The 125,133-nt window shown below is 35.5% G+C and overlaps 1 protein-coding gene and 2 long non-coding RNA genes across 3 annotated transcripts; all 3 read left to right on the top strand.

Moving 5' to 3' along the window:
- The first annotated feature begins 5,127 nt into the window (after positions 1-5,127).
- Positions 5,128-17,256, top strand: LOC111029316 (centrosomal and chromosomal factor-like). Its single transcript, XM_022308284.1, has 2 exons — positions 5,128-6,367; positions 14,506-17,256. The coding sequence occupies exons 1-2, from the start codon at positions 5,608-5,610 to the stop codon at positions 15,066-15,068; spliced, it is 1,323 nt and encodes a 440-aa protein (XP_022163976.1). The 5' UTR covers positions 5,128-5,607; the 3' UTR covers positions 15,069-17,256.
- A 7,690-nt stretch (positions 17,257-24,946) lies between these two features.
- LOC111029318 lies at positions 24,947-27,334 on the top strand. Its single transcript, XR_002603999.1, has 3 exons — positions 24,947-25,864; positions 26,729-26,946; positions 27,064-27,334. It is a non-coding gene; the product is annotated as an uncharacterized LOC111029318 (long non-coding RNA).
- Positions 27,335-58,569: 31,235 nt separating this feature from the next.
- Positions 58,570-113,797, top strand: LOC111029317. The gene is made up of 4 exons (XR_002603998.1): positions 58,570-58,815; positions 58,887-59,022; positions 109,862-110,020; positions 113,386-113,797. It is a non-coding gene; the product is annotated as an uncharacterized LOC111029317 (long non-coding RNA).
- Positions 113,798-125,133: the final 11,336 nt, after the last annotated feature.

Here is a 125,133-nt window from a genome sequence, read left to right as displayed (position 1 = left end):
AATACAATTCTCTACGATTATTACCCATTTAGAAGTTATATTGTAGTTATAAGAGCATAATATTTAATACATGTGTATTATATATTTTATATTGTATAGGTTTGGAAAATTCAAGTAAAACCTTAGTAAAATAGTCACGTGACGTCTAAGTATTGTTCAGTTTTTGTGCATTATCATCGGTTTGTATTATTATCATAATATATATATAAGTATATAACCATAATATAGATCACGTATACTAGATCTGTAGTGTTATTATCATAATAGATTCTTATTATTGTTCCCGAAAATAAAATAATTGTGCTCCAATTGTGTAGAGTGCGCTTTTGGCGGAGTGCAAGACAAAAGATTACCAAAATTAGGACGTTGTAAAGTAGTCGGGTGGGACCTAATTACGATATTAGTTATCCACGGAAGGATTTTTATTCCTTATGGATAAGATTTCCGTAGCTCCCTCAGCTACTTCCTCTGAGCACTATTGCTAGATGTTCTTATCAATAAGAAGACACGTTTGATCTACAACACTCTAAAATGATTAATATATATTTTAATTCGTAAATTACGATATTACGTATATTGGAAGATGGGCTGTTTACCTGTTTGTCACTTACTGTAATTAAATATTATATACTATAGATTATTCATATAAAATGGTTGTAATATTTAAGTATGACGTTTTGCAACTGGTCCAAATGTGCCTAGTCTTTTCTGAGGTTTAAAATTGATACTCATTAGTCATTAGTCATTACCAGTGATACCCATATAAGGCCATAACAGTGGATACTATAATCATAATATTATAACACAAAGTTAGAACGGAAACGGATATTGGGTTTTTAAATTAATAATATGCGTACATTTTATTATTTACATAAATAAATTACAATACATTATACGTGCATTCATGTCGCGTAATATTTTTATTTTTCGAATCTATTGAAATTATTTAAGGTGGCTGGTGAGTAATGTGTGCCAACCCGTATGATGTTGTATCCTTGTATGACACGATAAATCAATAGTAATTCAATTGGATTTATTTGGATTTTTTTAATTTGAAACTGTCAACCGTTTAATAGATGGATATAAATATACATTTTTCAGAACAATCGCACGAAACGATATATCTAAATATAAATTATTAAAAAAAAACCTTTTATTCGTAAACGAACTGTAATTATAAATTATTAATGACGACTGACGATTGTCGATAAACAATCAACCCTTAAATGACATTTAGAAATGTCCAGTAAAATAGTTATTGTGGTCGACGATCGGCCAGCAGGGTTCTACATATCCCTGCGGATATTTGGGTTTCGGAAAAACACGAATTTTTTATTATTATGCTTTTTATTTCATATTTGATACTGACGTAGGGCGAAAATAGTAACTGATTTGATTTACGTTGAAAATTCGATTCTTGGAAACTATAATTTGTTATCGTATGTCAAGTCTATTCTTGACGTATAGGTTTAAAGAAATCAATACTGAACCTCAACCAAATAATAGTAAGTATAAAAATACAATAATGTATAACTATAAATAACTATAATAAAAACAAAAAGTATATACATTTAACATTTTTATTTTTCAACAATATTATTATTTTATTGTTTGAAACTAGTAAAACAAAGTAAGTGCCTCTGTTAGATTTAATTTTGAATTATTCACATTCCAATATTAAATTTAATCGCAGCGTTTTGAATACACCGGTCGAATAATTATTATAAATTAAACCACCAGCATAATTTGTTTGATGATTGCATATCATTTTTTTAATGCTGGTAACGATAGTTAAAAGGATTTGTGATTTTTTTGACCGTGGTATACGGTCATACAGAATGGAATAATTTATGTAGTATAATGTTATGTGTATTATGTATATACGAGTAATGTGTGTATTATATGTGACTGTAGTCTGTAGTACATTGCATTAATTAAGAAACAATTAATTCATAAATTACAGTGTGATGTCCCTAGTCAAAATCAGTTTAAAGTATTACAAATAATTTGAATTTTAAATTTTTAAATTTATACATTTGTTTGTACATAATATGAGTAGTTTCACAAAATGGCCAGTGCCAAAAACTTCATTTTATTGTCGTATTTTATCAAACGGTTAAATATAATATAATACTATATGACAATTAATTATATTTATTTAAATAGTCTATACCAGATTTTTAAACGTTTGAATCGTTTGATGATTACATAATAATATGTAAATTAATCAGGTGCATTAAAATAAAAATTATTTTCAAATTTTCCAATAAAAATTCTCTCTGATAAGTACATACAATAAATTTAAATTAAATATCCTATAGTCAATTTATTAGGTCATGGGTTTATATTATATAATTTTTGTAAATAAAAAAAAAATGTTTAAAATCACACAATTAAAAACTTTTTGTAAATATTACATAATAGGTATATGGTATATTCATATAAATATTCGTTTTTAATTATTAACTGGGTACCAAAAAATCAGACATTAAATGAATATAAAACGTTTGATAGATAAATAGTTTATATTGTTATAATCCATTTTTATCCTCAAGCCGTAGATAAATAATGGTCTCTTGTAGTAATGTCGTATTTATTGTGATTAATTTTCATATAAAATATTCGCGCTCGGTGGATGGCGCCATAAAAAACTAATTTTTTAATTGAAATATAGGACACGTTCTCATGATAGTCAATTTCAAACGTAATAATATGTTAATAAAAATAAATACACGTCATAATAGGTGTACTATTTCGAGCATCTGCTGTAAGTCACGTTTCGAGACTATAAAAAAAGGCATCTAAGTGGGCATTATTACGTTTCAGACCAAAATCTTGTTGCTGGAGGACAAATAATATTACCTTCGTGTAGGAAAACTGCACGTACGACTTATTTCGATACCTTCATACGATTATGATGGTCATTTCGAAAAACGACGTCGTCCTACGCATCCAAATATCATATTTGCAAAAATCGCCGGAGTTATCAAAATATGCAGTCAATTGTACAGCTTACAATATAATATAGGACTCGAACCTATAGGTATTATAATTGGCATATACAGTCGTATTATACAGAAATCACGTATGTAGAGCCATACATATATGCATAAAGGGATTACGCGCGGCGGGAGTGTCATACTGTCAAATATATTATAATTTATAATTATACGAAGGCGGTTTATCAAATGCAATGATATTATAATATACACAATTATTATTAAACCATGAACGTTCGCGTTAATATTATAATATTATTGTACGGCTTTGGATGCGTGTAAAATAATAATATGATATCTACGCATTAAAACGGCCAACAACCGTCGCCCTTATAATACATAATATACATAATAAGTAATAACTAATAAACTAGTAAATTATGTAGGTACCCGTGTACTGTGTTATTTAGAACTGCGAATCCAATAATATTTTTATAATATTATTATACTGATAAATGATAATGCTACGAGTTCAGTGTCGTACAAAGATAATCCAAAAACTATCTAGGATATAGGTAATTGACTTTAAGATTACCGAGTTTATAAAGATAATAAAAAGATAAATTAAAACTTGCACTTGTAAGACAGCATTTTTGGTATAAATTATATTAATATATTGTATCACACGAGTTTAAATATGCTTACACTCGTAAATACGTGTGATTTAATTAAGATACCGTGATCGGTGATGTTTACCAGAGAATATAAGAAATAAACTACAAAATAACTTCAGTAAAACACACGTAATAAAAAATAAAATATGTACATTGAAAACGAAATATAAATAAAATAACGTATACTATCAACTGTATCCCATGAAAAATAAAATATTTATCTAAAAATAAAACTGAAAAATATCTTGTAACGAAAAATTATCCAGATAATTTAGCTCAGATAACCACCGCTTTATTTAAATAGACAGATAAAAAGACACTGTAAATTATTTTTATCTAGATAATGCACGACACACGGGGCCGACGAGTACCTATTTATAATATTATACTGTGATGTATTACAATAATGGTTGCGGATATTCATATTATCGTTCGTCAGCGTTAAATTTACAAACGAACAATGGCCGCGTCGTCTATTCGCTAGCTCCGCTCATGCAGCAGTATAATATGGGAACTCCGCTACGGCTATATTATATTATATTGTATGTTATAAATAAACTAAAATATTTTATTGTTTATTATAATGGCACATGATACTGGGTCACGCGAATTGGCGAAATAAAAAAAAAATATGAAAAAAACTCGGAGAGGAACCGTCGGCGGCGGCTAGAAAGTCGTAAAACAATGCGTTTGCGTAATAATCGATCGGCGTGAAAAAAAAAAAACGTAACGCTTATAATATTGGAAACAATTAAAATAACGACGGTCGGAGATTATAATAAAAATAATAATAATATTGTGGTATTATTACAATAGTTGGCCCACGTTTAAAACGCGCCAAATAAAGCGACGTCCGGGAAAACCGATTTCTTCGGGTTGCAGTCGATGTCATTGTGTGCGACGAGTTGTTTTTCACAGACAGCAGTGACGTTTCATTGGTCGCGCAGGTCAGAAGACAGGAGAGAAACATAAGATACCCAAAACCGAGTTTACCGAATATCAAAATATAATAATAATAATAATGTATAGCAACGGCGGCGGCGGAGAGATGAAATGGTGATATGGGAAACAAGACGAAAAGGGGAACGGCACCGTCGTCACCGTCGGCGCCGCGCCGTGTCATCGCCAAGTCGGCGGCGCATTCGACTCGTCTCGGGCGGGCGAATTCTCGGCCGGAAGATCGGCGAAAAAATTATAAAATAATATTTTATTCGCTTTACCTAACGATAACTGTCTTGGATAAAATTTGTCGTGAGGGTTTTTTAACGACGTCCCCGCCACCACTCCTCTTTCGATAGTCGCCGACAGGGACAATAACGATGATGATAACACAACGAAAACAACAACAACAATAACAACAATAACAATAAGGAGAATAGTAAAGGAGGAAATCACTGTTATTATTCCGCCGAAAAAATGTTCACGCGCGGACGTCTGACGGGGAAAACGCCACAAGGCCGCGCCACCGTCGGTCGCCCGGCCAGTCGCGCGCGCCCGAGCAGCCGATGTACCGCCGCACACGTCTGAACGGAGCGCGCCAGTCACCAGTCAGTCCGGTGTCCGTTGTCAAACTGTTCAGTAAGCGCACCGCCGCACGACAGTGTTCACTCGTGTTGTGTGTAGTCGTCGCTCGTACGTGTTTTGTTTGTTTTTATTTTTGTCGTAGAACGAGTCTTAACACCTGCGCCGTTTGTTTCAATTATTATTTTTTTTTGATTTATTGAATTTTGATTTTTTTTTTTGGTGATCTAATTTAAAAAAAAAAATTGTTAATTATTTAAAAAAAATAAATAAAATCTGGTTATTACGAAATTATTTAAGTATTTAGTATTATTATAATTAAATCGAGTTTCGTGCGCCAGATGCTTGCAGTGACCGTCGCCAGTGATTTTCGACGTCGGTGTCTCCAGGAGGAATATCGGTGTTAACCGCGCGCGCGTGTGTTCGACGCCGCCGCGGGATCTCGTCGCGCGAAACCGTCGCCGTACCAACCGATGGCTTTGAACGCCACTACGTGTTACAACAAGGCGGTGATCGCGGGCTACGGGTCGTCGTACCCCAGCCCGCTGGCCGCTTCCGCCGGCGTTCCGTCCTCCCTGATGGTGGCCGCGGCCGCCGGATCCGCGGGCGGTTCGCCGTCGTCCCGATCCGGGTCGTCCGGGTCCGGTAGCGGGCTGTCCGGGTACCGCGTCAAGGACTTCAACGTGCCCTTACACGTCGATTGTAGCGTCGAATACGAAATGCCCAGCTCGGCCAAACCGCCGGTGGGTGGCAAGGTCGAGCCGCTGCTCATGATCCACCCGTCGTATTACCGGAAGGCCGAGAGCCGGACCCGCAGCCTGTTCGTCAACAACATGCCCGCCGCCGCGTCCGCATCGTCAGGACGGAGCAGACCCTCGGCAGCCGCAGCCGCCGCGGCCGCGGTCGGCAACGTCTGCGGCAGGTCGGGCGTATCTGCCGCCATCGCGAACGCCGCCGACGGACCGCCACCCGCGAAAAAACCGTACGCGGGACCGGCGCCCGGAGTGACCGCGTCCACCGCGGCCGGTGTTTACGGTATGGTCACTGGTGCCGTGGCCGCCGCCGCCGGCGCGTCCCAATGGCCGCCGTTGGGCTCCAGCGCCGAGCACCAACACCACGACGGCAAACGCACTCTGGACATGGTCCAGCGGCAGTACCAACAGCACCTGCAGGCCAGTCTACCCCCGCCGATGATGACTGCCGCCTTGCCTACCGACAAAACCCACATGACAGGTTAGTTGACGAATTCTTAGATGATTTTCTATAGCTGTTGTATTTTATCGTTACTATAATAATATGTAGTAAAGTTGAAAATGATTGCTGTCGTGCCAACGGTTCTGATCCGTTTGTGGGATGGGAGGGTTTTGATATTTAAAATGTGTAAAAAATGAGATTTTCGTGACCGTCCAACGTATAATTCGAGTCGAATATGCTTCGACTACTGCACAATTTGCCTGTGAACACTTTTCTCGCATATTAAGCAGTAATATGGGCTTCGGAACGTGTCCAACGCAGATCAACGATAGTGTAATTTTTTTCACAAACTCGATCGTCGCCACCTCTCGGTTATCGTATTGTTTCAAAATTAATCTTTTTCGTTTTGTTTGTTATTCTGTCTATCACTGTTGGCGAATAAAAAACTCGAAAGACAACGTTTTAATCTTGTTTTTCGGTCCGCATTTCCACGTCGTCGTGGTCGTACGTGTTAGTCCACCCGCATTTTTGTCATATCGCTGCTCCAAATTTCTCGAAAAACAAAAAATAATAAGTAGGCAGGTCTAAAAAAATGTATTTATTTTCGTATCGCTATCCGATGGGCGACGCCTGTTTTCGTTCGTCTTATCGTCCGAGGTGGAAAATAATTGGTCCGGTAAACGATTGCGATCGAAAGTATATATTATGTATATTGTATGGTGTATATATAGCTACCTACTAGTTTTCTTTTTTCTATATAGATATTCACCGAGAAAAGCGCTTGTACAACAAAAACCAATTATGCCGTCCCGTTTCGTTTTTGGCTCGTTCTCATAATATACCTTTAATTTTTTTTCTTGCAAGAGAGCATTCCATTTCGTTTTGCATTTTTACAGTTTGACGGCGGAACGTGCGAAGGTTGCGACGACGGAGGGTCGTGTCGCCTGTACATTTTAATGCTTAAAAAGTTTATCAAAAAAAACTACCAATTTTTTAGCGTATTGTCGGTGAACAAAAAATTAGTATTCCTCCGGTGCGAGGGGGCACATCGTTCTCACAAAGAACGCTAGTCTCGTACACGGAAAGGGGAGGAAAAGAGCCGGTTTTTTTTTATTTTTTATCACATTCACGTCCGTAATTAACGTTGATTTATTGGTCCGAAAAAGAAAAGAGAAAAAAAAAATTAGGTAAGGGGTATAAAGAAGAAACCTTTGTTAATTACACACTGCGCGAGTTTAAAAAAAAAAAAACGTATACCCTTTGAAACCGGGCTGTATATAAAATAATATTATTATTTTTATATTTTTTCTTTTCGGATAATTTCGTTTCGGAAATCGAGAGAATTCCGCCGTTGAAAGTTCTCTGGAAATAACACCCCTCGTCAAAGAGTTGGGCGCGCCAGGGCGGCGCGTTAAATCACAGCAGTGCCGACTTCACTTAACTCTGTATACACTAATTACGTGCGCTTTATTATTATTTATTTTTTTTTCGGGCGCAGTTCGCGTATTTCATTTAATTCTGTTTTGTTTTCACCCGTGGTTACGTGGTGGGGCCTTGTCCCTCGGGGGGCCTCGCTAATAAATTACAATAATAACGCCGCCGCCTCTGCCGTCACCGTCACCGATAAATTATTATGGCCTAGGGTTTATAAACCTCCCAAATTACAAGTCATGCAAACGTTTTCGATTTTTTACATTATTCGTTTTTTTCCCCCATAATCGAAACAGCATTTTAAGAGTACCGCCCTCCCCCCTTACTTACATACACACTGTGGACGAACTTTCTTGCTCAACAATATATGTAGATTTGTTGCGGCGTATCAACTTTCAAACGACCTTGTGTCTGAAATTTGTTCTTAATTATTACACACGAATGTTGTATCCGTATACGCGCGCATAGAAAAATAAACACGCCGAGGCAATATTATAATACATTTTTTTCGGCTAATTGAACAGCCGCAAATCTCTGGTCGTCGTCGGCCGCAAGAGTGCGATTATTTAAATACTAATTAATATTTAGCGTACGTAGTAAAATATATTATGTATATAGGCATGTAGTATAGGTAGTAGGTACCCACTCGATGGTTATAACAGGTGTGTAGTAGTTGTCCCGACAGAGATATTTCGCCCGTCGGCTGCGTTGACGATGATAATAATACTAATGATAAAAAAAAAAAAATGGAACAACAGTACTTAAAATATAATGCAGGACGCCCAACATTCCCAACCACAAGGTATACAACGCTGAGCTTTCGGTTATCGGCTTGGTATATGCCCTGTGGTCGCCTATGCGTGGACACCGGAACAGCTGTTGCAGTACTAACTTTTGTGTCTTAACGACGATAATAATCGCTTTTTTTTTCATCGTAATTATCATCATCAACGCGTCATCGTCGTTATAATAATAATAATAATAATAATAATAATACAATATTATATATTATTCCAACACGTCTGCCGGAGAAAAATAATGATTATGATAATAATAGTAACAGTATGTGTGTTTTGTGTACTATAGTACCTATAGTAGTGTGTGTCTATTGAAATTTTGCTCATGACTCATGCATAACGCGCGAGCCGCCGCCGATATACGCGCACAATGGTGTCAGACGTCTGAAACGGATACGGTGTATACGCTCATTGTATTCAGATATTACGGCACACACACACACACACACACACACACCCATTTGGTCATCCTTTTCAAACACACCCGCGAGTGTGTGTGTGTGTCACTTGTTGTTGTTAATGGCTTCGTCGCATACGTTCGCGTCCCGCGTGCGATGACAATGCGCGAGGAGAGCTCGTGTGTGTGTGTACAAATGGGGGGAGGGGGAGTCGTGTCGAAATTTATCGTCTTCGAAAAAGGCGACGGTTGAAACGATAAGATAAACGATAATATTATAAAATCGTATGGAGAAAAAAAAATTGTTGGAGTGTGTCGTGTGCGGCGTGCTTGTGTCGTTGCGACGAGGGAGCGCGTGACGGGAGGAACGAAATTTTTTCTGCGTACACTTTCCGCCCATTGTACCCCCGCACCACGTCCTACGGCTGTTCGTATTGCGTTACCAGGTACGCTGCACGGCGTACTAGACAAAGTACTCATTTTTTTTTGCTCGTTTTATGTTCACCGGCCGAGGATAGACGAGAGAGAACCGATTTTGACCGGTGACCGTTTTTTAAAAACATTATTTTTTATTTTGTTTTTATTTTTTTATAGTGCTATAAAATGATCGTATATGCTCTCGCAGTCGGTAGAATTATATTTTCTTATATTCTCGGAAACTCCGTCGTGGCCGTTTTTATCGCCGGGTAGAAGTGGTAAAGTTTTTTGTTTACATTGTTTACAACGAAATATCTACTGCAGGAGTAACCGATTTTCCGGTATTATAATATTATATTTATATATAGAACAGTGTAAAGGCGAGCCGTATAATTTGCAAACTGTTTTTCCCCCTATCCCGCGAACTGTCCGTTCCTCTGTCTCCGTGGGGTATAATAATAATATAACTCGTATGTTCGACAACTCGTATACCATAAATAATGCACACACACGCACACACGCATGTTATATGGGCCACCGAAGCGAGAGACTTTATTTTCGTTACGTAATAGTACGTATAAGAGTGTAAAAATAATATAACAACATAATACGGCCGCGTTGCCGAAAATAAAATCGAAACGCGTCGGGAATGGTGTCGCGGGATTCGGTTCCCAGACGACGACCATATTGAAATATATTGAATATTCGGTGCACATAATATTCGCTTTTTATCGGAACACTCGTGAGTGTGTACACAATATGGTGTACGACGGTGCCGAGAATTACAGTCGTGGAGTTTATTGTTTTACTTTTTTTCAATCTCACTGCCGCCGCCGCCGCCGCCGCCACCACGCGCGAAGCGTATTTTATTTTTTTCAACATAAATCCCGCGTACGATGACGTACATCATTTGTCCACAAAAAAATATCACATTCCCGCACTCGTCTTTCAGCGAAAGGAATAATGAAAAAAAAACACACTCCGTCCGTCTGTATATATATATATATATGTAGCGTCCTCCTCGACACTGTATAATATAAATACACATATAATAAATAGCATTTGACCCTAATTTTTGTCGCACGCTCTCGATTTGCTTCAATCCCCCCCTCCCGCCCGCCACCGCCGCCGCCTCAACCCTACAGCCGTCCTGGTCGTTTATTAGTTTTCCGTCTGCGTTCGGTCCGCCGTCGTCAATTGGGTCTCATTAAAATCGATATCGTCTCCCGCTCGCGCGCATGCAATTTATTATAAAATATCGCTCGAGTGTTGATCAAAAAACGGCCTATTATATATTTTATCGTATGCTCGTATTCTCGCGTTCGTCCGACGTAGGACAGAGAGAGAGAGAGAAACGCGCTATGGGGTGTATGCAAGTATTATACTCGTAATATTACAATATCGTATCAGCAAACGCTCGCATATCATTATAAACAGTCGGTCGACCGGCGATGGCCGTCTTTGGAGTTCCTGTTCGTACATGACATCGACGACGACGGGAAACCTGACACGCAGCCTGTACGTCTATCGCATAATATATAAGGACGTGCGACCACATTACTGTGTGCGCTCGTGACTCGACGACCCCCCTCGGAATGGTTTCACAGAATTTTCGATTCGTTTATTTTTTTCGTCGATGTCACACAACGTTTTTTTTTTAAATTATTTAACTCTCGTGGGGAACCACCGCTCGAGGGAAGACTGAAAGACGGAGGAAAAAAAGCTTTTAATTGTTCTCCGATGGTATCTGCAGCTATACCGACATCGTACAACGATTTCACTACACGTTTGTATTATATATACGTGGGTAATAATAAGCGAATTATTCGTCGGTTAGATTACGACTGCCGGTAACCTACTCCCGCAATCCGCCGACCCGCTCGACCGGCGATTATCGATACGACCGATCTAAATTGCTTTTACATTATTATTATTATTATGCGATTATGTTGTTTTTCAAAGAACGTGGGGTGCGGTACCCACCGATTATTATTTTTAACGTCTATTCGCGATCAATTTTTTCACCAATTAAACGCGTTTGTGTATTTTTATTTTCATTTCGCTCGCCTGCAGGTTTTCTCCTCGGGAGCTCGTCGAACGTATGCACTGTGCAGCGTATAATGAAATACGAGATTTATCGTCCTCGGATGGCGTATTTACGCGTTCATAATAATAAATAATAATGGCACGACGATGATACACACTAAGGCCGCGTCTTTACAATTTTCAAAGGTTTATTTTCTTTTTCGTTTTGCGCCAATCCCCCGGTGGGTCCCCCGAAACCCGAACGAGCACATCACTTGCACCTCATACCGAGAACACGACCCCGTGCTAAAAGGATGAAAGGGCGCTTCGACAAAGAGGCGTACGATTATCATATGGGCCCTTTATCGAAAATTTTGATCAATTTTTTTCCCCCCATTCACGTGTTCCTTAGTCACGGAATCCGTGTACCTCCCCCATCGGTTGATGGTTGTGCGTCGTTTCTTTTTATAAAATATTGTATTATTCTTCGCGGGTCCAGTTTACGCCGCCCCGACGACGACAATCGGCCCGGCGATTTATTGCAATAATTTACAATCGTTACACATTTATAATACTCTTACGCTGCAGGCACACACACACACGATATATGTACATTTGAATCATACAATGCGCTCAAATACACTTATTATAATATTGTATTTATTATTTTACCGGTGGAAAGGAAAGAGAGAGAGAGAGAGAGAGAGAGGTTATTCCTTTATTCGCGCGGACGGCAATGTTATTTATGTGGTCCACGGAATGTGACTGTGTCTGTGTGTGTCATTCGTATATAATATTTTTGTTATTATATAAATGGCGATAAACCGTCGGACCGGAAAAATGATAATTTTAAAACGGGCGACCGACGTTTCAATGTTCACGTTTAGATATGTGTGTATTGTGTGCGTATGTTATACACTTATACAGGGTTGTGCTCTCGCGCTTACGTATATTATATAAATTATAAAGTATAAACTGCAACCGCCAACAAGCTCTATAAAGTGCGTATATTTACAGGCCATTACGGGTGAAAAGCAGTTTTTTCATCAGAAAAACTCACAACCCGTATTAAAAATACACACACGATAAAACATCATATTATTATATAGGTACAATTGTACACGTCGTATTTCACTGTACACCGGTTGTTGTTAAGTTATTTACGGCCGTCTGGAGAAACGAATAGTGTTTGATTAATTTAAACCACTGGAACGTAGTTGTACGGAATTCAAATATAATATTGTTGTCAAAATTTGATTCACACGTAAAGTAGCGAACAAAAAAACATTCATCACACACACACACACACACGCACACTATCAATTACGAATGTAAAACCAACGGAAATAGGTCAATCGCGGCTGTCGTCCGCTATACAAATATGGTACTATGTTAGCCAATAAAACGTCTATGAAATCGTATACGACCCGAGCATCTGCAGCACACCGTTGACGTTGTTTTCTTAGAGACGTGCCATGTCGGGTTATTGTATTGTTGCGAGTTACGCCCGAGGAAAAATTTACATTTACATTGTTTTTCTTCTATCGTGCTTTTTTCCCCCCTTTGGCCGTATACAATCTTGGTTTTCCTATTCTTCCGTCTCGTATAGATAAATATCAGTTGATATGTATGTACATATATGTATATTCGGTGGAGCCACTGAGTTTTTATGCATTAAAATATCAAATTGGCTTATTTTAAAATGTTTAGTTTCCGTTTATAATATAATAATATAATACATGATATTACGCGTCCTTCTCTCCGGAGGCTTCCTCTTCCTCGTCGGCAGCACCAACGAGAGAGAATAGACTGTTTGCACCACACGCTTTTAGTCTACAAAGGAGTATAATTTTAGCGGTTCTCTGAATAATAAGATTCTCAAAGCACACATTTTATGAGCATAGGTGCAGTATTAGCACTATACGTTACATTTTATAATATGTACAGTAAAACGATATAGTATATATATATATATGGTGAACTATTTTTTACCGGTGCTATAAGTTTATTATAATTGATAATGTTATATTTAAATATTTGATTTAAAAGGGCGTATGAATAATTCAGTAAGTAAGCTCGTTTAATGTATACCTATTTATATATAATATTATGATTCAATTTAATCGCGAAAAAAGTTTTTAAACAATGATTTCGAGATGACTGTATTTTTTCTGTTTTATGGCTGAACGTTGAAATATTATTAAGGACACAAAATTTAAGATCTCGTATATAGTCTTGAGAAAATATTTTCTTTCTAGTTGGTTGGGTAAAAAAAATGTTAAAAAACTTTTTCCATTCAAATTAAAATACACAATGTTTTCGTAAATTTTAATGGAGGTATAGGTAATACACTAGGTATTAATAATTCTAAAATTAATTTTTCGCGTCCTGAATGGAGAATTTTGTTTTTAATTAGTGCGTTTTCAAAGTATCTTCGAGTAAAATCACAAATTGTAAGTCGTTTCTTTTAGACATATAATACCGATAAACATTTTTTGAGGGTCGTACTACACACGACTCGATAATCACATTCTATCATAAAATTATATTTATTGAGTTACAGGTATTTTTGATATTATTGTACAGAATTATGCACGCTGAACACTGTTTAAAATCTAAACTGGTCGAGCTGACGTCATATAGAAAAAATTATATATCTGAGAAACCGTCTTTTGATTTAAGTACCTACTCACGTTTTGTTCACGAATAGAAAAACTATACCTTACTTCAGTTCCTTCGTAATTTTGTTGTCTATACAATATTTTTTCTTCTCTTTTATCTCGTGACAAGAAAGAAAACTTTTTCACTGCTGAATCGTCTACAGGTATAAAAGAAGTTTTCTGACGACGAAAAACTTACCTTCCTATCCTTTTTCGTCGATTGCAATGTATGATATTATATATATATTTAGCATTTATAAATTTAATAAAGGGTCTTATTTTTATTAATTCGTCGGGGACTCGGGGTTTCTTCGAGCTCGAATAATAATTAAAAGAAAAGGGGAACTAAAAAAAGGACAAAATAGTTTTAATTAAAAGAAAGAACGATGCAAAAAAATGTAAAAAAAAAACGTGTTCTGATGGCGTTTTTTATTTTTTGTCCCTGTTTAGTGCCGAAAGGGTGTTCTTGCTGCCAGGCGAAATTATTAAAGCGCAAAGCCCAACAACCGTCGTCGGTGCCACAACAACAACAACAACAACAACCTCTACAACAACCACAGCAACACCATATCCACCATCACCAACAACAACAACAACTACAACAACAGCACCTGCCGCAACCACCTCATTTACAACAACAACAACACCTCCATCACCACCAGCAACAGCAGCAGCAGCAGCAGCAACACCACCATCAACATATCCATCATCAGCAGCAGCAGCAACAGCAGCAACACCATCACCATCAACAGCAGCAGCAGCAGCAGCAGCAACAGCAACAGCAGCAGCAGCAGCAACAACAACACATCCATCAACATCATCATCATCAGCAACAGCAACACCAAGAGTACCACAAGTCGAGGCAAAACGAACAGCCGACTCCGCAACTGTGGGGTTTTAACGGTACCATTGCTGCGGTGTTGCGCAACGAGTACGGTGGCAAACCGACAAAAACGTTGGGACGCATCACCGACCCGATCAACAACATCCTGACGCCCACATACATGTTCTGAGCGTCCAAGTTGTGATGATATTTTTATTGTATTTTGTGATAGTTAGACTGTTAAAACATTTTTTTTTCTTTAAAAAAACGCGTTCGGATCGAACAGATCGACGAGAAGAATATAATATAATGATTAGGTATTGGACTTGTACGGTGAAAATAATAATAATGTATACACCTATATAATATGTTATCATTATTGTACCTAATTATAATAATATGTCATGTACGCGTGCGTTTAGCGTGTCGTGTACAAAAAATAATATTATACATAGTTGTAGACCGCAACGGAAATATATAATATAATATAACGACGATAATAATAATAACAATATCATTAACCAAAAAACAAAAAAACAAAAAAATATATAATAATATTTGTATTAGCCGTTCAAGTTTTCACGTGTTTGCGCGCCGCGTAATACAATGTAATGTGTTGTTGTGATCATATTATTACTATTATTACTATTGTCATTACATCGTCCATGTTCGTTCATGACAATAATAATAATTATGATAAATAAACAAACTCGCAAACATTTATATATTATATTATAATATGAATATTATGTACGCGCGAGCAGTGAAAACGGCGTCCGGCCCACCACCTTGGTGTGGGGGCGGGGGTGTTGTGTGTCCGCCGCGTATATATAGTTGTCAAACGTGAGATTTTGTTTTGTTTTTAGCGGACACCCCCTCCCCACAACCACCGGACGTCCGGAACGTAGGTACACGTTTAATATATTATTGTGTATGTTTATTTTTTTATTTATACTTATTTTTTTCGAAATACGACGCACGGACCTGGCGGCTGAAACGTGCGTCGTCGTCGTGTACATATATTATATTATATTACATTATATTATACTATGATGATTCCAATTTTTTTTCTTCTTCTATATAGTTCGTGCGTGTCGCTTTTTGTTGTGTTGGCTGTGAAATATTGTGATAATAAAAATTTAAAAAAATAAATAAAAAGAAGAAAACGCACGAAAAATTAACTACTCACCGTTTTTCGACAAATCGAGAAAAATACCAACCACCGTTTTCTCCAAGGGTATATTTAATAATATATTGTATTATAATAAATTTCTTGCGTAAAGACTGAACGAATATAATATCTTCAAAAAAAATTATATGAATAAAAGACTGTAGCCCTTTTACAGTATATATAATACAATAATAATAATAATATATAACAAAACAGTCAGGGGGTATGAAAATACTGTATAAGTTCCTTATATGTATAAAAATGAAAATTATACCTACCCTTTTTTGTTTTCATTGGAATCAATTTCAAACTGTAAACGTGTTATGACCGACAATTATTTTCGTCTGATACCAAACGTAGACGTTATTGTTAAAAAGAAAATAGCGAAACAAAAACGACAAAAAAATAAATTATTTACATTTTCTCTCGATTCATCGTCGTCATCTTCATCATTATCGTCATAAATCATAATAATATGGTATATATACATAAAAGTGTACATTCCTATATAATTTTATCATTATACATATTTACGACTTATTAGGTGTGCCTGTTTAATTTGTGTAATTTTTATCTAGTCTGGTTGGATAATGGGCCAAAGAGCTAAACATACATATTATATAAATAATAATATATTATATTTTTTTTCTTACGATAGCGCAAAATATCTACAGCGGGTTCACGGGGAGGGGGGAGGGCTTCGTTCGGAATAATCACTCACAGGCCTAATAATGATGAGAATAGGTCTATATATTATACGATAGGACTCGATAGCGTTCGGGGAAAAAAACGAAAATAAATAAATACACACTCGAGTACACATTAGATAATAAATTGTATTTTCTTTACAAACAATAAAAAAAAATTGGTCGGCCTGTGATACACCTTAAATTTCTCTGACATATTTTTCCATTTTTTCGTTATCGTTAACTTTTTTTTTGTTTTGAATAACATTTTAAAACGAATGAAATATATAACTATATTGTATTTGTAATATTTATTTTTAGATACCACACTTAATGTTAGCATTCTATTTGTAAATTAGACGTTAGACATATATATATATATATTATTATTTTTTTTTAGCCTGTACAAATGTTTTTTTTTGTAATTATCCTAATTTCAGGACGTGGTTTATTTGTTAAAAGAAAAATACCTAACATGAGAAAAAACAATTTAATAAATACACGAGATTATATAAAGGAAACTCTATTTGGTTCATTTTTTATTCTTCATACGTAACCTATACCTATACTAGAATGAATGATACTCCAGGGTCTAAAATTGTGTGCAATAAGTTCACAATATTTTATATAACATCTATAGATGTTACTCACGAGTACGGAGTTCAACGACTGCACTGATAAATGCTACTTTATATTATTTTAAATAATCAATGATTGATTATATACATTATAGACGCAATATAGATGCGTTCTATGTAAAACTTAATGTACAAATAAATACAATTTATGCAGATTTCATCGGAATTTTCTTTTAAGAAGAAAAACCGAAAGACTCCGCATCCTTCCCCGTGTGCGAATAATAAGATTTTGTACACTTAAAGGTCACCGCTGAAACGTCTCCAGAGGAGGAGTGCGTGTGACATTTGTATAAATTTACTCAAAGGTCTTATGGGAAAGGAAACATCGCGGAAATGTCAAAATGAGCAAGCATTAAAAAAAAAATTAACAGATTTTGTCGTGGTGGTTCGACTATGGTTTGGACGCGGAACAGGTGATATAATATTATACCTACTATTTAATATCAAATGGCGGCAAATTGGAAGAAGCGACGACCGGCAGTTTCCAATAAAACTGCACTCGGGTGGTGTGCGGAATGTTGTTGTTCACCTTAAATACATAGTTTTTATTGTTTTCGATTTGCGATGCACGTTCATATAATTATGAACATTTTTAATTATAACACATAGTTATTTCTGCAGCAGTCGTACACTTGGAATCCGACTTGCCACGATGAATTGAATATAAACAAAATATAAAATATTATATGTATTGGTGGTGGCTGATGGGACTCGATTTACCGATTTCAAAATCTAGAAAATCGCTGTACCCACAGAATACCGTGGTGTGATATGGTCGTACGGTAATGCATTAAAAAAAAAAAAAAATTTAGGCAGTTAACGTAGGTACATTAAATTGATGGATGGCGGCGTCATATATACGTTTCGATTATCCTATTATATATTATTATGATGTGGGCAGAACTCATCACGTCGGTAGTTCTCAGCAAAAATATGACGTCGTCCTTCAGATTTGATTTTATAGGAAAAGACGATGTGCCGTGTTCATGATCGCTCTCGTTTTTATAATAACGCGGTCGTCTGTGAGGAAATTTCAGTGGTACCTATATTTATTGGAATAATAATTATGACGGATATGAGCTAAGTATAATTATGTTGTAGGATTTAAACATCATCGAATTGCCGCGGGATGATACGGTAAGTAGAACAGTCTAATGGCACCACACGTGTAGAGCAGATTAGACTGACAGTAAAAAAAAATCATTTAACTAGTCACTTTTTTTTCTAGAATTCACAAGGAAGAAAAAAATTGATTTTTCATCTATCTGATTTCATTTAGGTAATATATACGGACGTTATTTATTATTTGGCTTTTTGGGCACAGCAACTTTTTATTTAACCATTGTTGATATTACTTAATAGTTAGTAATTTGCAAGACATCCAAAGTTTAAAAATATTTTTTTTTTGTTAGTATATATCTATCACCTACTCATGTTATGTTGATTTTGTGTCTTTTAATAATTTAAAAAACAACCTAAGTTAACCCAACCGCGACATATTATATAATACATGTACTTAATTATGTTATACTTATAGGCATCTGCTCGTTTTCAGCTTCTGGCAATGCGAAATAATTTATATTTGTACACGCACATGAACGAAAAATAAACGTTAAATGTTTCAAACTCCCAAAGAGAAGATGTGAAATGGTTTCGCTGTATAGTATGTATATTGCATTATATATCGGTAAAGTAAATTATTCACGTAGGTACACCATTTTCGGAAGGACACGACGACAAAAAAAAAAAAAAAAACCTTTCGGAATATGACTAGGCAGGTATAATATTATGTGATCATAAATAACTATACAAGTATTATACATTACATAATAATGTAAATTTAGTACGTAAAATGTGTCGTTCTAGTTATTCGTAACTATAACATTATAATATATCTATCCGTAACACGCATAATGTAAACTTTCAGGGTGTTCAATTTTTTATCGATCGATCTTTGTGGTTTTGAAAAAAGTTTTTTTATGACCATAAATTCCAAATAAACTATAAGTATGGGTACTCATACAAATCAAATGGTTTTTTCCAGAGAATCAAACGAAAACGACATGTTGTACTGGTCTACAATTAATTGTTTTTTAAATACTCACTAAGATAAAAAAAATTCATTTTTCGAGAGTGTGTCGTGATAGTGATAATAACGTATACCTGTGTTTTAGACACCTATACTTCAAAATGTTTTATTCCCAATCACAAGAATCGACCGAGTAAAATGTGATAGTTTAGCTGCACGTGTAATTATATATTGGGTCAATGAAACTAAAAAGACAATCGTATAAGTTTATATATAGGTATAACATTTAAACCGCCGCTGTGGTTAAAAACAACAATGCCGTTTTTGTGTCTGTATTCGAGCGGTATTATGTAATAGATTTTTTTTTATTTTAAATATTAACGTGGTTGCCTTCGTGATAATAACGTCGGATGACATACACAAAATATATTACCGGTCACGTGGTACGACGACAAAGAACGCCATTTCGAATAAGAAACATAATAATAATGTGCTTTGTTTTTAATAGACTATTTCTTTTTTTTTTTTAGTAATACAGATAATAAAATGTGTAATGCGAACGTTTTAAGTTTCTAAATTGCCAAACCAATTTGTAGTTTAATAGTCTCGTACGTGTACAAATGTGTATGCGGAAAAAAATTTTAAACGATCGACCTTAATGTCTGTTTATTGTAAATTTTATGATCCGGCGGTTTTTTTTTGTTGAGTATATTTTGTTATTTCACCGAAATTATATTCAATATATTATGTATCATTCGAAACCGTATCGTTTTTATGCACGTGTGTTATAATATGAGTTTTTGTATTCTTCCCATTAATCAAGAAAGTTTCTCTGGTTTTTTTCTCTACATTTTGGTGCTATTATAAAACACCAAATATACAATACACACCTAAACAAGTATCAACTATTAAAAAGTTTCTAAAAAAAAAAAAATCACTGTATCATTAAAAAATTATGCACAGTTATTATTATCCCATGTATAGTATATTTAAATAGTGTGCCTGCGTTGACCAGAGGCATAATATTTTAATATAATATATGTTATAAATTTAAAATACTGCGATTGATAAATCAATTGCGGATCGTTTATATGTATATAGAAGAAAACGCTATTGTCTTCGATGCACACATTTTTGTCCAATGCCAGCGAATAGGAAATTCGAAAATCTCGAGGCAAGATGTTTGCTGCCATGGTCTAATTATATAGGTATTCAACATTTCAATGTATTGAAAAACGGGGAACGATATGAACGCTACCTACCTTGTTCTATATATGCATTTATACGTTGAAATGTCGACGTCCGAAAACTTGCGCGTTGGACAACTGTCGGTGGCCAACCTATATATAAAGGTAACCTATATATATCGATCAGGTAGTGAGTTACACATTGAACATAGTATAATATTATCACGATGTGTATAAATAATGTATGTAAATAACAATAACTATATGTATATCGACAACGTGCCCATCGCTGCGACGAGCCAGCTGGTCGTAAGTCAAGAAGACAAACGGTGTTCGCCTGTCGTCGGTGCGTGGGATACACTTTATAAATATAATTATTTACGTTATTATCAACGATATTGCGTTAAACAGATTTAGTCGCCGACTGTGTTATTCGGAATGCGTAGTGCGAGAGACAGCGGGAGGGGGGAGGGGGGAATCAGAGAGTGTACTGAAAATAACAATCACTCTGTAATAGGGTAGTGTATGAAATTCGCCTTTTTTGGATTTGTATCAAAAATGAAACGGGGCAAGGCAGCACAAGCAGCAACAGCAGGAATGCTTGAGTCTCTATATTGGCATTCCGGTCAACGCTGTACATAGGTATTATAAGGTATATGAAATAGATAGGTATACATGATCGCGCTGTTATTGGTTTGGAATAAATTTAATTTGTTTTTATACATTATCCAGACGTAAACAGAATGAGCCGCCGCCACCGCCGCCGCATTCATGTGTGTAATAGTAATATAATAATAATCACAATATCATATTATACTATGTTATACTACACATTAGCAATACTATACAACACGGATGGGATATGCTTTCTGTGTTGTTGCTATATAGTGTCACATACAGCGATATAACAGAATACGCCATCAATGCGCGATTAAACATGTGATATAATTAATATAATTAATATAATATTCTGTGTCTATATAGAAATCGCGGTATTTAGAAGAAGACAAACAAACGGAGAGTAGTGATGACGCTGACCGATCGAAATTACATAATATACTTTACGTCGCCTACGTAATCGCTACATCGCCTTTAAGATATACATAGAGATTACTTATACATATACTTGCTATGACCTACATTTTTATAAACAATTTTTTAATGATAATCGTCTCGTGTAATCCATTTTATTTTATAGGTGCCTATTGTTGAATTGCTCACAGTCCGCAGTTTGTTCAGTTCAAAACTTACCGAATATTGTGATACCTCTCGAAAGCGTTAATTTAGTGCCGTGGGGTGGCCACAGCTCGAACAATTTTTTTCCCATGGTGGACTACACGCCAGAGTCGAGTAGGTAATTTTACGCGCAAAACTGCACAGTATCTTGTCGGTTGTGTCACGGACGAAAATGATTCAATCTGGGAAAATTAATTGTGTCGTTTATAGTGAAAATTGTACTCGTCGACCTGCAAATAAACAAAACGGATAGAAAATTATAATATCGAGAAGAGGTAATGATTGTGGTCGAATCCGACCGTTTCGCAAAAAAAAATAATAGTAAGGATAAAAATAACAATAATAATAATAATATACGATGTCTTTTTTTTAACAACCTTATATAAACCATTACTTTGGCATCATTTATTTATTTGTTGTTTTTTTTGCCGAAGTTGCGTACGCAGAAAAACGTTTTCGGTCCAAACAAGCATAATATAATACAAACACACTCACACACACATACACACAAAGATAATACGAAGAATCGTTTCCAGTTTCCAACGCGTGAAATGCCAACGAGGTAGGATAATACGAAACGCGTTTTCAAGTGGCAATTTAATTTTAATGATAATAATCGCACACAGCCGTGTCCGCTATAAATCAATATTTGCAGTGTAAACGCGAATTCCAATAGTATTATCTTGACACCGACGATTTCGATTTCGGCGCCGAAAGAAAAACGTCGTCTCGCAGCCCCGAGTGCGTCCGGCCGGACCCGTCTCGCAGCGATGATCTGTTCTACAACACCGCCCTGGCGTCTGCTGCTAATTTTAATGGCTCAGGTATAATACACGACGTTATGTGCGTGTTTATTATTTTAAAATTATCATGCGATGTTTATTTTATTATAATTGCCATGTTTTTCGAGATAGCGAGAGTTGGTTGATTTCCGGCGAATAAACTCTATAACTACGAGATATTGTTGTTATATTATACGATATATGCTGAGGCTACCGAGTGATTATTTTTTTATGTAACGTTTGCATCATCTAAAAACGTAAATACCGTCTACGTTTTTAAAATGTGTATTTTCACATCATATTTTGAAGTTTTTTGTTACAATTTCGAAGCAGATAGTTTTCCGAGAATTATGATGCGAAAAAAATTGATTCTCGGAGAGTTTTAGTAAATGTTGTTTTAACTACTAACCAAGAAAATGTCCGTGCATTATACCCCACAAAACGTTAATTACTAGGTATTGTTTATAAGTTTATATAACTAATTAAATATTCTATAGAATATCTATTGTATGTATTAAAGTTTTCAGAAATATTCTATTGTTCTATTTTAGAACCTTAAATTCAGAATAGTAAAAAACATTAAGAGCGATGAAGAAATAAAAATACATTTTTTTTTCAGAAATAATCAGTTTAGTACATTTTAATTATGGCTTTCAATTATCTAAAACAAAATATTTTCAACACGTTCATGCTTTTCATAAAAAAGAATCACCCTGTACATAATATATCATACCTACAGAAACAACAGCGTCGCGTTTTATTTTAATTGGTTATATCTCGTATAATATATCATAACATGTGTATAATTTATAGAATCATATAACCTACATAATATTGTTTTGTTTTTTTTAACGTCTGTGTAAAAAATATATATATTTATAAATGTATTTATTTATTATTATTATTTTGTTTATGGTCTGCAGTTGTGGAATGTGTCTTTACTTTTTATTTATGTAAAATATGATAATGATATGTATTTTAGAATAGTATATCATAATAATTAATCGTGAATCGTATACCTTACACGCGTTTAATACCAATAATATGTCTGTAATAATAATCCGTTTATTTTAACAACTTATTTGTTCCAAGTGTACGAGTGAACAGACATTTGGCGATTATAATATGATATAGTATGATAATATTTTATCGATTAATACCAATCCTGTGAATAATTATAACTTTGAAATCTATCTATATAGGCTATAAATGTTATAACTTTTATAATATATTATTATGTTTTCGTTTTGCGATTGGCGTTTCGATTTTAGGTTTGGCGCCGCTCGGTGTCTGCAGAGAATTAGAAGAGGTTCGTGAGAATTCAGTATAATAATATTATTATAATCGTCGCAATTCTGCGATTTTCCTACAACGCAAAAACAAAGAACGTATCGTTTTGCCGGCTACTGTGCAGTGTACATTACATATTATTATTATTATTATTATAGTATGCTGCACAGAAGTAGAATGTCGATTATTATTATTACCGTTTTTAAATGTTCTTTCACTTGACGAAAATAGCAATTATTACGACATTTTCCTATCATATACGCCTACTACAAACGAGTCATAAAATAAATATGGCATGCGTATTTTTATTTTTAATGAACTTAACTCTTATTTAAGTCACGAACGCGCTCGTAATGCAACACTCATTACGTGTACTTAATTTTTTTTCTCGATGATTAATCGATTACGTTTAAAAGAACACAAATTGTGAGGAAACTTATTGTTCGGTAGGAAATAACAATTTCATCGTCAAAGAAACCGACCGGCATAATGTTGGCGCACGTCACGTCACAATGATTATAATATGTCGTCTCTGCATCGTACACACGAGTAGGTTCGTAATTTGGGTAAATACTAAATACATCCGCCACGACCACCATTGCCGCAAGTGGCTAATCACAACAGGACTTTGCAGGTCTCGAGTTATTCGAAATCATTTCAATTACATATATTAATATTTATGAATCATCAAGGCACGCGAAGAAATTCGGTGCATAATAATATACTATACTACGTACATTATTATAATTTATATTACGTATCACTGTAATGTTATAATATTTTTACTCTCGTATATTAGTAATGTTATAAATAATATCAGTGTTTGGAAAGAACGTCATTTAGCTAGTGACAGATAGTCGCTTTTTTCAAATAGAACTTGAACGTGAACCCCATTAATATTTTTATTGAATCCAAACGATTTTTAAGACATTAACATTTATTTACAATTTAATAAAATATATAATATGTTTAAATATTGAGTAATAACGTTCTATAATATAATAAAATATTCTATTGTACATTTTAAAATATTCCTGTTGTATTTATTTGATTACGAAACAGACAAATAAAATGAAACAATTTTAATAAAGGACCGAATTATCTCAAAGAACGTGAACGAATTCGGTTTTTTTAGACAACGTATTCCAAACACTGTTATAATATAATCGGCCACGATAAGGTTTTCAGAGCGATAAAATATTTGGGTGTGGAAGTTACACAATATTATGCCGTCTGCCTGCGTGCGGCTGCTGCTATCGATTGATATTTTGCGAATCCGTCGAAAGTCAAACATCGTTTTCTTTCGGCCAGAAGAGATACAATATAATTTATAGTCACTTTATAGTCTGTTACTGTACGTATATAACAATAGATGCAGCAGCACTACACGTCTTTATATCGTGTCCGGTTATTATTGTATGTGTATAGTCTTCGAAGCCTCTGGCTGACACATAATTATTATTATTTAACCCGAAATATCTCGGGGGGCGTACACCAACTACATGTATATATATATGCTGTATTATATGTTTTATAACATGTGTACCGCTGTAACAATAGTAATAATAATGTCGCACGGAATACGGGACGTTTGTTTGTATTGTTATTAATAATTTTTTTTTATTTTTTCACACTTTTTTTTAACGTTTCGGTATACTCGCGGCCTGCTTCTTCCCGGTGAAACGCGTGATTGGCAGAGGAGAACATCATAATATCATGGTTATGGTTATACCGGCGACGGAGGTGACGGCGGTTACTGGTTGATACCGGTTAATGGTTACATACTTACATTGTATATATTATATATATGTATATATTATTTCGTGTTTATACAGTTTAGTTGTTGCTGCTGTAGACATGATAATGCCGATTGCAGCTAATCGATCGACCAAAACGCGGTTAAACGGTTTAACTTTCTCGGAGAGCAGTCGAAAACATCAGTGACGGCGGTGTACACAGATCGACGGGTATATACATATATCCATATATACAAGAGTATATCCATATATATATATATATATATATGTATCGTAAAGTGTAACACTTTTATATTTATATTAATTATAATAATAATATCGGCGGCGTTATTAATTATAATAATAATATCGGCGGCGTTGCAGACGGACGGATATAAGACAAATTAAAAAAACAAATTTTACGCTCGCGATTTCGTAATAATGTATTATATTTTGTTGTCAGCATACTTAATACGTGATTATCTCGTCTATACATGTATATATATGCTGAACAATATAATTGCAAACACCTAGCTATAGGTATTTCTTCGAATTTGAAACTATACGTGACCCGAAATCGGGAGAACGCTGTGCGGTTCTTCAGTATAATCAGTATAATTATAATAATCATAATATGCATGTACGTTTCGTATCTATATATAATATAATCTACCTAGTATGTTATGTAAATGTAAAAGCGATTATTTTCCTAATTATTTTTTAGTAATCAATATAATACATTATATTATGGTAATCACTTCGTTTTCGGTCGTCGATACACATAATAATATTATTATATTAATATAATGTGTTTGGGTATAATATTGGGGCGGCGCGATAAATCCGAAAATTGAGTTTGCATAATAATATAATAATGTCTTATTATAATAGGTGCACGAGTGTTTTTCTCAGGACATTAGCATTCCATGTCGCACAGACACAATATACGCTTCGTCTTATCCTTCTGCGTGCCTAATATAGTATTTTACCTGTATATATATAAGATATATATAGTTATGTGTCTATACATGTTATATGTATACATTTTTTTTCCACAGAGAAACTTTCTATATTGTAATGTCCTTTTTGTTTTAGCCGATTTCCCGCGCGTCACCATCCGAATGCAAATCCGAATTGGATCTAAAACAAATTTACTCTAATGCCAAAACTTTTCGGCATTATATTATAGACCTGAAACCGTCGAATGTTTTACACACCACTCACGTGTGTTTCTTCTATGGCTATGCGAACCGGTTGTGCGTGTACAGAAATGAAAAACATTTTATGAAATACTACTGCACGGTGTTTATAATGTATATATATACGTATTAGAAAACATTTTTTTATTATTATGTCTATATGGGCATAGTATATACGCGCAGTTTATTTTAATTTAATTTAATTTTTTTTTTGTTTCTAATGCGGTGAAGGTTACCGATTCGCAATTTGAATGCTAATTGACAATGGTATTGGGAAAAGAAAAAAATCAATAACAAACGCCGCACGTGAAAATCGTCGATATAGAAATAATTCTAGGTGGTTCCAAGTCCGACGATAATAATGTAATTCACACTTATATTATACTGTTGTATACCAGTAAAATGCGTGTACAGTTTTTTCCTTTGTTTAAATAGTTTTCGTGAGAACTCGTGTGTAAATATATACGTATATAATGAATAATATAATATACCTGTACGCGTGTATTATGTATGTGCCATTGGAAACGACGTGTGTTTGGCAAATCGCTTTTTTGGCAACGTTTCTCGGTAACAATCACGTATTCATTATTTTTGATCGATTACAATAATACTATGCGTGCACGAGGGAAATTTCAGGGTAGGTACGTGCAATTTATTTATTTTTATCTACCGCTTAAAGTGTTTACCCACTTTATATAGTTGTATATATGCTGGTGTATATCGTATACACATATAGCCGTAGAATTCTATGCATTGAATATAATTTGGTCACGTACATGGAAAACATAATTGTATAACGGCGTGGTGTTGTTTAACGCGAATTCGTTAAGAATATTAGGAATGGCGCGTTTTACTGTAACGACTATGGAACGAAAAAAAAACAAAATGAAAAGTGTCAGGTAAACGAATTATTGTTTTCGACATATTAATTTTGAATCGCGTACCGTGTTCATTATTCAAACTACATATTTTACTCATTTTAATTTATTTTATATTATAATCGCAGCATTAACTGTTTATTTTTTATCATTTAAAATATTTAGTGTGTACCATAATAATGTAATTTAATTTAAAAGCTATTACTAAAACAACTCCAGGATGTTTAAATCGTGGGAAATCAATTGTTAACAATACCTTCTCAATTGTCTCCGAACGTGGCTCATTGTGACAGCTCTGCAGACGTTCGTAAAAAAGTACCAACTGTTCCAAGTATAAGAAGTCTGTTATAGGCAAAAAAATATCATTAAAAACATATTTTATATTGTATTTGATCGTTCAATCCATGTTAATTAGGCATGTGTGAAGAAACACGTGTTAGATTAATGAGTTATTCTAAAGTAATTAATTAATGAAAAATGATAGAATTTGTTTTTTCTCATATCATTAGGAGCTACTAAGTAGAACATTATAAACACATCAAAATCATTTAATGCTAATCAACTTTTTTTTTTAAACTATTATTGCAACAGCATGCTTAACAGTCAGTATCATTATAGGCGTGAGTATATATTATATTAGATTTATAGATTTTAATACATTGTTAATCGAAATAATATGAGTAATCGCACCACCATGTAGGTATAATATGCTTATGAGTTATGGTATTATTATAATTTATAATAATATATAAGTGTATAACCGGCAATAACGATGCGCACGAACAACCGTGACCTTTTATCAAAAAATAAAATACTATCATTGAAACACAATTCGAGATAATTTCTGCATGTACATTCGTTTTCGAATTTTGAAACATTGAATAACCACCGCATCGTCGTGCATATATAGTCACGCATAAATAATATTAAACGACTAATTATACTTAATATTGTTGTGAGTGTGTGTTATTAAAGGGACCTCGTGCAAGTATGCAACTCTTCGAAATAGGCGCTATTGAATATGTCTTGTAATTATATAAGTGTCGTTTCTATCGACACAGACTGCAGTGGGCGGTGGGCCTATGATGGGGTTGCAACATGGTGGGTATTATATAGTATATGTATGCAGGGAAGGTAATAATAGTACTGATGACGGCAAATAGTGATTACTGATTGTTAGTATTGTGAAGTCCGTCTCGTTTAATAATAATAGGTACACGGCAGTTCACAACAGACACCGATCAGTGAGAGGCTATATTCGATAAGCGTCCTATTTTATGAGTATACTTATGCAAATATCTATTTAAGTATCTAACAATATGTTTTAGACTAGGTATGGATGATGAATTAATGACAATAATTGAAGTTTCTTATTTAAAGATCCTTTTATTCCGTCTGACCCCGTCGTTAAAGTAAGGCGATACATGGTGTGGGGTGGGATGGGTCAAATAAACATATATGCTTGAAAAAAAACTATTCCTATTTATACAGAGTCCAACAACTCTTCCCCGAGATATCAGGTTGTATAAGGTACTAATGTACTAGGTCGCCCGCTGACCACGTGCAGAGTTATATTACTATGAGGTATCTGGATTGTTGTCTCACTGTATGTGAGGTGGGATGCAGAGCGATCTCAACGCTTCAGAAAAATTTTAAAGAAAAACCAGGTGCGTTGTGCCAAAGATTAGCATCAATCACCTAGGTACCTTCCTGTATATATTCCATATTATAATACCTGGTATACAAAAGTATATGTAATTACCATGATTTGTTTATTAGGAAAAAAACAAGTTAGTCGTGGTTGATACATTATTTAAAAAAATATATTTTACATTATTATCTGCTGGCATACCGCTTCGTCTGAAAGTAATTTGAAAGTATGTTCAATGTGACAGTCACGAGAAGTCCTAAACAATATATTACTATGCGTCTATGCCCGCTATAGTCAAACACGTTCCACGTTATTGATTGTATAGCTGCTGTTATTCTCATTATCAGTTGCTCAACGTATGTTAGAAATGTGTCGGAAACCAAGACATTTTCCCTTCCAATGATATTGATAAAGTGGCATCCCTCGTTTTTCCGTTTCCAATGCGTTTCATATTCGGTGGATTCTTTTATGTTCAACCTGCGTATAACATTAATAGGTATTATATATATATGTATATTATGTATTATGCACACAAATATATAAATATCGCCGTCAGCGGGGTATGTTGGTTTAGTTTTATCATCGGTTGGATTAGGGTTCGTAGGAGATATTTATATCTATGTGTGTATATACCTTGGTTAGCTGGTTAGCGGGGGGGGGGGGGAAATGACGGAAAACGTTATGAAATATGTAGGTATGTAAAAAATAAAACCACTGAAAATACGCCCACTATCCTGGAAAAAGAGATACGTGCAAATACAGACGCGTCGTGTGCATTGTGCATAATATACACGGTAATTCACCAAGTAGGCTATAGTGGTTATAGTCCCCATTTTTTCTTCAACTGTAAATCTATTCGAATTCTGATTTTTGGAATTTTTAAGTGTATTCAAAGACTGTATTTTCAGATAATTAGGCTTTTTCTGAAACAATCGGAGTGTCCTCTGGCGATACTAAGAATGGAATCGAGCATACGAAATTCGCTCTATATATCCATGTAAACTGTTAAGTTTGAGACAGTTGATTTAGAAGATTGGTTACGATGATCTGAAGATTATAGTAATTAATATTTATCTATCATTATTTTATCATTTGTTAAGATTTGTCCGAGTATAATAAATACTAGATATATCACATCTATTTTTGATTTTAGATTCAGAGCGTCAACTATGAAATAGTTGGTACTTTTGAGAGGCCAAAATTGAAAATTATCAGCACTTTTTAAAATAATTGTTTGGTAACCTACCAAGAAGTTAGACTTTCTTCTCTCTTCGCTCACAGCTATATTTCATCGAATACAATATGGCTGAATTCATTTTTAACTCATCCGCATTGCAGATTACAGTGCTTACTCAATGACGAAGTACACTATTATTGTACAGCAGAGCGGTTATACATACTTATACTATCCCTCTTTTTATGAAACGAAATTATTTGCTTAATCTTTTTTACCGTAAAAAAGAATGGTTTGCATTTGAAAGAAAAGGAGTTTATTCGTCGCCAATGGACATTTTCTCATACTGCTGCAGAGTGCAGATGATATAAAATACCTATCTAAATAATTAAAAATATGGTTCTTGGATATTATACCGTGCTTAAAATCTCCAGATATCACAATATTTGAATAAATTCATAATTGAAGGGTAAAATGTGGAGTCGAGCATTATCGGTAAATCGCCTTGTATAGGTATAATTATTAATATTTACATTGCAATAATAATAATTATAATAATATGTGTGTCGTTATTATATACATGCGAGATATTTATCCGGAAATGTATGACTCATAGGCGCTGGCCGAGATTTATGTCGAACGATTAATCGTGTAAATACTCTGTGCATCGGTGGCTGCAGCTGTGGCAGCGTGTGCGGAAAATTCCGCTGCAGTGATTTATCGACGAAGTCGTCCGATTCTTAGTCGCGGAAAAACCAAAACTCGCTCGTACAGTCGTACCTATCTATATGTTTATTATTATTTATAACATAATATAACGTGTGACATTACGAATATTATGTTATTATCATTGTTATTATGACGTACCTACCTATGTATACACACGACGACGTCCGCGAACTCAAAATCATCGTCCGCCTTTTTATCATTATCATCATCATCATCATCATCATTATCATTATTACTATTATTATTACTATTACTATCATGATATATTATACGCTATACGTCGGAGCGCGTACAATGTATAACGATAATACACACACACACACACACACACTAAAAGTTCGTTTCGGATGGCCGCGATAATACACATACACTCACACCGCACACGCATACACCCAGATAAGGATCCCGTAATTAATGTACGCATTAGCCTCGGTATATGTTGAATCATTATATATATATATACACATATGAGTGTGCCCGTGGTGTGTGTGTGTGGCTGTGGAGGCCCATTATTTCCGTGCAACCGGCCGTTGTGCAGGCGATGGGCTGCGCTGCTGTTGCGGCGAGAAATGCATTTCGAATTAGATACGCACACCGCGTCGCGTATACGTACATAATATATCATATTGTGTATATAAATCATGTATATACATTATATACATAAGTATATTATTACATACACAATATGTATATACTTAATGTTGTGGACGGTAGAGCTACGCGGCGACTGTGCATAATATACATGTACATATCATGGTATGTACCTATATATTATTAATATGCACGCATATACGTGCGTGTGTGTGGTGTAATATTGTATGGCTATCCCGCGAGTGTACGATAATATTATAGTATATATATATATGTATAATATCGGAAACACGAAACGGCGACTGTCGAAGGCGGGTGTGATGAGATCGCCGGGTAATGCGAAAAAAATTTAGATGGATTTTACCCTGTTTTCTGTCGTATATTATTAAACATGTATCAATATAATATATTAATCGCGCAAATACATCAGCACCGGCCGTGTAGGTATACCTATATATTTTAGGTATACATGAGCGTATTTCGCGTATAGTCGTGTCGCAAAACTCGTAACGACTTTACAATGTTTCGTGTTTTTTTTCCCCCCCGTTTTGCTGCTTTGCGCATCTGACCCCCGCCGCCGCCGGCCGTTCGTCTCTTGTAACTTTTTTTCACATATTTTAGAATTTGATACGCGTCACGAAATTCGATTAAACCTGATACTGCAACGGATGCGTATGTACGTATACGATCGACTTACTTATATGTGCTCACGCTGTATATATATATATATTTAATTGCGACGGACGTGACTTTTATAACTCGCGTATATAATACTGCATGTATACCGAGTGTGTTTATGGCTTATGATAATAATTATTCGAAAGCGCTTTGTATACGGCTCTTTAAATCAATTCTATGGTCTCACGGTGTTTTTTTTAACACCTTTTTGAAATTGGCATATATTATGTTTTCGAGTGTTGTACTTTATACATATATATATGCACGAAACAGCGTCGTTCGTCGCCTTATACGTATATTACCGACCTCGTTTTACGATCGTCCGATCGACGGCGCACATTTTTATTCGAACGTCGTGCGGTAATCGCACGTTTGTAACAAAAAAAAAAAAAAATGTATAAAATGTTTGAATCGATTCAAACCGCATCGCGATAACACGTCATGCAAAAAGTGCATGACAAAAAGTTTCCTGTGCAGTCCTGCGGTCGAATGTGCAGCGTCGGTGACTGCATTTGTCTCCTCCGTCGTCCTCGCCATATACCCCTCGCCCTTGAGTTCCGGTAATTGTAGCAGTCGCGCTGAAGTGTTATCGAGACGTACGTGAAGTTGACTACCACACATTGTGCAATTTTTTCCAAACAAATCGTAAACAATTGTAAATTTATTGTACACATGATTGTAAATTCAATCCCCGAATACGTATAAGCTCATCGATAGTCATATTATAGGCACTCCGTATACACTGCGGCCACAATCATGTAATAGCCTATGGCGCTCAGTAATGGGCGAATGACGACGACTGAACGACGCATGTGGTAATGATAATAGTATGTGTACATGGTACAGCTGACGCTCTCGAGTTCTCCTGCAGGACACCGTCGTTGGAGGTTTTACGGAGGAGACCCGATTTTGACGCTCGTTGGGGGGGGGGGGGGTGCCCGGTTGTCTTCGAACGCACGATTTCTGTACGGGAAACACCCGTGCCAAAGACCTAATCCTTTGTGCCGGCCGACACGCATCACGACCCAACGCGCATATTATACCTACCCATATAATATATTATGTGCGCGTGAATATGACGTTTGTTCGGTGTTTACAATGTGTGCCGATCGGACCCTATAGACCGCCGCTGCCGCCGCCGCCGCCGCCGCTGCACAGTCGTCGTTAAATGCGTGTGTGTGTGTGTGTGTTTGTCACACACGCGTCGAGACGGAACGTTTAAAAACGTACCTCTGTATAAATAATGATGTACGCATAGTGGAAAATCTATATTATACTCTTTCGACAATAACGACGTTTCGTGTACGTCGTAGTATACGGTGTATTCATTGCGCGTATTACATATATCCAGGTATTTTTCTGTTTTTATATCAAAATGATATATAGGTATACATATCATTTTAAACAGTGTATACCTAGGTCGGACGCCGGTAAGAATTTAAACACGACCACCGTTTTCGCTCTAATCTTCACCTCGCGAGTAACGGGAAACGTTCGTTCATAATGGAGACGGTACGTTCGCCTGCTGCAAACGAACGATGCGTCGTGTTAACGATTAAAATAAGAAAAAAAACCTTTTCTCCAAACGAGATGGAAAATTCGAAAAATAGAAAAAATTCACTTATATCTCGATGTTCCCAGCATATGTTATGGGGAAGATCGAAAATACATGGTTTCAAAATATAAATTGTCGAACGCCCATCGTACAGCTGAAAATAAATATAATTAAAAATATACGAACCTTTAATACGTTTATATTTTTATAAGAATAATTTATCTACGCGTCAAACGGCTTTATTTTTATAATTAAAATAATAATGATGAATAAGTACAAAAAGGGTTATTACCCGATCGTTATATTATTATATAGGATGTACTCCTGCAGAATATTCGTTAATTAAAAATGTGTTGGAATTTTAAAAGTATATTGGTATATAATATTATGGCATACTTGTTTTTCATGAAACGTAAACGATTTTCACTATATTTTATAATTATCTCGGTACTTCAGATGAATTCAATTTTTCATTTCGGTGAATCACGTCGTCGGTTTACAGGTTCACGCACGCTACAGCTGGAAACGTGATTCCGCTAACTTCGATACTTAATTCCAACTTTTCTTGGTATACCCATGTATTGTGTAAAAATATGCGTTCTCACATCTTCTGAGTAACACGGAACGACGAAATAAGTTTGACGTTATTAGGTTCGCTACATCAGCCATAATGTAATGTAATTATTGACTATATATTTTCTAAACATTTTCTGGTCCTAAAATAAACATATTTTATGTGTTTAGTGTAGCACATTATTGTTACTGTAATATGTGTTCGCCGAACAACAAGCGCGTCGTGAGCACATTATTACCATTATTACATATTATTATTATTATAATATGTTTGTATACAAATAACGCAGACGCGTCGACGGACAATGTCCTAAAAATTCTCGTTCCGGAAATCGGTCGTAAACTCGTAAACTAATTAAACTTTACTTGTTCCGAGCGTCTATATTCACGTCGTGGTTAAATAAATATTATCGTACATAGCCGAGTGACTTCGTGCGGCCGGCAGAGGTATTGTAATTTACAATCGTCGTCCTTTTAATGGGTTATATTATGTTATTTGTGAAATCGTTTGATGGAAATGTAAACATTTGTCTTCAGAATTTCCGTGACACTCGATAATGTAGACGAATGTGAAGTTTGTTTTTCCAGCTCCGACCGAATATTTATATATAGGTAGGTACTAGGTACACTAATAAAAGACCGGATAAACCTATCTAAACGAAAATCGTGAAAGCTACTGCGTGGTTAAAATTTAAATAATCTGAGAACCTTTTATTTTTCTGGCGACGACGACAGTGTTTCTTGAGATGGATATGAATGATGTATACATACAATAACTATACTACACCACCGATTGGTGTAAAATGGGTAAAATCACTAAAATCGCATATCACATAACGAGACGAGGATATTTTGGAGCACGTATACGTTGATTTGATATGCACACGATAATAATAATAATAAAGGTTCTAGACATTGTATAATAATTATTATTACACCGAGGTTATTCCTTCCTTCCTTCCTTCCTCTTCATGTTGTCGTGTACAAACCCATATGCCCGTAATCCTCGGTAGACGACGGACGGGACACATAATATGATATATTATCATATTATTATCCGCTTTTTAGAATTCCGTTCGAGTAATCAAGGGAATCACGCGTGTGTGTGTGTGTGTATACGCACATACGGTTTTTTTATACTCTTTTTATGGGTGTGCTCGCGTGCGTGTGTTGCGGGAGCTCGAGGCGCGTGTGTAGGAAAAAAAGCACCGGAGGAGAACAAATAAAACGTAATCCGACCGTGTGCGAGGTGGTGACCCTTTTTCAGTTTTTTTTTTTTTTGATTTGGTCGACGGCATGCTGGCGGACGCAGGTACCGGCATTATTGTCGTCTGGAATAAATAATCGTACATAATATACATTTACACAATCAGAAACGTATTGTGTGTGTGTGTATGTGTGTGTGAGAGAGTGTGTGAGTGTGTACAATGTATATAAATGCGGGTCGGCGCGCCGTCAACAAAAAAAGCAAAAAAACGGAAACATCAAAATTTTTTATACTTTTTTCTATTTTTTTTTCGCCATACCCATCGACAAAGTAATAATTTGAAGACAAAAAAAATCGACCATTATATTGTATGACACGTTGCCGACCGTCGCCACGGGTAATTCGATAATATGCCTACCTATACGCGTGCGTACACACAACGTATATATATAATTATAATGTGTAGAAGAACGTACATAACGCGTTTTATCCAATGAATTCGTTTTTTTTTCCGTTCTCGACTACCGGTGTTCACCTAAAGCAAAACCGGTATTCACGCCGATCGACTGCACCAGACTCTACGGAGACGTCGTGGTTTATAAAAAGTATATATATATACATAACGCGCGTGCGTGATGTGGAAAGCACTTCCGAACAGCGGAGGAATACTGGGAGGTAAATTAAAATTTTTTTGTTAATCGACGGTACATTGATGGAATAATGTCCCGAGGTGATTGGTAACGCGGAAAGCGGTCGTTCCGGGCAAAAAACAAATTAATTATTAGGTTAAAAATTGGAACGCACGACGCCTCGCGGAGTAATAAAATATAATAGTAATAATCGAAAAAACAAAAAACTCAAGTCTACTTTATTATCTTTGTTGTGTGCGTGTGCAAAACGTGCTGAAACTCGCTTTTTCCGATTTATGCGTGGGGTGACACACTGACACGACCTTTCGAAACTGCAGAAATCCATCACGTCTACAGTGGATGTGAAAAACAACGAACAGACACACGCACACTCGCGCTGCCGAGTCCACAATAATGTAAATTTTGTTTACGTTGTTGCACGGTCGATTTGTCAGATTCACAGGATGTGCCGTGATATAATGTGTATAATAATAATTACAGACGCATAATAATAAGCGGTGAATATTGAAAGCGCGGGTAACGATTTACCATATTTCACAGACACGATTTTTTTTTTTTCGCGCCGTGTAAACTGCTAACGAACGTAATTATTGAACATCGACGTCGGTCGCAGCGAGGAGGAAACGCGCACACGCGCCGTTCGAACGATTCGTAATATTATTATAGAAAATAATATTACATTACACAATAACAATAATAATAATAATAATAATAATAATAATAATATCACAATAAACACGACGACGATCGTCGGTCGTGAGCGCCGCCGCCGTCGCTGTCATGATGATGATGATGATGATGTGCGAGCAGGACGGTTAAAGCTTAATCGGCCCGCGTATTATGGTAGTGCCATAATATATTATTATTTTAATAACGATACACGCCAATCGTCGTCGGCGGTTCCCCCGGGCCGCACACACACACACACACACACACGGCCGTGCCATATTATTTCCGACCGTTTGGATCGAACTCTGCAGCAGTGCGCACCGTGCTCGGATATAATATTATATCATAAACATAAAAGTGCCTTTGTACGTGTCATTATCGTGCAGTAAAACTTTGGCGCGAAACGACCTTAAATATAATAACATACAACTGCCGTACCTATATATATGTTTTTCGGGTAGATATATTATATATATATATAATTTGTAACGCGTAATTCCACTCGTGTTCCGCAGTCGTACATATATATATATATATGTAGGTATACGCCTCTGTAAGTACGTGGGAAATTCCTCTGCGCCGGGGGTAATGGGCAATTAGAGGGAGGAAACGAGGGTCGATTAAAATGACGTCGGCACACGACCCGCGCTCACCCCTTCGCCGGGACATGCTCGGCGCTCGTATATATATATATGCCGCATCGCGATATTCGCCCTCTTTTTATTTTTCGCTTTTTTTTTTCTCCCCGTTTTCCCTGTCGCAGTGTTCTGGAATTCGCACTCGTCCACCCCGCGGCCTCCGCGAAGGGGATCGAACGGTTTTTCCTTACCGAAACGCATTCCTCTCGCTGGCACACTCGGCTTATACATTGTCCGCACACACACACACACACGCACACACACACCGTCCAACGCGAAATGTCTTTACGACATGACGTATAGACCCCAATATTTCCTAGAGTTTTTTCCGCACCCCGCACCACCCTCTTCGTCCGACCGCGACCAACCCAGACGGATACTAATCATTCTACCTATCGCGGGATTACGTGTGTGCGTTATAACTTATTATGTCGTCGCGAAGTCGCAACGCTCTTTTCGTTTTTATTTTAGGATTTCGAATGACCTTCTTTTTTTTTTTTTGCATTACACATTCTCGTCCTTTACCGTTGATCATAATTCATAGTAATATGTATACACAATTTATTGCCTCGTACGCGCCGCCGTGACGCCGTTACATTGTTGTGCGCTCTACATGCGATAATATGCACATATATATATATACCCATTGTACCACCTATGTATACACAATACAATGTGGGTATACGTATATATACGGACGCACGCGTATACATAATACATAGTATATATGTATATATATATGTATAGGTGCATTAATAACCGTGCATATATTCCAAAGGGGATGGGTCGACTTTGAACGGGCGGCTCGCGATACGTGCTTAATGTGTGTGGATCGTCATCATCACGAATGCGCTCTACGAATTTAATTAAATTCATTGTCGGCCGTACTACACAACGTACGGTCCGCGCGCACATAGAATTTACATTTTATTTTCTCCTTGTTGCGCGATCACGCTGCGTTTCGTGAGCGATGATGTTACCTCGAACAAAAAAAAAAACGGCTTGTGATGTATTCAAAAGATACTATTCTCGTATTATAATATATTATACTACATAATGTGTAAAATGTGCCCATAGCCCGTGTACGGTACACCGGCTATTAGGGTCGTCGCCGTTATTATCTACCGAGTCCGTGTGTCGCGGCGAGGGGGTGCAGTACTTTGGGGTCTGCAGTTTTTCTATGGATTATTATAAATAATCATAGTTCGTATCATTGCCTCCGCCGTGGAGATCTGGAGATACGGTCCGGGTAAAAATCGTCAGTGTACTATCGATTTATTATAATATTATGTTAGGTATGTCCACGTATACGTTTACGTTATATTCACATCGCGCGATATTCATCTGCATGACCAAAGAAAAATTAATGTCAGCTTATGACAAATGATGGTTTACAAATTCCGATTTACCGGCCGATAGTGCAATCATTTTCGAGTGCTTACGATATGTCCATCACAAAATTGCCGTGTGGGAAAAATTGGCCTGCTTGGGTCCAACGTTCGCACCCCTCGTTGAAAACCCGAAACAGCGCCCCTGCGGCGCGAGCACTTTACTCGCATATATTAATGTATAGTTGTTTTAATCACCGTCAACCATAAAAAATCGATTACTTTTTCCTTTCTCTTTTTTTTCGCAAGAAGTCTGTTGTACTCCCGTGTAGTTCGCCGCGCCTACTATTACGACCAGAAAAATACTTGTTTTAGGACGACTGTCGTCACGGCCGAGGTTATAACTGCGATTCGGACTCCGCAGTCCTCATACAAATACGATATGTGTATTCAATATTATGTATACACCTATACCGCGTTTCCGTGTCAATTATTTGTACAGTAAACGATGTAGATTATTTTAACACGGGCCATTATCGTTTACGTTTATTTAGTTTATCGAAAGCAACGAGAATAATTAGGTGCATACGATAATAATAATGTAAAAAAAAAATAATTACACTTATAAAAGCGGACAGCAGTTGTTGTGGGTACCTATACTATCACAAACGTATAATCTGCACAATTATAACATCACAAAACAACACACGAAGCGGTATATTCGTTCACGTGAACCTTCGTGTAGATTACGTTTTGATTGTCGTTATCATTGTGTTATTACCATTAATGTTTCTTTATGTTTTATAATAATAATAATAATAATAATAATAACGATCGTTGTTATTAACGATTGTTTATTAGCATTGATAATAATTGTATCAGCTGTTACGTCACGGAGTAATGTATTTATGCAAACTACGTTACAATTTTAAATAATCCCCTTTATATATAGAGATAAAACGAGTTTCAAAGTTTTTACTGCCGTGCGCCAGGAGCGTCGGTCGTTCGGAAGTAAATCTGCGTACGGCTTAAAGCCCGCGCCGCCGGCTCTCCGCCCCGCCGCCATCCATCCTCTCCGCCATTACCGCTGAAGCGCTCGTCCCTTAACGTTTTAGACTTATTTGCATTTAAGTGTGTATATATGCACAGCGGAGCGAGACCGAGGTTAAACCGTTCGTTTCGTAGGGGATGTTGCCGGGTAGGGGATTTTCGCATGCAAAACGAGCCGGGGTCAGTTTTGGGTTCCCGTGAGCTCAGAATTCGAGAGATGTTTTAAACAAACCTAAATATTGTTGTTGTTGTTGCTGTTATTCTTTATTTTACTTTTGCTCGTTTCAAAATACCGGAAACAGGAAATAAAATAACATTGACGTTGCGTTTTTGTTTTGTTTTTTTTTTCTGTGGCACGACGGTCATACCGTACGACCCTCTTCTGTCTCACTCTCATCCTCGCCGCCACTCGCAATCCCAATCTTTTATTCAAATGCCGAATGCCTTTGAAACGTCCATAACGATTTCCGCGAACGCTATGCATATCAATTTCTTCTTCGTCGTAAACGGGAGTGGTCGTTTTAGATATCAAATCTCGAAGAAAGATATTCTACTTAGAAACTTGTCAGAACTGTTTTCTGCTTATTTCAACGGAATGATGATAACTGATAAGTACCTACGTATCACGATAATTCAAACTTAATATGTTTCCAAAAACTATTCGGCAGATAATGATTTTGACGGTGACTTGGAAAAAAAATAATACAAATTATCTTTATCGCGCTATTCTTGAAAGTTCGTTATGTGAATAATTAATATGATTCGCTTTGGTTCCCGGTATTTTGTTTGTAGTATTGTGCGTGAAAAATATTATATTATTATTTGTTTTTCATTCGTTTAAAATGTTTTCACCCTTGAGGATGTCCACTGACCGTGATGAATACACATTTTACGGGTTATCAATAATAATAAATAATAGTTTTAATAAAAATATATAATGTGTACCTCGTATTCGTTTGAAATTCGATAAAAGACGCGTTTTTCCGGTTCCATTAAACGCTTAAATTGTGTATGAAGGACCTACATGTCCTTCGTGCAATAGATTATAATTTAAAAAACATTCATCAACCAAATTTTCGATGCATAGATAAATAATCATGTAGTTATAAATAAAGGTGATTACACCAGCCGACCCGATGACGGTGATGGGCATTCATTAACCTCGGAAAATTAAATTCTGAACGTGTTATCAATAGTTATATTTTGATGTTGTTACCTATCACGTGACTGGGCTGCACACCAATTATTATGTAAGGTCCCGTTCGTGAGAACTGGTTTTTAAATTTTTTTTCTCTGTGGGGCGAACGAGGCAAACCACGATTCGGGCAACATACGCCGTAGTAATAATAAAAAAGGTGTTGTCGAAATAATTCGGTTGATAATAATAATACGGCAAATCCGCCGTCACGTCAATTCCGTCCGACGGTTGGTTATAATTGTATACAAGTCGTATTATACGCATCAGACGACCAAACAGCTATTATTTAAATTAGGTACAAGGGATGAAGAAGTGGACGATCGTGTTGTTTATTATCCTAAAGCGCGATTGGAAAAGTGTATAATAAAATATATTGTCTTATTTGTTAGAGGCTGTATTTTAGTTGGCCCGTTTCTCTTACAAATCACTATACATATTATATTCTAATATATTAGATGTGTTTCATGTATATAAGTATTTTACATTTTAAACGTATCGAATGTGTACACACATAAATCGTTATATGCATATAAGTTTATAACACCATCACTATGTATACATAATATATTATAGTTTTGTGCGCAGTGGAGGCTCGTGGGGTTCACATTATGCGTGGCACTGATATTTTACCCCCTTCCTCGATAATTCCTAATGATTTAAAAATTATCATTATACTATATTTCATTTACTGACGATAATATATATTTTATTATAAGAAAAATGTGGAATTTAGTATGCTTAATAATAATTAAGTATTAATAAACAGTATAAATAAAAATAATAGTCTTCGAATAGTACCTATTTTATATGTCAATAATGTGGTTATTGTTTTCGTATTCAAACAAAATACGGGGAAAAATAATTACTAATAAAACAGAAGACGACGGCCGAAGAGACCGAAGACGGCCCATGATATTCCCAAATAAAAATAGAACTCGGGCACAGTGATTCGTGCCGACAAGTTTAAACCTGCGGACGATTTATAATACGTACACGTCATGCCCGTTCACGAGTCGCCACTGTTTTTGCGTCTGACCTGAGTCGCATGAATTTCCGACACAGATATTTACCAAATGGTATTATAAATAATAAATAGCAAAAAGATTTGAATTTCGAAATTAAACTATCCATACAATAATAACGATTATATTATGTGCGTGCCACAATTTTCGTTGATATTCCGCTCCGAGTGAACCGTATATTATTATTATTTTTTTTATTGTTATTGCTATCATACTTTTCAGACATGAAAGGCATTTTCTATGCATCTCCGAATGGCACACCCGTATTTTATTTTCAATAATTGCCGTGTATATCTTGTAATTACCTCTAGGTCTGTGATGGAGAACATTATTGTGCGCCCAGCAGTTTACTGTCAATTCAAGTGCTTAATATTATACGCATCTACGCGGTTAAGTAATGTTGTTGTTGTCTACGCCTTGTGTTACCGAAGTAAAAGCTATAATGAATAGTACAGAAATAGTCTGTTACAGTGATATTTTGTTTCGATTTGTCTGTAATCGACGTCGATGTATCATTTATACGAAGACAAATCATCATTTATAAGAAAAAAAATCGATTAGGTGCTTTGCCGGATTTTATAGACGATTCTATAAAGTATAAACTGCCGATTATTGTGTACACTCGCTTACGAACAATGATTAAAAAAAAACAAAGGGAGAAAGTTTAGATTTCGCCAATCTTGTGTACGAAAATGAGTAGCAGTAATTGTTTTTTTTTTATATACATTGGCGGCGGATCACTAGTTTCTGTCTTTGGGCTATGGTTTTCAATTGTGTAACCCATTATTCGATTTTTAATGGATGTTTTCTATTATTTATTTTTTAGGTCTTACAAAGAAATTACTTTGGTTCCGACCAATCAATCTATACTCATCTTTTATGTCGGAAGATATTTTTCCGTTATTATATACATTGTTTTCCAATTATTGAAATATTTTTTTTGTTAATTAAAATACCATATATTATATAGGTACGTCATGTCCATAGGTAATAAAAATGATTTGATTAGGTAGTAATTATTCATAAAATAAATTATCATCGTTCGTTATCTAAAAGTTTTATTGATAAATGTATTTACATCATAATATACATGTGTGATTAATTATGAATGATGATAAATTTTTTGTACTATTTGAATTTGTAACCATTAAGTCCATAAGTACGTTCACAGTGAACAAATAATAAATTGTAATAGTTTAAACTCGCAAGAAAGTAACGAGAGCTTATTGCAAAACGTTGATAATTAATGAATACACGTCAATCAACATAACATTACCATGATACGATTATAATCTTTTGCTTAAAATTAATGTTTGAGAAAATGATCGTTTAAAAAATTAAGATTTAAAAAAATTAAATTGTTCAAGATAATTGAATTACTGGTCCGCGCATAGGAATATTTTGTTTCGAATAAAACGATGAATTTTAAATTGTCTCAGCCATTATACACACATAATAATAATAATAATAATAATAATAATAACAATAATAATGTGATAGAATAGAATTAAATTCCAAACTTATTGCCGGCGTAATTAAAACAGAATATCATTAAATCGAATGCGCACAGTGCGCACTCGTAACACGGGACTTATCGAGGCCAAATAAAATAGTTTGTGAGTATGATTAGTAATTGAACAGCCTAGAGCTGCAACAATGAGTCGTGTACACACAAATACACGTGTATGCGTGTGTGTGTAATTTCATGTCGCCCCGTCCCGCAGGAACATAGAGAGATTATGGTATTAAAAATTTTGTTTTTTTCGATTGCACTTCTTTGAATAATTATAATAACGACACATGCACAAGACTCGACCGCCCGTTGCCTCTAGGCCGGATAATAACACAGTGCGTTGCACACGTATAATATATTGTATAATATTATTGTATATAATTATTATTTTGCTCAACGAGACTTGTCATATTATGTATGTGCCTATTACAATACACGATAATATTAAACATAATATTATATGGTGTTATATGTAGGTACATGGTACGATTGGTGGTTGGCGTGCGTATACTTGTAAGTTGTAACATACCACACGACGGTTATCTGTGCGAAACGTATTTATTTTCGAGTGCACGGAGCATCCGTACACCTATATACCTATACCCTATACTCTGTAAGTCGCACGCAATAGATCAATTATTATTGTTTATTATTATTATCATCATCATTATTATCGTCGTGTGGCGGTCGGTATAATTTCCGAACCGAAAACGGTTACGTGCGTGAAATCGACAGTGTATATTGTATACTGTATAGTTTTTATTCCGGATATGAATGTTATATACCCATAGTATAATATATACGTATATATGTACGTATATATTTATACATGTTTACCGACCTATACCGCGGTATACATGGACGGACGCTTACTTCAATACAAAATCGACGAAACCCAATATTACTTGCGCGCACGATGCGTCCTCGACGAGTGTATATTTTATATTGTATAAGTATACTATGAAAAACGTATAATCCCACATTATAATGATATTGCGCGTCGTGTATTGTTATTACCGGCGGGGGATAAAGATAATATGAAAAAAAAAATCAAAGATAGTATAATTACCAACCAACCGGGCCGGCGGCGGTGGCAGCGGAAGTGCGTATATATATACACACCAAACACACCCCCCGACAGCTTAAGTATAATATTTAATACGATGTGTATATATAGACGACACTGTACGATATATATATATATATATAAATCCATAGGTACCTTACTACCCTTATCGGGGCTGTTTTATGCCCCTCGTCGCCTTTTGCTCGAAAGGGTTTGTATAGCGCCGCGGAAGTTTCGGGCGCTGCAATTATTTTCACCGTACGCGTGCGATATAGAATATTATAATATTAATCATCGCAGTTTCGTACGGTATACTATAGAATTTTTATTTTTATTTTAATTTTTTTTTGTTCTCGTTTTGTTTTCTCACCCTCAACAACAACGCACGGGGCAAGTCACTCGCAGCGCCGCGTCGGGGCTCGCGGGCCGACGCGATTCCCCCGCCGCGCCGAAATTCCGAAAGCGAGTACCAAAGTTTTCGGGACGTTTCGGGGCCGCGTGGTTCGGGGTGAGGGGGGGGGTTCAGCATCGCCATCAGCAGCAGCAGCAGACCTCAATACAGCCCGCAAACGATGCGGCCGCACACAGAAAGTCGGCGGAAGAGGGTGTATAATAATATATATACGCACAATGCGCTGCGGTCTCTCGTGTACACTGCAAGGCACGCATATTGTGTACACTATATGCGTGCAGTATAATGTGTATATATGTAGGACGAGGACGGGACTTCTATAGAAGAATAGAAACGATTTCCGACTGCTTCTCGCCCTATTCAAAAGCGGAGGCGGCGGCTCTCATTATCTAATAATATGTACGGCAGACATATATAAAACATTAAGCGCGCCATAAAACGACGGCGACGAATCCCAAATGGAAAAACCCCGACCTTGGCACCGTGGTGTGTGTGTGTGTGTGTGTGTGTGTGTGTGTGTGTCTTTTTTCTTCTCCCATCATTCATTTCACGTAGGTATATAATACAACATAATGCATGCCTAGTACACGCGTACGATATAATATATTTTATATATATATATATATAGAAACATATATACTACAACAATGCGTGATTTTTCCCGAACAAAAGGCCTATGGGACTCGGCGACTGTACATAATATATTATCATTATTATTATTATTATTATTATTCTTATATACGACTCTAGAACGCGATGACGACGACGACGACAACTGTAATATGACGACGATCATGACGTTTAAGTTTATAACGCGACGTGCACAAGGAGTCCAGCGTATATAATATACACCACGGTCGTTAAAATATTTTTTTTGTTCGACCACTCGCTCGCACACATACTCACGAAACGTTGTGGTTTCGAGAAAAGAAAAAAAAACGATTGCCCGTCGTAAATTTGGTGGTTTTTTCCTCGGTTTTACAAAACACCGAACAAAGATGTGAACGGGAACATGTACGCACACACACAGTCTCCGCACACAATGGCAGAGACGATGTGTTTTAAAATGAAAACGCCGTGGCCGGAAAATTTTGCGTGTCCGACGGCTGCGATGTGTGTATTATAATATATTATACATGTACATGTGACTGTATAGCTAGAAGATATATTATCTAGGCAGGTACCTACATCCGCCCGGCTTACCGCAGACGGACGAGTATAATAATTAAAAGTCCTTTTGAAACTGGAAACGGGGGAAAAAAACGGCCAACTCCACTCTTCCGGACGCTGTTCTCGTTCTCGAAAATTGATTGAATAAAACGACACGAATCGCTCGCCACACACGAGCGGCACCATATTATTTAAAAGATTGCTTTAATATTATTATTATTATTTATAAATTAAGTAGGTTTATATGATAAGGACATACGAAACAACGAACGCGAGTATCTGAATATTTTTTATGTCCCCTCCTCCCTACATCTCGCTGTATATTATAAATATAATATTATCATAAGGAGGTATACCTAACAACGTCAGAAATGCAACTCATCGTATTATTTTAAATGTTTACGTTTTATATATTTATACACCTGTGGTTGAATAATAACTGACCAATCTACTATAATACCGTAGTGTTGTTTTATGCAGCGCTCGCATTCGCCCATCGTGACGTATATAACAAAAAATAATTAGTATTACTATTTACTACTTTAAAGTTATATATAATTGAGACCACCGTATAAATCATAATTCATAATATTATATTATTATGTTGAGGCCACGCGACGTATACGAAGAATGTTGTTTGCAAAGGACACAATATAATAATAATATTGTGCAGTATAATATTATTATGTCTTTTCGAATATATTATTACTATGCGTTTTGTTTGTATACTCGGTTGTGTGTGCTCGGGCAGGACAAGGAAAACGTTATGCTGCCGACGGTAAACAATAATAATAATATGTGTTTGTATGTATGTGTGTGTGTGTGTGTGTGTGTGTGTGTGTGTGTGTGCGTGTGTGTGTGTGTGTGTGTGTGTGTGTGTGTGTGTGCTTATAAGAAAACAAAAACTTTTGTGATGTGCCTAACGCAATATTTTCACAGAAAAAAGACTCAAGCGTGTTATGGAAAAACACAATAACGCTCGATGATTATAATGCGCGTTTCGTAAACCGACGAAAAATGTTTGTACATACGAAAAGCCACGACGAAACTCTATATAAAGTACAATAATAGTTGGAATAATAACAATAACAATAATAATAATAATAATAATAACAATAATATAATAATACAATATAGCAGCGGTTATACTGTGCACGTTTTTCAAGGCAGTTATTTGAATTTTTCGATTTGGTTCGATTATTAATTAACATTATTATTATCGTATACTGTTATTGACGAATTCTCGGAGGATATAATATAATATTTTTATGATAATACCGTCCATTGTTTGTTTTAGATTCCAAGCGGAGCGTATATTATAGCCAACGCCGTATGTCGAGTTCACAATATTATAATGACGTGTGTGGTTTTATTCACTTATTTTTCGAAAACCACTGGATCATTTTACATTATTGTATCAAAATAAATATAAAGGACCGATTGGAAACTGAACTCAGAATACCAATACCGTATTACGGTATTATTATAATATTATAATATTATATTGTACTTTTCACGGGTCGTGTTTTGGATTTCTCTGTTTCCGAGAACTGCACGAAAAGCGGCAAAATGGCAATCTACAATCGGCGCACTCACCCGTTTCTAACAAAATTTCGATCACTGCTGCATAGTTACGATTACTGCAGAATCTCGTTTTGCCGCCTCAAAAATACTGTTACAACCACGCCAGCTTTTGATAATACCTATAACATGTTACCGGATTATATAGAGCAACGCTCGAGTACGTAAACCGTGGTTAGGTCAGGTTAGTTTAGATTAGTGCGATCGCCGTTATCGGAAAAATCTGCGAAAAATATTGCCAAGGTATTTCATATACCCAGACTATCCCAGTGGTCTACTGTCCTTGAGGACCGTTCAGAGCCGCTGCTATTGGCTGGGTTTTGGGTCGGTGCCTTGTAAGTGGTACCCGTACGATTTATCGTATAGGTACATAAATGTAAAATCCCAATTAGAATATGCATCCTTTATTTGGTCTTCAAATAACATAGGGGCAACTCATTATCTTGGAGCTCGTTATTTAGCTTTAAAATCGACAAAAAGTCGAACGTCCATGACATTCAGATTATAATGGAGTATTATCTTATTTCAATAAACAATCGTTCGTTACAAGAAGAAGTAACATTCATAATTCATTTTTATTAGAACTATTAAATAATTGTATAGATTGCCCTTATTACCGGAACGATCAAATTTTCGAATTAATACCAAATCCACCAGAAATTAATAAAGTTTTTTAATTAATAGTGTTTATTAAACATACCGAAAATCATTACCTATGAATATACTGATGACTGATGACTGATGAGCGATGACCATAGGAAACACTATGGATATTAATTTTAATTATTAATAAATTACGGCTGTACATTTTATACCACATGTACTTTGATATATTAATTGAATGTGAATTTTATTTTATTGGATCTGTGTCACTACAAAATTGTATATATTTATTATTTTGTAAAGGTAGTTTTTCCGCCAATAAAGATACTAATAAGTAATATGGTGATGCGACATAATAGGATCATAATATGACCTTCACAGAGGCGTCGCTTGGAGTAAAGTCATGGGGTAGCTTCAGCAAGTATTTTGAATAATATTTTTAATTCATTTGCGGTCTTAAACTATAGTTGAGTGTCTCATAGTTTGTGCTGTGCCCGCGCGTTGTCCGTTAACGGAGTGTGTAGCTGCGTTAAATTGGCCCCACTACTTCATATGTTGATTAATGACTACGTATCTTGACGACGAGCTCTCATCCGATATTATGTTATAATTATTTATAGTGCGATACTAGTTACTGGGTTTTACTATAGAATTCGTATTTCATCACAACAACAAAAAAAAATGTTATTTTCGTAATATTATAAATTTATAAATATTATATTATTTTTATACCGAGCATTACTGACATACTGTGTTTATACTTTATAGCGTACCGTCGCCGGATGTGCGTCGACGATAAACCATCAACCATTATTAAATTATGAAAATAAAATATAATAATGTTTGAAAATCAATAACAAAGTGTATAGTTGTAACTTGTAATATTATTGGTGCCGTCGTCGTCAACAATAAATAGTTTCCTGGGAAAAATATACACAATATAGTTTCGCTAAAAAAAGATTAATTTTGAGTTATTATACGTTCATATCTGACACGATAATCCTACGGTATCACAGTATCAGGCATCAGCACAATTATAAAAAACTTTATTTAATTACTAATTTTTACTTGACAATACCATAAAGAACTACTTAAATGACACAAAGTACAATGTTGTAACCAACTAGTGAATATAAAACAAAAATGCTAATGTTTCCATAACGAATTCATGACTTTCGGTCCCTCTTTTAAAATTTGTCATTTTATTTATTGAGGAGTAAAAAACAATATTCTGCAGGCTAAGCTCGCTCGAGCCCATAACTAATTGCTCCTATGGCCAGAGTAGAGTCCTACCCAGTCCGGCTCTGTGTACGTATAATATACCATTATATCGGTCACGGAACGACACGCGTTTTGACGTCGTCGGATTAAAACCGTTTTTTTAATTTCCAACTATTCGTTCATCGGGGCGTATAGGTACGTGTTTTGGCCAAGGTTCAACAACGCCTGCCATGTACCTACCTATATGTCGTAGATCGATTTATCGCAGACTATACAGTACGCATACTATACAGCTATATACGTACTACATTTTAAACAGACAATATCGACAGAAGTCGTCTCTATTATGTGTATAATATAAGAAACGCTCGCGATCTGCGGTGGCATTTTTCTCCGTCTATTTCTCATCTGCAATTTCCGAACGCGGCTTTTTCGATCGAACCGGTATCTGTGTTGTGCGCACGTGTGATTTTTTGCCCAGCGGCCAGCAGCATTCGTCGGACGACGATTCGAAAATACGAACCGTCCGAACTGATATTCTCGGTCGGCCTTATACGCATCCGTCGTCCGTGCACTTAGTATACATATATATATATATATATAAATAAATATATATTTGTTTCCATTGGTTTTAATTAAAATGCCGTAGCCGCGGTGAAACACGAACTCGGCGCTGAGAGGCGGGCATGCAGCGAGTACAAGAAATTATAGTTGAGGAGTTGTGTGGGGGGAGAGGACACGCCGTCGTCGCGTCCCTCCGAGCCGCAGGGGAGGGCATGAATAATAATAATAATAATAGTAAAAAAAAATTACCAGTTCGGACGCGAGCGCGGCAGAAACGCGATACGTCCAATAAAAATTAATTTAGTGCCGCCATGTGCACGAACCAGTATTATATTTTATACGTCTGTAATTCTGTATATAGACGCACTCGGTCTCGGTGTGTTTAAACACCGCGGCACTACGAATATTATTATTATATATAAATATAAACAATATATTGTGTTTACTGCAAACATGTACATTGTATATTATACACAGTACCTACGTGAAACATGAACTGCAAATGCTCCACGCAGACACGCCGACCCAACATAGAACTATAGTGTGACAGCGAGGTCCTTTTCTTCAACGGCTCATCTCCATAGTCCTTCTTCTTATTCTCCTTATTATTATTATTATTATTATTATTATTATTATTATTATTGTTATCTTTTAACTATTGCTCGACCTAATCTTCGTCGGACTGACAGTCTGTCTGTCTTGCTCATCTCTCTCTCTCTCTCTTTGGGTATGTCTCTCTTTCTCTCCACTTTCGCGTGATCACATATTATATTGTTAGATTATTGTGTGCAACGCTCGTCCAGGATTATAATAATACTTGTTATTATTGTAAGCACCAGCCCTATGTCATCCGGTTTTACGTTCTCGAAAAGACCGCTTGCGCACACAAAGGTGGTACGGACAAGGAGTGGGTATATCTGAAATGCCGTCATTTACACCGTGTAGAGTATAGATATCTCTAAACCTATAAAATATTATATGGTTATCGTGGAGAGTGGTGTTTGCGAAAAACCTTAATCGTTAATCCTGCCGACAAAGCTCGTTTTTCTTCTTGCTTTATGCCCGTAGAGGTATATCATTTGATATTATCATAAATTTATAAGGTACCGTACAAACTCGAAAACTGACAACTACAACTAGGTATAAAATATTGTATTAATTCAAAACGTCAAGACCGCCACAAGTCACAACTGCAGTAGGTATAAATATGAATTGATATGTTTATGATTATATATGCGAGTTCAAAAGAGGTTTGGAAAATGTCGTATGGCTTTGACTTTCGACTGCAGTAAGTGGTAAGGGGCACGAACTGCTTTTACATATTTTATGTATCACAAAAAATGTTTCTATATAGTCTTCATTAGTCGACATGTAAATGAAAACATTTCTACCATAATAATTGCTATATATGGTCGTGTTTGTGTTATATACGAATGGATACATAGGATTTTGTCGACGTAGTGCTCTAAACAGTCTCGACAGCGCCGTCAATGCCGCAAAAAAATAGAAAAGAAGATACATTAGATTTATCACAAAATGTGATACCTAAAAATATTTTATACGTGCATAATAATACCATACATATAAATATTTTGATGAACTTAATTGTGAATGCATACAAATTAAATAATTATATCCATAGAGAAAGTTTACATTTTCGTAAGACCGTATCGTGTTTCAATAAAACCGTTTTGTTAAAAAATGTCGAGAAAAGTAGTTTAATCTTTTGTCATTATATACCTCAAAGCTCCGACACATTTGCGCCGTTAAAATTCGCTGTTTATATCTCGTCCCATATAAGGGGAAAATGGTGGTATAAAAATGTATAATGGCGTTTTTATGTGGAGTTTGAAAAAAGGTCAGGATAGTTACTTATATTTATGTACCTATGTATGCGTAGGTTATATAGCCATAATATATATTATATAGGTAATAAATTCTGGCTGTGAAGTTACGTTCAATATGTTCGTCAAACGTTTCCGGCGGAGTCTGACGCCTGTGTAATTCCGTACATATAGAGATCATAATCATCTAATAAGTAAAAAAAAAAATAGATCAAACATATTTCGTAGGAAATTGGGTTTGGGACCGAGCATAGAATGAAAGGGACGCGCATGAAAGGTATGAAAGCAATTTTAGATCCAAACGATTTCATTGTGTAGTATAGACAGTATAGTTTCTTTTGTATCCTTTACACGTCGGAGTATCCACATTGTAAATTATAAAATATAGCAACCCCATAAAATGATAATAGTCATTAAATGTAAAATGCTGATGCACATTCCACGCAGTATACAGTAGTGGGTAGAACCGGTAGAAACTGAAGACACTGCAGGGGTATCTATTCCTTGTATACAGGTATATTATACTAACCTGGGAATGAATTAACATGGTGTCATGGTACGGTGTTTCAAGTGCCTATATGTACGGCGTGATTCCCAATTAGGCGGAATTAAATAAAAGCGTTGTATTGTAATATAATGGGTATATGCGTTGGCCATTATAATTTGATATACGTAGGTAGGTAAAAAAGGCGTTTACGGTTTTACTTTTCCCCGAATGTTTTATTTCGTCTGAGCAATCATGTCTTCGATGCTCCTTGTTCGGATCACGGGGAGGAGTCTGATGAATAAATCATCGGTGTACAAGTAGCACTCCGTATATGTATGTATATATACGAATACGATATGCCTGTCTTTACGTTTGGTGAACGCTGAAAGTATTATTGCTGGAAATTGAAAAGAAAAGTCTTCTTCTAAGACGCATTTTCAGATTTATGTGCATTTCCCTACACACATATACACACTCGGAATGAAAAGTAATCTCTTGGGATTTATTTGAATAATATAGTTTGCCCGGGATATATGGATTTTATACCGGTATATTGTGTTATCGCCGTGAGGGAAATTATACTGGGAGAAGGAATATTCGCATGGAAACATAATACAACATGTCCGACAGGACTTAATGACGGACGTCGATCGTCATATTAAAATAATTTATTATTGTGATTTAAAAAATACATGAGCAGAGACACACACACACTGCATGAGTTGGAAAATAATAGGGCGCGCGTGTACGATAAGAAACTTGAATTGGAATATCATCGAAAAAAATACAAACACGAACGAAATAAAATAATGGAGCCGTGTATCAAATCGGTTAATGGCATAAAACCCTTTAAACCGAGTGGAACAATTAGATAGTTTTATATAGGTTTATATTTTTGTTTAAAATTAATAGCGTCATTAGAGGTGAAACGGTCTTACGGTTAGGTGATTACAGGACCCAATGTATATACGTATATAATAATATACGAACTACGGGCGAGAAACGATATTTTGGATTGAAACGGTTATCCGTGGCGGAGGGGGGAGGGGGAAGTCGGCCGTACGCTATAAAATAGTTCGATTTGGCAACCCCGCGCGTTTCGTATACGGTCTCGTACGAACAGAGAAAAAAATTGTAATTGCCGGTCCCTGCGGGGGTAATTTATCGTTATTGGCACGGACGTTTTAACGACTGACATTTTTAGAAACGAGAAAAAAGAAAAAAAAAGATAATCGCCGTAATCGACGCTTTTGTTCTCGGCCGTTTTCTTTGCCTCGGCCTGCAACCATAGAGCCCACTCTCGCAGGGAAACTCACACACACACACACACACTCTCTCTCTCTCTCTCTGTATATAAATACATATAATATATATATATGTATATATCTACCTACATATATTATGTTCGTGGTGTGCGTGTGCATAATACTTTTCACGTGCGGATAATACATATTTTTTTTTTCGATATTCTTTTCGGCTCTCTCCGCTGTCGTCTCCCTCACTTGTGCTCTTTATGAGCGCGTTCGAGTGGTCGTTGCACACAAAACACTACGAGTGCCTGCACAAGGTCTTTTGAGCATTATTTCCGAGCGCATAATGCGCTCTGTGGACCGTGGGGATATATTATAGCCGTGACGAGGGAAACGGGTGCGGGAGGGGCCTTTGCCGGTCGCGCGGAGAACATGATGTATATACGCGTCGCGCCAGGTAATTTAAAAAAAAAAAATTATTTATCGGTTCGGAAAATGCATTTGGGGTGCGTGCGATACTACCCGGGCACACGATGACGTTATATTATTATTATTATTAATATGCGTGTGTGCGGGTCATACGCGCTCACCATTATATCGGGCTTGTGTATCTCAGACGCGTTTTCGTTATTATTATATATTATATTATATTATCGCCGAACAATCTATAATAAAAATAATAATAATACAACGTCGGTGTACATCCTACAACATGATATGCACACGAGGTGTGTACGCGTACAGGTATTATAATAGTATTGAATACCGAACACGACATGGGAGCCAGCGTGTGTGTGATGCGCACTGAACAGCACATTATTCGAAACAGTAATAATAAGTAATAATAAGCAATAACCCTAAGAAATTATTATTCCGAGATATCCGAGGAAAACGTAATAATATAACCGGTTGACCGTTTTCTAATCTCAACACATAAATCTAACGCCGCGGAGCGTGTAATTTATTTCGGTATATTGTATACGTAAAATCTGTGCTCAACCTATACATGATAATATTATTATTTATGTAGCCGCGTAGTGTACCAGAGCTGCAACCGTTGCATTTTTTATGTTCTTTGTGCGAGTTTTTATTTACAGCCGGTATACATTATAATAATAATATTGTTATGCGCGCAGGGACAGCGAGAGGAGGCACAAGTCCGCTCAAGTACTACTACTCGCCGTAATAATTTACGTTGCGGCACGTGTACAAGCAATAATAATATTATTATTATTATTATTGGCATGTTCCGTATATTAGGAAAACCTTATTGGCTTTTCGTTTCCGTTCGCGACGAGTATGGCAGAGTTAAGCTGCACTGCCTACTTTCGTGATGCCTGCTTGAGGCGGATTGTTCGGGGTTACACGACTCGTAAGCCTGACTTCGACGACGATGACGTTGCTAACCAAGAAAAATAATAGATATTTTATATATTTTTTACTTTTTCAGTACGATTTTCCCTCAGCGAATACATAATAAAACATGGGCGTATAATTTTCCCGCAGAGTATGTATATATAACATGTAAAATAATATATAGTGCGATACGTGCAGCATTGAATACCTATACAGAAGTTTTGAAAATTTTGTGACCAAGTCACCGCGTGGTTTAGACGCCGATAACCATAAACTACTACCGTTGACTCGGTAATTGTTATATATATGCAGACGAGACCGCCACCGAGAAAGCGGTGGGAGTTTCAGAGCGGAAAACGGCCGGCAGCCAAAGATATAAAGCTCGTTTTTATGACTATATATAAATAAGACATATTATATTATAATAATGACTCGGCGGGAGCCGTTATATTCTTTTATAAATAATAATAATAGTAGCCAGGCGGAATGGCAGTTCTGAAGATTGTCGTCCTATACAAATAATTATTATAATATTAATAATAACATCATAATGTGTGTGCTACTATAATCGTTACGAATTACGATTTATAATATTGTATTATTTAAATCACAATACTCTTGCGATGAACTACTAAAGTCTTTACTAATGTATAGATACGATTTTAACAATAAATTCCATAATATGTACCTATGTATACAGATACGCAAGGTGTTATAGAAGTGATATGATCTCTATAAAATTGACGGAGAGTCAGTAGGTTGAATATTTAAGTATGACAAGTTGTTTTGTACTAAATGAAAAACAAATTCACCGTATATGCGTCTATGTACAATAATTATAGTGAATATTATCAAGCTCTATGATGGACGTATAAAATATGGAACATACTATTGTCAAATTTATTATTGTTTTGCTTATCATAATATTTTATACTGCAGTCCGTGTCACAATGTTCTACGATTATTCAGTTGTTTGTTGGACGTGGCCGGCTCGCAGAAATACTATTATTTAATTTCGTATAATTCGTTTTCGATTCAGAAATATTTGAAATTGAAGTAATCAAAATAATTGAAGGACCGAATTGAGGTTACGTAGCTGGCAGTAGAAATTACATTAATATGATCGTTCGAGCAATAAAATAAATATAATTTAATGCTCCATTACCTACGGTTTATACAATCGCATTGGTTTCCGAAAAACAGACCGAAACGACTTGGGTACACACATCGTTGTAAAATTATGCGAAAATATAATAATACATAGGTAGGTAAGTATTATATTCTTCGGCGAAGTGAACACCGCATACGTTTCCGCGTACCTATCGCAATAACCCAATAACCGTGTGAATATTACACGGCGATGGATACTTGAGTATGGCGTGTTGTTACATCACCATTGCATATTTTATTAAATTATTTTAAATTATATATCCGCGGTGCTTTGGGCCTGCAGATTTACGATTTTTGGGACCAGGCGTAGTTGTATAATATATAATCAAAGAGGTACCCTATCTGGAATAAAATATGAAAGCAACACACCGAAAAATGATAAATACCTAGCTCGATCCTAGATAATATGACACCATATTCGACCTCAACATGCGTGATCTCTCGTAAATTATTTTTCGGTACGAAAAACGACCCCGAAGGTCGACGTCAGAAAGACGGTTGTGCTTATTCTCGGTATATTTTATATTTATAGAAAGGGTTTTTCAGCATTTGTGCAGCACGAATATTTCTCGAACACCGAGCCGTTGGTATAGAACAGAACCGCGATTCATTCCTCAGAAGTAAATAGTAATAGAAGTGCAAGCGAAAATATCTACAGTCCTGGGTCCTAAATTCATACGTCATGGTTCAAGACGTTCAAGTGGTCCGCGGAGCGCGTGAGTGTCGTTTCACGCATCGATTGGACGCAACTACATTTAAAAACCGACGCAGTAAAAAGTTTCGAAAAATTAGACGGTTGTAAGCTTTACAACTTTACAAGTAATACTGGAAGAGTATATGTATGTTTATACATTTTTCCGTCGCAGACCTTGTTAGGAGCGTATACATGTATGTTCATTTTGTCGCACTATATATAGCTACGTTTTTATTAGGCTTTCCCCGCGTCCCAGCATACACCATGTTTACGCGGCTATACATGTATATGCAAACATAAAAGAAAAAAATTGTATTAAAGCGTTTTATCGGTGTACCGCTCCTCTCGCCCTCACGCATGGCACATCCCCACGCCCTCATTTATAAACGTACGAAAACGCTTTATGACGGGAATAAATAAGAAAATAGAAAACGCGCGCAACAAAATAAAATAAAAATAAAAACATGGAAAAACCTAAACCGGGGGTGGTGGTTCTCCGAAACAGTTTTATTATCGTTCCCAGCAAGCACATTATGTCGTTATTATTATTATTATTATTATTGTATAACTTTTGCGCTGCACAGAAATCTGACGAATATAATATTATTATTAATGTTATCATCACTGCTCGACGCCGCCGACATCCGACCGTCGGCCGTCCTCGGTATTACGCGCTCGAATGTGCGTGTGTTGAATACAGCAGCTTTGTCCCTCACACACGGTGCGGCGGCCTATAAATTCCGAAGCATCATCTCGTCCCGCACTATTGTTGTATTATGTGCGTACTAATATAAACCGCCCGCCGGCTTGGCAACCATGGTATTATTATACTACCGCGGTAGTGGTATATACATATATACAACGGCTGTATAACCATGGCCGTGGCGGGGGTGGGGGCCGTGCACAATAATACGCGTCGTCGATTATACTGCAGCAATAATTATAATTTATATTATTTATATTGCATAATATACATTATACATAATAATATTAAAGTCTGTTGTCAAACACTTTATTATAATTTAGGTAGTATAATGAAAATGTATGTATTATGCATACGTACGTATAATTGAATTGTCGGCACGAAAGTTTGTGTTGGGTTTGGAAATACGAATTTTACCTATAACGCACACATAATAATCGTCTGACTTATAAATGCAAAAAAAAAACAATTTTTTGTACCTATTCACGCATTGCTTTTTACTACATTTTTTTTTTTAGTATTGCATTTTGTCTGGACCCAGTGCAGCTGCGGCTATGTACAATACGTCATACACGAATAAGTTGATCGTGAGATACATCGAATGGTGTTCTGAAAGAGAATCGAGTACTGGAACGAGATGAGATAATAATAATAATAATATAGTTACGAATGACAACAATAATTGTTGGGGAGGGAGTGGCGGCCATAGTGACCTCCACACAGTCCACACTTCAACACCGCTGCAGCATATGACATAGGTACTATTATTCTTCGAGTAACACGTTGAATAATATACACAATACACATAATATTATATTATTATACATAGGTATATCGGAAATGGATAATCGAGGAAGAAAAGATGATGCCTGACTCCGATGTGGTAAACGTGTCGGCACGCGTTAATACGTTTCCGAATCCCTGACGATGACGGCGATGAAAAGCCATCATGTACCGCCCGTCAGGTATACGTTCCGAGGTATAGGTTATACTGGTTATAGGTATATACAACACTCATATACGTGCTCCAGGGTATGTACCTATCGGTCTTCTTTCGGTGTTCGTTATTATTATTTGCATCATCATCATCATTGGAGTATTGGACACTTGGATGTCTATACGACGCAGCGATGTAATATTTTGGTGTGTAATGGCTCGAAGGATTTCTCTCTCTCTCTCTCTCTCTCTGGGCCTTTCTGCTTTTTGTCCGCTTCACGTATGTTTTTGTTTACGAACGATAACCAACCGAAACGCGCACGGGCTCGGGCACGTCTTAGATACAATAATAATAATAACATTGTATCATTATAATATAATATGTTTTGATGGGCCGCTGTGGCTAGAGAGTTTAAAATCGTTTTTCGATAGTCGCGCGTTGCGCGTTTTTCCTCGCGCCACAGAATCGTTCGTAATCGCAGTCATCCCGAGCTTACCACTGCACTACTCCAGTCTTGAACGTGCCCCGTAGGGGGGGGGGGGGGTACAATACTCGGTGGCAAATACAGTGCAACACGTAATCACACTGCGATAGTAGAGAATAGTTTAAGTCACCGAATTCACACCTATAACCAGCACAGTGACACGGCGGTGATATATTTCCGCTTCGAGTCCACTGTGCTTTTTTACACTATTATACTGTATGTACCTACCCACCTGTTTGTGCTCCCGATAAGGCATTATTTACGAGCGTGAGAAAATCGCTTACGAATCCTACACGCCCTTCGGTTCCGCGAAAATCGTCGAATCGGAAACGTGTCCGGGGCCGCATAATAATATATATACGCTCGTCTATTATCAATATCGTATCGTACAATATATTTTATTTTGTTATTCGATCTGTTTTTTTCTCCAAGCATTACTCTATACGGCGGCTATTATCCGACGATCTTTGAACATGCTCGATTCTTTTCCCCGTTTTTATATCGGACACAGACCTAATGATATGTGACGACGGTCTGCGACAACGAACACCAACCACTATACCTATGCGCTATATATGTGTTATATACCATGTGGTGCAGCATGTGGACAAGTCGTCGTCGGTGTGTTCGTTTTACCGAATTTTTCTTTCGGTTTTATCGTATTTGTGGAATCTTAACGTCCGCCGCCGCCGGTCAGCGACCGCCCTGTAGCAACCTATATCGTCGTTATACGTTTTTATCTTATTTGTATACAGTTTACACACACGCACACACACGGTGCGCAATAATAGTATTGTTCTATATTATAACGATGGTTTGAAATATGTTTTTGTGATTTTTTTTTTTTCATTTTTTTTCCTCCGGTCCGTCCGTCTGCAGTATATATACGAGACGAAAACCTCGACCGGAATACTAATACATTGCGTGCGATTTAATATCCCAGCATTTTTCATCATTACATTGTACATAATATGGCATATATATATATATATGTTGGACAGTATTATATGTTATATTGTTCTCGTTCGAACCTTAGCCATTACACGATAATAATAATAACATAATAAAGAAACTTATATGTATAGGTATATATACAATATAAATAACTACCCCACGGCGCGCGGTCATCACAGTCTCCGACCTCGTCTGCTGAAGACTAAAGTACACGCATTATGCGATGTGTGTGTGTGTGTGTCCGTTGTATACATATGTTTGAGTGAATATCACGTAATATGTTATGCGCGCGTTCGGAGAGGCGGTCAGGTTAAGTTATGTACGATGGGTACCACACATATTATACCACACGGTGCTCGGGCCTCGGCGTGGCCTTAAATGAGGTCCGTCCGTGGACATTTGTAAAACGGAACCTTTCCGGGATGTTTTATTGTGCGTGCACGTAAGTCGCTGAGATTTATTATAGCGTACGGCCAGGGCAACTGGTTAAAAAAAAAAATACATAACGATAATAAATAAAATAAAAACCTTTTAACCCTCTCTCGCCCTGCACACGTCGTCCCACGCCTGCACCTCCGCCGCCACCGCCGCCACTGCTGCTGCTGCTGCTCTAACAGTCTAACCCCTTCGCCGCACACTTATTTTCAGTTCGCAGCCTCCTATCACCCCTCCCACCCTCGGGGGCCGACTGCAAAGACCATTCCGGTCCATTTTACACGCACGTCCATTTGTCTACGCCTTTCGTTTCCACACATACTCACACCGCGCACCGTTACACCCCGATAAATCGATTAAATTTCCTTTCTCTCCGCGGCCGCACACACTATAGCTCGTACCTATATATATATATAAACACGAACGCTCCTCGAGTACACATATATCACGCATTACATACACATGCACACACACACACACACACACATATAACATAAGTGTATGTGTATACTTTTTCTTCTTCTTCTCGCCGACGGTATAAATTATATAATGCTGCGTACGGCGTGTATAGCTACTGCTGCTGCTGCTGCTGCTGCTGCTGCTGCAAAGGGCGGAAATGCATTAATATAAAACGTTGGTATGGCGAAAAACTCTCCATCAATCTAAATACACACACACACACACACACGCGCGCGCGCGAGTGTGCAGCGAGTGTTTAGGGGAGCCGACTTAAATTACACGTCCGTTTCGGCATCATCAACACAGCTGGTTTACATATACACATATAAGTATATATATGTAAGACGTATATATATATATATACTAGTGGAGAGGCGGCAGGTTAACATATATATAACTACTGTATATTGTATACAGTTTTGTATTATAAACACGTTTATTTTTTTTGCCCGTCGTGTCTGTCTATATCTCCGCTGCGGTGTTATAGCCGTCTTTCTCCGAAATTATACACTCGCCGAGCCCGAAAACGACATCGAAAAGCCGTTCAAATGCCATATACATATTACATATACATACACGCATATACATGCAAGCACACGACGAGCGGATTCAGACGACGGCGGCATGACAATCGTTTTTACACAGCCACCGCGTCGTTATGGCGGTCGGTCGGACAGTGCTTACGGCCATCTGTTGTCGCCACACGCGTATAATATTTCTTCTACTTCGCTTCGGCTTTTAAGTTTACCTCTCCGCCGCCGCCGCCGCCGCCGCCGCCGCACTCGATTTCGTGCCGCTCACTCCGCGTCATCATAAATACGCGCTCGCACGATCAAATTATAACGATTCACGTACGACTGCGCACGCATATAATAATAATAATAATAATAATATATTACTCGTGATAATATGCGATATTACACGATGAATTACGACGATATCGTCGCGTGCACGAAACGCGTCAAAGAGATGTATAATATCATTATTTCGTATTTTTTATGTGTACACATCAGACCGTTGTCGTCTCCAAAGTCGATGGATTCTCTCCTATCGCGGGGAGGCAGAGGGTGTATGTGAAGAAATTATGATTATTATTTTTTCCGGTCGACGGGAGAATTGGCAAACCACGCCGCCGCGCGTATACGTCCTGCAATAACGGGGCTCGCGACAAAAGGTTCAGTCGCGGCGAATCGGCGCGATATAATATCCTTACGAAATAATGTATAATATAATAATATATAATGTGTATGAATGCGCATGAATGCTAACGACTTGAACACTGCACATATAAGATTTTTGTGTAAATCATAATACACTCGTATAGTCGGTCCTAAAAACTCGGCAACAGATACAATATAATAATTATTATATTATATTAGGTAGGTATATACTATACATAATAACTTCGTCACGTGTTTGAGAATTATAAATTTATAACTTCATAATAACGTTATAATGTTAGTGCTCGTAAAGTTTATTTTTGTAACGTTTTCAACGATAATAATTCGCATTTCACACCTGCATATTGCATATGTATAATATACATTATTCATGTGTGTGTGTGTGTGTGTGTGTGTGTGTGTGATTTATCACAATGCACGCGATTTATTGCGATTAACTTATATACAGTCGTCGCCGACGAAAAATAAAAACGAATTTCAAAACTCGTCGGTCTCGGTGTCCCGCGCGCGCGTTCGTTCGATTCATTATATTATTTTATTGCTTACGGCGGCGTATACCTAAATAGTAAATACACATTATTGGTCGTATTATGTACTTTGTTATTTATTGTACACGCATGCGCGTTATTTATACGGCTTTATAATATTATAACATTATAAGATAGATTTTTTTTTTGAATTAAACATACATACATGCATACATACTAGGTATACGCACCTCATTCCCCGTTCCAGCGGATTTATAGTTGTTTTTAATTAAAAATCCGAAGTCGCTTATCATTTAATCTCTATTATTTCGTTCCATTAGGAATTCTAAAACTGATAGGTACCTACCCATACAATATAACGTACATATATACGTCCCTGTCTAATATATTATTATTCGTGGACGTTGATAAAAACTGCTGTATATTATTATACTATAAACCCATAATATATGATGGTAAAGCGTGTTGGACACCGGACCGGGTGAATGTCCTATTATTATACATTTAAAATGTCAAAAGCACTATTGTTGTATGCACTTACAGTCTTATAATGTACATTCAGGGCATACAATTCCGAGGTTCATATATCAATCAGTGTTTATTGTCGGGGCGTCTGTGCTTGATGTGAAAAAAAAAATTTAACCCAATATGTGTCGATCATTTCACGGAGCGATAGAGAGCACATGTTGTTTATGTACAGTTTTTCGGGTCCGAGCAGACCCTAAAACGCTTTTGAACACACTGACACAAAACATTTCCTTTTTTTGTTGTTGTTATACTTTTCTTTCCCTTTGATTATCCCATTACCTTTGTGCGGTATTTTTTTGTGTGCTTTTCCGTTCTATTTTTTTTTTGTAGCTGTCTCTTTGCGCGCAGACAATACAAATCATAAAGTAAAAATGTATAACCGATAGAATGCAGGAATAAAGAAAAAGGGTGAACACAAAACGACAACAAGAAAAAAACCCGTTGTATGTATATGTGCACGAAAAACTTTCTTCTTACCTAGCGATTTAACATACATTTGACGTCTATTGTATGATCGCGCACTTATTTTGTTACTTTTATGCTATTCTCTATCGATCGGGTAAACACTTTTTTATTATTAAATTTTAAGATTCGCTATAAATATTTGCACACCACGGGCTGTGTTTTTCATTTTACAAATATTAATTGTACTCGTAAAGTAATAAACGCAAAATATGTCAGTTCCCATGCCATGCATATTATATTAGATTATGTACATTAAATATTTTATCGATTAAAAAAAAAACATGTTTGTGATAATTAACTAATTAGAGTTTAATATATTTTTCTATGTACCATTAGACATCAATTTAGATATTGTAGTAAAAAGTAGTGTTTCAACTCGGTAAACCTGTTTGTAAAAAAACAACAAATTTATGGTCATCTATAGTCACTGTTTAATGCTCATATATATATATTATGTATATACGATTTATTTTGATGTGGTTCTGCGTTCGTTTTATTTATAGTCTTTTCCTCAAAAATTGTAATAAAAAAATGTTAGAAATTTAATCTTTTCACGCGTTTATATAAATAATATTTACTATAAAAACGACTAATAAAAATAAAAATTACAGTAATGGGCATGAGGGGTTTTTTTTTTTAAGTTATATAAATCTGTTTTTGCCTGGATACTTTCGGTAGTTGTTATTTTCGAAGATTTTTTTCTTCTCATTTTAATTTGATGCAATATTTCAACAGTTGTTCATGTTAATTCGAAAGTGGCACTGCAACACACGTCGTACATCTGGTGATGATGTCATAATACGTTTTTCAGACCCGAGTTCACATTAATATAATATTTTAATAAATCATAAGCGTCATCCGGATAATAATACATAGAGGCATGTTCCTATCTATTATCGAATTTTAATTACTGTCCTACCGCATCATCCGTATTACTCGCCCGTGATATTTATTATGCAACGTTTCGCAATCATTTCTATATAATATATTATATATACGTATGATAATAGTAATATTAATTATGCAAAATCAATATTAGCGCGTGAGTGTGTGTATACAGCAATACGTACGAACTCGCCATGCGTATAAAGTCATTTCGTTAATTGTATACCTATTTATTATGTTAATAACATTTCGTCGTATATAATAACACTATAATATACCAGGTAGGTTTTTAACGAAAAAATACTGCTCAAGTCGTTAGACTAGTTTTGAATGAATTATTATTTTAACGTTCGCTGCGGGATTTAAGACAATTTGCCGTTCAATTAAAACGGCCCGAGTGTAAAATGTGCGGCGGCGACGGAAATTTCACACGCGAACTTTTCCGCAACTGCAGTTGGTAAACATAATAATATATCATAATAATATAGGTATATAAGCGTTATTTTTTCTCACGTTGGAGCGCACTCGCAGGACTCCTCGAGTCATATTCGAGAGCACATTTTTGTAGGACTTATAAGCAAAAAAATCGCCACAGACCGTATGCCGCAAGACTAAAACGCGGGCGGCGTCAATAATAAAAATAAAAATAATAATAATAGTAGTAATCGTTCCTGTGCACATAATGTATTTCCATCTCTACACTGTATAATATATACTCCCTCGAAAATAATAATATATATTATGTACTGTCGTCGAGTGCGTTTGTTTATCAGGATGTATTATATTATACATAGATGGATGTGTACCTACAATCTACATAGTATATGTATATAGTAAAACTATACTATATACTATTGTAATATGTATAGTGCTATAGTAGTGCGCAGTGTACGAGTGAAAAATACAGTACAATAGAAACGGGAAAAACGGCACGAAGAAAAAAGGGCTCGAAAATCGACCCGTAATAGTGTATTATATACATATATGTGTGTATAAATACGAGTAGGTACGTAGGTATTATTATTATTATTATTATTATTGTGTTGTATATTATCCACGAGTGTTTCAAACATGGCCGACAGAGGCGGCGGCGGCGCCACGTCGACGTCCGTTTATCCATCAATATAATGTATTATTGTATTATGTATATATATATGAACCCTTGTATATAATATAAGACTGCGGTGGCGGTTGTGTGGTTATAAGCCTTTAAAAACGTCTCATATAATATATATTTTATATATAGGTACGTTAGTGCATAGGCATATATATATGAGTATATATATATAAGTACCAAAGTACCTGAGCCGCGAACAACAATCATTTTCGATTTCATACGCTTCGAAACCCAAGAGTCCGAATAGTATTTTATCCATAAGTGTACAGCCGTGCCACACACACACACACACACACACACACACACACACACACACACACACACACACACACACACACACAATAACCACCCCTCGCCCAGTCGCCGGACTCGCGCGGTGCAACTACCTTTAAATTACCGTGCGCTCGCGTTTGTGCAGTACATCATATTATATGCTTGTGCCCGTGTGAGTGAGCGTATGTGTATTATTAGCCCATACCTGCGGGAAGAATCCATTAAGAAAATGGCTGTCAGGTTTTGTGTGTGGGTCAGAGAAAAGCGACTATATATAGGTATCTGCGAGTGTGTGCGAGCTTATATATGATGTGTGCGTATATACGACCGTGTCAAAGAGGTAATCCGTCATGGTCTACACAAAGATATGTACAAGTGTGTGTGTGTGTGTGTGTGTGTGTATCTTTTGAACACAGATAAATCATCCCTGCCCCTCCGCATGTCCAACCCTCCTATCGTTATTACAACTGCTACCGCCCCTCGTCACGTATTGCGGCACTATTGCACCGTTTTAGTTTGCCCCCCCCCCTTATCTGAAAAAAACGTGCTACCGAGTAAAAATTTTTCTTCCCCCCGTCGCCCCCATTCGGAAATCGATTTTTCATGAACACCATCACGACAAACCAAATCCAATCCATCATATTATCCGAACCACTGCCGTAACTATATACGAACACGTATACATAAGGTCCCCGTCCGTACTCGTTCTCGTATCGTGTTTTTTAACAGTTTTGCATGATATATAAGTAATATTTGTTTATGGACAATATACATATTGCCGTATTGGTATATAATATATATATATTGTGAATACCCATCGTACGATCCGTAGTCCACCTCAACGGCGTATATATTATATGAGGTTGCAGCGTGGTGCAATCCTCGGGCCAATTATTACGATATATGTGTGTTGGTATATATAGCGCAGCTCGTTTTAATTTTGTTTTTGGAGCACAGGTGAAAATCCCGAAATCTCGGCGGCAATCGCTGCACAATAACATGATACGCGTACCTTTATACCCATTATGTTATGTGCAGTTTGCGGCACTGCAAACGATATACGAAACAATAATGAGTTACCCCCGCGGCGGCCTCCCGGCGGGGGCTTATTTATATTTATCGTCATTATTATTGTTATTACTTTTTTTTTCAAAAACTTTTTTTTGACCAAAAGTATAAATCATAGCACAATAGTCGGGTGGGGGGGGGGAGGGAAGAAGTGGGGAACAAAACGTCTGGGCGCACACGCGGTGTATATTATGTGCGAACACGCGCGTTTTACACTCGCCCGTCTGAATGTATATTATAATGATGGCGTCTATAGTCTATACATGTATTTAGTACATAATATTATAATATATTTTATTATGTACACTGCAAACGTACATTACATAACATGTCACACGTACATTACTGCACTACTTATAATAATCGTCATATGCTTGAATGACGTGTGACGTAGACGATAGTCGTCGTCGTTATACCGAATACGATCGTGAAAAAAGCTCGACGGCTGCAGTAGTTTTCCACATATTATTTTATTATTATATGCGAGTAGCTTGCGGAAAAACGTTTTTACATATTGTACTTCATTGCATTGTTGTTATTTTATTATCGTCGTCAAAGTGCACACCGAGAAATTACGTTCGTGTTCACGTCTCGTGCACTGTCACGTACGACTTTGCTGCACGGTGTGTAATAAAATAATATATACATTTTCCTCGAGTATAAGCACATCATGCACATCAAGGGTGAGTACTGCAACCGTATGGAATAATTCACCTCTCCTTGGAAAAAAATAGCAGCCCAACAATCAATCAAAATCACAATAAATATTTGTTCTCTTCTGTAAATACCTCTATCTACCTATGTATGGTATATTTACCTCCCGCCTTCAGTTTACATCAGATACAAAAGTTAAAATTTGTAGAATATAGGTTAGGTATAGTCGTATAGATGCCGTCGGATCGCATATGCTGTCACGAGTTACAAAATTTATGTCTGAAATTTATAAAACTGCATCTCCAAATATTAAATCCTTTGTGGCCGTATATCCGCCCATTATTGGTACTCATAATATGTGTATGTGTTTATTTACCTATTGTGTGTGAGCCGTGAGGCCCAAACCGGTTTGTTCGAACTTCAAAGCTTCTACGAGTAAAGGTACGTCGTCGCACGGAATAAGGATAGATATAATGCTCACAATGATATAAATAAGTTGTAAAAAAAATAGCTACGCACGCGTCAAGAGTCTCTCAAAACTGCAGGGGTAAGTATGGAAATCAAAATGGTGGTGGAACTGCAGAGAAAACGTCTCGGTGAGTCAAAATTAAATTCCAATAGATGTTTTCGCAACAAAAAAAATGGCATTTTGGTAATCAGCTGCAGGGCCGTTATCGAAAATAACGTCATAAATTCGTGTGAGTGAATAATTTTTAAAATTTGTCTGATCTGGGCACTTATCGCTTGTATTTATTGAGTGTGATTGGATGGGTGGAGAGGACCAATATTATATGACATAAAAATGTGTCAGTCTACTATAAATAGCTTAGTCCGAACTCGCGCTTCTTGCGTAGACCAATTTATTATACATATTATGCATTTATGCCAGTAGTTGCACCTGCTTCGAACGTAGTGCTCCGGGAGGCTCACACGCATCAACGTTGACGGTTATCATTACGATTAAAATCGTATTAAAACGACGACGTAACAGTCGAAGATATTTTACATTAATTGATTGTAAAATTATGGACAAGCGCGTACCTACATATAATAATATAATATATTATACACGAGGTGATTAACGAGCGGTAGGTAGATATAATATTATTATGGTCTTGCGGCAGATGCTGCTGGGAGAGGGGGGGGGCGCCTTGTACGATTTCAAGTCGTTTATATTTTAGAAAGCCGGCATGAGTTTATTTATATATTATTTGAATAATTATTATGTATGGAAAAAAGTTCAGAAATCAATTGCTATCGCTAATATTATTATAATGATATTAATGTTTTAAATTATATGTGTGTGTATTTTTCAAATGAGCGTTTCGAATGCAACAGAGCTCATTTAATATACATGTATTATGTATATTATAATAATATATTGTTGTTGTTGTTGTTGTTATTATTTTTGTTATTATCTTAGATATTAAACATTATAGGTGTGTGTGTGTGTGTGTTGTAGGTAGTGCATAGGTTAGGCACTACTTATTTGATAAATATCTGAAACCGTGTTATTTATTTATTAATCATGCAAATCCAAATTACGAAATCCCATAGGATGTAATATTATTATAATATCATTATTTCGTATATTATTATACACCACCTACACGATAATAAGGCCTAAACTCTGACAAACATGTTTTTCCTCGTTATTTTGTTTACACTCGTGGATACACGAATGTTGCGATACAAATATTATACGAGTATATAAATACACGTGCTGTATCACTGAAATTGTATAATAGGTATAACATACGCGTACATACCTACATCGTAAAAAATAAAATTATTATTATTATTATGTTTACACCAAATTAAAGTTTTTTCATACGAACCCGCGTTGAAATGGATAGGACCTACGTATAATATAGACAATTATTCGTATAATTGCTTTTCGTGTACAATATTACAGTATTGACACGTAACTCAAAACATTACCCAAACAGATAGTTCGGAGCTCTCTCATTTTCCGACTGTTATTTGTGTACGAATTTTCGTTTTCTTTATCACTTGCATTCTATGTGACGATAACAATAACAATAAGCTGTATACCTATTCGCAATATTTGCTTTTATTAACAGACCGTCGTTCGTCGTCAGCAGTTGCTTAATAATATTATAATAGTTACTCAAAAATCGTGAACGGCCGCGTAGAAAGCCGTGTGACGATCACAATAAAAATAAAACATAGCAGTAATATTTAAAACGTCGCGTTTTACCGTGTCTATTATGTATTTACACATAAACCCGTGTTTATAAGACTTATAGAGACCGTGTAGAGAGAAACCGTGGGTCAGATAAAGTGCAAAGCGGCGTGTTGGAACGACTGCGGAGACACGTCACGCGAACTGAGTAAATTTTTGATGCCGGAACCGCGATTTCGCAATGTACGTATAATTTTTCACACTTTGATGGTATTCTATGTTTTCATCATTCTGCAGGTGACAATATACGTGAGTTAAATGCGTAGGATCACCACGGTAAACCATAATGGTTGCTATTGATATGTCATACTATACTCATACTATCAGAAAGTCGGTCTACAAAAGTCATATACAGTGCATTACATGATGACCTTACACAAGTTTATGCTACTAGACGAGGAAATAAAATCCTTACCATTTATTACGTAAATATCATATATTATTAATAGGGCTCAGATTTATATGCATTTGCATGTTTTTTCTAAATGGTCCAAAAAATAGCTAGGTAAGCTACAAGTTTTAATTAATAGTCAATAGATCCAAAATATAAAGTTTTATTTTGCATATTTTTGCATATTTTATAATTTCTTGACATGTACTGCATATTTCTGTATTTTACGATTTTTTTATTACATATATACTGTTTTTAAATGCATAGTATGTAATATTTTGCCTATTTTAATTAAAACAACGTATTTATAGTTATATTTATAGCCCATGTAATTTGACGAAGTCGTTTTTTATCTTATCTGGTACCTACCGGGACAAGTAGTAATCTGTTATTGAGTGGGTTTTCGTGAATCATACATTAGTCGTGTTTGTGTCTTCGGTGTTTGTCGTGATCCTGGTGTGCTTTTGCGTAATTTTCATTCAATTTAATTTATTTATATTTAAATATTAATTTTTAAGATTGAAATGTATTGCTATATGTGGAAATAACTACAAAAAATGAATCGTATTAGTATAAAATAAATTGTGTAAACATATAAAAAATAGTGAAAATAAGACTTTTTTAACAGATTTTTTTGCATATTTTTTATTTTATAGGGTATATTCCTACAAAATAAGAGCATAAATGCATATTTCTGAGGTTTTTTAGAGCATATAAATCCGGGCACTAATTATTACATTCTACGACGAGAGTGCTCGGCTCTGCGGCGGTGTACACTGCGTGTTGATGTAGCTGACATCAAATTATATTATGTACGTACGAGTGTACGACGAGTAATAATCCGCAGAGATGAATGTGAAGACCCACGGGAGAAACACAATGTTCGTGTATCGTCGGCTGTAAATCTATATATTGTAGTACAACATGACCGTTTCGGCGGATGTTTATATGTACAGTTATTGTATATTATGTAGTGATAACGCGTGTACGATATATTAACGCGTGTGCGTATAGAAGGAGTGGGGTGGGGAAGAAATGCGTTCGGCGACGAAAGAATTCGAACAAAAGCGGCAAAGGGGGTGCAGTTGTATTGATAAAGTTTAGCGAGAACGTCGCGAAAAAGCACCGCCTAACACACACGCACCCGTACATTTATATACAATAAAAAGTAGGTACATATGCGTATCATTATAAAATATAAATGTTATACCGACTATATATTATTCTGTATTGTGTATTATTGCAGGGTGGTTGGGTGGTATATAGGTGTGTATAATTTTTGGCGTATACACTCACTAAATGTATTCACGAGGATACGCGGGTATTAGCATTTTCAGTGACGCAGAATATTCTATAATTATTTGCAATCATTTTCCCTTCTTATTATAGAGTGTATTGTGTATGGATATCAGGTGATTGTCTATATCCGACATTTTTTGTATATAAGTATTTTTAATTCGTTATATTATATTCTTGTTACATGTAAATAATATTTTATACATGAGTGTGGGTGTGAGTATATATATAATATTATGCAAATACTCTTACGAATAATAATGTGTGGAAATTTTACTTTTTTAGCATCATTTATTTCAGCTTGGTTTTGTATAAGTCGTGTGTAACGTACCTATACGATTTCCATAATTTTTTCGGGGAAAAATACCACGAGAAAATAAGTATCCAAAATCGACCTTCCTAAAGTATAAACTGCTTACTTATAATTTGCATAATAAGTGCCTACGTAAAATAGGCGTATACAGTATACTCTTGCATTTTTTTTTAACAATACATCACTGCTCATTGTATATATTATTATTCGTGTATAGTCGTATAGATATTCACATCGTGTAGTCTTATGAGGATCGAGGACGTTATAGGTACCCGCAAGCCTCGTTTTCGTCGAATATAATTTGGTTCAAAATTGAAACATAAAAAAAATCCACGCGGGGTCCTGAATAATACCCTTATTTATTAATTTTATCTAATGTTAAAAACGACTGAGTAAAATGGATTATTCTTAACTTAAAGTTGTATAAGACGGTAACAGCACATAAATCATAAAGTTAAAATGTTCTCTTATCGCGTGTGGGTGTCTAGCCGGGCTACAGTATTGTTATAAACGACATAATAATATACGAACACATCGTAATATTGTGTGTATTCTATCGCGTATACATAATATATATATATATATAGAGTTGGCAAATCGTCGTCATCGTCTGCAAAGGTCGGACTTGAAAATTCGTTTGCACACCAAATTTTTTTTATACTCAAAAGGTACCCCCCACATAAAGTTAGTTGGGAGGATCCCTTTTTTTCATTTTCACGCCGCCGATCTTTCGATGTGTCACATCATGTGCTATATATAGGTAGATACATCGACTTTGACACCACGGTTTGCAATCGGAAATCCGACTTTCACTCTATTCCAGTGGCGTGAACACCTACGTATACACATTACAACACGCACACACACACACACACACGGTCGCGCGCGTACTATGTCCGGCGGCTAGTATTAATTGAAATACGCGCGACTGCCGTAAATTATCGCACCTCGTAATATAATAATAATAATAATAAAAATAATAATAATATATCGTGCTCGTTGGTAACAACAAAACCGACTCAGCCTGCATCTAACGCACCGGTCACGTATATTAAAACTCACACACTTATATATATATATATATATATAGGTGAACGGTGAACGCAGTGTATATATATATTTATGTACTATTTAGGTGCGTCCATATGTATACATAATATTATAATGACGCGCTCCGGGAGTAAGTAGTAGTCGGTATGTACTTATATATCTATACAACACTCGTTATTATTATTTTGGCTTCATTCCCGTCGCCGTAATGGGTTTGCGGTTAAAAGCAGAAAAATTGCGTATATATATATATAATATATACTTACGCCTCGTCTCATTTCGTCGCGTTCGTGATGTCTCTCCGCATTTTGATCCCTCGGTGGTGGCTGTGAAACAAATCTCGTTTAGAGTTTGCGACTATTTTAAGCCGCTCCTAGCTCGTGTTCGCGGGGTATAGGCATTAGGCAGGTACAGGTCAGATATTATATACGTATATTTTTATTTCGTTCGGAGCGTGTCTTCCATTATTAATGATCTACCGGGCAGCAAGACTTACCTGTTTCGTCTAGTAAGAAGTTAAAAATAATTTCGGTTTTAACGGTTTAACGACTACTTACGGTGTTTTATATTTTCAGAGCGATTCGAAAAGTTTTTCAAAAATGCAAGCCTTTATTACTATTATTTTACACTTTATAATAGTTGTTTATCTCATCATCTGTCACGTACTGGTTTTCGAATTTTGTATTTACCGATTTTCATACAAAAAGCTGCATATATCTTAACAAATGAATTAAATTACGAATGGGCCTTGAAAACATTTTGTTTTCCGTCAGTTACGAAAGTATAATACACATATATATATATAATATAAATTAATAATACGTATTTTTTTATTTATTTTTTATTTATGTATTAATCGTCAAACTGCAAAATCACTAAAATGTATTTTCATTTTTTTTTTCTGAACGTTTGTTGCAGTATACAACACTTTACCTATAACAGCGGATATAATATAAATCCACTGAGCGAACGTTTATGCTGGTTTACAAAATAATTATAAGTGCGTAAGTATTCATTATTATCAAATTAAATAATCGCCAATAGTCGTTATATTGTAGGTATACGAATTTTAAGTCTAATGCGAGTATAATATTATTTTGACCGAATCGGCTATAGTATTATTTATATTAGTTTTCTCGTTTTCACATATTACATAACCACGACGACAACCATGAAATACAGGACCTTTTGTACCCCGTTTTACCTTTGTATACTATATACACCCGTAGAATGCGATTAATACGAAAAGCTATTATGGTGCGAAGTCGTATTACGTTCGCAGAGTTCCTAATAAATAACTACCTATACTCTTTATAAATACAATATATGCTCACCACTTCTTGTACATTATAAATTATAATAATATACAATTATAGTTGTCGAACGAATGTGCAGCGGTCGTATCGCGGTTGTGTTGAAATTCTAGTAAAAATCAACTCTGGGGGGTCTATACATACTATACATAAGACCCAGGCTCTCTCTCCGTCTTTCTCGCCCGAGTGCAGATTTTTATTTCTACGGTGCCACCACTCGTCGTCGCCGCCGCCGCCGACGGCGCAGAGGGTTATTTCGAGTCGTTTGGCGGTGAACCGTCAGCCAAACGTCGGTCGCAATAATATAATATAATTCATCTATATATATATATATATATATGTATAAGAAGTTCGCACCGTGTCGCATAAATTAAAAAAAAAAAAACGCTTTGATACGCTCTCTTAATGCATTCTCATTGTAAATGGGCCGTGAAAACGGGGAGCGAACGAAACGTCGTCGTCGTATATATAAGGAGGCACAAATTACCATATTTAATTTCGCCAGAACACATTTTTGAATTGTGAATTCGAACGGTACAAACACACAATATATTATAATATATATGTGTGTATTGTGTATATATGTATAGTGGTTCCTGTTTTTTTTCGTCGTCCTCTCGCGCCCCGGTGGATTTCTCGACGGCATTGTGCACGCACGAATATTATGCATTCGCCTGCAGATCGCAGCCGGCCTTCAGGGGGAGGGGTTGCGTTCGAAATCCCTCCGGTAAGGTATATATATTGTTATGTCATGTAATGGGTACACGCGTGTGCATATAGAGATACGCGTATTATTATATATTGTTTCGAGCGACAAGTGCGTGCGTGTGTGAGTGTGTGTGCGATTTTTTTGGCTATTGTCCAGGGCCACAACAATAATATAATAATATAACGCGACGCAGGGGATACTCCAAAAAAAAAAAAAATAATAATTATAATTATGGTAATATCCCCGCCGCCGCCGCGTTCTACCAGTTTTCTATACACATGTGTATAGTCGTAAATACCTTATAAGTTATAGGTATGCATAATAATATGTGATATCGTAAAACATTGTACGACGATGACGACGGCGATATGTAGTAATAATATCGTATTGTGCGATGATATCAATCAATTTCTATTACACGAATAACCTATCAAAAAAAAAAAAAACAAAAAAAAACGCGACCACGAATAATAATATATCATTTGGAGCAATTTTGTTGTTGTTTTTTTATAGCTTTTGAAAATCGGCGTATGCGGGTAGAGGTAGGTATAATATCGTTATAATTTCATGTGCACCTATACATCGAATCGTATAACTCACGGCCTTATGATTTATTATTTCTCTCTCGCGAAGGGTTCTTGTTCCGCGCTTATCCAGCAGCAAAATGTTTCGGTGGGCAGGATTTGTTTTGATTTTAAACCGGGCTCGGCTGATTTACCATACGCACCTAACGTATTATCCTGTTTAAAGTGAAACTTCCATATTAATACGGAGTCCCATGGGAAACGAAATATATTTGTATCGTATAGAGAATTGAATAGAATTAATAAATAAATTTGGTTCTTGAAAGTATTTTGTTAAAGCCTTTGCAAACCCTATCAGTTTTTAAACAAAACGACCCAAGAGATTTTTGTTTTATTTAAACTTAATTTTTAACGAAATGGGGTATTTTAACGTTAAGTGATTGAGCGATATCAGAAGCGGAAGTAATACCTAACGCATCTTTAGCAGGAATTCGGATTATTGAATGTGGCGCAGTATTCGTTGAGAAAAGGGGATGTTGACATCAGAAATAATATATATGATAGTTGTAACTAGTAGTGATGCTAGACACATAGACACTATGCGCCGTGGAAGTAATGCACAAGCGGTTCCCTCGGCGTCGTCGATTTAAAAACTGAAAAAAAAAAGACACATAGTAGGTCCACAGTCACCCACTCCACCCCACCAACGGAGCCCCAATAAATGTAACTTAAAACCGAATGAATTTCAACCACGAATGTCATTGGTTACTTTGTTGAAATGTTAATATCTATAAATTAAGGAAATGTTCGACCCCCCCCCCACATATATCGCAGTTCCACTGATCCAAAAATCGAACGATTAAACTATGCGCGCACGCAATAATTGTTGTATGATGTTTATGATGTAGTTGTATCTATTTTATACTATTAGAATATTATCTGTTTGTGTATGTTGGTTTTTACGATAGTCGAAGTTTGTTAGTGGGTTGTAAGAATTTTTAATTTACGCTATATTATATACTCAAAACTTGCTAAGAATCATAATAAGGTTCATAATTGGTCGATTCACTCTAATTTCTACACTAACAAAGCTAAACGTGATCTGCTGAGCGTAAATTTGGTACGTTACGCACTTGTTAGACGGAGACAACAAATGTGCCAGTGTCATGTCCTCTTAATTATCGGAATTATCGAGTTATCAATATGCCTATTAATAATTTACCAACGTAAATGATATTTGTACCGCATTTAGATAATTAAATGAAATTACTCAAACGCTCGTATATACAATGTATTATTATGTGTGGGTATATCCGGTATAGGTACTTACATCTGTATCAGAAAGTCCATAATAATGTTATGTGCAATTAATTTTGTTAAAATCGTGTAAACAGATTATATAATAATTTATAGCGTTATATTATGTATGTGTAATATAATACGCTAATGAATAATGATTTTCGAAGTGCCTACCTATACCAATATCGTATACGGTTTAATATAGTTTTAATCTTTAAATAAATAAATGTACACATTATATATTACTATTATTGAAAATGAATAATTGCACGTGATTTCAATGAATAATTACGGTTGATCGTGTACAACAATAATTATAATTGAACCGAAAAGGTGATTTGAATGTCATAATAGAGAAACTAAAATCGATATCGGGTTTTTGTTCTCGTTTACCATTGTCGTCGCGGTGCCGCGCGATAATACAATGCATTGCCGCCCCGCTGTATAGTAACGATGGGTAATCCCTTTTACGGGAAAGCAGCCAGCCCGCAGCGGTTGCACCGACGTGAATTCGATCAGGTCGAACGGAATGATAATCGTGTATTTATGTAGGTATATGTATATAATATATATATATATATTATAAAATGTGCGCCCACTATTATATTATTATTATTATTATGTTATATACCTATAAATTACAGGGAATAAGCTATAAAATCGCGTTTCAGCGCGATGTGTTCTGTGCAGCGGGAAACACAATAAACTTGAATAATTAGCTCATTACCGTCGTTCACTATTGTGTTCGTAATCATATTTTATGCGTTTTTGTTTAAATATACATCCGTGCCCCATTGTATTACAATATATTTTACAGTTTTTAATTTTGATACACATTATAATACATCGTATTTGATTATATTTAAACCTCGCGTCTACCACAACTTTGTAGAAGTGTTACGTACACATATACGTGGTGTACTGTTTTGTTATAGTAATATTATGCTGCGATTGCATATAAACACATATATATATAGCAAAATTGAAAGTAGTTCATATTGTTATTTACTCGCGCGATGTCACTTTGGACTTGTACCGCATTTATTTACTCGACTCGACCAGTTTACTGCACACACCTAATTCCTACGAACAGGTGTGAATAAAAAAATTATCGAGTTAATATTTTTCCCCAAATGTCCGGGCTAGTTTATAAATCGTAACTTTTAATAATTTATGCGTATAGGTAGGTACATTCATAGGTAGTCGACGCCCCTGACAAATAATCTATCGTCACCCCGGGGGTCCAGCAGTCCGAGATGACGGACCTTTCGATTCTTGCACCTGTAATCACGACGGTATTATAATTCCGCGCCGCCAGTCGTAAAACGCCATCCTAGATGGTTATAAATGGCTATTTATACGTCATAATATACCTATGAGTATTTTACCCGATCCGAGAATGCGAAAAAAACCGATGATTTTTAACTTTTTTTTTCCTGCTTATATACATTCTAAATAATTACCTTCGGGCTTATCACGCGTATTACGTGCACACGATGTGATGCTTTATAATAATATATCATAAAAATATTATGTAGTAGGTAGGTAGGTTCCTACATACACCCATATAATAATACGTACATTCCCGCGAGTAAATTTTGGACATTCGATAATAATAAAAAAATTGCTTTCGACACTGTGTTTTCTTCGTCGACGCGAAGGTCGAACGCGATAATTGTGCACCTACCACCAGTTCAAAAAATAAAACGTATAATCGTGTGTACATTATATATTATATTCTATAGTTTCGCATCGGTTTATTCGTATTGTTTGAAGTGATTAGGGGACCGGCAGCGATTGTTCTGCAGTGCGTATATGTATATATAATATTAGCCATCGCGTGGAATGCCCGTGGGATGTTGGTGGACTATAAAAAAAAATTTGAAATTGGACTCCACGTCCGTCTTCGTGGTGTGTGTGTGTGTGTATGTGTGTGTACATAATATAAATACAATAGTGGTCCGGCGCCAGCGTCGGGAGTTGACGTACATATATATATATATATACGACTGCACACAAGTGCGTATAGTTGTAGTTTATTATACCGACACAGGATGGAGATAAAAAAATATACATTTAATACCTAACCATCAAATTACTCTGATGACAATTATTTTTCAACGTTGATATAATAAAACAATACATAATACTAATAATATGTACTCACTTCAATTCACTATATACATTACTATATACATATTAGGTATATGGAGTGTTTACCCGTAAGCATGCTCGATTTATCATATTTTTTTGAATTTATAAGTATAGATAAAGACTGCATATTTTTAAGTATTTGAATTTGTTGTTGGTCAAAATTACCTTAGACACTCTTAATTGGTATTTAAGCATATTATCATTATACCATATAACATGGCCCTTAAGTATACTTAAAAATTCCAAAAATCATAATTTTAGTACATTTATTATTAAAGGTGAAAATCGAGATGGCGAACATGTACAGTGGTGTACATAATATATTATGTCTCCTTAAATTATCATGTGAAGATATCATGGGCGGACAACTATAAAACTATAAAATGCCAGATAAATACTCGCACTCGTTCGGATTATGCGATACGCGTACCCTAAAACCCGGAGCCGTAGTAAGGCGCACGTTCCACTCAATACTCCACGAGGGGTTCAAAATATATTTTATTATTACTGTTTGCAATCCACTCGAATAAGGATCGTCGTCGTTATATATAGGTACGAGGACCATAAGCGGATATTTGGTCACATCCGTGGGGGGCTTAACATTTTTGTCTTATTCATTCGTATTTAAACAGCCATTGTTAGACACTTCAACCTATTAACTAGTGGCTACTTCTACTTTATTCTAGCTGAGGTACCAAGTGTATATATAGGTAATAGGAACATGAAAAAATGAAATATTGAATACTTATTTTTTGTATTTTAATTATACAAACCTATTCCTTTGTATGAAAATATTAATAATCATATCGGTATCAATATTTAGTAAAAATATTTTGATAATTATTTTTCAATATACAAAGTTGAGGTGTTGTTGAACCTCTCCCGCGACGTAGAAGTTCGAAGCCAAGTTTTTATTCGGTGCATGGCTGAAAAACTAGGTATTGTTAAAGCCACTTGAAATAATTTTTTAAAATTATTTAAAATCTTTTTCACATAATTAAAAATTATATACTTTTCATCAGTAGACTGCAATATACAATTCTTTGCCACTTCTATTTTTTACTTCAATACCTCTTTAGGTACATTCATTAAATCCTGAAAAAATACACAACATATGGCCATATGGGTTACTTTTAATAAAACAAGAAAACTTCAGAGTAAGTTAAAATTAATTTTCAGAAACCGATACGATACTTATTCTATACTGATTTAGTGATTTACAAAGGAAAGACTTTCCTCAAAGTTTATTTGAAAAAATGATCGACACCTGAAAATGGGGCTTTTAGTAGAAAACATTTTTTCCTGATTTATCAAGGTAGCATCAAATACAGGAAAATAAAGCATTTTTCTAAAATAATCTTCAATGGTTTCGTTGATGTCATTAATATTTTGTTCAGCACTTGTGGTTACAGTATAATATCAAAAAGTTTAGAATTTTGTGGCTCTTGTCTTTTTTTTACAACCTAGTTTAGTAAATATATGTACTTAAAATTTAGAATTATTATAAATAAATATAATATGTTTAATTAAGCCTCGCCTTCAGATGGCGCTTGTATTGATATTTCATCGTCTTTAGCAAAAGTTTCTATTTCACTATAGTGTTTATACTATATAATATAATATAATATACAAATACATATCTTATTTTGACGACGAAGGAACGTCTGTCCGCATTTACCCTCTCTCCTGCAGCACGCCATCGCCGTCAACCCCGTAAGGTTGCGGCGTCGTTTCCTCATATATAATGTAACCACCCATATACCTATAGGCGTACAACTTCCCGTCGACGATACTGTATCTGTATATACGTACGCGGATCTATGTATAAAATATTAGTACATGGCCGATAACCGCGGCATGTTCGTTCGCTGCGTGTTAGTGGCGGTACATTCGCACCAAACTTTGAAAACCTCCCCTCGCCACCTGCACCCGCACTCGCACACTTCCGAGCCCCCTCCTTATCCTATTTCCGTTTGCTGCAGTGCTGTTTCGTATTTATCGTCGGACGCTAATATATACTTATATACATTTAGGTACTATATACTATTATACTATATATATATGTATATATGGGATAGGCGTGATTCAGTCGAGAGTACATAGGTACCGCAGTTGGCGCTATATGCATATTGTATAATATATAATATATGTATATATATATATATAGTATATTTACTTATAAATACGTACATCCTTTCGCGACAGGGTATAATCGCGCGTTCAAATGTTTTTCGTCCGCGGGTTATTATATTGGAATTACGCACACATTTGACTGTTTAATTTATGTTAAAATATTTAAATTCCTGTTAAAACCACGAGCAGCGTGCGCCGTTTCGAAATGTGAAACGCTATGCAGCGTATTCAGATTTAAAAAAAAAATTGCCCGGTCACGTTTGCGTTTCGCTGCACTTTTGATATATAATATAATATATATATAAACGAGAACAAAAGCGTATTACACATAACATAACATATAATTATTCCGTTTTGGTATTCAAACGAAATCTATATATATGTACACACGTGCATATCATTGTGCAGTGTTTTCTGATTCCGTCGTACTGAAAGCCTAATACCTATATTAATGTTGTACATTTATAACTAATTATAATTTATAAAATGTAAATATATAGAATATATTATATACTCGATTGTGATAACGCCAACGATGATACTACAGTGGATACATACCTAACCTTTATATATACTTTTTATGTACACGAATTAATAATTAAGCAGTCGAAACGTATATACTATACATAGGTAGGTAGTATATATATATATATTAGACGCTTATTTAAATAATTTTATCATCTTCGTACTATCATTATAATATTATGCTATATTATAAGTTACCAATAATTAATATCCGGTGTTTCCGTAATGACTTTAGTCTCTATAGGTATAGATGAACACTTTTTAAACATTGATCATAAATAATAATGTATATGCTTAGAAATTTATATCGTTTGTTTGTTTGTTTGTTAGTTTTTTTTTGATAGTTCAATAAATATATACCAGTGTCAAATAAAAATCCAATTTGGGATAAAACGAATCTAAATCCAAAATTGTATTTTATACATTTTTTTATGTTGTTGATTGTTTATATTATTTGCGTGCATTATCTAGATTCGTAGTGTTTTTTCTTAAACTATTCTGCAAAACAAAAATTCATAAAATGTTATCTGAATATAAAAATATATTATATTACTTGCAACATTGTGTGCTTTATTCAAATGCGATAACCATGCCCACTGCACACGTCTCGTCTTTGATGATAAACTATATTTTTAATTATAATATATATGTATTGACTTTTGGTTTTTTTTCATCAAAATATCAGATGACATTGTTATGGAAGCGGTGTAATTATACAAAAAAGGGAAAATTAAAAATACTGATAAATATTACATCAACATACTTTGAAATTTCAATGGTTTTGCAATCAACTATATTTTGTGTTCTAGACCGTATTTTGATCGTTCTTCGGCGCAGCATAATATATATTATATAATGATTGCATACATATTTATGTTTTAATATACCTAGCTATAAGTACACACCTAAGCCTAAATTTAGTATACAATATAGCGGTGGATCACTCTAAAAACATACAATTTATGATGATGTGTACATCGCGGTCCACTTAATATATATAATATAATATATATATGTGTATACAGTATATTAAAGGCATGGATGCGTTAAGCAGTTAATGGTCAGACGAAAACGAACACTATTGTGTCCACAGGGGAACAAACGAAAACAAAAATAAAAAGTACCCAGTCGAGTCTATTATAAATAAAATACGAACCGTGACTCGGCTGCAATGCACGCGTGTGGTCTGCAGGCCGAGGGAAGAGATGCTGCGACCACGTGTCTGCATTATATATATTATATATTATAGACCTCCACTCGATTTTTGGCGGTTGATGCAATTAGGGCATTGTTTATAATATGGTATATCTAAGGGATGATGGGGTGACAGGGAGTTGATAAAATGTGACGTCAATAATTGCGTCATAATATAGAAAATAACGAACAAATTTTTTCTCTAGGTGTATACAATTCAATGTTTATTGTACTTGATCAGTGCACACGTTTTATATATCGAAACATGTGTTTAGAACAACTTATATCTGCGTTGCGTCTTTCCGTTAGTTTACCAGTATACCTACACATAGTTATATGATGATTGTTGATGTATATTGTTGATTTTTATTTATTCATTGTCCGAAGTTATACTGCGTACATACATTGTGTATATGGAATTGTAAATATGTATTATGTTGTATTAAAATGCGTTTGGAAACCGGGAATTTAGCATGCTCACAGAGTGAGCTTTCCTAACTTGTTTATTATTACCTATAGGCTATACGAATATAATATATTGTATATTTGTATGTAGAGTACGACCGGTAAAGCACGATTGAGCATATACCTTTTTAGGAACACGATTGAACATAGAATATTTTATGCGATGTTGCCACATTCAAGTTGCCAAAATTTTGTAGTTTATTATTTTCACGTAATATTACATACTATGTACATATAGTACAGTCTATAACATACCACTATTGAGACTTTTATATTGACTTATAATGTGACTATATAATTGACTATGAAATCATTTTTTTAAGTTTATAGTTATATTTTGAATTAATATAATTATTAAAATAAATATTTTTGTACATTACAGTTAAAAATTTTAAATGTCAACGTTGCAGAGTTTTTTATGCTCAATCATGTAGGTTTTCTTTGGTAATTAGATTTTCTTTGATACTCCGACAATTTTGATCAATTGTGTCGCTAAAAAGGTGTTTTATGCTCAATCGTGTATCAGCCAGTACGACACGTCATATTATGCTGAAAATGTTTGATTTTTTAAAAAAATTTCGTCTCCGTTCGCTTCAAATTAAAGTCGTTATACGTCAATTGCCTAATGCAGTCAATATAAATTGCGAATGAGCAATCGAAATAGTAGATTGAGATAAGAAAAGTGTGTTAAATATAACGGCAACGAACAATATTATTATTGTATACGAATACGGAGGGCGTTAATGACTTTATATTGCTGCAGCAGCGGCAAGTACCATAGTTGATGATTTATATAATATTATGTACTTAGGGAACGAGGTAAATACATAACGATAACATTTACAGGCATGTCATTTTAGTACACGTAATACAATTTTTTTTATGTTAATGATAATTTATTGGCTGCTTTTCAAGTCTCGGGTGGCTCTGAATATAGTATCTATGATAAAATAATGGTTTTCCGATTTACTATACATCATAATACTATACAACGCGTAACTGTACTACAGAAAGTGATTATTTTATAAGTAAATTCGATAAATTATGATTTTACTATTTTTATCACTATCATTTTTAAGTTTTTTTGTCTTTTTTTATGACAGCATACCTACATTTTTAGTTCTACATTCCAAAGTGGAATATTTTTCTGAGAATTTGTGTTAATAAAAATCAAAATTCAAACGAGACGTTATCATTATAGACTTTTTCAGAAAAAGAACCGCCCTGGAATACGAATGCCCTCTGTCATATAAAAAAGTAAAAACATTAAAATTGATAACGATGAAATAGTAAAGATCAAATTTAATTTTAAAAATACCGCTCTGACTTCGTATTATAACTTATACGATAAAAAATAGTACAGAATTATATCATATAAAAAATAGTAGACATTAATATACCGGAATAAAATATAATATTTCGACGTTATTGTAATAGTCATGGCTACACCGGTCGCCGCTGGTTGATCATCGAGCTTACATCATCGCTCAATAGACCGGCAATTACTCATCGCATATTATAATATGCATAATATTATATTTCTTGCAGTGAAAAAAACCCGCGATTCTCGGATTTTGAGTCTGTAAAAAAATAAATTCGTAATAGTCGTATTATTAATAGGTAACTAGTCTCGCTCATATCCTATAATACCAGCGGTACCCCACACACCGACTGAATCGTGTGATTATTATTTATTGCAAAATACTATTCGCCGAACGAGTGGGATAATCTATGATGACGATGATGATATTATTATTATTATATTAAGCGCGTAGATCTCGTCGGACCGCTCGGACGTGCGAGTAAAAGCGATTTCTCGGAAACCACATTTTATGTCATAACAAGTCATAACGCATGCGAAACCTCGCAATGATGATATACGCGCGTATTACTTATTTTTTAGAGTAGGTATATATCGTCGACGATGTTGTGGGAAAAAGTTTATCGAGGTTTTTTCTCTTGTTCTTCAATGTACGATTTTTCGTCGACGAGTAGAATAAAATGAAATACCTACCTGCAGCCTGCATCTCAATGTACGGCGGATAAAAAAAACCCTCGTCTACACGATATATGTATAATAATAATAATAAAATAGTCCGTATGGAATTATTATTATCGTTTCGCCGAAGTCCTCGTTTCCACCACCCTACCCCCCGGGCGACACTCCGCTTCGGCCCTCGCGCCGCCGCCGCGGGTACAGGAGGAATTCGCAAGCGTGGAAAAATGTCGTTTTCCTCCCTTGCAGTGTGCGCGAGCGATGTGAATCTGCATTTTCGTAAGGACTCTAAACTTGCACATAATTAGATATATGGGTAGGTACACCGAGTCGGCTACAAACGCAGTGTTCGCCGCATACTGGTATATTATATTGTACCTATATAGAGATCGCGTTGCGGCGTTAATATTAAATTCTCCAATATAATATAAGTACAACAGGTTTCGACACGACCGCGAGATATTTTCAAGGTATATATGTATACGATTGCAGCGGCGGTATACTTCCAGGCAAGTTACTATAATATATTTTTATTATTATTATTATTATTATATGAAACTATATTAAAGTCGTTAGGGCACGTACCCACTTGTCGTAAAATACATTTTGTACTGTTTATAATAAAAAATAAATATTAAAATATTGTACATATATAATATTGCATACCTACCTACTTGTCGAATACCGTTGCGGACTTTCCATTTGTCAAAATATGTTGTCATAATATATGCGAGCGGGCACACGCTCGAGAGAGCTTTAAATATAATTACGGATCTGTGTAATAGATAATAACACATATATAATGCGTTATAATATATTATAATAGTTTCTCGAATATTGCGTGTGCACATAATATTTTAATTTGGAATCTCGCCTCGAATGGCTCGCGTATTTTACAAGAGTGATGTTGATTATAATATATTACTGCGCAAACCGGAATGCCAAACGTATTACACGTAGGTAGAGGCATACGTATAGACAAGCGACTTGATAATAGTACACGCGACTTTATCTATGAAACACATAATAAGATGTATAGTATAATAATGATATGCTTGTTTTTAAACATATAAGATGTTGCAAGTATATATATGTATGTAAATAACATTCAATATAAGTGATTTTAGAAATCTCGCATACACAAAATATGTATTGGTATGTGTGTGGCGTTGTAATTTATTATATTATAATCGGTCGCAAATTTCATGTTTTATAGGTATAATATTTTTTCGGCAGTTAATCAAACTTAGGAAGCCATAACATTAAGTCGACTGTATAATTATACATTGCAGGTCTGTCAGTTTTCGCCTCAAAGTAAAATTTACTGAAAAATAAATCGTCCTGGATTGACCTGGATAGGATAATAATGGAGGGAGGAAGTCACGATACCATTCTAAATGATATTAATACGAGTGGCGACCCTCTGAAAAACGATATTTCGGTTGAGCTCAACGACAAAAAATGTTTGTTTTATTGTTTTAATGACAATAAATAGTAAATAGTAGAGCACATAATCCTTTTTTGATTATTATTTGTTGGCGTTATTTTATTTTATTATGTTTTTTTTTTGTAACTTCCAACAGTCACGTGAATTACAGTTATAGTTAATTATCGTGATAAAAAAAAATTACACGCATAACACATAAAAATTAATATGGGAATATTTATCGTTGGCATAATATAATTAAACTTATTATTATGCAATCGTTGTGTGGGCATATGTATGCGATTTTAATATTTCCTCGTTTCCTGCTACAGTAATACACTGCAAGCGAACATTCTGCGAGTGTTATATATTATCGTATACAACTGTATATTATATATTATAACTATATAAGTGACAAGTATATACAACACTTTTTTTCTTAGTGTAAGGCTTCAACATCATGGGTTATTAGCCTACATTTGTTACACAGAAATAAAAGCAGGTTAAGAGCTTTAGTATTATTTTATGTACCTACTTTATATTATTTTCGAGTTGAAACAAATCTGCACGTAATGTACTGCGGTGTTCGTGTTAGTTATATATTCAACGATTACAAACGGTCGTCATGATATCTGTGTACGGACGGATTTGCGTAGGTACTAGGTACATGACATAATAATAATCATAATAATAATAATAATATAATAAGTAATAACACATATTATATAGATGTGTCAAAAGAAACTTGCACAACATGAACATTTTTGATTTGTCTAATTCATGCTGATTCGTCAGCTAAACTACAACCAGGATGTCATTTTAATATTGATGTTTATGGGAGGAGAGAGAGGGTTAAAAGGACAACATTTTGAGATTTGAAAAAAATTACTATTATTAACTTAATATTATATAGATACGACGTAAATCTACAGGTAAGCTGAATATATATTTATATATTTATTGTATAACATTATCGCTGTTATACAATATATTAGACGGAGCATACTAATTTAATTCCACACTTGAACGAGAAATAATATGTAATATACTAATCGAGTCCTGGCAGTATAAACGAAAAAAATATTATGTAAAATATAAATATAGACCAGTTAAGACAACTGAATTATACATAATATATTACACACATAAATAAAAATTTTCCAAATAAACAAAAAAAAAAACATTTTTAAATATCATTTTTTTATTTATTCTTGAATAGAATCTTAATTTTAATATAGACATGTTTTGGGATGGTTACAACTTTTTTTCCAACTGATTTTTGTGACTGTTTATTTATTGTCGTAGAATCACGAATCAACAATAAAAACAAAAAACATTTTTGTATTAAATTCCTAACGAAATGTGGCAACACTACTGCCTACTATGGATATTTTTTCACTACTTTATACATATACCCAAAAACATATCTATGGCTTCTCAATTTCCCTTTTAGATGAAAATATCTAAAAGCATGTTCACTTAATACTTATAATTTTTGTTACATACAGTCTCAAGTCAGGGACTTAATCATCAACAAAACGCGGACTCGGTTATAGTAATATATTTTAAATTTCATATAGTGTCCATAATATGTGTCTATAAAACAATGAGGGATGCGTTTCGTTCTAAAATAGGTTTTATCGGGACACAATTATTCGTACCTGTGCAGTCATATTAGAGTGCGTTGTTTGCTTATTCGATTACATCGATTGATATGTGAATTTTTTATCATCGAGTGCATACACGGTCGCCTTTTTAATAATATTTTATAATTTGACTCGTTTATGTTAATCGTCAGAACACAAACAACAACTTTAAACTGCGTCATAAAAAATTCTACACCCGCGATGTAAAGTGAGTGGCGATGAAACATTATAATCGTTTGTTATAAATAGTGTACTTATGCAATGTATACCGTTTCCATCGTAAAAAAATATATTTTGTTCTTATAAAATAGATACGACGAATAGATATCGTTTATTAATTTTATTCGGTTACTTTATATCGTGTTGCCCCTCGTGCTGCATTTCAATTTATAAACCGTGGCTATAGGTAGGTACATGGACGAACGACCGCCGCATTTCAAATAATATAATATAATACACGACGAATTTAGAGTAGTAGGTAACTATGCGGTTAATATGGTATTATATTATATTTATATACCTATAACATGCCTCGGCGGCGGCGTGCATCTTACGATGAAAAAAAACCTCTAAAGGTTTAGGAGAGCGGAAAAAAATGTCCGAAAATTCTTTCGTGAAACGCGACACACGCGTTGCAGTTTTTTGTTATGCGTGGCAGTAATAATATGTATAATAATAACAACGCACTCGGATACTGATATTTTCGGTGGGGTTTTAAGGACTTGTCGCATGTACACTCACGTAGGTCGTTTTATATATATTATGGCGACTATGTGGAACGTTGTTATACGACAAAAACCGGTAAACAAAAAAATAAAAATAAACGTTTGTCGGCAAATGGGTTTGGGCGTAACAGCAATATTATTATTAGACTAGTATGCCTAAAGTATGCCTATATTATAATATATACAGCTCGCGCTGTGCATCAACTCGAATCAGATTACCTACAGTTTATAATATCATAGTTTTTTTCATAAAAAATAATAAATAGTTTATATTACACATTAGCCGTTCGGCGAGCTTATGAGTCTTATAGAATATAATATTATTATCGTAGTTGCAGTCACACAGCGCACATGGTATCATATGAGTCACGTATCCGGTAAAAATATGACCCATACAATTACATTATCCGGCTGTAAATGTTATGATTTTAGTGTTGCACATGGCATATCATCTTCATTGTCGTTTGGTCTTACTAAAAATTCAATCGGACGACGGTCGAGGTGTTGTGTGGACGTTTGGTATAAGTATAGTACCGGCTCCAGTTTTCAAATCCCATGGATTTGAACTCAAAACTTTGACCATAGATAAGATCACCAAATATCTGTGCTCATAAGCATTGACAGTTCGCGTAGATTCCAATGTAATTGTCATATTTTTCGACATTAATAAGTAATAACATAGTCCAGTTTTTTAATCATCACCTTCGTAATGCGTCGTTTACGATATTTTATATACAGTATGATAATAATAAAGAATAATATTTATTGCAGCAATATAATAATCATTATACATTTTACAATTAAAAATGGTTTACAATATTGCAGCAACCCTTAGATCTCTAAGATCGTGTGGGGGAGCAGTTCTTATCAGCTAACTATTTCATATAACTTATACGTATAACTGTATAAGTATGTACATACTTATACGAAAGAAAGCAATATTTGTTTCAAGTTAAATGTAGGTAACTGTATTCAGAAAAAGTAATTACCTACCCACATTTATAATAGCAATAGAATACATATTAATGTAAAGGAACTAAAATTTGAATAATAGAAACATCTATAATAGGTGTTTAACATACTTTTCAGACAATTTAAAACTTTTAAAATTATATTTATAATGATATTTAATATGTGTGACATAAATTATTAAACACTTTTTTGACCAAATATTACTTTTTAATAAAATGTTGATTATGTCTGGTGTTGTGCCTTGTGCTTATATCCTAATAGTGGAATTAAATGTTAAACAACTCAACTAAAACGGACACATTATGAATAAACTTTAAGTTCGTCATATTGGATTCTTTGTAAATCAAAGCGGTGTCAATTTGCATTGGTAAATTAAATAAATATTTTATAATACAGCTTATTGTAGGACAGCAGCTGGCATTATTATTAGACTATAGACAAAATATGATCATTAAAAGTTCTTATTCAAGTAGGTGTACGATTTATTATGGTTTTGACAAATTATGTAGTATTCACTATATCATAATAATATAATCGCTCTCGGCGGATCGTCATCAAATCGTCCCCCGGAGTGCCGGACTAGATGCTACATAGTATTGTACCGCACCGGATATACACCTCGCTGCAGATTTCTCAAGCGCTGATACCGGAATATTACTATTCGTATTTTACAACTCGACGCAAAAGTGTCATCAAATTTGATAAAATACTGTACGATATAATATTATATCATAGCAATCGAGAAACCGCAACCACGGTCGCGTCGTACACGATATCGTAATATAATAATAATAATAATATATATAATATAGCCCTCGGTCGCGGGTTTAGCGGAATTACGCATCGTGTACACGAAACACGTCATTCGTTTGTTTCCGGACGGATCGTTAAAGGATTTGCAGCGCACGACGTGTATATACGTATACTTATGTGTACAGCATTGTGTGTGCTGTAGGGGGGCTTTACGCGCCATTATATTTTAGAGGAAAAGTGGACGTCAGGCACGTACGTTTTACGACACTTTAGCCGCGCCGCGTGTACCAGTGCTCGGTATGATATTTTATTATAAAACTCTGGGCCGGTCGGCGGGGCCAATTCGAAAAGTAAATCCCGTACGAGCGCCCTAAAATAAGAGCGACGGTGTGCGCGTCTCGATGTTATGATTTAATGTGATATTAAAAGTTGTACATCGTGTTGTATGAGCGAGGATAAAAAGCGGAGATTCGCTGTTTGAATAATGCGGAAAAAAGGAGTTTTTATCCTCGCCGTCCGTCCGTCCCCTGCTACATCGCCTGCTGGGCACATTCGAATAGCATATACACGTTGCACGAAGCGTAACGACGACGAGGACCACATATTATACTGGCTGTGTGTACCCGACCCGACCCGACCAGGACTTTTCCGGTGCGCCGGAAAACGATAACGGCCCGAGTATTTTGCACACACACACACACACACACACACACACACATGTATTATACACGAGCGACGACCGAGACGCGTTTAATTGCCGTTAGGAAAACTCTTCCGACCCACAACTCTCCTCCTCGTCGTGTACAGCATATATATATATATATATATATATATATGTGTGTGTGACTCGAGCACGTCCAATATATAATGCAACCCCTCTCCTCGCCCGACCGCGGCGGAAGTTAAACCTCTGCGGCTCTGGAGACCGGATCGAGTTCGCGTTCGTGCAGCTTACATATATATATAGGTAAGTATCTGTGGCGCGTAATCGTATTTAGGAATCGTCGTCGCACACGATGCATATATATATATATGTATTATAATAATGACTTTGTCGGAGAGTCTACGGCACCCCGCGCGGCGGGTACGCGGGACGGACGAGCTCCGCGGAGAGTGTAATCTCTCGGCCGCAGCCCGATACGCGGTGAGGGGTGGATGGCGGTCGTGGAGGGGTGGACGAGAGAGACCTCCATAGCGTTTTCCAGACTGCGTATCCGAAGAGAGATAAACACGACGGCGGTTAACAGATGTTCGTAATGCGTCCGGCGTGGACTGCACACACATGTACGCGGGGGCACAGTGCAATAATAATAAAAAAATATATATTAATATTCTTCGTCTAAACGCGTATAACGTCATATTATAACGTTGCATTCTATATTTTCTTCACATTATATATGAATATGTATGTGTAATACCTATATTCTTCGTAGGTTCGATTTTTTTTTTTTTACTTTTCCCACCGCCCCTTACGTCATAATATTAGAATCAAGCACGATGTATGTCGTATATTAAATACGAGTGGAGATACTATCATCACGTTGATATTTTTTTATATCGTTTTTTAATTGCGTCACATTCATAATGTACACACGAAGATGCGCATACTCCCGTGCGCATATATTTACTCGTAATGCATGTAGTAAAGGCTGCGCGTCGAACACACACTCGCTTCCGGGTCGCAGGTTTTTGTTATTCGACAATTTTTCGTTTTAAATTTTCTTTTATGCACTGTCTGCACCGCCCATCGTCGTATTATTAATGCGACGTATCGAAGATTGTGCCATCACGATAATGTGATATTATACACTCTCTCGCCAGTCCGACAAATAAAATATAAATATAACATCGACAGACGATAACGCTCGCGGGTGTGCTGCACTCGGCTGGTGCAGTGAGGAAGTGACGTCTGCTGGTCTGCAGCACACGATATTATACTTACAGCATGCAACGCATTTGCCCACTAATGTCGAGTAAAACACGTGTATCTATATGGGGTAAAAAACGCATTTCCAATAATCATTGCGCTACTATTAGACTCCCGACAAGCTTTATGCAGTGGCCGTTTCGCGTGCTTCCCGACTAGCAGATTTTTAATTTTTTTTCCGATCCCTCGAGAATTTTTCTGAATGATACGTGGATGACGAAGATGTACAACGACTGAACGACCTCTGATATTATGATATTAAGAGGACACTACACGTCGAGAGCCGTGGAAGTCTGCTTCCCTGGAACAGACACTATATTCAGTATACATATACACGACGTTAACAGAATTTTCAAATTTTGTAGTTCATGGATGAGATTTTTCTGTATGTAGAGTTTCTATTTTTTCAATATAGTGTAATTACATATATTTTAAAAATATTATTGATACATTTCACGGTTTCAAAGTTTTTTTTATTCTACTGTACACAATATTATATAGAATTTGAGCTATTGGAAAAATTAGAGATTTTTGGAAACAATGATCGCAATAAAATCGCATAACAATATGAAATAAAATATAATAACAATATAATAAAATCGTAAAATACAATAATAATATCAATAATATCACGATATAGGTAAGTACATGTTTCCGGTTTCAAAGTCCACTGCACGAGCGGAGGCGACGTACCTATATGCTGTAGGTACGATAATATAAAAAATAACAAACACTTGAATAATTCACTATTCTTCTCGCACACGGCACACCTATATTACATTATGTGTCATATTAAAGTTATTTTCGAACGATTATTGCAGCTGTTAGCTTACAGGTTATTTTATATACTTTTATGTGTCCACGCTCGTAATTTGTATGGCAATGCTAGATCCAAATAATGTGGCGTATATAATATATTTTTTAATACATCGCATCGTCTTGTACGAACGAAGCACGATTACAGACTCGGTACCCGAAAGAAACATCGAATAAAATATTGTAATAAACTACGTCTATGGGCTATATGATATATAATATTATGTAGCACGTATGCATGATGTATAGGTAGGTTACGTGCTCTACCACATTCAAGTGTAACCAGTGAGCTTTTCGTTCACTGCGGAGCTTCTTCAATTTGCGTATTTTAATTACATTTTAAACAGGTTCTGAAGTGCATAATTTGTGGGGCAGCGAGTTGTGCAGGATGTGCCAGTAATAATTTGAAATGGCCGATGTGTGTTTTAAATCTGATATTGAGTATTATTTTTGTTTTTGTAAGGTACTTTTCAAATAAATGTTCGATACAGTCTTGTAAGGCAGCGTTGGCCAACTATATCAATAGAAAGTTGTTAATATAGTTTTAGTAATAAACTGTATATTTTAAAAAAAACAAAATGCCACAACAAATAGATAATTGTTTTGTATACATAATAATATGGAACAATTGTGCGTTCTGCAGCCGTTGGTACGAATTAGCAATTATACAACTCCAGTTTGTTATGCAATTGGATTTGTCTCGTTAAATCCAACCATCAAACGGAATAATATATATAAATAAAACACAGATACACGCTGATGTATACAGTATAGGCACCTACCTGTATAATATTATTGTCGACTGTTGTGGGTAATAATTTTTGTAAAACGGACTGCAAAATGTACTTTGGCACGAACGATCGAAATGACTGAAATGACTTCACGTCTGATTTCAAAATCTAATGCAACACCAACCCAGTGTAATATTAATACTTTCGGTGCTCGATTTAATGCCGCAAATCGTTTAAATTCAGTAATTGTACTCGAAAACTCTGCTGCGGCATAGCACCCGCCGCATGCACGGAACCGCTATATAATATCGTTAACTTTGCGTTATTAATTATTTATTCGTAATTACATCGCTGTTCTGTGCAGTTCTCGGGTTTCAAAGTTATTCTGTTGAGGTTTAAAATGTCAAGAGTTTAAATATGTGTACTCGAAAGTTTTTTCACTTTATAATGACGCTTTTACTGTTGTGGGTAACGGCGGCGGTGGCGACGGCGTTTGAAATGAATAACCATAGAAAATGATTACGTCGTTGTACGCGCGCCTTGTAATATACATAAAAGGTGCATTGTGAATTGTGATTACGATTATTTATGTCCTTTTTTTTTTCCAATGTTTCCGAGTATGAAATTGTTTCATTTCGCTAGTCCAGCGTTTGATGTATACATGTATATTACAACTCGAGTAATTCAAGCATCTGTGTATAATAATAATATGTACGTATATAGTGTACGTTTCATTTATAACGTTTAAAGTTAACTTTGATCGAATGCTGCTGCTGTTGCTGCTGCTGCTGCTGCTGTTATTAATTCGTTATTATTGTTTCTTTTTTATCCGTTCCTTTATGTTTGTATATTATATTATGGATATTTTTATAATATTTCCATCGGACGAGCAATTTAATAACAATGTTTTTTTTACTATAAGTGTGTTCGGATTTACAATTTTATATATATATATAATTGTTACTTATATTATCGCAGAGAGGTACATAATGTATAATATTATGTATATGAAACGATAAAATTTCAATTATTCCGTTGTTGTTATATACGTGATTAAATCCAATTAATTTTATACATTTTTTTATTCTTTAGTTTTAATATTATATAACGACCCTTTGTTGTTTGTTATTGATTATCTCGTAATAATAACTATACTATGCTGAATGCTATTATAATTACTCAAACCTACGAATTTTAAAAATGTATTTTACGAGTATTTGTTGTTTTGTTGCGTTCGGATTTTATCTAATGTACCTCCAGGGGCTGTAATTAAACTAATTTAGAAAATTCTTTTCATTTCCCAGAATGCCCGGAATGTCGAATGTTTATATTTTACTCGTAACTTTTTTTTTTAATTCCAACGAAAATTTAATTTGAAAAACTATTCAAAGAATAGTCCATGGATGATATATAATGAGATGCGGAGGTCTCGTCGAATAACTTTGAAACACCGATACGTATAAAACTAAAATATTTTCAAACTATTTTTTTTAATTTTCAACTTTCAACGCATTCGAAACTTTTTGATTAAATAAATATAAACACTACGTACACACACGCATAATATATCTATCATAATTTCGATGTACAAGAATTCTACTTTTCAAAAGGATTTTAATGATTATACTACGTTTGACCGAGCGTCGTTGACGATGATTTATCTTTTCTTTACGACACTTGCTGGGTATACCAACTTTAGACCTAATATTGGGTTTGAACCTTAAAACTATAGACGCATTGCCATAATGATTTGATATTAAACGAGACGCAGTTACACGGTATTGATTGAAATGTTGTATCGATAGTTTTGGTAAACCGTCGTATATCGCATTTAGTACAATAAAAAATAAACTTTGTACATTCTAAAACGCCCAATGGTACCTATCATGTATAAAAAAAGAACAAACTATACGAAAAGTTCGATACCTGCATAAGTAGCGAATATAAGTGAATTAACGAATTCGTGTCGACGCTGTTGTGCAGTTACCTTACGTATACCTAAATCGACCATTTGCTTTGTATTGCACATATGATGATATTGTATTATGTTCTATAGGACCATATTTATTACCCTACATTACCGTGGTTAATGTCATGTTCGACGACGATGTCTCGGGTGAACTGCACGTCTCGCCGTAATAGGTTCTTTACATATGCGCACCTATATACATCAAATAGGTAGCCGAGGTATATACCTATGACCTACCTATATATCGTAGCGCGGTTTCATTAAAACGCGGTTACGCAATCCTCCGCCGATGACAATGGCGATAACGCCGCCGCCGCCGCTGCACAGTTATCGGAGAACGAGAAAACCGCAATCCACGTGATATATATACCCATATAATATTATATTATAATGTTTTAAACACGACTCTGCGTTACATTAATAATAATATGATATGTTGCGTGTCAGACCTCAGTTTACCATATAGTCGGTATAAGGTATACCGACTGCTGCAGTAGGCCGCAGAGACGCGTTCATATTATATTATATTATACTAGCTCTCATATTTAATGCAGGTTTTCAGACAAAAATCGATCACATAAACATGATATTATAGCCGGGCCGGTCGTACGCGATATTGAAATAGGTATGTTATTAAATATAATATACCGACGATGTTATGATATTGGCGAAAAGCTCGCTTAGCGCATATAATGATATAGCACACTGTGGTGTTTATTTTCATTCGGACGCGCCCGCCGTATACATTTAATTAATATTATGCCAACTGTTTTCACCCAATAATCCACTACTGTAGTTCCCGAAATAAATTCTGGTCGATGTACAGGGCGCGTAACGGACGAATAGAATTGTTAAATAAAAAATAAAAATCGATAGTTAAACGTGTGAAAACATTATGACAGTTATATAATATTATGAATATGGGTAATAATTAATAGTTTAAGATTTACTTTTATGTCTACAAATTCCCGATGAGAATTAAGTTTTGAATAAGGTTCTTACGCGTATCGGATTACATAATTTGATCCAAACAATTATTGATGTTTTAAAAAATTGTAAAAAATAAGCTACTTGACTTAAATAAAATTGTTTAACATCAAAATATTTTTTCTGAAAATTTTATTTTCAAATTATTGGCTGTTTTGAAAAAAAAAAATTCAATCAATAATAAAAATAAGAAATGGTGTCAGTCGCAAGAACATTTTCTGTGGATCTGCGCTTTGCACAAGCATCTATAATTAGTTCTGTACAAAAAATATTGTATATATGCACTGATTAAAAGTTAAAACAAAAGGTATTTCATCTGTCAGGTCATTATGTCACACCTTGTATACTCGCTAAACTAAATATTACTCATACATACAGGCATACATACAGGTATACACAAACTTAACAACCGCATCCCCACGAGGCATTCCGCAAAGTCGACTGTGTGCAGCAGCTGTGTAACACACACAAAATGATATATGGCGATATTTACTTCGATTTTCGCTGGCCGTTGATATTATATTATATTATTATATTATCGAAGAATGAATTTCCCCGACGACCAAAGACCCAATAATTACAAGTCGAAGACTTCGGGTCCCGCCAACGACTCTACTATAGACCTTTATATATATAATTCTACAGTACGTGTGTATGTCACTAAACTCCTCTCCTAAACGGCTGGACCGATTTGAATGAATTTTTTTTATTTAACCCTTAAGAGCACCAATTAGGCGCAATTTACTACCAGACACCTCGCAATCAAAGTTGACCATCAGAACATTATTTCTACTAGAAAAACTGTCTATTCAGAAATATTAAGTCTTATGTCTTTCGTATATACATACAATGAGTACCTTTTATGCTGTACTTACTTACTAGATAATTTTCCTCTATCAGGAAAATTTAGAGGAATCAAAGATATGTTTTTTGGTATACGTAATGGAGTTTAAAATAAATATCCATAGTAGCATGCTACATTTTGTTGGAAATTTAATTACAGCTTTTTTTGTTTTGATTGTCGATAGACTAAAAAAAATCGGTTAAAAGAGAAAAAAGTTGTAGCCAGTCAAAAAACAAATATGTGTTAAAAAGTACATAATATTATTATACATACTATTATTTTGTTGAGATTGTATTATTATTAATAAAATAATTATTTGATAACTTTGGCGACCAAAAAGTAAGACAGTTTACGATCAGAACCGTTTTCCATCGTGCACTGCATTTATTATTGAATTCAAACTTGACACATTCATTATAGTGTCTATAGTACCTTGACTATATGGCAATGTACACACACAGTACAACTGAGTGGTTACTCTATACTTGATTTTTAAAATTATTTTACCACAAAAAGTCAATGTGAATCATTTTATCGAAAACAATTGGAAACGTCTCGTTTGAGAATAAATGATCGTGCTCGTGTATTTTTTTTTTATTCCAGGCCCAACAACAATGCACTTGTTAATGTGATTAGTGATTACCATTCAGTGCAATAGGCTATATTATACCTTTACTCTATTCACCCGAACGAGGATATTATACAATATTTAAACGGATTTCGGCCGGGCATCTCGACTCTCGCGAGAGCGTGCGATATCGCGACTGTTCGGATTGCCAAGTGTTGTTATTATTACGGCTTATATTATTCGTACGGCCTCCCCCCGAGTCATCGGGGACCATGCATACAATAACATTTTGAAAAACTAAACGTACACGCTCTTATAATTTATACCTATCTGTACGTATAAAGATACCTTTTCGTATTATTATACGCATTTCGAATTCCGCTAGCGTCTTGTGATTTCCATTATATATGTGCGCAGTATGAGTGCCACCATCGATTTCGAACCGTAAAATCGTGAGCCAGTAATTTATGCGCGCTGTGTGTAGTCAGTCACCATATATTTAGTTCAATGCTTCACGGCAAGCCCGTCTATTCGTCTATCGTAGAAATAATATGATAATGTTATAGAGGTATGACAACAACACACATATTATATACATGTACGAACCCGAAGAATGTACACTTAAATGTTATTGCCCGCCGCCCGGTATTATTACCAAACGAATCGCGAAAAAAACAGTCCCAGTTTTTAAGGTCTCAGAAAAAAAATCTTGGTAAAAAAAAGTCCCGACGAAAAATTAAAAAAAAAGTCTAAAATAGTAAATACAAGTGTCTACCTATATAATTATTATAATAATGCAATTCAAAATATGATATTTTAATTACAACTGTTTCTTATGTTATGACTTACAGCTAAACTTAATTTTTTGATTTTTATCGCAAAAATAAGATTTCCATTCCCTTGATGCACGTGATCATTATGCACAGAAACGGACAGAAATAAAAGTTGGGTGAGTTATATCTAAATCAGTTTTTAAAAATGGACACCTCATAGAACTGTTTTTTGATCACCTCCAGAGCATTCTTCTTGGAAATGGAACAAAAATCCTACATACGCATCCTGAGGATATTTTTTGTTAGGATTAATTAATATTTTTAAATGCTAACTTGCTTTTGAACTGCGAAAAAATATACAATTTGAAAACAAACACGCACTCGTACGATTTAATTCTACAGACTATCTAGAGTCTAGACTATACAATTTTCTAGTTCACCAAATATAGGATCGATAGATATAAGTTATGATCTTATATTGTACACAACAAATATTTATGTATAAGCATTTTATACATTACACACTAAAATACAAAGTACAACTGTATAGAACTGTTCAAGAAAAAATATTTCGGTACATTTTTCACTAAACTTTTTTTCTGACCTACCAAATGGACACGTCTATTACGACATGAGGTATGAAGTATGAGCCCGAACGTGATCGCCGAGATTTCATGTGTTTTTAAACGTCCAATTTATATTACATTTTACGCCATAATGCGTGTTTATATACTAGGCACCACGATCTGAGCTTATAATATATGGTATCGAGTTTAGACTCTGTGAAGTATAGACTGATCCACACTATATGTAAACTCTATATACTGTTGGGTCCAGTGGGGTGCACAGCTTTTTTGAAAAGTATGACATCCTCATCCCTATCTGCAGGTTGGGCCCTCACATAGTTCGTTTTTTCATGTTATTGTATTCGTAAATCTTGCGTAATTGTATATTTATTTTTTTAGTCTGTCTAAGGACTAACACATATAATACAAAAGGACAAAACAAAATTATGGCATTTAACTACAGTCGTAAATCGTGATTTCACCAGTGTTCTGAACACAAGGGGTGGGCTAAATTGAGTATGAAGCGATGGTGATTGAGTCCACTCCCCTTAATTGGCACCACTTCAAAAGTAACCTTTCTTCGTTTATAATATTATACAGAGCTGTGTTATACTTGAGTCCCGAACAATATAAACCTACAACTGCAGCTTATAATATATTTATGGTTTATCGCACTATTACAGAATGAAATGCTTGCATGGCGGACGTTGATCGTCAACTGTATTCTTATTATGTCAAAAATATAATGTACACAAAACCATTTTGGTTTTTGTAACAATATAATAATTGGTAAGAGGAAACTGGTACAATCGGGTTACTATTATTTGTTGTATCCGGTACATTATGTTTTAATGACGACCTACCGACGACCCGTATGAGTACTTGTATATAATATATTATTATTAATATATGAGCATGTTATTATAATACATATTATATCAACGAACCGTCTATAGAAAACGTCTCTGTGCTGATGTTGCGAACGATTGTCGACGGTAATAATAATGCTCACTTTGATATTGTGATGTCTATTACCATGACATATCATGTCGTCTAAACTAGAGGAAATTATTGTTGGGTCTAGGATTTATTGGGGCTTTACAGTCCCCAAAATACAATTGACACTACCAAATCTCACATAGTACAATGTCGATGTATTCATATATTTTTATTTTTACATTAATTGGTTATTTATTTTGAAATGGAAATTATCTCACCAATAATGAACTAAAAAAAGAAAAGTTTGGTTTTTACGCATGTATTAGTCAATGGACAATGTCGATGATCGTATTGGATTACTAAAAGTATAAAACAATAATTTATTTTCCGTTGCTAATAGGAAAAAAAATAGAAACTATCCATGAGATCGACGAGTTCGACAAAAATGCAATTAAGAGGACAGCATTCGGGGTTTTTGGTTCGAAAAAAAATTCAACATTTGATACAATTTGTCACGTAGAAATACCACTGAAGCGCTGTCGTTTAATTCACCAGGGGCCACGACCTACAGGACCACCTCTATATAAGTACCTTATATTTGCTTTTACATAAACACATTTTGGGTTTTAGTAATATTATGTGAAACGTAGCTTTAACAATGCCATTATTGAAAGGGACGATATTATTATATGGCGTAGAAACTACCTGTAGACAATAATGAATAATATCGACGTGAACATCGTCTAAATGTATTATATATAAACGAGACATGGACATGGACTGCTATGGAGGTACTGGAGAATTTGCTCTAAAGGATTTTCAAACCATTCCAGTTAATCACAGCGCCCGTAAAGGCAAACACGTGATTGTTGTCCTCTTCGAAAATGAAGACGGTTTCGTGCACGGTGGTCCTTTAGGTTTTAAATTGAAGACAAAAACACAAAAGATTATCATGGTAAAATGAACGGTGACGTATTAAAAATACCAAATACGTATCCAAGTGAGTGGATGGTAAGTGTTTTGTCACGTATATAAAAGACAATGTTATGGACATTGCTCCTTACCATTCAGTACACCTACACAAAGCTCTGGCAACAAGAAAGGTGGCTGCTTTCACCACCTTAACATTCCTTTTGAATGTTATCAAGTGGCTCCTGGACAAAGGGGAAGTTTTTGACAAGGCAATGGTCAACACTCAACATATGGCGATAGTTCCCAGAATTAAACCATTGTATGCCAAATAATAAGTTGTAGATGAATTGACCAAACAACATAACGAGGACGTTCTACGTCTACCTCCTTATTGGCTGTGAACTTGACCCCGTCAAAATGGTTTGGTCAATTGTGAAAACCCACTTCAAAATGCACAACACCACTTACAAGCTGTCGATTGCCGGAGGAAAGTGATGAGAAGTGGTAACATTTTTCATGATGTAAATTATATAATATACCCCTAATTAAGGGTTAACATTGAAACATGCCACCCCTACATAAACGTCTGCGAGTGCCTATGCGAGGTGATATACTATATAAACAAAACATTGCTATTGTCATAATCTGAAATAGCGCACTCAGCATTATCTTTCAGTGAGGGTTGTGCTGATCATAAGTTTCTCCAAATTGCATACCCACTGGCTGGTATGCTGTATCTAGAGGAGAGGGAAATGTTGTAGAAATATACATTGGTGTATAAAAATACATTTCCATGGAAGTTAGGAGTCATAACCTCCCTGCGTGCGCCAATGGTTACGCAACTGTGCGAGTGCGTAAGTTCGAAAAAATAATTATCGTCTTCGTAATTTATTAAATAAATATTAAAACTTTGTATGGTAAACAATCCCACAATATACTATACTCGTTACACTATATTATTGTACTATAGGTAGGGATACGTAATACGTGCGGCGGTTTAAACTTTTACGGGCGTAATACTATACTCGGAGTAAGGATAATATAATATAATATTTTATTTTTATGCCCATAGTGTCATTATCCGTGTATTATTATAATACTTATTCCGAGTGCTGACTTATATTCGCACTTATTATTATTATATTATAATATAACCTATCCGGTTGCGCAATCGGATATTGCAGTGTCGCTCGCGGCGAACGATAACGCACCGGGGCTGTATACACACGTCACGTGGGCATAGAGATATAAAATATGATAAAAAAACTACGAGGCCAAAAAATGCATTTTTATTACCCGACAATAAATCATAACCACGTGGCGTGATAACGCGATTTTAACTGTATATACGCGCGCCGTGCCCAGGATTAGAGCTCGATTACGCGCGTGCATACTTATACCCCCCTTACTGCTGCTATGATATTTTATGATAATATATTGTCTTCCGCAGGTGGGTGGGTGTACCTACCTGTTAGAGTTGTGCATTTTCCGTACACCATACTATATTATAATATGTCATGACGTCAAGATGCGCGAACTGCGACTGAAGCAGGAATTCCAAAATATAATATTATATATAGGTCTAAACTTTTGTCGCTTGCCATTGCGTCGGTTGGACTGCGCACCGGAAACGGTTTTTTGACCATGATGTCTCCTATTGTTTCTACAGATATTTCGGGCAGTCCTAAGCCTGCAGTTAAAATGGTAATGAAAACATGTGTGCTCGACTACATAATCATATCATAATATATGCGGGAAACAACTAGACCAGTTGCGGGTGCATTTCAAATTTACACACAGTAAACAAAATATTCATAGCTCGCGTTTTGAAAAATATCCGATTCCAAACGGGAACCGATTCAGTAACTCCCCCCCCCCGGAAGTCGTGATATAATATTATACACCTGCAGTCGATACACAAGCATATTATGTACAATGATAATAACGCCTATACAACATAAAAGATATCTGATTCCACGGCTATATAATGGATTTGGTCAGGTATTGGCGCGATTATATTATCGATCGTTTATGTGCGATGAGAAAACGCAACGATCTGAATGAAAGCGATCCGAGTACATAATATTATGGTTTTTATATTAGAAGACTAATGCTCATATCCTACCAGCTCAGTACATATAATATTGACATATTGTACAGAACCAGAAGCTAAAATTGAATATAATTACTTACCTATAATTATGTAATTATTAATTATTATTTCATAATAATATCCTGAATATAATAATTAATTATACAGTCGTAGCTATAATAGTTTTGTAGGCGGAAACCTATGTAATATATATACAATATATTTATAATAATATTTGTTTATAATTTTTTTTATAAAACTGAAGGAAAATATGTAGAATAGGATACACAAAAAAATTGTTCTTTGTTACCTACGAAAAAAAGTTTCATTTTGCATTTTGCAAATTTTTTTGTACCAATTTTGGTTTTATTCTTGATATATTGGCATTTTGTACTTTTTTTATGTATTATACACTTACGGTTTTTTTTATGTATACAATAATGTTGTTTTTCTGTTATGTAATAATTTTGTTTTCCTATATTCATCACTGAATCAGTGAATCACTCGCATTCATCGAGTCATTCATGAATTTTTAATTTTTTTTTAACATGCCTGAAATATCGCATTATAGTGTTTTTCAGTCCACTTCTTATCTATTATGTTACAACAAAATTTTTTTTGTATTCATCACCGCTTATCTTGACGAATATTTTTACTAAGCTTTACCAACAAAAATATCCATTGTTTTGTTAAAGTTCAAAAACACTTATCATTTCGTCGATTTTTGTTATTAATTTTTATTGCTTGTCACAAGTAGATATTAATGTATAATAATTTATTGCACCTATTATTATTGTATTATATGATTGTTTCAAAAGCAATACCACTTTCAGATAAAATAAAAAAAAATCACAAGTATGTTGTCCTCCTTTCAATAATCAATGTACTTGTGTATTTTGTCCGCACATATCTCAATATACAGTAATAATACTTAATTATGATAACATTGTTTCCTCGACGCGGGTTGTTGGAAACAAAACACGTTTTGTTTTAATTGACTCGTCTGCGGCACGTCATCGCGGCTGATAAACGTTATTATTCCGAGGAATATTTGTGTAATAGGCACACTCTTGTAATCGTTTTGATCTCAAAACCAATCGGATGTTTTCAACGGAATCGTGAAAAATGGGACTGTTAGAAAGAAAAGTAAAAACTTTAATACGGGCCGCCGTTTGTTGTAAAGCTGCCGCGCGCGTAGAGGATCTTCACGGACGGACGAAGATGATGGAATTCAATTATCTTAAAAATACGTTTTTTTTTTTTTTATTAAACCCTTATTAGTTCCATTCGTTTTGTTCGTTTAAACTCTGATCGTATTATACATTTTTGTGTTCCCGCACCGACGCAATAAATCGCAATGCATATTAAAGCTGTACAAAAAAGAAAAAACACGAGAAAAGCGCGACGGAAAATAATTGAAAATGCGTTTTATTTTTTTATTATCATTTTACCTACCTACTACTCACACGAATTGAAACTTCAATACGCTTTTTCGACCAAGGTTTTTCAAGAATTCAGCAAACCGTTAAAACAATTTTTCGGGATCCGGCGTATACTGTTGTACATGTACTATTTATAGGTAATATAGGTATATAATGCCTAAAGGTGTATAGTGTAGTAAAATATATATTTTATCATCATACTTTATTATATTTTTAAGTTATTTATTTTGGAAAGTCAATGGTTTTTATGACTTTTTGACATGATAAAAAAAATAATTGATCGTCGCTGCAAAACTACATGCAGTTCATTCGCAGACTAATCATTTATTACCGTAGGTCTTCGTCGTGCCGCACCGAAACTTATGATTTGTATGATTGTTTATAAACAATTGCTGTCTTTAACTATTGCTATCGGTCCGTTTCTTTTGAAGTACGAATGCATTGTTATATTATATTTGTAACCTTACCTATGATAATATCCCTATGTCGCCGCGTTTGCGATGGATATATTATGTTCTGTATTTATTTTAATATTATTTTCCACCCCCCCCCCTGCATCCCATTATATTGCTGCGGAGTGTATGACACCCTAGTTAGCGGACGGAACGGAATAATTTTCGGCTCATCGTCGAGTAGTCGTGCGCCTATCGACGATGCGTTGGATTCCTTTGTCTCTGCATCTTCCTTTTGATTATTATATATCGTCTTCACCACCCTCCGACTACGGTCGGCGACGACGCTGACTGATGCAGTATAATGTCGTATAATATATATATATATATATACTGCAGCAGTCACCCCCTCTGAGGCGCTGCAGCAACGACGACACGATATTATTCGTGTATATAGGGTCGCGGAGACTCGCGGGGACGAACGCATTCGGTACGCGACACGTAAATAATTAATAACCGATTTCTCTTTTCGGGGAGCTTTTAACGGCGCTCCTCCCCCGCCCTGCTGCAGCAGCAGCCCTTCGACTTCGACGACGACGACACCCGCACACCTCTGCTGCTGCACCCGTCACCCCATTTCCACGGCGGGTCGTCTCTCTCGCGTCTTCCGTTTTGTGCGTACACACCGTGCAGAGTGCAGACACATATTATTATACAATATATTATAGTATAATATATAGCCTATATATACCAGCTGATGTACCATGGTCATGTGCTCGTTTTATGATATTATATATTTATATTATCGTTGGGGGTATAGGTGCCAACTATATTGTGTTGTGTTCTGTTCCATTGTGGTGCGCGCCGGGCCGACACAAGACACGAAATATGTATACGCAGCGAAGAATCGCAATCCGATGATGGCGTGCGAACTATATAGCTGAGCTGTACGCATTTATCCTCCGCGCACAACACATCTTTTTATGAAATTATAAATATAAGCGCGTTCAATATAATATAATATTATTGTTCACACTCTGCACGAGCCGCACACACGCGTGAATAGTATAATATAATATTATTATTATTTATGTTTTGTGCCGAAGTCGCGTTACGATACCGACGTTTCGTCGTCGCTGAAATTTTTCCGTATACATATCTAAAAGCAAGCATATTACAATAATATAATATACATAAGTACACGTGCCCGCCGCCGCCGCCGCCGGCACGGACAATTTAGCAAATGCGTCTGTACTAAACGGTCACGATCGGCAAAAATTTGTTTTTTTTTTTAAATAATAATATATTATAATGTGTAAAATAACGTCAGACATTAATGAGTAAAATTATAATAAATCGTCGGTTTTCGCTGCGGCGGCGTCCGTGTATATAAACACGTCGTATTTTTTACAATAATATATACATGTATTGTATTTATATAGACGCGTATTAATACGAAAAATGCACTTTGCGCCATTAACATACACACGCCCGATATCCGGTGGTGTGCTGACAATAAAAACAACTCCAATTGCGTATAGTGGTTTCGGTCGAGTCGTAAAAACGTATTTCGTGTATACACTTTTGAGACGTCTGCTGTGAAGTCGTCCGCATTACACACGATATAATATAAATATATATTATCCCGGACAGTTTGAATCTATATTATATTATATAACATATTTTATCGCTTTAGCAGAAGTACATCCTGCAGCCATCGATCCACCAATATTTATCGACACTTCTGCAATATTCATGAGACCAGGCGAGGACCCAATATCTCGCGAGACGCATTCGATTATTTTAATTGAAATCGACGTCTGCATAATATGTACTATACATTTTAACAATCGTATAGTTCCACGTACTCCATAAGTGAATCTGGTATGATTTGAAAAATTTAAAACCGTCGAGCTGCGAACGAACGGTATACTTAAAACTACAAACGATTGATATAGGTATCAACAAGAAATTTAAGGTGGGGGTGCTGGGGAAATGGACCACAGTTTTTTAACGATGGCATTGTAATATTATTATCTCAAGGTGTTTAATACACATGATACATATTAGGAACGTTTATCGTCCATACTCATTACAACAGTAAAAACTGTAGTAATGACACACAGTATATGATGTTTTTTTCAAAAAAGGCATTTTCAAAAATATTGATTTCATGAAAAAATGTACTCGTGTAGTATGCTACCCACCGTAAAACACTATACTTTCCAAATTATTACGGGTGTTCATCGCATTTAACCCATACCTGGTTATTGATAAATAACAATTTATTAAACTGGAATTTACTTAATGTATCATTGTTAACGATCATCAAGTATTTTAATATGTTATAAATTGTTATGTTGTTTTTGCGTCATCTCAGAAAACTATTCAAATTAATTGTCGTGTTGCGTTGTGATGAACCGCCACCATTCCTATTTTAGTTGACAATCTAATAAATCTTTTTGCTCAACCTACCGAGGTTGTAGGACATATCATAGACCAAAATAGTATAAATATCTAATAGTAAGTTATCACGATGCTATTTAGCTATTATATAGGATATATTTATAAGTATCACCGTTATAATATGTTGTTCATTACTAAAGTAACTCAAGTCACAGCACTTTTCCTTAAAAAAATGAATCAAAAAAATAAAACATCTATAAGAATTAGTAAATGACAGGTGGTATGTCATATTTTCCGGTATAGGTAGCCATACCTACTACATGCGTATAGTTTTTTGCTTGGTATTGCATACTACACGAGTACCGAAAAAAGTTATATCAGAGACCGATCACACTTCCCTAACTGCTGCACAGTGCACACTATTATATATATATCGAGTATTCGAGTCATTATAAACTATTGTTTGTACCTATAGGTGAAGAATATATACACTTATAGTATGATGTGTAATAGAAATATACTTAATTGGCTGGTTCAAATTTCAACAACACCGTTTGCATCGTATTGTATGGAACTTTTTGAAAGTGTTTTAGTTTTTAACGTACCTATACGTATTAAGCTACATAATATACGCACTTACCTACTATTATTATTATTATTATTAGTAGTAGTAGTAGTATTCCGATATTCGTCGCATTTGGCCGGTGGAACATCTCGTATATATTGTGATATATCTTTATACATATATTTCACCCTTTTCGGCTGAAATCATACGATTTACAGGAGGGTGTTATGCGATGACACATCTCATTTATGATTCTAAGCTCGTGTTTTCCGATCCGATGCTCGAGTATTAACGTACGTAAATCATTCGAGTCAACCGACTCATTAATTAGTGTCAAAACCGACATACCCGCCGCCGTCGCGATTTAAATGTGATGCAAACACGCGCCGATAGCGAAATATTATATTATTATCAGCTGCGAGTGAGGCATGTTTCTTCTAATAGGCAATTACGACTATAATATAATATTTAGTATAATATACGCCATAATTTGTATAATTTATATGGGAATTTATTTATATCATTATTGAAACATGTTGCGAAATTATCACCAACGAAAGTTTAAAAAATCATTACTACGATAAACAAACAGCTAGTACAAGTAATATATAACTATAATACAAGGTACCCACTCTTAAAACAAACTTCCAAATTACCAGCCTACAATTCAAAGTTTAAAATTGAATAAATTATACATTTACGCTCCGTTGTGCGCACTAAATAAACATCAAAACTTGTACAAAGCGTAATTGTTGACTATATACCTTTATATTATGCATGTATGTATACGAATGTATGTAATGCGTTTCAGTGTGTTTTTATTTTATACTTTTTGTTTGTTTCATGTGTGAATGCAGTCTGGTGCGTGTAACGCCAAACTTTCGATTCGTTTCCAGGGCCACCTACGGAGGAACACAATAACGTACGACGCTGCAGTGCAGTTACACGATATAATATATTTTATGCTCGGCGACGTTTAAATCCTTTACTCGGAGCGTACGCAGTTCCGAAACGCGGTATGAACCTTATTTTTAAAATAATTTTAAGCCTTATGTGCACAACGCACGTGTTCGGAAATGTTGTCTGCGATGGAATAAATTATGTATTGAATTATGATAATTTTTAGTCGATAATATTTAAATTCATATAGTTAGGTTAATATTATTATCGTAACACTCGCTTAGTGGCGTACACAATATTAATATACAGATCGCTGTGGGAAATAATTATTATTCTGTGCATATTGCATCACTATATGATATCGGTAATCTGTACAAACATTGCTGCTGCTGCTGCTGCAGCAGAGTCGTAACAACAATATTGCATTATAATAATAGTTGTGTGTATTTTATAATAATAATATAAACTCGGGCGGATGTGAAATTGTAATAAAAACCTACTTGCATTATAGTTATAAAGCTACCCCGTCCGATGTGTACATATAAGCTGCGAGATACAGCAGCAATTATTCGACGCACGGCGATTCGTTAAAGTTACTAAATCCAAAATGGTCGTCGCACAAAGGATGCGTACGGTATAATGTATACTTTGTGTATACCATTGTGCTACCATTAAAAACATCGGCAACCTTAGTAAATCACCCTGTATAGAATTCAAAAGCAGCCCATTCGGTCCTTAATTATTAGAATTAGTAAATCTTCGGGGGGCATCCCGTATATACTGCACGGTCTATTGTGCAATACGGTTTTTGGGACGAGGGGAATTTTCAAAAATATATTCATTTATCTTCGTGTATAATGACCCACACACAAACGTCAAACCGTCTCTTTGTTCGACGACAATTTGACGTAATTTTGTGTTCCGTCCGTTTAAGCCACTACTATACTTATAATACTGCGCTTGCTACAAACTTTACATATTTATATATATAGATACGGAATAAATGACATAATTTCCAGCGGAATGATATCCATTTTGTTATACGACGCGCTGGGTAATAAATGTGTATAATAATTATTGTCTAACGATAATAACAACACTACGACGTATCTGCCAACCTAATTATGTGTAGTGAAAACTCGTTCGCGTGAGTGTAATATTATATTATTTGGAAAGGTCTGTTTTACGATTGTCCACGAAACACCGGGCATAAAAAATAAAGATTACAATATTTTATTTTATGGCTACACAGGCCGGATAAGTACGTCGTAGGTATTATATATATGAAAACCGGCCCGTTTTAAACTTTTATGTGGAGCCCGAGAATACACACACACCATCGTCGTTTATAATATTATCTTAAATACTATATAAGTACACTTTTACTCGACATTTTCTCGTTAGTCGTTTTCCTGAATCGATTATCGTAATGAATTAATTACCGGTTTCGAAATATTGAACGTTGTGAAACGCCGTGATATTATCATCACTAGCGAAACGATTTCTATGCGGACGACTCTATACAATATATTTTTACGAATATAATAATATATATAAGAGCCCGTAAAATATTCAGAAATTAACTGCGAATTGTGTGCCGATCATTGTGATTTTTGGCTTAACGCACTCAATCACTCCGTCTCTCTCACTCGCTCTCATTCGCTTTGGCTCCTTCTCTCTCTCTCCCTTTCACGATATCAATCTCTTTCTCCCTCCCTCGGGGCCATTCGATGAATACTACCCCGCTCGCTCGACGGCTCCATTGGTGCTGACTGGAATTATTATTACAATAACGCGAAATTCTTTTGTCCGCGTCGAGGTAATCAGCCTTTTAAATTATTATTTTTTTTTCTGATCGTAAGCGGTTTTTATGTATTCGCATAATATTTCGCCGCCGCGGCACTAATACGGATTTCACCTTCGATTTAACCCCTTTTTTATGGTTCGACATATTTTCTCCCTGCCCCCAGCGGCAGTCTCCCTGCAAACAAATTCGCCATACGTGATTACCGTATACATCACATCATAATATGGTATGGCGTATACGTATCGGATACCATATAACGATTACCACACCCTCCGAAGAGCTCTCGGTGTTCTATTGTGAAGATATATCGGGGGATCGCATTATTGAATGCGGTGCTGCTGCTGCTGCAGGCGGGGGCGGGGGTAGACGATTCTCTCGGGGAAAACCGCAAAAGGGTTATGTCGGCCTGCGGCCAAATCGACTCGGTTTTAATCCAAGCTATGGCTATTTTAATTAACCCGGCTGTGATTTGGCTAAGACGGGATTTGACAGCAAAAAAAGTTTTCGTTCAATATATACTTGATACTCCACCCCTGACGAAACTTCTAATGAATCGAATGTATATGTGTGTGTGTGTGTGTGTGTGTATTGTACAATATACATATTATGCACTTATAATCGGGTGGGCCGAAATCTGGGAGAGACTTTGCAATATTTGTTTACGGGTTTTGAACAATATCATATTATTCACTAAAACGCGCATGCGCCAATGCACATTCTGTATACAAAATTCTGTTTTAACGTGGCTGTGTGGTTTTAAGAGGACTCCACACTAACGTTTTAAGTATAGAAAAAACTTTGCTACGTGTATATTTCCATCACAGCGGGTCTTAAAGGCTTCAACTGAAAATCGGCCATCGTCGACTGTAAAAAAAGGGGAACTTAATGCACGATCGTACGCCAGTTTTTTCCTCTATATTTTAATTTTTAAAGCGAAACAATACGAGTAACGTTAAAAAAAAATCAATAAAGTAAGCATTCAAAAATATTAATTCTCACTATACGTCGTGGCCTATCTATCGAAAATTTACCATAATAATAAATAATAATGGCTACATCGATCATTAATATAGGTAAGTCTTTCTCTTTCGATTTGAGTTAGTTTAACTGAGAGACAGAAATGTATGTTAATGGTGTTTAGGTGAGACACTGCAGTCGACTATAGCAGTGTACCTATGTATACCGTGTCTTCTTTATAAATAAGACTGTCGTGTTATATATCAGTGTACGTGTATTTTTGTAAGAAAGATAAACCGTAGGATTAATATAAGAGTATACGGCATGTATATATTATAAATTAAAGTGCTTTTGAAAAAAGGCTCACCATTGGTAGATCGAACGAATGGCAAAATATGTTAATACGTCGTAATTAATTCTAAACGAAAATAACGCGCAGTAGGTCAAATATAGACGTGATATGGGTCGATAATTTATTTAGTCATTATGACAATTGTGATTTCTACATAAAAATAATAATGGTTTATTAAAATCCTGATTATATTAATCAGCATATTTTCTTCCTGGTTTTTTTGGTCGAGACGAACAATTTATTATAAGTGTTTTTCTATAACAGTACGCTAAGGTCGAATATAATATTCAATATTAATAATGTTTGAACAAATCATCAAATAACTGTCAATATCGTTAAACAAAAAACAATTATTTATTTTTCAGGAGCAAACAATTTGAATGATATTTGCATGACGTGCCGGCGAACCCGAAGACAATAACAATATAATAATATTACCTATAACAATGTCAATGATTAATGTATTTGTTTAATTTTTACTGATAATATTAAAATGTCATATTATAATATGATAATAGTCATTATGTACATTATATTATAGTTACTAGTAAATGGATGAGAAATCTGAAATGTGATAATGTTTAAAATATAATTGAACTTTTGTATTATTTTAAAATATATAAGTAAGATCACGCATCGTAGCAATTTGTCGAGTGATTATAGTGTAGTTGTATTACCTAGTACGATGTACGGATTTAATATTATATCGATACAAACCGTTTTCACCGCTCTTACATCGTGTTAATGTCAAAATTTAATTAACTATTAAAATATTATAAAATATTTTTGCTATCTAGCTTATTTTGCATACCTATTCGACAGTATAAATACTTATAATGTGTGGTGGCGCCATGGTCGTTGAGCGACGAAACATTAATATTTCGAATGCGTTTTGACAGTTGGAGTTGGCACTACAAATTTCCAAAACGAGTTATTATTAGCCTATATTATTATAATATGTGTACCTATTCATCGAAAAATTGAACGTAAAATTATATATCATTAACATAATTATAACATTGAATATAAGTTACAACATTGTATATAAATACGTATACACAATACAAGTAGGCTATATAATACTACGCAATATTATTATTATATATAGTGCGCTGCAGTGTGTCGGTCCTTACACGTCGTCGTACGCGTTCGAAGGATTAGGTTCGATTCAACTACACAACACTTAATCGTATTATCCTGCGATTCCGGCTGTGCCAAACCAAATCTATAAATCACACTCCTATAATATTATGCGTGACGTATTTCGAGTGTGCCCATATATTGTAATAACATAGGTGCCCCCAACACTGCTGTTAACCCGGTGTATATTATAACGTACCTACCTAATAATACGTAGAGGTAAGTACAGTGTTTGGCCGACTGAAGGCCGGATGAAAAAAATCGAAATTATATACAGGTATTAAACCTCTGTATACATAAAATATCACAGGTACGGCGATGGACGAAAAAATATCACGTTCAAGCTCGACGGGCGAGGACGATCGCAGTGCTCATAGGTAGGTACATATACTACTAGGCACATACATATTAAATCCACATTATAATATTATATCATGTTTTGCTATTATTCTGTAGGCCACACGACCAACGAGCCCATTCAATTACGTAAATAACACTACGATACGCGTACTCGTGTCTGTGTGTGTGTGTGTGTGTGTGTGTGTGTGTGTGTGTGTGTGTNGCCCATTCAATTACGTAAATAACACTACGATACGCGTACTCGTGTGTGTGTGTGTGTGTGTGTGTGTGTGTGTGTGTGTGTGTGTGTGTGTAATAGGTAGGTTGTATACATAATACGATGGTATAGAAATCAGGAGAACCTGCCGAAATGAGTTTCGTGAAACTGGCCGCGATACGCGTTTATTATATGGTCGGGGCAGCTAGCAATAATTCACAATCATCATAAAAAGACCGGCGGCCGGCTGCAGGATATCGTGTATAATAATATACATTATTATATTTGAACATGCGCTGCCGGGTTTACCCGTCGTGTACAATAATAGTCGCATTTTACACGGCGACCTGTAGGTGCGTTTTTTTCACATTTTTTATTTATTACAAGCTTCTGCGAGCAGCCCGAACGGTTTCATAATATCAGGTACGACGTGGTATAATGTACCCGGGGCGGTGGAAACGAGCTTTTGGATTGTATATAGGTATTCAGGACATGGGTGCATCACAGATATGCGATTGAATAACCACTTGAATATTGGAAGACTGCCTGCGAGAAACGACCACATATAACATTGTTATATTATTTTGTATATAATACGCAACACAGCAGTGTACTTACTTAAGTAATAAACTAATAAATAATATTAAAATAATTATACGGTCGGGCAGGCGCGATTTTACTGGTGTTTGCAGAGCTATATACTTACACACCACTGGCTTTCAACTTTTTTATTCTTGACGTCTGCTATACCATTTAACAAAAGTCAGACGTTGGTCATCGACGAATAACCTTTAAGTTTAAACTCAAAAAATGGTAAACTGAGCTAAACCATTTGCACAGTTTATATCGATGATAATTAATAAAAATGTTGCAGTCATTAAAGTGATCGTTTTAACTGCTGACTGCGTCCAGTTGGTATCATTATCATATTGTATTCCCATAGTATAGAATTATTCTAAGAATAATATAGTAAACTTGTAAACTATAATAGATTTTAATAAATTATATGCTATTATTCTGCAAGGATATGCAATGTAATATTTTAACGAGCTTAAAGTTCAAACTGCCGTTGAATTGAAAATAAATTATTTGATTCTTGTGATTGTGACTGTGAAGGTGCACGAAAATAATAATATTAAAGTGCAATAATCGCCTAGACCTCGTTCCTACGTCTACGGTAACGACAAAACGGTTTGTATGCAGAGCTTTTAATCGAGGTAGTTTGCGGACGAGCGGACTTCAGAGGCGCCGCAAACACTATATTATGTTTATATACGCTCCGTACCTATATAATTGCGGCGGCCCCTTCGGATTTTGATTAGATCCACCGTCGCGAATAATTATGTGCACTGCACACACATATATATGTATATATTATACACATACAGTGGTGCACAGGCCGAGTGCGCCTGGTATTTAACCCTAGGTAATATATATATATATACACACCGAGGTCTCGTTATATATTTAACGTGGGCCGCCGCGGATGAAAGAAAACTGTTTGTGCCAAAACGACGCGATTGTGATGAGAGGAGATAGATGCTGCAGCTGCAGATGGACGGAGAGAGTGTGTACATTACAGTTCAGCCGTCGGCGGCATGCTCATATAACCACCGCCGCCGCCCGGGACGGTCGTCGACCTTTTTCGGCCCACACGCTGCACACACACACACACATAGTGTATGGGGTCCGACCCTTGGAAGTCGTCCGCCGCCCGACACTAAATGCAAATAATTGCGACACACGTGTGAACTCAAACACACGCACCGATAATAATAATAATAATTAGTGTAAGCTCTCGCGATGTTCTATACGCGTCAAAGCTCGAGTTTGGAGGGTACATGTGTGTGTTAGAGAGAAGGACGCAACGCCTTCAATGATCGAAGAAGCGTATGATATAATAATTACAATGTCTTGTCGTCGGTCGAGACACTTTTTAAAAAACTCAGGTCGTGTTATTGATATCTGTATGTTGTATTAAATTAAATAAAAGTATATAGTAAAAAAATTGAAAAAGGTTTCAGTCAAATGCGCGTTAAACATATTTTCAGTGTCGATGTGACGTAAATGACGTTGCTAACAATGCCATTTAGCTATTGCGTGTTTGAAAGGAAGAAAGAAATCAAAAAGGTTTTACAGCTAGTTCTGAAAAATGAACGCAGAATCGACGATTCGGTATGTATGAATGTGTTTTCCGCAATGAATGACGTTATAGGAGAGTCGTGAAGGTAATACCTATAATTAAATGACGCGCATTAACAAACGAAAAAGATCTGTACAGACCGATAAAAATGTAATCGTTAGTTTGATTAACGAATTTTCTGCAGATGGAATGGATTGTGAATTACCTAGTGTCGCATGTATAGATGATATTATCATTATTATTTTCCGATCTAATAAATCTTCGTAAATATCATGTATATAGGTTGGGTACCGTTCGCACGTTGGGTATTTCATACAATATTATACCTATTATATTTTCGTGCGACAAAAGTGCCAGCGGGATTACGATATTACAAGTTCCTCGGCGATCCCCACCGATTTCGTCGCACACGATTCGAAAGACCCCGCCGCTGCAGCAGTGTACCCTTCGACGATAATAATGTCTGCACACAGGTCTCTCGGATTACACGAGCGATCCGTTATAACTCATAATAATAATAATAAATAATAATGTATTATAATATCGTATTGTGCGTGTGTATACACCACGGGCGAAATCTTACACCTGCAGTGTGCAGATACCGCTGTGTGGATTGCACGCGCAGATGGCGATCGCGGACGAAGAGGAATAATATTCCGAGCCGAAACGCGTCGCGAAAATGACGGCGCGGCGAGGGGGCCGCCGCCGGGGAGGGTCGGACAGAGACGCTTGATGATTTTGACCGCGAGCTACTGCAGTATAATATTATGGCGGATTATATTATTCCGCTCGAAGTAACAGCAGTATTATATTAAAATATATATACCTATAACCTAACCTGTACACGTCATCGCGTCTCGGCGAAATCGTCGAAGAAAATCGATACTGCACGCAATGCGCATATATATCTGCGTACGCGTATTATTATTATTATCACACAATATCATTAAGTTCTTATGGTGCATCGCGTTATATAAATAATTATAATAATAATAATAATAATAATAATAATACATAATATGAAACTCGACTGCGGTGCACCGAGTTCACACGATAATCGTATTCTCGGGCGAAAAGCACACTCGGATCACACGATATACCTGCACGTGCTCAAAGCTGCAGGTACGCCCGTCGCCTGTCGAGCTTTATTAAATTATAATTTAATGTAGTTCTGCACATAATAATAGTTATCGTAGTGTAACACTACGAGAGAATAATTATCAATAATGTGCACTTAGTTGCCTTTATATTATAATAAAGACGTTTATCACAGAGTAGGTACTTCGTTGTTCGTTCGTTCAATACGACAATATTTGTTTGTTCCGGTCGTATATTATTATTTATTATTATATTGTTAAATATAATAATAATAATAATATATGACCATAATATTATAATCATTATGCATTTTTCAGTCAGAGTATCTACCATAATACCTGCGTACGATGAGGTAACCACCCATAATATAGCGGAAGCGTGCAGTTCGAGCTGCAGGTGCAGATAAAGCGATTCGCCACTGCCCCTCACCGCCGAGTGAGCAACGCGGTAGTATATTATATTTTCATAGTTATTTTTTATTTAAAATATCTGTCAATATTACTCAACCGTCTCAAACATTAATTCCTACGAAATTAAAAAATAACGTGACATAAAAAAAAATAGCTTTAGAGTAATATTATTTGTAAGTAAAATTCAAATTTACTCCTCACACATAATAGGTGAATATATATACCTATAATAATACAAGCAAAAAGGGTATCCAATTAATGATGTTGCGTGTCAAAACCTGCGCGGCTCGAGGATAGTTCGGTGTATAAATGTACGATTACTACGATTGGTCTACGCACTCGAACTCGACCGTTACACTTAACAGATTTGCAAAAAATCGGAAAACATCGCGACGAGTTCGCTTATTATTACTACGTAACATAATGCAGTATACGCGAATGTGTAATATATGTATTATAATATATATATCGATGAGATTTATATCGGCTGCCGTTGCACTTTCGTTAATTGCGTATAAATACTTCTCGCGAGGCGAAGACCGTCGAGTTTATTACAACGCCGTTTTTTTCTCTCCCTCCGTGTGTATATACTAATACACTATTATAAGCGGTATACGAGTAAATGTTTTACGATATAAATCTGCTTGTCGTATTCACCAGTGTGTGTGTGTGTGTGTGTGTGTGTGTGTGTGTGTGTGGATAGAGAGATTAGACGCGTTTTATATTAATTAAATACTGGTGGAAAACGGTTATAGTTTATTCGGGGCTGTTTCTTTTTCACTCGTTTCGCTCATAATTTGCGATCGCGATCTCTTGTCACTTGAGTCAACGTATACCAGCAGCTGCAGTCAGCTAGCTGGTTGTCTTGAACTGCGAAAATCTTCAAGACCAAAATCATATTGTAGAGTGTAGACCGTGGTAATGGCGCTCCACGATATAATATGTATATACTGACTTCGGCTGCAACGACGATGGAAATCACATAATTCACGTGTGCCTACAGCTTCATAATATATTATATTATTATTATTATATACCGCAGACACGATATTATATATGTAGGTATATGGCTCACATTTTATTTTAATATTATACTATAAGTCTATAAATGGCGTGTGTGTGTGTATGTGTATACACTATATTATATCAGTATGTATGTACAGAGCACATCATATATAAATGTGTATAATATTATACGTATATACATATTATGTATGTATGAATAATATTGGCGTACATAATTGCCGCTAAAACTCACGGCCGTATGTACACGATTTTTACTATTTGTATTTTAATATGTTTATTAGATATTTATGTAGTAGTAGGTAGGTATGTATATTGTGTATATTATAAGCGAAACGATTAATTAAACCGGAGTGCCGTGTAATAATAATGGTAATAGCAATAATAATAATATATGAACGTAAAAAACGTTCGCAATTAAAGTGTGTATATATGATGATGTATAGTTGTAGTTAATAAACACCATACGATACGAGCGTGCATTATAACATTATATAGGTACCTTACATGTATGTGTAGTGTATGATATCATTATTGTAAACACCTGCGTTGTGGCGTCGTACTGATGGAAAAAAAAAACGTGATATTTTATGATGGCCACCGGAGACCTATATATTTGCGCAGAAGAACCGACGTGTGCATTATTTTATTATTATTATTAATGTTTTAATTATTACTATTATCATTATTATTATTAGTGTTATTACCTTCTGTTGTTCTCATTCATTTTCGGCCAGCGGCATCATCATCATCATCGATATGCCACCGGTCAAAAACAGGTGGTGGTGCGGAGTCTCTCGACCACCGCAGCGGCGGGATGTTTAGTGTTTACTGTATCGTGAGCTGCTATACCGAACCGTAGAGAGACCGAGAAAGACAATATTAATTTCGGTTCGAAAAAAAAGTATCGCAATTTAAGGGCATCCATCGCTGTCTTGACTTTTAAGTACAAACAAAAAATCACTTATAAAACAAAATACACTATATATCGTGTGATATCATTATTATTCATTTTTTTTTTTACTTAAAGCGCATGCGGATCACACTCTCCTATGCAGTACCTGTATGTATCTATGATACAATATTAAAATGTCATGTCTGTCAAACAGCGGCCTAAATATTTGTCTTGTGCTACTTGTTTATATTTTTTTAAAACCGTTCAATGCTTTGGCTGGATTTGACGATCGTATGCTAAAAACGATATAAACGCGTTTACGTCGGCGTCTTGTTTCGTATATTATACATAGGTAGTTTGTATATACGTGCGAGGCCGGAGAAATCGCCATGCCACCTGTGTGTGTATGATATTAATTGTACATAATAATAATATAAATAATATCATAGTATTATAATATATACAGTTGCCTATTAATAGTTTTAAATATCACCTACTCGCGGCCAAAAAACTTAAACGGTTTGTTGCACCATAGGCGCACTGATTTCCCAATTCTCGTGAAATAGCCAACGCAAAGTGTCTCGGTTGATTTTATAACAGAAATAAAAAAATTTGCATAACCGTTTCCGTCAGAAACTGCTCAACTACGTTCCAACTAAATAATCGTTTGAATTATAATATTATGTATACGACGTGTATACGACTGTTGCATGAATATAATATAACCGCTATAATAGTCGCATATGCAATTATTGTATAGAAATTTATGGAAATGAAATCAATCCTTTACAGTTTTACTCATTCACCAATATAGGATCTGTAATATATATGTATACATATGTTTTGTTATATTTTGAATTTAATGTCGAAAGTGTCATCGATGGGTGCCATCTTCAATCAAATTTTTCAATTTTATATTTATTGTAGCTCATACTCTTATTGTGCCGGAGGTACAGATTGTGTATATATTAATAAAGAAAAAAAAATTTTTTACCCAATATTAAGCTCTAAAAACAGTATTTCTATATTTCATACATAAACACATGGTATAATACCAGGCTCTGGTCACTGTACAATTATGTCAATAATCAGCGGCCACTTGTTTGGAGGAAAATAATTTTGTTAATATATGTGTGTGTGTTTTAAATATATGTTTAATGGTCTTACTGATTTCCTTCTCCAAAAAATGGAGAATTCGTTTATCAGATTTTCCTATAGTATGCTTCTCGTATAATTTCCTATCAGCGTCCACCCAAATTTATTTATTCTGTGATGACATGACCAAAATATGTCTTAGAAATAATTCGTCAATAGTTCCTATATTATGATATTATCATAATATCTGCTCAGTATTTGCAAAGTCGTCCTGTTGCAGATTGTGCGTAACCGTAACCGCGGTGGCGATTACACATATACGCATACATACATGTATATGTGGTTATTAGGATTGCACGCGAAATTTGAATTTGCCTTAAGGTCGTAGCTAGGAGGGAGGGGGGAGGTTCAGGGTTCACCCCCCCCCGAAATTTCCGACTGAGGCCTTGATTTTCATATTTTATTATATGATATAACATATTTATACTCAAAACTCCCCCCTAAATATTTTTCTGGCTACGCTCTTGATTTGACTCGTGCAGTATTTTAGGAAACATTGATAAATCGAGGGTTAAGATTCGGTTGAAGAAAACGGTTTATTTTACCATAACACGCTCATGATTAATACATGCAAATATGCAATTATATGCACACTGCTCCGTATTATAATATACCTACCGACGGCGTTGGTTGTACGTATTGCGCTTTTATGTAATGTACATTAAATTCTAAATAATCACACCATTCGTGCCAATTTTCCGCGTTCCACAACAATGTGTACGACGTATATTATACGAAATACGTACATGAAACACGGCCGTAATAAAAATATTAATGTTGCAGTTATAAAATTGCGTCTATTGTTCGAAAATTGCGCGACAGCAGCAGCTGTCTGCGGTGGACGACGTCCATAACATAAACGGTCGACGGGTCACGACGACTGATGTTTGAATAATAAACTCTCCAAATACTATTATATTATATTATTATATATTATTATCACTGACGATAATAAAACGAGCTCGCCGCGGGTGGAGCAAAATATAATAATAATATTATCCCATCAATGTGGCGATCGTCGTACATTCCCACAAAAATTTTCGAATTATCTTTCGTAACAAGCGCCGATGTTTAGTCGAGATAGACCGCAGTCGACTCGAATATAAAATATGATGAATAACATCGAAAACTTCAAAACGTCATTGTACTCTACAAATAGGGGCCATACTATTATATATTTTATACCGAAGTCTTTGTTCGCGGTCTAACCGTCATAATACATTACCAAGTTTTGACGTCCGTAATTCCCTGAAATATCCTTTTATCCGAAACACACGAAAGACAACGACTTTTTTAACTCGTCTAGTCACGGTATATTTGGCGACGATGTAATAATAATGCAATATATTATCTCGAACCAGTAATAATTACCTACCTACTTATTGTTGTTAAAAAATGTAGGTACGCAACTTTAAATACATTATTATGCAATAAAAAGCATTTAGCATTTTTAAAGAGTATTCAGTATATGTATACAATATTTAATATTATCAGCTTACGAACATAAATGTTCAACGATAAAAAAAGTTTATACAATATATGCCCGTTAATCATATTTTATCAATATAACTGCGGCTTTAACCCCCGTTTATGCGCGAACTTAAAAATAAATACAGCTATATGTTGGCCTATTTTAATATTCGTAACAGCTGCAGAGATCGCAGTGGTTCATCGTTTTTTTTCTTAAATATCTATATCGACACAAATCTCGAATTTCAAATTTCAAATTTAGGCAAACCAACGTGCGTGTACAAAGTACGACATTATTATAGCACGTATAAAGTGTACAAACACATGCGATACGTATCTACGTGAGTTTCTTACCTATAACAATATAATGTTGGGTAGACGTCGAATTGATCGTTTTCAGTTAATAGCATCATACAGGCGTAGGATTATATATATTTTTTTTTTTGTTCCGCTGTCAATAATCTTTTCGTTATTGTATTAAAAGGTATTATAATAATATTACATTGTACATCGTATAAAGACGAATGGGAAGGTGCGTGGAGGTGGCTAATGTTGTTTCTTCGAAATTCTCATTTATCGCACATTACCTACGTATATTGTGTAGATTTCAAAATATCGATGGGTTGCTGTTATTTGTTATTGGGCGGTCGCCACGGGTCCTGCACCCTGCAGCAACCACACGCGCAGCTGTTGGTCGGTTAAAATAGGCGTGGGTACCCAAAATACACATTAAGGAGATTTAATAATATTATAGCCCTGTAAAAATATACATTATTATTATTTAATAGGTACCCGTCTTTTATCGTAGACAAATCTTGCTAAAACATATTATTGTTATTATTTGTGACTAAAGAGTAATACGCTGCGCAGCCCGCAGGCATATTATATGTATGTATATTGTAAATGAGGAACAACAATGGATTGCAGAGGATGCAGGAGGCGATTTGTGTATTTTTGCTCAAAATACTATCGCTTTGTTTCCCCGATTTATTAAGTATAGCAGTGGTATATTGAAGACGAAAGATGAAAATCTCCTTTATTCAACATTCTCTGACCGAGCTCCCATACTCGGTGCAGTATTTATAATCAATGGTACAGTATTATATATGAATGTATTATAGTAGAGAGGTACGTCGATCAGCGGAGAAAACACGAACAATATCGAAATCATAGTACCGATCGTGGACATGAATGATCGTGATACTATTACAATAGTTTAGCTCAGTTATCCGTTTATGCAATGTGTCTCGATCGGACTGCAGTGCCATGTCCCTCTTGAGAACGTGCTCCACTCCATCAGTTATTTTTGTTTGATAACAAGAAAACCAAGACCCTTAAACATTTTGAAAATTGACGTACAATTTACGTGCTGAATATTGGTAAAGAAAATGTTCAACAATTCCAAATAGGCGGACGATGAAGGCGATTAACGTCTCGTGAACGACGAGCTTATTATAATATATACATTATAATTTATGTAAACCCAACCGTAGTCTATTTTCTCCGGTATATCGGTTGGTATACTGCAAGTCGCGCGTTTACGACCCAAACCGAATACCTACATAATAACAACGCGGTACATAATAATTTTACCGTACATAAGCAAAAAAAAAAAAAAACTCACACACACCAAACACACATTTTGGTTTTTTATTCCCATATCCACGACACGTATTAGTTTTTTTACGCGTATACGATAATATAATATGCAGCGTACATAATATAGTAACATATTACAATTTACATTATTGTACGCGCTCGGGGCAATCATAAAACGTTAAGTTATTGCTTTTACACGTATAAATGTACCACATAAATATATTATTATTATATAGGTACGTATAGGTACACGATATCCTCCTTTCGTCCGACCCGAATTACGCGAGATGGATCGCCGGCGACCGTGCACATGGTATATAATATAAATAATATATTATAATAATATTATGTTTACGTACATATACATATATCGCTGGCGAGGACGAAACGACGCAAATTTTTGTTTTGCGTAATAAAACGATCGCATTATTATACTGCAGCGTGTATGATTAACGTAGGGAAACTTGCCTAAATATATAGGTAGGTATGTACATACCTAGTATATTATATAACCTTAGGAAAACGCCTATACGGAGTGTAATAAAATTATAATATATACGTATATGATCGTCCCTGGTCCGCGCGCTATGTGTACGTAGTCGTAAAAAGTACCTACCTACCTAT

This window comes from Myzus persicae, unplaced genomic scaffold, assembly GCF_001856785.1.
Source record: "Myzus persicae strain clone G006 unplaced genomic scaffold, MPER_G0061.0, whole genome shotgun sequence".
In the NCBI taxonomy this organism is placed as follows: Eukaryota; Metazoa; Arthropoda; class Insecta; order Hemiptera; family Aphididae; genus Myzus; species Myzus persicae.
Note: the sequence above shows the minus strand (reverse complement) of the source record. Positions and strands in the feature narration are given on the sequence as shown.

Excerpts from the sequence above, each read along its gene's own strand:
- LOC111029316 (XM_022308284.1), top strand. The coding sequence starts at position 5,608 with ATGGCTTTGAACGCCACTACGTGTTACAACAAGGCGGTGATCGCGGGC. Across the intron at positions 6,368-14,505 it reads CGACAAAACCCACATGACAG|TGCCGAAAGGGTGTTCTTGC; the intron begins GTTAGTTGACGA and ends GTCCCTGTTTAG.